Below are 144179 nucleotides of genomic sequence, written 5' to 3' on the forward strand. Positions count from 1 at the left end.
GGCATGGACCCATGCATGCACGCACGCAGGCACACACACACACACACACACACACACACACACAGAGAGAGAGAGAGAGAGAGAGAGAGAGATAAAATTGCTGTGGAATGCCAGGGATGTAGTTTAGGGGTAACTACAGGGGTGGAATGCTTGCTTAGCATGTATGTGACCATCAGCACCCCATAAAACTGGACCAGTGATGGATGCCTGTAACCGTGAACTCACGTAGAAGCAGAAGGATTAGAAATTCAAAGTCATCCTTAGCCGAATCATGAGTGCTGGCCAGCCTGGGGCACGGAGACCCTATTTCCAAAACAATTAAAATTAAAAATTGAAGAACTGAGGGAGGAGAGGGTGCTACTGCCATTTTCTGATTGGCAGTGGATCAGTTCATGCCACCTTCTTGCTGCAGACAGAACAGTGCACCTGTGCCCTGTGGTTCAGAGACCTTCTCTCCACATGTAAGCCGCTGTGTCAACACCTAGCAAAGGAGGAGCCCATGCTTACTCTGCCCTGTGTGGTGTGGGCCCCTGCTTTGGCCTCTTTTGGTTGGACTGCCTACTTAGCTTTGGCCTTCAGACACAATGGTCTTATGCCATACCCCCTTCTTGCTTTGGGATTTTCCATATGGCAATTTCTCCTCTGAGAAATTGTTTGACTGGTCCACTGTTATTTTTCTAAGGACAGCTCAAATTCTAGCTTTCTCAAGAATATCTTAAATTGACCCATAAATTAAGTTACATCCTTCTTTTCCCATTCCCCAGTAGCCACTAAGCATCTCTTTTGTAGCTTTTACCAAAATCATAATAAAGTTTCCAATGAGTATTTTCTATTAGTTCTGTGGGAACAAAATAACTGTAGAAATTAAAATTTTTGTCAAATACATGGATGTACTTCTTCACCAAATGGGCAAGCTGAAGGACCTCATCGTGCTAAAGACCATCTTATCCCTCCCCTTGCTTCCTGCTCACCTGGTCTAGTTTTCTTTCAACTCCCTTCTCCCTTACACATCAACACCAATTATTCCCCATGTTGGTTCTTTAATAAAGTCAACAATGGGGATATTTTAGTTCTGGAACAAAATATCCCCATAAGGACATTTTCAGAGAATACAATTTCTCAATTAGTTATTTTTGTTTGGGTTTTTGAAATGGGTGCCTAGTCCCATTGCCTAGACCTCAAACCTTTGGGATTATAGGATGGAGCTGCCACACATGATTTCTACTTGGTATTGCTGAAGGACCAAGGTATTCAGTGCTAAGTGTTCATATCCTGCTATACATAAACCTGGATGTCATGCTGGGTCCTCCATTCTTGGGCTCTTTGATCGCAAGAGTTTATTTATTCTCTCTGAGTCTTCACTTCTCTCCGCACTGAAGATAATAACAAAAGTCTGATGGGGGCCTCATGACAGTATAAAAATAATGAACGCTTTGTCCCCACCACACATCAGGCAAGCAATATTTTTATGATTATTCTTATATCACAGAGTTGTCACTGCTCTAGAAAGTCTAGCAGAAATCACAGCCACCCTGCACCTCTCCCGGACAGCATACATTTGACACTAGAAAAGAAGTGAGCAGACAAGGGGGTGACACACGGATGAACGAGCTCAGCCTGTGGCAGTCGCAGCGTAGTCTGCACTAACGGGAACCCTGTGTTCTTAGAATTAACTCCACAAAACGACCCGAACCTTAAAGTTGTGAAGACAACTTCACAGTGAACAAAGCTTCTTTGCCGTCCACCCTACATTGCAAGCAGAGTGAGTTTTCCCACCGGAACCGGATGACAAATCCCAGGGCCTCGACTGCTGTGCACAAGCACTCTGCCCTGCAGCTTCACCCACAGGCTTCACCTTTCAAAAGTGGATAATTTCATTAGCTTATCTTTTCTCACCTTCAGCAGCCCACCTTAATTTGCTCTCTCTCCTGTGGGCATTAAACCATTTTCTAGTCTTTCTTATCTAAAAAAAAATAAAAAATAAAAAATAAAAAAAAAAAAAAAAAAAAAAAAAAAACCTTTCACCCCACATCCCTCTCTGCTACTCTGTCTCCTTCCTGCCCACTACAGAAACCCTGCTTTAAATAGTTGTCTCCACGGCCTTACTTCCTGCTCAGCCTTCAACCTCAGGCGATCTGGCTTCTGGGATCAAGGCTCCTCTTCTGAAATTCACTTGGCTAAAGATCACAGGACTGTCCCACTGTGTATCCGAGGACAGCTGTCATCACCTGTGTCTTGTGACAGCTTGATGACTGGTGGCCCTGCTGACCAGGTCACACATCCCCTCAAGAAGCTTTTAAACTATTCCTTAACCCTGCTCCCTTGGCAGGAAGGACCCTCCCACCCCACCCCAGGCAGGGCTCCTCCTCTGCCACAGGGATGGAGTTTCTTTCAATTTGCCTTCTCACTCCCCACCTAAGGTTAGAGCTTCATTAAATGCTGCCTTTATCCAGGTGGGTGTCTGGCTCATTTAGACAACCCCTCCTGAGCATGCCACGTGGATTCCTCTCAGGTGCCTCAGAAGAACGTTTTTACTGCTGAGATTTTTCCTCCCACAACCTGTCAAGTGTCCACTCCAAAGAATACCACACACCACCCCCTGGCACTTAGGTGTAGACATGATCACCAAGCATCCCATGGACCAGGTGGGAGCTGTGAGTGGGATCCTTGACTGTGCCCAGGCGCATACTGCTGATAACCCTGCGCCAGGGTTTAGAACAACCCTCATAGCAAAAGGCTACATCCTGCTCTCCTCACTCCCCTTGACTTCCTGTCCACATCTTCTATTTCTAGAACACCTCTGAATTGACCTATCCTTCTCCTCCTGGTCGCCTGATCTTTAATCCAGACCCTTCTGGTTTTACATAAGTGCTGAGTCACTTTTCTCAATGCGGTGACAAAATACCTGACAAAGGCAGTTTAAGACAGGAAGGTATCATTTCTGTCTCATGGCCCAGGGGTCCCTTCCAGCGCAGTGTGGAACGCATGGCAGCCGGAACTGAGGGAGCTGGTTCACATTGCATTGGAAGGCCGGAAGAAGAGAGACAAACGCTGGTGCTCAGTTCTCTTCCTCCTGTTTATTTAGTACAGGGCTCTAACACAGGGGTTGTGACTAGCCACATATGGAGTGAATCCTTCCACCCCAATTAACCCAATGTAGAAACTCCTTCCCAGACCTAGCCAGAGGCTTGTCCCCTCGATGATTCCAGATCCTTCCAGCGGAGGGCCCATATTAAGTGTCTCAGTGATGTCCACTTTCCACCTTGTTGAAACAGTGACTTTCTTGCTTCCGTTGTAGCACCTATTACTCCAGGCTAGCTGGCCATGAACTTCCAGGCAATTTTCCTGTCCCCAAGGAATACTAAGAGTAGAGATGGGTGCTGCTACATTAGCTTGTTCACATGGGAATTTAGGTAGCCAGTCTCGCACAGCTAATGCTTCTACCCACTGAACTCCCTGCTCTTTTTATCGACTCAGCATATTCCCCGTGCAATCTTATTTAGGTAGAATCTCTGCCTCAGACCCACTCCTCCGTCTCCAAACTCCACCCCTCACCTCAGAAATCCCACCAAGGGGTGGCCTCTCCCTCTGAGATGCTCAAGACCATGCCTATAGGGTATTTAAGATCTGGACCCTAGACCTGCCACATGATTTGTTTCCTGCTTTTCTGAGAGTCACCTGTGAGTTGCTTTGCTCGGTTTATTAAAACCTGGTCTTACTAATTCAGCTGGATTTGGCTTATTGCATTAACCGGAGAATAACCCCTCCCTCCAAAACGGGGATTTTCAAAAATACTTATCACATCTCACTGGAGCTACAGAAGTATTTCCACATCTCAAATCTGCCAATCTGACCATTTCCTTCTTCTCTGAAATCCATTCGTATTCCTATTGTTTTGCCCCCCTTTCTATTTTCCTATATGTGTACGCGCTTATGTGTATGGGAACACAGACACATACGCAAATGAGCATGCGCAAGGAAGACAGCTTTTGATGTTCTTCAATTGCTCTTCTACCCAGCTTGCTGTAGGGATATCTTGTCTCCACTGTCTGAGACTGGAGTTACAGTTGAGCTGTTGTGCTCACCTGGGATCGATATGTGTTCTGGGGATCTGAACTTCCATCTTCTTCCTTACATGGAAGGCAATTATTTTAATCACTGAGCCATCTCCTCAACCTGTGCCAAAACGTATTTATTCTTACGGATTTGCTACATAGCTTTGGCTAGTCCAGAATTCACTGTATAGACTAGGCTCATAGTTAGTGAGTCTTCCAGGCATGACTCACCATGTCTGGCCTCCTTTTGGGGTTGGGAGTTAGAGGGTAGACAAAGTCTCACTTTGTAGCATGGCATGGCCTAGAATTCATTCTGTAGACCAGACTGGCCTCAAACACTGACATCTGCCTGCTTCTGCCCCTGGAGTACCAGGATTAAAGGCGTGTACCTCCACGCTGGACCTATTTCGTTGTTGCAATTGTTGGTTTTCACACAGGGTTTTGTGTGTATCATAGCCTGGGCTTGAACTCACTACATGGTCCAGACCAGCCTCACCCCCACCCCAACACGTGGCTTGATTTTCTCTGAAAGTCCTTTGGACGTTCTTCAAGTACACCCTGCTCTCTTATGAGCAAGTTATCCATAGTCATTCTTTTCACGAAGTGTCCTCTCACGTCACGTTTGGCGTCTGGGACTCCTCTCCTTATTCCCGAGATCTGTTTGCACATCACGACGGCCATGGGAGTTTTCCCTGAGGTTGAGGCGTCTGGATTGTGGCACACTAGCACATCTTTTCTCACACAGCTTACGCTGCTCTGTGTCAACCCCTCTCTGTGTGTGCCTGTTTCCCCACTCCTGCGTAGACTCTCTCCAGGCAAAGGAACACCACCTCTTCACCAGCCTATGCCTGAGCGAGAGAGAGAGAGTCAGCACATAAAAGAACCCTGAAGACCAAATCTGAACACTGTGTTGCCTGCTGTTTAACCCAAAACAAGTTACTTAATCTTTCTGACACGTCCGTTAAACACATGCCTCCTCCTGCCAAAAATAAATAAATAAATAAATAACTCGTTAAGATGGGGATCAACACGGTCTTACTTTAAAGATTACTGCAGAGGTAAGGAGCATAGCTCAGGAGTAGAGCACCTGCCCAGGACCGCCAAAGAAAGGGCTAAGCAAAGACTTTCCTGTACTTTGTCAGTCGCAGAACGTAGACTACAGTCCTGAATTTTGCCACGGATCTGCCACAGACTGAGTGTGCATTTATAAGTTCTCTCTCTTTAAAAAGTGACATTTTTAAAAATGTGTGTTTGTGCGTGTGTGTGTGTGTGTGTATGCATGTCTGTGTGTACACCCTAGGGCATGCCATGGCATACTCGTGGATGTCCAAGGATAACATGTAGGAGTTGGATCTCTTCTTTCCACTATTTGGGTGTCAAGGGTCAAGCTCTTGGCATCTGCTGACACCTTTGCCAGCCGAACCATCTCACCAACCCTCAGTTTTTCTTTCTAAACTTCGGTATCTTTAAAAAGCAGTAAAATAAAATTCAGGTCAAAAAGATGGCCGAGCAGGCAAAGGTGCTTCCCACCCAAGCTTGCTTAATCTGAGTTGTAGCTCTGGGTCCCACAGAAAGATGGAAGGAGAGGAGGACCAACTCCACAAATGTGTCCTCTGACCTCTGCACCCACACGCTCATACTCATGTCATATACAAACACGTTTTCATAAAATGTGGGATGGTTTATAAGTTTGTATTTAACCCCTACACATAAGCCATGTTTATCACCTCTGCAACATTTGATTTTAGTAAATGTGTAAAGAGAAAGCAATTGTTGTTTCTGGGGCTTTATCATTTATTACATGTTATTTATTTCCCAGCAGGGGGTGGTATACATGCTGTGATGTGTGAGTGGAATCGGGGACAATACCTGGGAGTCCCTTCCTGCCTTCTACTGTGTGGTTCCGGGTTTGAACTCAAGCTGTCAGCCTGGCAACAGAAAAGCACCTTTACCCAGAGCCATCTTGCTTGTCCCGTTGGTTTTTAGGGACAGGGTCTCACTCTGTAGGCCAGGTTGTCCTCAAGCACAGTGTCTTGTTCAGGCCAGCCCTGAACCGGCAGCAAGTCCCCCTGCTCAGTCTCTTACATGTCAGGATTACAGGTGTGCAATACCATTTTCCAGGCTGTCCTGGAATTTACTATGCAGCTTACGCTGCATTAAACTCACAGTGCTCTGGCCTCACCCTCCCAAATTCTGTCCCTACAGTTATTTACAACTTTATGTGGCTCTTAACTACCTATTTTTTAGTTTGCATTGCCTGTACCTTTAATAGTCAACTGCATCCCTCCCCCTCAAATAAAACTTAGATTATAATATCATTACTATTTTGTAATAACCACTTTGATCTATGAGTAAGTAGGCATGCCTCCACATTGATCAAGATGGTCAGTTTTCCACAATGGCTTGTATCACCCAAAGAATGAATTAATATCCAAGCACTGATCACAAACTAGAGGCCCCCAACAGAAAGTCTGTGAAGGCAGAAAGAAACGCTTTTCCCTAGACTTTCAGTCTAGATAGACTCTCTTTAGTTCTTGCTTTCTAGAAGACAGTGGCTTCAGGTATTCTCTGATGTAAGTAGTCCAGGAAAGTTTCCTTCATTAAAATCTACTGTGTGTTAAATACACCACTTGGGAATGGCAGGATGACTCCGCTGGTGAAGCTCCTGCCAAGCAAGCCTAATTAATTGCCTGAGCTGGATCTCTAGAATTCGGAGTGAAAGAATTGACACTAAAAGTTGTCCTCTGCCCTCCACACGTATGTTGGCAATCACATTCACCTGTCTGCATATAGATGCTACTCACAGGCAAGAATGAGAGCCACAAACACTTCTAAGAGATGATGTACTAGTTGGAATTGTAGCACTGGCCCAACTCTCATGAGATCCTGGTGATATCAGCCCATTGAAACGGTTATCTGTATCAGTTCCTTCCTTCTATTGCCCTGCCCAGTCTAAGACAGACCATGACCTGCAGACTTCTGGAGAACTGAAACTTAGGGACAGGGAACACTCTCAGTATGACTTGTGACATCCTACTTTAACAGGTAAATATGTTTCTTTCCGCCTTCACAGACTTTCTGTTGGGGGCCTCTGGTTTGTGATCAGTGCTTGGATATTAATTCATTCTTTGGGTGATACAAGCCATTGTGGAAAACTGAGACCACAGGCTACCATCTTGATCAATGTGGAGGCATGCCTACTTACTTACTCATAGATCAAAGTGGTTATTACAAAATAGTAATGATATTATGACCTAAGTTATAAAATGAAAGGCCAGAGACACAGTGGTGGCACACACCTTTAGTCCTAGCACTTAGGAGGCAGAGGCAGGCAGATCTCTGAGTTCAAGGCCAGCCTGGTCTGCATAGAGAGTTCCAGGCTTGTCAGAGATACATAGAGAGGCCCTGTCTCGACTCACTCTGTAGACAAGGTTGGCCTCAAACTCGAAGAGATTCCTTCTGCTTCTGGCTCCTGAGTCCTGAGATTAAAGCATGAACCACCATTGCTTGGAGGTCTTGGCTCAAACAGGACAAAAACGATATAAAATGAGGAAGCAAATTTAGCAGAGCTTGGTAGTGCACAGCCTTGGAGGAAGCACCCGTGGACTCTGAGCTGGCCGGCCCCTAGTCTGTGTCCTCAGCTTTTCTACACACTCGTCTGGAAAGCGTGCAAAGTGTAGAAGACATGAGGAAAATTGTACATCAAATAATGACATCCTGCCTTTGCACTTTTATTTCTCCTCCATTCAGGGTATCTATAGTAAAGGAAATAATTTAACTAAGAGAGACCTAAAATTAGTCTTGTTTAGTTTGGTTTCCCTTTGGGCCTCATTGATGTAGTCCAGATTGGCCTGACCTCAAATTCAAATTCAAAATCCTCTTACTTCAACTTCCCAAATTCTGCAACTAGAGAAGGAAGCCATCGAAACTGGCTTCCAAATGCTTTTATTTATTACAGTTATCAGATGACCGATCCTACTGGTTTCCAAGTGATTATATGTCTGATTCCTGCAAATCTGTTGGGAAGTCTGGCTATGTACGGCAGCCTTCACACCAGAGTCAACCCTATGAGCCTCTCCTCAGGACCTCCAGAAGCAGAGCAGTGGAACCCAGTCACACATTTTCCTTCCCAAAGCCCCCAAGGTGGTTCTGATCCCTTTTCATATTGACATCATTCTGAGTATGGCATCTCCAAGGACCCATGCCATGCCAACAGGTTCAGCAGAGGGAGCTCTTTCCACCTTCCAGTATCCTTGCTTGAGTGGAAAGGCTGGCTATTAGGTAATTCAGGAGTTAGGAGCAGAACAAGGGTGCAATTTTGCCATTTATTTATTTATTTATTTATTTATTTATTTATTTATTTTTGGTCATCAGTAAAGCTAATCCTTTTGTGACTCTGACCAAAGCAAAACCCATAAAAGATTTTACTTTTTTTTAAATTAAGGCTATATTTTTTCATTTCTATGTGTATACTGTGCAGCAGGGGTTAGGGGAAAGATGTGCCTGGGAATTGAACTCTGGTCTTCTAAAAGACCAGGAAGCCCCTAAACACCTGAGGCACCTCTCTGCCCACAAATGGCATTCCAAGAACCCTCCCGCTTAAGCAAGATGATTGCCTTCCCCTCTTCCCAAAGTAGAGCATTCATGATCTGTGCCCTATGCTCATTAGAAGAGGTGAGAAGCCAGACATGATGGCATGTCAGTTACTCTAGCATGTAGCAGGCTGAAAGATCATAAGTTCAAGAGCAGCCTGGGTAACTTAGGGAACTGCTATCTAAAACCACCCTCAACATAAGCAAAACAAAGCAGAGAAAAGACAAGGGGCTAAAAAGAATAGCAAGCTAGGGAAGTGGTCCAGGCTTACACTGCAGAGAAACAGCAGGAAAGGACTGGTGGTTCACATGTCCACATGGACTTTGCTCCCTACAAGGTGTTTTTCACTAGGATGAAGATTGACAGAGGCTCTGTGAAGACACTTGAACAAAAAGCCAAGTAGTGTTGCAGAGTAACAACTACATAGAAAAACAATCAAGGAGATTAAGGTGCAATCTTGCTATACAACCTTACATTAAATATTGCTAACATGAAGGAGGGTAAGATGTAATTCACCATGACCAATGATCCTGAAAACAAGTCTTAGATTTTACCAGTGTTTCTAGATGTGGTGGTACATAGCTGTTACCCTAGTATTCAAGAGACAGAGGCAGAAGATAATCACAAATTCACATAATTAAGACCAGTCTTGTCTACATATTAAGTTCAAAGTCAACTTGAGCTACATAGTGGCACCCTATCTCAAGAGAAATCAAAGCTGGATGTGATGGCACTTGGGAGACAGAGGCAGGTAGATCTCTCTATGAGTTTGAGGAGTTCAAGGCCAGTTTGCTCTATATAGAAAGTTCAAGGACAGCCAGGACTACATAGAGACACATGCCTATAATCTCAGCATTTGGGAGGAGGAAGGGGCTCAGAAGTTCAAAGCCAGCCAGGGTTACATTAAACTTCCAGATCCATCTGGTTTATGTGAAATCACTTTTATAAGCTCTGAAAATTATAGGAGAATGATATTAGCAACACATTTATAATGTCTCTGGAGAATTTCCATAATATTTGTCCCAGTAATGATTTTAATGGTCTCTCCATAATACCTCTGGTGATATTTTAATAGGATTGGGGTAGGGGAATGGGTCACTGCTGCACACAAACCACATCAAACAAGGCCAGGAGAAAATAAGTACCAGTCACAGTAAGAAAAGAGACTCTCTAGGCTCTCATAACATTATGACCTTTGGCTTTAGAAAACAATGATATTATCATTATAGATAATTCATATCTCTATGCTAAGGGGCTACGTGCAAATGCTTTATCACTGGCAGTATCTTCTAATTAGCATTTTATCTATGTTGATTTAAATAGGTACCTCCTTGTGATAGGAAGAATAGCAAAGCTACTTCCTGGCAAAAGTGCTCTGCCCTCTGAAGGTCAGATTGAGCCAGGGTAGGAATAGAAGACAGAAGAGAGAGAGAGAGAGAGAGAGAGAGAGAGAACATAAAAGAGGGAGCCATTATTGGTTTGAAGAGAAAATTAAACCTAAAGAAAGTTCTAGAGACCTACAAGACTGCTGCCAACTAACAATTTGAGCAACCATGGAAAGGCTACCATAAATGCCCTTCCCGGATAGTGAGATCAACTACTAACTTATCCATAGAGCCCTCATCTAATACCTGTTGGAAACAGAAGCAAACATCCATAACTAAACACTGAGTCGAACTAGAATCCATATGCAGACAGAGAGGACAAGGCCAGGTTGCAGAAACACATGGAGACAGCTGACCTGAACAAGAAGGAACTAACGGGCCCCCAGACTGATTAGCTGGGAAGCCAGCATGGGACTGATTCAGGTCCCCCTGAATATGGGTCTCAGCCAGAAGGACTGAGCAGTCTAAGGGACCTCAGACAGTGGAACCAGGATGTATCCCTGGTGCACAAAAGGACCTTGAGGGCACATCCCCCATGGAGGGATACTGCCTTAACCTAGAGACAGGAGAGAAGTCCTAGTCCCTACTTCAAATGACTTGACAGATTTACATGACCCCACCTGGATGGCATTGGCCCACATGTGGAAATGGAGTGGGGGGGATGGTTAAGATAGATGTGAAGGGGCAGAGAGGGTAAAAGGGAGGGAGAGGGAACTGGGATCGACATGTAAAATAATAAATTAAATAAATAAATAAAAGAGAATGCAGAAAACCTTCTACCATGTTATAGCTCAGAAAAATGTTTTCAGAGCTAGGAAATGGCTAGGATTTAACGTTTCTGTGAAACCTCTGTAACTCGTTCAAGCTGCAGGTAGCATAATTCTTGAAGAGCAAAGTCAAGTGTGCAAGAAACAATGTCCTGCACTGCAGGCTGGGAGAACACCAAGAGTGTATGCAGTTTTTGTTGAGGATTGCCATTGTTACCAGCACAATACAAAAATCCACTGCACTGTACAGCACTTCTCTGGTGGAGAGCAGGAGACAGGAAATGGCCTCCCCTCCAAGAGGCTTGGAGACAGAACAACTGACTGAGGCAGCTCATGCTCCAGCCAACAAGGCCAATTCTTTGACCAACACAGAATAGCATGGCATGGAGCTTGTTCGATTAGCACCGCCCCCCTTCCATCAAGAAGCAAGGAGCTAGTGGCATTGTAGAAGCACTCTTATTTCTTATGTTAGAGAAATAGCAAAGGATTTGATAACAATTGGCCATTGTTTGATCAGTAAATTATCTTTAAAAAACCAGATTAGCAGCAGCTATGGGGGGATCTCAAGAATGCATAGTATTCATAAAAGCTGGCTCTGAATTGCTCCTACAGATGGGCCCTAATGCCAGTAAACAAGTGATTATGCACACTAGAACCTTCCTTTCCTACAAACAGCTAAGGAAGGAGACTTTCTTTAAACAACAAGGCAAAAACTGAAAGGGAGGGGAAAAAAGCATAACTATAGATATTCATAGCTTCACTTCATTTTGCTGATGAGATGTCACAGTAGCCAACAGGAATAATATATTTTCTTTTAAATTAACAAATGTCATGGTGGTTAAGGGTGGGTGTGGATGCAGAGAAAGAACTTGGCAAGAAAATATTCAGAGCCTCTTGCAAAAGCAACTGCAACCCAAACACCCTTCCAGATCGACAAGAACCACCTGCTATGACAGAGAGGTTTTAAAAGATGAACCAAGGAGATGGCCTTACATTGTTTTGACCCATTTTAATATAAATAAAGAAACTTACAGACATGTCAGATATATACCATACTTTTAATCTTAGCATTTTGGAAGCAAAGCAAGCCGATCTCTATGAGTTTGAGGCTAGCCTGGTCTACATGGGAAGTGCCAGCCTAGCCAAGGTTATATAGTGACACCCTGGAGATGGGGGTGGGGGTCAGGGGTCAGGAGTATTTGAATATTTGGGGAGCTGGAGAAATGGCCAGGAGGTTAAGAATGCTTGCTGCTCCTCCTCTTGCAGAGAACCTGAGTTATTCTCCTAGCTAGCACCCACAGTGGCCAGCCACAACAACCTGTAACTTCAGCATCAGGGAATCTGATGCCTCTTCTGGACTGCAGGCACCTGTATGTACATGATGCACACACATACACTCTGGCCCACACACATACACATAAAAAATACATGCCAACATTAGATTTCCCACCTATTATTAAACATAGAAAGAAATTATGCATATATTCCTATAGTAAGTCAACAAACACCCCTGGAAGTAGATGGCTTGCTACTGATAAGAGTAATAAGTACCCACACACATACTTGGAGTCTTAGTTAATCTTTGTAACAGTGCTGTGTTTTATAGTGCTTAAGGGCTGAAAAACAAAACAAAACAAACATACCCAGGTTCATACTCTAAAAGACCCGGGATTAAGAGAGTCATGTAAGATGCCCAGGTTCATACTATAAAAGACCCAGGTGGAATTTCTTCAAGTCTGCCCAGCTCCTAAGCCCACACTTCCAGCAACCCTGTGATGCTATGAATGCCATGATAAATGTATGCCATGGTCAATGTAGAGCTTTACATCCAAATCAAGATGAAAACAAACTACAGGGCATCTTCTTGGGTTTTAAAATCATTGGTAATTGTGAAGACATCAATGACATATCTGTGAACAGACAGAAAAGAAAGATTTTAACTCCATACAAAATGCTTAGGGGAAGACAAACAATTTTGCTTGGTGGATATAAAGTCAGGAATTTGTTTCTTTTCTCTCTTTTATTTTCTTCTGTTTAAAATTGAGTAATTAGTATGGGCACCATTCATAGCTCCCTGCCCTTTAAGACATAACACCAATGTGCTGCTAATTCTGCTAGCCGGGAAATGGAACATATGACTGGGAAATGGGGTGTGTGTGTGGGGGGGAACTACTAGATCCCCTAAGACTAATTGGAGGCCATCCCCAGAACCAAGGGCTCATGACTAAACTAAGTTACAGATATGAATAGGAAGTAAAGGTATTCTCTACACCTATGTTCTCCACAAGCTTTCTGGTAGGTACATGGGAAAGGCCTGGACAGAACAGCAGGTGTGCCTAGCTACTCCCGAGGTCACAAAGCTGGCTCCCAGGAGCACTGTAGACATCTGCTGCAGCTACAAGGCTGTCCCTGCCAAACCTCAGATCTGGGAATGACTATGGTTTGCAGGGAGTCTCAACAGGAATAGCTCAGCTATTTTAGTCCTGGTCACTAGTAGGAAGTTTTGGATTTCCACATTAACTCAACAAACTCTTGGTGATGCCTGGTAAACAAAAAAAAACAATAAGGGGGCTGGAGATATAACTCACTGTTTAAGAACACTTTTTTGACAGGGTGGAGGGTGGCACATGCCTTTAATCCCAGCACTCAGGAGGCAGAAACAGGCAGATCTCTTGTGAGTTTGAGACCAGCCTAGTCTACAGAGTGAATTCCAGGACAGACTGACTCCAAAGCTACAGAGAAACCCTGTCTTGAAAAAGAAACAGAACAGAAAAAAAGGAAGGAAGGAAGGAAAGAAGAAAGACTTGTTCTTGCAGAGGACCTAGGTTCAGTTCCCAGCAACCACATGGCAGCTCACAACCATCTATAACTCCAGTTTCCAGGAATGTGACCCCTTCATCTTGATTTCCTGCAGCATCAGACACATACATGGTGCACAGACATGCATGCCAACAAAACACGCATACAAATACATGACACTCACTCAGAAGGCAGAGGCAGGATGATCTCTGAATTTGAGGACAGCCTGGTCTACATAGTGAGTTCCAGAACAGTTAGGACTGCACAGAGAAACGTGTGTGTGGTGTGTGTGTGTGTGTGTGTGTGTGTGTGTGTGTGTGTGTGTGTGTGTGTGTGATAGCTGGTACACCCCTTTCATCCTAAGCATTTGGGGGACAAAGACAAGCTGATCTCTATGAGTTCTAAGCCATCCTGGTTTACATAGTTCCAAATGAGCCAGGACTACATAGTGAGAGCCAGCCTCATAACAACAACAATATGATTTTGTTATTATTATTAATTTAGATATCAGGTGGAGCCCAGCTAAATATTGATTACTGACTTGTGAGATCATGCCTTGGTGATTGTTTCTAAGAGGAAGAAACATTGTTTCCTTAGAACTTACTTTAAGCATTCTTGGTAACAATGTGACACATACAGTTCCCGCCTTTGCCTTTGCTTGTGTGTGTGTACATATGCATGAGAACATTTTACAAAGAGGAAGTGTTTCCATTTCATAAAACTAAGGGAAGGTGTCAACCCTTTTGCTCGTTTTTTGAGACAATCTCATTACAAGGCCCACTGGGTTCAAATTCTAGACATTTTACTGCCTCGGACTTCAAGGGCTGGGATGACAGGTCTGATCTTTTTCTTTTCAAAATTTATGGTGTGCGTGTGTGTGTGTGTGTGTGTGTGTGTGTGTGTTAGTGAGTGAAAGAGTGAAATGTGAGTTGTGTATTCATGCCACTGCATCTGTGTGTAGGTTGGTCAGAGGAATGCTTTTGTGTCCTTGCTTTACACCCCTTTACACGGGTGGGGATCCAATTAATGTTCAGAGGCTTGCAAGGCAAGTGCCTTTACCTTGTAGGTAAGTTCTCACCACTTTGCCTTTTTCTTTTGAGTTGAGTGACTATGTGCTAAGCATGACCCACAACTGCTTGACTCAAATCATCCTACTGGCATCGGCCTCAGAAAAAGTTGTGACTACACGTAAGCTCTTTTCTAAAGAAATCACACACACACACACACACACACACACACACACACACACACCCTTAATGATGTTAAGGTTGACATAAAGTTGACATAAGATTGTTGTTTGTTGTGATTGCTACTATTCCCATAGAAGGGGTTCCCAAATTACTTACTTAAAATTTAAATTTCGGTGACGTGAAAACTTAAAAGATGGGAGGGTATGTGTGTGGGCACTTTCACTAAACTACTGTCTCATGATTCCTGGAGCTCACCTTCAGAAGTTAATGGTTACCACAGGGGGTATTTAAATGTAAGTACAAGGACTTAGCAAGAAAATTGAAAACTACCCACAGATATGCTGGTGTGCACAAGCCCTGAACTTCAGGGAAAACTGAGCTCTGCTTGTTCGGAATCCAGCTTCCCACAGGCGGTTTCTTCATTACTTAACCGTGCAAGTGGAAATTTGTGCAAAATAGAGGAACTTACGGGGGGGCGACTTTGAACATGAGACACTGCAGACTTATTTCTTTCGAGTGACAAGTGGGGACGCAAGAGACACAACTCTTGGATCGGCCAGACAGCCCCCCTGCAAGGCCCACGTGGCCAAAGTAAACAGAAGGTGGGCCTGGGCGGGGAGATCCCGGGGCGCCGCCGATTTGCAGCCTTGTGGAGTCCTTAAAGCCCTGGCCCCTTGAGCTTTCTGGGCACGGTCTTAGAGAAATGGGGAGCGGCTTGGCTGGGCCACAGGGAGGGAAGGGCGGGTGGCAGGGCGTGGGGACAGTGAGGGGCGGTCCGGTGCGGTGCCGGGAGCGGGAGCGCGCGGGCGGGAGCCGAGTTTGCAAGTGCGGCCCGGGCCCGCGGGGGACGGAGGCGCCGGGGCTCACGCGCGCGCGCGCGCGGAGGGGTGCGGCGGGCGGGCGGGCGGCCTGGGGGCTGCAGAGAGCCCGGGGCGGAGCGGAAAAGAGGAGGCCCCGAGCCCCCGGGGAGGGAGGGAGCGAGCGAGCCAGCGTCCAGCCCCGATCCCGCGTCCCCGCGAACCAGCGAGCGAGCGCACAGCCGGGACCGCCGCGCCCGTCCCCGCGAGCCAGCGAGAGAGCGCACAGCCCGCGCCCGCGCCCGCGCCGCTCGCATGCCAGTCACGTCCGCCCCCTCGGCGGCCGCCCGCCCGAGAGCCGGCCCCGGCGAGCCGGGAGAACAGACGTCAAACTGCCTTATGAATATTGATGCGGAGGCGAGGCTGCTTTCGTAGAGGAGCAGAAGGAAGCAAGATGGCTGCCCTGTAGGATTTGTTAGAAAGGAGACCCGGCAGACGGCGGCGGACTGCGAGGCTGGGGGACCAGATCCAGGTCAGAGCGCTGCTGCCCGCGCCTGTCTCCCTCCCGCTCTCTCTCTCCCCTCGCTCTTTGGGGCAGCGGATCGGTCCCTTTCCAAGCCCCGTCGCTTTCTCTCGGCCTTGCGGGGACTGTCATGTCACCCACAAATACCAAGAGGGAAGAGGGAAGCCTCACAAATTACTGGAGCTTCTTCAACATGGCTGACAAATATAGTTTTAATTTAGCAGCCCCCCCCCCTCTCCCGCTACCTGCACTTCTGGGGTCCCTTCTTCCTGCTAATGCGTGTCCCCCTCCTTAGCCAGAAAACTTACCTTTGTACCTCCTCCCACCAGCCGCTCTCCCGGCCTTTGAGTCGCAGGAAAGTGAGTGTTTTCTTGGGGCTGCCTCTCTGAAAGAGCTCATCTTTGGGGATCACCACTTTTCTTTTCGGTCCTCCTCCCCCCTGTCCTCAGTGTAAGTCGATTGAGTCCCTCGTTTATCCTCAGGCAACCCGGAAAGAACGCCGACCCGGTGTTTTTGACTCTTTTATCCCCAGTACTATTTGTTTGGGTCCCGTTCTGGGTCTGTGTCTCTGGCTTCCAGCACGTTTGTGCCCCTGTGGACGACTCCACTAGATAAATGTCACAGTGAGTGGATTCGGGATCCACTACGTGGACTTTTTCTTCTTCTCTATCTCTTTTTTTTTTTCCTCTTGAGTCCGCGCGTTTTGTTAGTGGCGCTGAGTAAGAGAGGAAAGCATAGTTTCTCTGTGCCCCCAGACAAGACCAGCACCCACTTTTCTCAAGGTTCACAAGCTCTGCGTGGGCTGTACCTTCCAGTTTAGGAAATGTGTGCTAGAGAATCTGTGCAAATCTGTGTGTTGGCTTTGTGCTGCCCCCGAATCTGCTTGGTTCTGATCCCCGGTAAGTGACAGGCACACACAAAGGCCGGCGCAGGCCGAGGGAGGGGGCGGGAGAAGGGCTCCGAGCTGGAGACTGCAAGGTCAGGGGCGCCCAAAGACGTGGAGCCCAATCCTGGCTGGCGAAGACCTCCAACAGTCCCATCCCAAATCTCCTGAACTCTAGCTTTCACTCTTTTCTTTGGTCTCTCGCTGCCTCCCATCCCCATACTCTTCACTCTCATCTTGACTCTCTCCACCAGAACTGCTTGCTTACTGTTAGAAAGCTAGTAGGGTTTCTATGGAGAGTTTTCTACATATGGCCAAACCAAGTGTGGCCTGGACAGACTCCTAGGAAGGTCCAGTTGCTTGCTGGTTAATACTTTCATGACAGATTTTTGAGGGCTTTGAGGGATTTTTCTTTCTCCCTATTAATGACTTGGAATAGGAATAGGTTATTTGTGTGTGTGTGTGTGTGTGTGTGTGTGTGTGTGTTTGTTGTTGTTGTTGTTTTGTTTTCCTCAAGTTGTTCGCTTAAATTTTAGGGAGATGTTTTAGTGTTTGCCTATCTGGGGAGCAGAATACATCCGTGGATTTAAAAAAAAAGCACAAGTCACACACACAGTACTTTTGCTCTAATTAAGGATTATAATGTCAATTTATACTCAGAAATACTCATAAGGATAAGATTGCATGTTAGGGGAAGTTGGGATTCATGGGGGAAATATATTGGTTTGGTTAAAGACTGCGTATTGTTGCCTGGCTAATGAAATCATTATATTTGCATTTTAATGGAAAGTTGAAATACTAAAGGGAACTTAAGTTCTTCTCCATGTTTCTATGAGTGTTTTGTAATGCATTTTGGATACAGTATAAATTACAACATAAATAGTAATTTTAAAAAATGTTATTAAACTACCGTGTTTGTGATGGATTGGGGGTTAAGCTTGAGATCAGGAGGGATTGATTTGATTATAAGGTAGAAGGAAAGTCATATAGCTGCACCAATCAAATCTCCAAACTTGCTCACCCTCAGTAATTCATTTCATAAGTTTTTCTGTTTTGGTTTGTAGAAACATGGCTAAGTTCGCTTTAAGCTTGGTCCTAGGGGCTCATCCACATGACCAGAAGGAAGAAACATTACTCATCCCTGAACAGAAACAGTTCATTGGTTCTGATTTGCCCTAAAGTAATTCACAGGGTTTTTTTTTCTTTTCTTTTCTTTTTTTTTTTTTCTTTCCTCTCACCATAAATGCTTATTGTTGGTTAAGAAAACTATGGCCAGTTATGCCATCGATCAGGAATTTAAAAAGAGTAATTTGGTCAGGCAGTGGTAGCACACATCTTTAGTCCTACCATTCAGAGGCAGAGGCAGGCAATTTCTGTGAGTTCAAGGCTAGCCTGGTCTACAGAGTGAGTTCCAGGACAGGTTTTAGGAAAGAAAGAAAGGAGTTTGTTTTGCTTGACTAGTATTGACTAGTAGACTGGTGTGTAGTGACTTCTTTGGGAGCAGGTTTTCAGAGTTGTGATCTTTTATGTTCTCCAACTACGAGTGTTTTCCATTCTAATCTAATCAATAAAAGTACTTACATTGGTGGGTTGGTTTTGGTTTTTGGTTTTTTTTCTTCATGTTATCATAGAGATCTGCTCTTTGCTGTCATGAAACTGAGAATTTTTTCATTTTAGGCATCTTAGTTTTATGCTAAAAACAGCTGCTAATTGTGATTATTTTAAGGGTTTCGGTGAAAGTTTGTGTATTATTGAACATTCTAAATAAAAAACATAACACTCTCATTTCTTAGTGAATTTATTTAAGCAAACATGGGATGAGGATTGCACAAAAACCTTTTGCTTACTGCATGTGTAGAAGTACCATCTAGGTCTTCTAAAAGTTCTTAAGAGCTAGCTGTCTTAGTTGATTTTCCTTTAGAGAAAAATATTGAACAATAACAAGATTGGTAGTTTCTAAAAAATGCATTGTTTTGTCTATTTGCATTTGCATATTGGCTGTTGAGAGATTAACCTGGAATGAGACTTTGCTTTGTTTAAATTTGCTTGTTTGTCAGATATGTTTAAGGCTTTCAGTAGATGTACTGGTGTTGTGTCTGTGCCAGGAGCCAGGGCGATGGTGTCCTTCCCATGTGGCAACATATGACCTTGCATACCAGCATCATCATCACTTCCAGAGCACGGGTGCACACCTGCTCTGGGCTTGTTATGATGACTTCCCCAGCCCTTACTGGCTGCTGTATTTGTGCTTCACATTGGTTTCCCTTGTTGAAGCTAGAAATTCCCCATCAATTACTCTAAGCTCCACCCCAAGACCCTGTTGAAAGCCAAGGGCCAAGATTTCCTTGTTTGTTAGCTTCATTTGGAAACCCTTTTTATGAATCAGTTACATCTAAAAGACAGACCATTTTCCATTATTACCTAAGCAAATTAGTCAACTTTTATGAAACAATCACCAAATAAAGTGTCTGAGCTGGGTATGGTGTGTCAAGTCTGTAATCTTAGCACTTGGCAGGCCAAGGCAGGAAGATTGCTAACAATTTTGGACCAATTAGGGTCCATTTCAAGAAAACAAACAAACAAACAACAACAACAACAAAAGTAGTAGATGATATTTGATATGAAATATCAGTATTTTAGGATATCTCAAATTTTATGAATTTTATGTTAGCTATGATACTTATGCTATAATTGTTTCTAACTTTTCAATTGTTATTTTTAACAATTGTTATTTTTTGTGTATGGTGTTTGATTGCATGTATGTATATGCACTGTGTGCATGCTTGGTGCCTTTGGAGGCCAGAAGAAGATATTGAATCCCTGGATGAGCTAGTTGTGAACTGCCTTGTGGGTGCTGTTTGGAACCCTGATCCTCTCTCTGCCAAGAGCAGTGAGTGCTCTTAACTGCTGAGCCATCTCTGCATCCTCACATTTTCCAATCTTATATAGCTTACTGCTAGAAGACACAATATAATTGTTTCTTGAATGGGACAATGTTGATTCATCAAAGTCATACTTCCTTGAGGATTATGCCACCATTGAATAGTAATTCCTGGGGGGGGGGGCAGCAACAGTACCAAAATCAGCAGCAGGAAATGTCTCCTAAACCAGCTTTACAGTTGGAGCCTTAGCTGTGGGAGAGTCCAGTTGCCAAGCAGAGCTGGTGGTTATCCTGGAAGCTGTGTTAAAGAACACAACCACAGTGATTTTTGCCAAACACACAGTATTTACATGGGGCTAGTGCTCTGGTTTCCATTACAGTTTACTGCCAAAACTTAGTGAATACTGTGACATTATTGAATGAGGTTTACAGCGCATCTGTTGGTTTATGTAGAGCTCTAGCAGGGGAGGAGTGCAGTCAGAGTATGTGTGAAACAATGACCACAAGGAGGAAAAAAAATGGATGCATGTTACACTTGCCCCTTTCCAACAGTAGGTGTTCTAACTATGGAATGGACAGTGCAGAAAATTCCAGGCTTAAGATAGATATATCATCTTTCTCAATATAATTACTTTGAGTTTTCATTTCCAATGTAGCAAATTCTCACTTTTGACTTTCCCATATATATATATATGGTATTTAGGGACTGGAGAGACAGCTCAACAGTTAAGAACACTTGGCCCAGCCAGGTGGTGGTGGCACACACTTTTAAGCCCAACACTCAGGAGGGAGGCAGAGACAGGAGGATCTCTGTGAGTTCGAGGCCAGCCTGGACTGCAGAGCAAGTTCCAAGACAGGCTCCAAAGCTACAAAGAAACCCTGTTTCAAAAAAGCAAACAAAACAAAAGAACATTTTGCTAAATCATGAGAACTGGGACTTGAATCCTAGCACCTAATTGGGCAGCTTACAAAATACCTTTAACTACAGATCCAAGGATTCCAACACCCTACTTCAACCTATGCAGACACCTGAACACACACAGATAAATCTTAGGCTGGACATGGTGGTGCATACCTTTATTTTGTTTATTTTTTATGTGTATTTCTCTGTTTATATTGCACTATTTTCCTGCAGTGCCAACAGATGGCCAGAAGAGGGCATCATAAAATCCCTTGAAACTGGAGTTACACAGATCACCAAGTGAATGCTGGGAATGATCCAGGTCCTTGAAGAGCAATCAGTGCTTTTAACTTCTGGGCCATCTCTTCCTCTCTGGTTTGAGACAGCTCTTGCTACCCTGTACCTCGATGGCCTCGTACTTACTATGGCAACCCCGGGCTGGCCCCAGACTAGTTGTAGTCCTTTTGACTCTGTCTTCTGATCGCCTTAACAGGTCTATCTAAGAAACCCAGTGCTTTAAGCTCACCAAAGATAGCTGTTCAAAACTGAAGTGAAATCATATTCTAAATAGTCTCAGAATTAAAATCAGAGATGAGCAAACTGAGATGAAGTATTTTTGGGGGGATAATTTAGAGCATAAAATAAATTTGTTGTACCAAAAATACTGCAAATGTTACTTTTAAATTAGATTTTTTTTCTGTCGTTGAGAACTTGCTGATTTCTATATGTTTTCATTCACTAGCAGAATCTAATAAAAACTTTTTTTTAAAAAAAAACTAGAACATGTGTCTTCTGTACTCAGAGCATAGTAGGAAAATAATGTAAGAGGCCATGGTGATATGCATGGTGGTAGGTAGTGATGCTATTTTTCCTTAATGTAATTTCTATAGGAAATGGTAGTGGCTGCTAAAGTCGCCCATCTTCAGCATAGGATTAAGTGACTTTTAACACATATATGCTGGAATTATATATTTTTAACTGAAACTTTTATTTAAACGGTTATAGAAGCTACACAGTTATATGAAATAATATAGACACAGCCTGTGTATACCACCTGGTCTCCTCTTGTGGTAACATTTTGCACAACTTTTGCACAGGGAGCCAGAGATTCAGCTATTGTTTGTGGTGTGTGTGTGTGTGTGTGTGTGTGTGTGTGTGTGTAATATGCTAAGCCATCATTTTCCCATTGAGAAATAGGTTTGTTTGTTTAGACTTTGTTGTTTTCTAAATAGAGCCCTGCTCTGTGCCCTAACCTGGTGCCAAACTCATGGCAGTTCCCCTACCTTAGCCTCTGCGGTGCTGTGATTGTAGGCATAATCTATCAATCCATTTCTTTTTTGTTTTTGAGACAGGGTCCTGCTGTGAAGTCCAGGATGGTCTAGAACTTGGCTTCCTTCCCCTTCATCCTTCTGTTTGCCTTGGCTGCAGATGTGGGCTTCAATGCGTGCCCGCTTGCCTGCCTGTCGTACTTGACTTTCTCCAGTTTGATTGTACTTATTCATCCCTGTATATACTCAGTCCTGTGTCATTTTATCACATGACCCGGAGAAGTTAGGCATGATGCTCCATTGTGTGTGTGTTTACCATTATATTTTGGCAAAGTATATCCAGTTATATAGCCTTTTACAGTTAGTTAAGGAGATGGAACCTAAGAAATAGTAAAAAGACTGTAAATATGGCCATCATTATTTTAATGGACGGATGCTGATTGTGTAGTGAGGTCTAGAAATGAGACTTCTAGACTGAATATTTTACTAACAAATTACTGGGCAATTCTGAAAACAGAAAGGCATTGGTGATCACAGTCTGTTTCTAAAGACTGATATATTCTTCCAAGACAGGATCTTACCCTGTAGACCAGGTGGGCCTCAGACTCGTAGAGATCCAGAGATCCACTTGTCTCTGCCTCTCAAGTGCTGGGATGCAATCGAGGCATTCCTGCTGCACCCACCCCAGTTTCTCTTAGTACTTTGCAAATCACTTTACTGACAGTAGATTTTATAGTCCAATTGTTGTAATTTCCTAGTGATTCACTACTTTTTAGTACTCCATTTTTACTTTCTGAACTTCCAAAACTTTATTTTTCTTCCATGCAAGGTTGAATATTTTGATTAGTTGTTTTTGTCTTACTTTGTAGCCCAGGCTGACATAAAAAGCTCAAGATGGCCTTGCCATTCCTCTCTCCTCTTCCCCCTTGAGACAGTGTCTTCTTATGCTAGTTTTAAAATAAAATATTCCCTGCTTCAGCTCCCCAAGTGCTAGGGTTATAAGCATATACCATTATGCCCTATTTGGCCCTGAACACTTGATCCTCCTGCCTCTGCCTTCTGGCTGTCAGTTTGACTACATCTGTTGTTTTTATTTTATGTGTCTGAGTGTTTTTGTGGGTATGTGCGTCTGATGTCTGTGGAGGTCAGAAGAGGGCATTCGATCTCCCAGAACTAGAGTACCAGAGTGAGCCGCCATGTGGGTGCTGTGTCCTGAACCTCGGTCCTCTCCAAGAGTAGCAAGTGGGGCTGGAGAGATGGATGGCTCAGCCGTTAAAGGCTAAGGTCACAACCAAAAATATAAGAGTGGCAAGTGTTCTTAACTGATGAGCCATTTCTTCAGGCCCTGTTGTTGATATTTTAAATGTACTTCTATAAATAATTTCTGTGAAAAACAAAACCTATTCAAAAGAAAACAGTGTGTCATTATTTTTGCTGATGGACTGTTCTGTTCAGGGAAGGACGCCTGTGGCCAGGCACAAGTGGAGCCTGCCTACCATTAAGGGACCCCTTGCAGTGCATTGGCTCTTGTTCTGTGATTGTCCTAGGGTACCACAGTTTGTTTGTTCTGTGGGTACTTCAGTGATAGTAATTGCCATTGTTGTGGTTTCATGGCCTTTGCTAAAATGTGCTTTATCAAATAACATAATTTCATCACAGACTATCACACTTAGATGAAAACTATCCACAGAACTGTCAGTTTTTTGTTTTTTTTGTTTTTTTGTTTTTTTTTTTTTTTGGTGTTTTTTCCTAAAATCTGTGTTTTGTCTTTCAAATAAATAACAGTGACTTAAATAATGATAATGGGAGCCAGGAGGTGTGAAATGATATCTGAGTTTCCCTTCTCTCTCTCTTCCCTGTCTGTAATTAGAAGGTCACCCATTAGAACAAGACCTTAATCCTCTAAGGTAGACAATGATGCCCTGGCCACAGCTGGATTCTGTCCATAGCACACTGGCCCTCTCCTGCCCATTCCAGCCACAGCTGCATCCTGTCCTCAGCACACTGGCCTGCTCCTGCCCATTTGCTTTTGTCTGTCTGTCCTTTCTGCATGTCCCCATGTCCCCAGTGTTGTACAAAGTGTCTAACCTGAAGTTCCAGAACCTTCTTCTTGGCCATAGCATGATCTCAGTTCTTTGAGCCTTTCATGACTTTTGCATTAAAAGGCTCTCTTTCCACCAAGCTGTAATTAGCACAGGATGTTAGCTCTTGTTTGTTTTATTACACATATTATTAGGAGAACCATTTCTGCAAATAAAGTGGCGGATCAGCTATCAAGTTCAGGGAAGAATCTTAACAGTGAATGTTGAGTCGCTTACATTCATTCCTGTTTTAAAACTGATAAAAGGAGAAATACCAAAATAAGTATCTTTCAGATATGAGGGAAGAAGGAATCCCCCAACTTAAAAATACTTAACACATAGTTCTCTTCTTTTAGTAAAAACTAGACAGGTATATCTTAGGAAGAAGTAACATTTTAAAATTTATTCTCCAAATTCTGCTTGTCTCTATTCAGATATCACCAGAATGATTCGTTTTTGTCCTGTGACATTACATTATGTTTCGGTTGGCATTCAAACAAGACGGTTTTAATTTAGAAATCTCTAATTCGTGGGAAAACACTGACAGAAAACAAAGCTAGTTGACATTTTTGTGTATGGATCCCCTTATCCATCAATGGTTTGGGTTTGATTACTACTGATTATCTGTTAGCTTTGAGAAGTAAACTTTCTGTAGCTTAAAGTAATCTCTTTCTCTTTTTTCAAGTGAAAAAAAATGTATATGCATTAGATTCTTTTTTTCCAACATACAATTTGGAATCATTCTACCAAGTGCATGTATGTCTAGTTTTAAGAGAAATAGGATATGCCGTTTTTAAAATGTAAGATCTGGGCTGGAGAGATGGTCAGCCATTGAAGTCTAGACTTACAACCAAAATTAAAATTTATTTTTTAAGTGTTTAGCCTGCATGAATGTATGTCACCATGTACAAGCTGGGTGCTCAACAGAGGCCAAAGCAGGGTGTCAGATCCCTTAGAATGTGAGTTACAGATGAATGAGGTGACATGTGGGTGCTGGAATGAACCCCAATCCTCTCAAAGAGCAGCTACTTCTCTTAACTACTGAGCCATCTCTTCATCCCCAACATGTTTCATTTTAAAGTGACTTAAACATACAGGAAAGACTAAAGATAAACTAAATCCTTATTGGAGCAGATTCCTTGTCATCTGCATACATGTTTTTATGGCTGACAAAGGTTTCTGTATGCCACTGAAGCACTCAAGTCTTCTTTTACATGGACCCTGTCACTTGGACACCTGGGTTGGGGCTCAGGCAGCACTATTTACAAACTCTTTGGCAACCACTGAGAGGGAGGACATTTGTGTGCCTGGGGCCAGGTACCCACCCCCTTAATTAATAGTCACTGCTTCTGACCTGGTCATGACCCCCAAGATCAAGGTGTTTCCCCAAGGCTTGCCCAATGTGAAGTCTACTTAGCCAGAGCCTGGCCCAGCCTGAGGCCCATGATAAGTTAATCTTTTTTTTTTTTTTTTTTTTTTGCCTCTTGTGGGCTTTCAGAGTGGTTATGCTATATGTTTTGTTTATTTTGGTTGATGATGCCTTGGCTCTGTCATTTATAGTTCCCAGTGCATGATGTTCACCCCATTCTTACACATACCTTTAAAATGACAATCAATAATGATAAAACGGGATCTAGGAGGATCTGCGGGAGAGGAAAATCATAATCAGGATATATTGTATGAAAAAAATCTATTTTCAATTAAAAAAAAGGAAAATCCATTAAAAAAAAAAAAACTTATCTTCATTCTGAGGTCTTGAGAAGTGAATCCATGCTCCAACTCCCCAAAGTAGGAACTATGGCCAGAGAAAGTTGACACTTCCCACCCTGATACCCGGATCTGAAATCCACTCCAGCATCCATCTCACCCTGGAGTTAACACAACAGTAATAAAATGCTTGGCACTTAGTTCCTCTTTTGCCTAGTTAACGTCTGTGGATTTTCATTTGTATTATCCATAAAGAGTCTTGAGGTTTTTTTTTTTTTTTTTTTTTTTTTTTTTTAAGCATCATGAATTTAAATGTCTGATCTTATGTATGTTTGATTGTGTTATAGTTGTAAGCAGTCTGGTTCTGATATGTAAGATATGTGAGCAGGTTGAGGGTTGTGTTTATATTTTCTACAACTGTGGTTTCCCCAATGTTACATCATCTGAAAGTGGAAGTTGTATTAAAAGTAGAGATGCAACAGGTAACTGAAAATGAGCTGGGTTGAATGGCTGTTTGCTTTCTGAGACACAGTCTCACTATGTAGCTCAGGCTGTCCTGGAACACACTATGTGGAACATACACGTGCACTCACATGCACACACACACACACACACACACACACACACACACCAGCTAGCAAAGACCGGTGATGCTGAGTAACATGCATGCATGCACGCACACACGCACGCGCGCGCGCGCGCACACACACACGCACGCACGCACACACACACACACGCAGGCACAGATACATGCAACCACACCAGCTGGCAAAGGCCTGTGGTGTTGAGAGTGATGTCAGCTCCAGGTTATTCTCACTCCATCCCATGTGATCAAACCCACATGGATTTGATGGTTATAGACTGTTCCAGAATTCTGAAGACTAGCATTTAGTGATGGGGGTGTGTTTGCATCTCACAGCTAGCTCTTGTGATATTGGTACAGAATAAGAGAGCCCTGCAGGTGTAGTAAGCTTGACTGGAAGAGAGATGTGGTAGGTGCTGAAGGAGCCTCACCCCCTTGTTTATTTTAGAATATAATTACTACCTGAAAGGAAATGTTTTGAATGAAAAATAGTGGTAGCTTTTAACTTTGACAAGGATTTTTGTATGCAAATGCTGGAGGGGAGGTAGCCCTAAAGCCAGTTAACTCTTTAATAGTTAAGCTGACCCAAACTCTTCTACACATTAATAAAGTTAACTGTCTGTGATAATAGAGAGAAACTGCCCTGGAGTTAGGGCTGCATGTTTTCTAAAGCTACTGGATGTATTTGTACAGAGAAGCATTGCTTGGCAAGGGGTTGAATATAATGAGAAAACCCCTTGTTATCTGATACATTTGTTTACCTGCTTAGTTGTAGTTTTTGTTTGAGACAGGGTCTCCTTGTATATATAGCCTAGGCTAGCCTTGAGCTTAGTATATAGCTTAGGCTGGCCTCAAACATGTAGTAGTTCTCCTACCTTAACTTCCATAATGCTGGCATAACAGGCATGGACCACCATGCCAGGGTAAATCATCTGTTACATTCATGACGGGGGTGGGGTGGGGGGGGTGGGGATGGGGGTGGGGTAGAGGGTAGGGTGGGGGGGGAGGAGTACAGTGAGAGGTAATTCCGAAGGCAGTGTAATAATGAAGTGTGGACGTGTGTGTGTGTGTGTGTGTGTGTGTGTGTGTGTGTGTGTGTGTGTGATTCAGCTGAGTGCTAGCAAGTGTTGATCACAGAGAAGTGCTCAGCCGGGTGAGAGGCAAACATGCAGAAGCAACAACACTAATAGCTTTCAGTGACTAATAAACACTGTCGCATGTTATAAAATTCCAACATTGACTGTAAACTCATTCCTGCTTGTAACAAATTGTCAAAGATTCTTTTTCTCCTCCCTTTCTTTGCACTTTTAATAACTCTTCTAAACTGTGGGTTTAGTTCTGTGTGCTTGTTTGAATTTGTTTCTTGTTGCTGTTGTTGTGACTATTTCATCGGCCAAGGGCTAGCACTTTACCTCTGAGGCACATCCCATGTTCGAATTATATTTTCATATTTTATGTGCAAGTGTGTGCATTAAATGCCTTTCCAAGCACTTAGGAGATTACCGCTTGGACGTTAACCACCTTCAGTCCAAATTTAAAGTATTTATTAGATTACAAAACATTGTGCATTGTGACGAGAAACAGAGGGCTTCAGAGACACTAAGCTGTTTGTTGCATAGATGTGAGGAAGGAGAAGAAAGTCTGTTTCCTGAACTTGCTTAGGTGGTAATACTTACTTCTAATACACGCAGTGTTAACTTTTCTATTCTGGTGATTTGCATTTCCTCGGATCCCACATTTGAGTTAGACCATGCCATAGGAAAAATCTCCAGTTTGGCTTCCCTTGTCACCAGGCATGTGTTTGCCCTCTGCTTTAGCCTCTCAATCAATGCCTGCTTCTCCATCTCCAGGAAGGGACCAGCTAGACCTTCTAACACACTGCTAGGAGGAGCTGATAGATAACAAATAAAATAGCCCACAATTTACTGGGTAAAATTCCAGTGGTTGAGTGGATCTTGTTTTACTCTTCAAGTATGTGTTAAGCATTTATCTGTATCAGGAAGAAAATGACCTTCATCTTTGCTTCTGTGGAGTGAGCAAGAATCTGCTATCAATCTGCTTTTAGTTGCTGGACAGCAGCTGAGATTCCTAGACGAGGCATGCAGGACTTTTGCTGGGAGGTTTTCCAATCGTTACTTGGAGGGTGAATCCTCTGTTCCATGAATGGTCCGTGGAGCGGAACTTGACATTAACGTTCCCAGTATTCAGCCTGATAAAGATGGCATAGGGTAACGGCATAACCTCTAAGGAGATGGAGAACCATTTCCATCCCGGTACTGTTGCAGTCAGATACACCACAGCTCCTGTTGCCACCTGCTCTTGAGTATCCATCCACTATTGTCCTTATTAGGTATATGGAAATAAGCTTGTCTTTAGAAATATGAATGACATCATGCATAATTTAATACTAGGAGTGTGTGGGTGATGGCTCACACCTGTATTCCCAGCACTTGGGAGGTGGAGCCAGGTAGATTTAAAATTCAAGGTCATTTGATGGAGAATTTGAGACCACCCTCTTCCTTCAGGTGCTAGGATTAAAGGTGTGCACCACCACACCAAGCATTTGGGTTTTTTTAATGTTGATTTTTGTTATATAGCTCAGGCTACCCTAAAACTTGCTAGATTTTGGAGGTGGGTACTTTGAACTTCTGATCCTGTTGCCTCCAACTGTGGAAGTATGTTTTTGCCGGGTGGTAGTGGCACGTGTCACGTGTCTGTAGTCATAGCACTAGGGGAGACAGAGGCAAGAGGATCTCTGTGAATTCGAGGTCAGCCCAGTCTATAGAGAGAGTCCCAGGACAGCCAAAACTATGCAGAGAGACCTGTCTTGAGAGAGAGAGAGAGAGAGAGCTTTTTATTCTTCCTTGCCATAGAACATTTAATTTTTAAATTTAACAATACCATATTGACCCCCACCCCAGTTTGTAAGATATAAAACTTAATGTTTCTCGCATCCATTTATTTTTGTTTTCCTTCCTTGGCTTCTACCGTAAAGAAAAATTCTATATTTATTTACTTAATGAGTGGGGGAAAGTATGTCAACAGCCCCAAATTTCTGTTTTCCATGCTATTATTCCCTGCTGGTGAGTCTATAACTTCCATATTCTCAAGGCAGAGAATATAGCTCACAGACCTGCAACCATAAGCAAGTCTTGCTTCGGTTTGATCCTAGAAACACAAAAGAAAAAGAAAAATTGTAGTGTGCATTTACAGCCAGGTTTCTTGTGCTTTGATTCTCTTTGCTAACTGAAAAAAAAAGTACATCAGTGTCATGATTCTGATGTCTAGAACTCTGGCACATGCTGTGGTTAAAGGTACAGAGCACAAAGAGCAAGCCTCACACAGAATTTGACTTGCTTCAGGTCTAATATGTTGAGCATCAATTTTGTTTTCTTATATTCCTTAAAATTATGCTACATTTTAGAGTCTTTCATACTCATTCTTAGGCTTTCCTATTAGCATTCAATTTTTCTTGGACATTTTAAATGAATTATTTCTTATTATGAGTGTGTGTCTGTATGTGGGTCTATGTAAAGTGTTGGCTACCATATCTTCTGTTGTGACATACTGACTTTCTGTTTCCTTTTTGTCCTCCTTGGGCTTACTCGTGGTTCACTCTCCTATTCTCCACGTTCACGCTGTTCTATACCTCGAAGGAGTTCAGGAGATACTGTGAGTGCTTAACTTGTTGAAAAATGCTTTACATTTTCCTGCATGGTTAATAGACAAATGTGTCTAAAATCATGTGGAGTAACGAACAATTTTTTTTTTTGAGACAAAAGTCTTACTGTGTAGTACAAGCTTCTCTCATAATATAAATCCTCCTGCCTCACACTACCAAATAGGGAGTAGGGGTATGCACTGCCATAGCTGGAAGTTTGGGATCATTTTAACTAAGAATTTAGGAGGCATTTGTAAATTACCACCCATCTAGTATTGCTTATGCAATGTCTGATGTCAACTTTTTAAATATTCAACTGCTTTTTAATTCTTCTCCAGAATTTCATGACAACGTATTTAGGTATAATTTCAAACATTCTTCTTTTAACACTGTAATCATGTCCAATCTTGTTGTTTTTCCAGGAAGGGTCCGAGATTTGCCTTCCTCTGCCTCCCCACAAGTGCTGGGGCTAACTTGGCTCTGTACAATCTTAAAATAAAAACCTTCATTTATGTCGAGGAATTTTTCTGTTACCACTTCATTCCTTCACCTATTTTTCTTATCTTTGTGGAATTTTTACTAGTTGTACATTAAACCCCCCTGAATTGAATCTTCCTGTTTGTTAAAGTCCTCACATTTCACACTTGATTTCATAAGTCTCCATCCAGTAAGTGCAAGCATTATGGGTTTGCAGAAGATGAGGTCCAGCACAATTTCCCAGGCACTGTCAGAGCAAAGGAAACATTTGTATCTAAACTGCTCTTCACATTTGGCAACTGTATTCTTTTAAGATGTTTTTAGAATGTTACAATGTTCCAGTTACATTGTGTGCTTAAAAGGCCTTTGCAATGGCTTCAAAATATAAATATGATTTGCAACATCATGTTTGCGGTTTTAAACAACCTAACTGTAAGCAGAGGGGAGGCCAGGTCTCCTGCCAAATGAGTGCTGCCTGAGATCACCAACTGATTCCTGTCTTCCAGGGGTGTGTCCTATAACCTTGGGGCTAGGAGAGATTGCAGTCTCTGGTATCTCTTGGACTTTGCTCACATGACCAGATATGTATCTTTCAGCTAGCTTGTCCTTGTCATTAGCAAGCAGTTATTACTGGGTGTGGTGATGCACATCTTTAATCCCAGCACTTAGGAGGCAGAGTCAGGTGGATCTCTGAGTTTTAGGGCAGCCTGTTCTAAGTTCATAGTAAGAGCCTGTCTCCAAAGTGGGGGGCAATCACAAGGTCTGGAGGCTGTTAAAAGCAGTTGTTGCTTTCCCATAAGACCTGGGTTCAGTTCCCAGAACCCACAAGGCACATGGAGGCTTAGAGCCATCTATAACCCCAGTTCCAGTGGGTCATATGCATTCTTCTGACCTCCAAGGCCACTAGGCACATATGTAGGGTAGAGACAGATGCAGACAAAACACTCATACACATGAAATAAATTTACAAAAACCTTTTCTTTTGTTTTAGGTATTTTCTCCTTATTTATTATTAGTGTATGTTCCTACGTGTGTGTGTGTGTGTGTGTGTGTGTGTGTGTGTACAATACATGTATGCCTTGGGCTCTCTTGAAATGGAGTTACAGACAATTGTGAGTAGTCATATTGGTTCCAGGAACAGGAATTAAGCTCAAGAACAACAGCCAGTGAGTGCTCTTAATTGCCAAACCATTGATTGAACCCCCCTCCTTTTTTTTTTTTTTTTTTTTGGTGAGACAGGGTCCCTCACTATGTAGATCAAGCTGGGATCAAACACATAGCCTCTGCCTCCCAAGTGGTGAGACTAAAGATATGTGCCATTGGGGATGGGGCAGGTGAGGTGGCAGTACTAGAAAGACAGAGGCAGGCAGACCTCTGTGAGTTCCAGGCCAGCCTGGTCTACATAAAGAAGTTAGTCAGCCAGGGCCACATAGTGAGACACAGTTTTAGGAGGAGTATGAGAAGGAGGAGAAGGAGGAGGAAGAGAAGGAAAACAATAAAGAAAAAGAGAAGAATAATTGAAAACGACTAAGATTTCCTGTTTGCAGTGTCATGTAGGAAATGTAGAAGTCACCACTCCATCCTAATGACAAGCAAAACATCGAATAAGATGAAACCCAACACTCTTGATTCTGTCAAAAGGAGGTGATCAGAGGGAAACCATGGCCCCAGTCCTCAGGAGGTGCAGGAAGATGCAGAGAAGTGTAGCTTGTCTGAGCAACCCACAGGAAGAACTCTCTGGAACTTGTCAGAGCGGGGAAACCTGAGCAGTTAGTACGGGCATGCTGGAGGCCTAGCGTGGCTACGGAGCGAAGACTCCTACATCATCCAGTTGTGTTGGTGCCCACTTCGCGCCTCTTGTGCCACCAGCTCCCCCAGCTCCTTGAAGTGGATCGTGTAGTACACCACCACATGCTTTCTGGCGAGGGAGGGGAAATATGCCAGAGAATTTCATTAGACTGCCAAGGCCTGACTTTGAAAAACTATTTAACAAAGCCTACATTTCTGGATTTTCTTTCTCTTGGAGGCTAGGTTTCACTACATTGTCCGGACTGGACTTGAACTCACAAAGATGCAGCCCTTCCACCCTGCCCAGGGCTGGGATTAAAGACATCACCACCTTAGCAATTTCTGGAATTTTCTCAGACCCTAACCTAACCCTAACCTGAAGAAGAGGACTAACCAACTGCAGGACCACTCAATACAACCTTACCCAGCAGGGGAAATAACAGTGAACAACGCTGGTGACGTCCATAGTGTTAGAAATAATGTGGCATGGGTTGGGACCACAGGTGGCAGGTCCCCGGTCCCACTGGGACCTTGTGGGTCTCGTCCTGGGGTGGGTGGCAGACTGCATGTGGAAGAGTGACAGAGACCTGTAGATGTGACTCATATGGAAAGTTTTATTGAGGGGGGAGGTAAGAAAATACAGTAAAGAGATTCAGAGACAGAATGACAGAAGAGAGAGACAGGAAAAGCCCTGTCTGCCCCAGGGAAACAGCAGGAAAGAGAGCGGAAGTGGGTGGTGCCTTTCTTTTAAAGATCCAGGGTACATACACCTGCCATGGACAGGTGGGTGAGAGGCGGGACCCAGTTTGCCTGGATTACCACACATAGTACAAGGTACAGACTCTAGTCCTAGGAGTGCAGAATGCTGGGTTGCATCCCTGTTGCAGTGAGCTTGCTATATTCAGGTCTTTGGTTCTTTCTGAAATTGTCTCTGTCTGTGTTGGACTTTATCAAAGTCCTGCTGAGGGCAATTCTTTTTACCAAGAATATTGTGTGTTTGTCATTCAACAACAACAACAAAAATTACAGGGCATACAAAAAAAAATCGAAAAAGCAAGTATTTAAAACAGAATCATGTACAGTGCTGATGTTGGGGATTATCAAGATTGTCTCCCATTTGTATTAAATGATTGTGTGTGCGTGTGTATACACATGCACTAGAGTGACAACCTGTGTGAGACAGTTCTCCTTTTACCATGTGAGTCTCAGGGACAAAACCCTGGTGTTGCTTTTAACAGCAAATGCCTTTTACCAGCTGAACCATGTCACTGGCCCCCAGAATGTCTTTTTAATGATGATTAATATGCCAGTGGATAAGTGGAAATGCAGACAGATGTAAGAACACCAGGTGGGTAATGTCAACACTGAGGTAGACACTTTGAGAAAGAACCAAAGACTTGTCGAATAGCAAGCATGCTGCAACAGGAGCGATGGAAAATGCCTTCGATGGACTCAGTAGGAAGCTGGGCATAAGTAAAGGAAGAATCTCTGAGCTCAAAGAGATGGGAATGGAAAAGTCAGAAGCTGAAACGCAAACAGGAAAAGGGCTAGGGATGGCAAGGAAAACACTCCGTTGGAGAGCAGCACAACAGCTCCAAAGCTTGTACTGCAAAATGGAAATCCCAGAAAGAGAAATGTGATAATGCCTGAGACGTCTCAAATGAACATCCGGTACACAATTATGAATCCAGGCAGCTCAGGCCCATTAAGAGGGGTAACATCCCACCCCTACCCCCACCAGGCCCCCAGCCCCAGCTGTGGCTACAGTGAGTAACCCAATGGCCTTCTTAATTGACCCGTAGCATTACTCATAGTGAACAATTAACCCTGACCTTTTATTAAAAGAAGGGGTTGCCAGGGTCCCCCGAAGACGGTAGACTTTCTTCCGTTATCGTTTTACAGGGCCCATGGTACAAAGGCTACAAAGCCAGTCAGTGTGTCTACTCACGACACACGTAGTGTAACGAAAGTGTCCAGTGTGGTTCTTACTTTTCTCCTTGCCTCACCTCGTCTTCATTTGAAAGTGAGTTCTTGTAATAGAAAGCTATTTGTCGACAGCTGTGACTCTCCGGTGATTTACGACGCCTCTGACCTGCATTCTGTATAACACATGACTTCATCCATGGCAGTGAGTGGAGGTGACTTGTGCACCCTGACCTGGCACACACCTGGTGCCTTAAGTAACTTCATCGGTGCTCCTTGCTCGAAGATTGACATCCCCCTGGAGGGCTGTCTGCAGAGAGGCCTGCCTGTAAAGCACAAGTCTTCCCAGTTTATTGGGCTCTCGCTGAAGAATAAGACTTTTCTTCCATTTCCTTAACTTATTTTTTTGTTGTTGTTGTTTTGCTTTGTATCTCTGGCTGGCATTGAACTAGTACAAATCCTCCAGCCTCCGATTCTTAAGTGCTGGGATTAGAGGTCAGCTCATGCCCACTTTCTTTTTCTGTCCTTCCTTTCTTCCTTCCTTCCTTCCTTCCTTCCTTCCTTCCTTCCTTCCTTCCTTTCTTTCTTTTTTGAAATATATTTTCTTATTTTACATATCAGTCCCAGTTCCCTCTCCCTCTCATCCTCCCATGCCTCCCCCCACTCCCCCACCCAACCCATCTCCCATCCACTCCTCAGGGAGGGTGAGGCCTTACATGAGAGATCATCAAAGTCTGCCAAATCATTTGGGGTAGGGCCTAGGCCCTCCCTGGTGTCTCTAGGCTAAGGGAGTATCTCTCCACGGGGAATGGGCTCCTGTACTACAGATACATCCTGATTCCATTGCCATAGGCCTCCTAACTGAGACCCATATTCAGGGGTCTGGGTGGGTCCTATGCTGGTTTCCCAGCTATCAGTCTGGGGTTTATGAGTTCCCCCTTGTTCAGGCAGCTGTTTCTGTGGGTTTCTCCAGCCTGGTCTTGACCTCTTTGCTTATCACTTTTTTTTTCTCTCTGCAACTGGATTCCAGGACTTTGGCTCAGTGTTTTAATTATGTGTGTCTGTTTCTGCTTCCATCAGCTACTGGATGAAGACTCTAGGATGGCATATAAGGTAGACATTAATCTCATTATAGGAAAAGGGCATTTAAGGTAACCTCTCCACTGTTGAGCACCACTTCTTAAGATGGTCTCAACACTTGATCTTAGCCAAAGGTCAAGAAGCCACAGGAACGTTTAGCCTTTGCCTGTATCTTTGTTATTTGCATTTAGGAGAATCTATGTGTGTGCCTATCAGTTTTCATGTAGTTCATGAATGCTCCATTTGGTCACAATTACTATTCTTCAAGACAGTTTTCCCCTCCTGAGAATGTCTTGGTGCTATTCAGGTTGCCCTGGGATGAAGTTGGTTGGAAGTGTCGAGCATCCTCTCTGTTTTTCTGCCCTGCTGCACTCTTCCCTGTAGCATGGTTGTAGATAACAACTCTTACATTGCTTTCTACAACACAAAAGTTACAGGTGACTTGACCTTCTCTAACAAAGGATAATCAATGGCCACACATTCTTTGTCTCTTTAGGGTTTGATACCCATCTTGGGAGATTTGGCAAATAAAATTGATTTTGAACATTTAAAAAGGATTATTGGGGAATATATGGGTATAGAGGTCAGAGGACAGCTCCTTGTAACTTGCCCTCTCCTTCCATTGTTTCGTGAGTTCCAGGGAGCAGACTCAGATTGTGAGCCTGGACAGGAGGCACTTTGTCACCTGAGCCCCATCATCTTATGTGCCCAAATTTGAGCATGTAAGAAGAATTTCTGCATGCTGGAGACATGGATCTGCAGTTAAGAACCCTTGCTGCTCTTACAGAGGACCTGATTTGATTCCCAGAACCCATATGGTGACTCAAAACCACCTGTTTCCGGGGATCTGACACCTTCTTCTGACCTCCACAGGCACCAGGAACACAGGTGGAACACATACATGCATGCAGTCAAAACACCCACACACATAAAATAAGCCATTCTCTTTCAAAAAGTTCACAGTGCGGTTCTGTGTGGCCATGTCCTGTGATCTTCATCATGCTCCATTTTTGTTTTTGTGTTCTAATTTGTGCTGTTGTTTCTTAAATGTCTATAGAATTGTGTCTAAGTAGTAATAGTTATACTCCCTTTGTTTAACACTGGAATAATTGCTTTCATTAAAATAGGCCATGTTTGTTATTTAAGCATTTAAATTTCTCATGTGATTATCCAACCCTAAGTATAACATGAGCTTGAGTTCTTGGCTTTTGGTTTTGTTTTATTTTTTCTTTGTTTTTCAGAAGGGTCTCACTATGTATCCCAGACTGTCCTAAAATTTGTAAATACATGTTGAGATTAGAGTTATGGACCAGTATGCCAGGCTGAATTTATACCTCTGCATGCCACTTGCCATCTTTACTAAGGGGGAAATACATTTAAATTCACTTAACTTGGCCACAACTTGAAAATTTAGCGCACGCTTCCATTTTCATTGAAGCTTGATAATATAATCTTATGTATAGTTTTGAGAGTATTTTTTAAAGCTTGTTATATTTGTGTAAAAGGTCCCTCCTCCTCATCTTGCTCTGTAGCTGTCACTACAGGGAAAAGTGACATTTGCCCCCAGCAAATGTTAGATTCAAAGAGACTTAACAACAGTCGGTCTATTTTTTATCCCTTAAGATCCTTGCGAGGAAGCAGAGCCCGTGGGCTGCAGGTGCATGAGAGTGGCTGTGTCCCTGCTCATTGAAGTGCTTCCAAGGGGGCTGGAGGTTCTGCTGCCTCAGCCACTGTGTCTCCCTCCCTGCCACTTCTGAGCCTCCCTGCTGCCCTCAACTAAAATAACGCATGGCTTACTGGTGGGCTGTAGATGGCCACCACGACCTCCTCCATCCTTTGACCCATGCTTTGGCATGCCAGATGTTAAACATTTTGTTTACCACTGGTGTCTGGCAAGAGGGATCATTTATTTGTTTTAAGCTCATGAGTGCTTTTACCCCTTTTCTTTTGTCGTTTGAGACAAAATCTTGCCATGTAGCCCACCCACGCTGTCCTGAAAGCCCTGACCCTTCAGTGCCTTTTATAAAATCTGTGTTAGTGTGGTGGCATACCCCTTTAATCCCAGCATTCTGGATAGAGACACAGATGTTGAGTTTGAAGCAGCCTGGTGTATATAGTAAGTTTCAGGCCATGCAGAGCTACATAGTGAGACCCTGTCTAAATAATAATAATGATAGTAATAATAGGGATATATTGTGATCAGAGTTTTCCTTTTCTTGTTTGTTTGTTTTTTGTTTTTTGTTTTTTTTGTTGTTATTTGGGAGCTGTACCGTACATCAGTGCACACAAATGTATGTATATACACATATACACACAAAGAATTAATCTTCAAATTCCACCTCCTGCTCCCTCCTAAGTTGTGGGATGACAGTTGTGAACCACTGTGGCAGGATTGTGATAGAATTATTTTTATTTCATCTTAAATGAAATTCCTAGTTTGTAAAATGCATAATTTGCTTTAACAACATAGATATAAGAGCTGTCTTGTTTGATCTAATGTCTTTATGAATCTTCCATTTGCTTTTCTATTGGAAGTGAGGTTTGATGAAATCTACCTGGGTGTGGTGTTACATAACTGTGAATTGATTGCTAGGGATGCTGAAAGAGGATTGGGAGTTTGAAGCCAGGATGGGTGACAGTCTTTGAGGACAGCCTGGAATACAGAGCCAGACCCTGTCTTGAAACAAACAAAAAGGAACTGATTAAAAAAAAAAAAAACTGCTTGTTGTTTAAAATTCAAAATACTGTTTCTTGAAGTGATACTATTTAAGATAATGTTTTAAAAGGTCTTTGTTTTTAATTATGTGTAGCACAGTGGTGTGTGGTATGTGAATACAGGTGCTGTAGGAGCCCGAAGGCTTTGGATTTGCTAGAGGTGGAGTTATAGTTGGTTGGGAGCTGCCCAACCTATGTGCTAGGAACTAAATAAGCATTTTGTGCAAGAGCAGCATGTGATCTTAATTGCCAAGCAGCCTCTCCAGGCGTATGATGCTATTTTAAAGAGAACAGCAACAGATCAAAGCTCACCAGCTTTCCAGTATCGTAGTAGGGTGGGAAATCGCACTTCGTGTGTGATTCTGCATCTCACCAGTCCTTAGTTAATATAGTTGACGCTTGAAGTTGGGAATGACGCTGCTACTGTAATGACTTTAAGTCTTCCCTCGTGTGAGCATAAGCTTCAGTGGCTTCACTCAGAGGCAAGACTACGAGTTGTTTATGACACAATTAGTAGTTTAACATTTAGCCTTTTCATCTGTCTTGAAGAAATTGGAAGGTGCGGTTATTATAAACCTCATACTTTCATCAAAATATTGGAAAAGTAAACTAGCTTTAATATCTAGAGTCGTGTTACCAATTTGAAGCAGCTTTATAAACCACATATGGTCTGCTTATTGATCCTTAATGTGTAGCCACTAGAATTGGTGCAATTCAGTCTGGTTGAACCTTAGAAATAGACTTCTTCCAGAATCCACCACAGCACTGTATGATATGAAATTGCCAAATCTAAACTAATAGAGCTTCTGCTATGAAATGTTTTTGGTGACTATGGCTACACATTTCAGCTTAGGGAATATTCTTTGTAAAACATGTATTAATAGAGGCTAGAGGTATAACTCTGCTAGCTGAATGCTTGCCTAACATTAAAAAAAAAAGCCCTGGATTTGGTGTTTTTGTGCTACATAAGCTAGGCATGGTAGGAAATACTTGTGATCCCAGCACTCAAGAAGTAGGGACAGGAGGATCCAGAGTTTAAGGTCAGCCTTGGCTGTGTAGCAAGTTCAAGTCCAGCTGGAGAGACATGAGACTGTCTCAACAATCATTTTGTGTGTGTGTGTGTGTGTGACATGTAATTGGGAATAAATTGAGATAGTTCCATCAGTAAAATGTACCTCATATTCCTACATATTACCTGCTCCTGATTCAACTTTGAGATATGGTCTCATTAGATAACACTGTTTACCTATAACATGCCATGTAGTTCAGTCTGGATTTGAACTTGTGGCTATCCTCTTGCCTCTGTCTCTTGAGTGCTGGGATTACAATACCATCACACCTGGCTGTTTATTTGGTATATGTATTTGTCATACCAGGACCAAATTGGACAACATTTAAACCAGTGGTTCTCAACTTGTGGGTCACTACCTCTTTGAGGGTCAAATGATGCTTTCACAGAGGTCACCTAAGACCATCTGAAAACACAGATATTTCCATTACGATTCATAACAGCCGCAAAATTACAGTTATGAAGTAACAACGAAAATAATGTTATGGTTGGGGTTACCACAACATGAGGAACTGTATTAAAGGGTCGCAGCATTAGGAAGGTTAAGGACCACTGCTCTAATCCATAAACTCATAATGCCTTAGAGCTGGGCTAGAGCAGTGATAGTACAAGGAAACAATAGATGGACGTCTTTAGTACTCGGTTTCCTTAAAAGTTCAGCTGAATATCATAAAGTTATAAAGGGGCAGGGTAAGAATTAGAAGGTGATGGGCTTTCCTATAGTATCCCTTCTGGACCTTTTCTCCTTAGTTTGCTTCTGAGGTTAGAGATTATGAGCTGTCCTGAGCTTCAGCTCATAATTTGTTTCTTACCTGGTGGGGTGTCGCATGCTTTTAATCCCAGTGCTTGGAAGACAGAGGCAGGCAGATCTCTGTGAGTTCGAGGCCAGTCTGATCTACCTAGACTGGGATATGGAATGAGACAATGCTTTAAAAAAAAAAAAAAGAAAGAAAGAAAGAAAGAAAGAAAGAAAGGAAGGAAGGAAGGGAGGGAGGGAGGGAGGGAAGGAGGGAGAAAGGGAAGGGAGGGAGGGAAAAGTAGGGAAGTAACGGAAGGAGGGGAGAGGAGGAGGGGAGAGGAGGAAGGAAGGGAGGGAGGGAGGGGAGGAAGGGAGGGAGGGAGGGGAGGAAGGGAGGGAGGATTTCAAAAGAAAGATCCTACACACAGTATATATATAGTTTGTGGTTTGAGTGACTGGCTTTTAGAGGTTTCTTTTTCTTTTGTTAAACAGGACTGCTGTGGGTGGGTGTGTGGCTTGGTGGATGAAATGCTTACTGCACAAGAGTGAGGACTCCAAAATCCACATGAAAGCATGCCTGGAAACTGCCTGGAATCCCAGCATCAGAGACAGATCCCCAGGGCAAGCTGGCCAGCTAGACTAGCTAGAATTGAAGAGCTCCTGGTTCAGTGAGAGACCCTGCCTCACTAAATGGAGAGCAATGGAGGTTGATGTTCGCAGCCCCCCCCACTCCCCCCCCACACACATGCACACTTGCTGGAGCATGTGCACATACACATGCATACCTCCCATACATAGAAAAAAGAAAAGAAAGGAAGGAAGAAAAAAAGAAAGAAAGAAAGAAAGAAAGAAAGAAAGAAAGAAAAGAAAGAAAGAAAGAAAAGAAAAGAAGGAAAGGGAGGAAAGGAAATTAACTTCTAGGATTTGAAATAGGGGCTTGTTGGTGTTTATCAAAATGAGACTCTGAAGCCTGGCGGGTCGAGTACAGGCTCTGGGGCCTGCCACCTACAGACAGCAGACACTATGTTGAACACCAAATAAATCCAAATGCCTTTAGTAGATTATAGCTTTTTTACTTATTCTTTTTATTTTAAGTTTTACCCTCTAGGAAATCTATTTTAAAACCCTGAATAACTAATAAGGATAAAATTAGAGTAGATTTTGATTTAAGGGGAAAATACTTCTAGGAACTATGTAATTTCAGAGATTACACTTTTACAAAGCCTGTGTCATTCGTCTGCATTTGTCAGTAGTAGAGTTTTTTTGCTAAGAGATTTTTTTTTCCCTTTGGGTGCAGGAAACTGGAGCCTTTTGACAGTTTGTCATCTGGACTCCCAGCCAACCAGATAACTAAGCTGTAGCAACACTCAGTGCTCCAGGACTCCTGAGCCTATTCCAGGCCTTGGAGGAAAGTGTCTCTGAGCACACGCATGCCTATCCGAGAGTGGAGGGTACCACTGTCCCATCCATCACAGGAGGCTTACAGAAGAAATCCTGATACTGCTTTATTGTTTTACATTTTAAACAGAAAACAGAAAGGCAGTAACCCCTTTGCCTTCTTTAGTATTCTGTCTATAAGTGGCTGAACTCAGCTAAAGGGACCTCAAGTGTGTGAGTCAGGCAATGCCCCAAACCCTCTTGTAATTTCCTCAAGGAGAGGCGGAGGGGGAATGGAAGTACAGTGAGGAGGACAGGAGAGTTTCTAGATTCCATCTTTATTTTGAAATTCCTAGGTTTCCTCAAGTGTACTAAGGTGAAGGGTCTGTGTTTCACCTCAGCTTTCCTTTCGGGAATGGTTTGTCTATATGGTTGATCTCATCACTGATACAGTCACTCACCCCCAAAGAATGTCTCTGAATCTCGTGTTTCTTTACTTTTGGTATCTCCCCAGATGGTCATTTCCTCTGCCACTGTCTTTCAGACTCAGTACTTCATGCATAGCTAAAGAGCTAAATATCTTCCCTGTGGTTATTTATAGCTCGCTAATCTTCTACCACTTACCACTCATGAGGACAAATATAAGTAAAAGGACGTACAATAGTAAGCGCTGGGAAGGCTGTAGCAAAGTGGGAACCCCAAGACTTGCTTTTGAGAAGCCAAAAGGTGGCAGCCCTGTTGCAAGAAAGCTTAGCACTTCCTGATCAAACAACAACAAAATGATTGACGGTTCTTGTTCAAAGCAATGACACTGTCAAATGACCCAAGATGCCTCCGAGTTCCTAAGAGCCCAGTGGCCTCACTAAAAGCCCTGGAACATGGCTTCAGCAGCTGTACTGGGGGCACTGTGTTGGGATGCCCCACGGTCATCTCCAGTGTTCAGGATAATGGCACAGTAGGGTTTTGCTGAAGCTCTTGGGTTCTGTTTTGAATGTTTTTCATTCTTCCAGTGCTCCTTCAGGGTAACCCTCATCCCCAGCCTGCTCCATACTGTCTTGCTCCTCCTCTTCCTTACTCTCCATTTTCCTCCCACTTAAATATACCCTCCTCTTAGGACTCTAAATTTTCTGTGTTCTGTAGCACTTTAGACTTTACTGTGTCTTTGACTGGTGGATTGGGTTATGATTTCAAAGTATTTTTCGTCTTGGGTAATCCTTTTAAAAATGCATATTAGAGGAAATGGAAGTTCTGGAACACAGGGCCTGCCTTCCCCTTCCCATAGCACCCAACACACTTTTTTCACACGGTGTAGGCAGAATTAACGCCATGAGTCAAGTTAGGGTTCATCTCAATAAATGCCAGCGCTTTAACAGATGATCCCCAATGCCCGCTTCCAAAGAATCATGTGGGGACAGAGCTCTTCCAGTCCAACAGGTCAGACTCTCAGGTGGAGGGCTTTGCCTTACACTTAGATGCTGCTTTTATAGCCCCCTGGGCTGAGGGGCACTAAGCCTGACAGCGGAAGTATTATAAGTCAGTGGTTAGGGAACCGGGCTGACCGATGCAAGGATTTAGAAGCAGAATGCTTGTTCAGAGCTCTACGCAGGTGGAGATATTTGAAAGTTTCACTGCTTTGATAAAAATCTGTTAATCCTATCCAGTACTTTAGTAGTCAGCAATGTAATTAAGACAACAGCTCTAGGCCTCTGATAGCTTTTTAAAAAGTACATCACATCTTAGAACTAGGCATAGACACCCCGATCCTAATGGCACACTAAGAACAAATGAACTTTGTCTTCTCCAGGCTGGTAAACATTCAGCAGCTTACCCTCCCAAGACTCTCCATGTCCCTTGTCCTGTTCCGCTGCGGTGCTTGGATGCAGGAGATGGGCTCACACACGGTCAACAGGACATGATCCAGGAGGAGCAGTGAGGGATAGGTCTGCTGGTAAGGCATGGGGCACGGTAGATGCTTGACTTGACTTGACTCTAAAGTTGTATGACTTTTATGCCTATCTGTATTTTTCTGGATTGTTGTTATTTTTATCAGATTTTTTTTTAATATCTGAGTTTTACTAAAAGATAGGCTTCAAATATAACCAAGCATGGAGAAGTGTTATTGATTGCCACGTTATTCCTCGCCTCCGTTTTTTACTCACATGTGGTCACCTTCCTCAGTCCTATGAAGAACAGGTTAGAGCTGCATGCATTTGTTCACTGCTCTGTCACGGGAGTGTTGACAGTTCGCATCTGAGCACTAGCAGAGAATAAGGCACGCACAGCAGATCTGAGAGGGTGCTCATGTGGCTTTGAGAGTACAAATTGTAGGCAATGAGAGGAGGAAAACCCAAATAACCCCCGTGTCTTTAAAGTTGTTCTTAATAAAGGCTGGTTTGCTTTTAATGCATCAAACTCTTAGTAAGTTTCCCAAAGTAAGGCTTTGGACCAGGCTTTGTCAACCCCCGTGGAGCCCTTACCCTGTGGGAGGGGTGAGTGGGGGTGGGCTGGGAGGGAGGCGAGGGGTGGTCGGAGGAGGGGTAGGAGGGAGAATTCTGGTTGCAATGCAAATGAAAATTTTAAAACAAACTTAAAAAAAAAAGAAAAATTGTATTTATTTACTTAGGAGAAGTTCCTTATCGTGTGTGTATATGTGTGTGTGTATGTCTCTGTGTATATGTGTGCATGTGTATATGAGTGTGTGTATGTATGTGTGTCTGTGGATGAGTGTGTGTGTATGTATGTGTGTCTGTGGATGAATGTGTGTGTGTAGAGGTCAGAGGACAATTTGTTGTAGGTTCTGTCTTTCTACCATGTGTGTTCTGCCGATGGAACTCAACTCAGGTTGTCACCCTGGAAGCGAACACCCTTACCTATCTATCATACTAGTCCTAAACTGAGTTTAGTTTTTTGTTTTAAAAACTTTTTATTTATTTACTGTGTTTGTGTTTTCTCTCCTTCTACCATGTGGGCCCTGGGGGTGGAACTCAGGCTGTCGGGTTTGCCAGCAGCAACACTTAGCCACTAAGCCAGCCAGCCATCAGGACGGTCTTTGCAGGGCTGCAATCAGAGCCTGCAGAGTGGCCCCAAGTCTGTACATGAGTGGGGGGAGTCTGGATGAGGGAAAGGCTAGCTATAGACAATAAAGACAGAGAGACAGAATAAAGGTCAGATCAGTCAATACTGGAATGCCACGAGTTTATCTTTTACCATTCATATATATACCTTACCCAAAAAGGGGAACATGGTATCATGTAAAGGAACAGACTTTTCTTCCTCACTTATTCGAAGAGTTCAGTGACCACACCTTAGCTCCAACTTCTCCTTCCCTAGCCTTGAGGTCAGATTCAGGTCTGTTGTTATTTAGACTAAGATAGCCAAACTCCCTATTGTAGCCACACCTTTGACCTTTAGGTCTTATGACTTGCTGAGGATAGCGGTGAACTTTCTGTCCTTGTGCTAAGATGGGGGTGCAGCCATCTTTATGGGCACCCACAGCCATCTCTCTGGCCCCAAAGTAAGGATTCTTTTATAAAACCATTTTCATGCATTTGTACGAATGTTTAGAAGCAGGGAACAAATGGATTTTCCCCCACAGAAAATGAAAACAAGAATGCATTCTGCATATATGCTTGCCTGTGCGAGAAGGCAGCTGAGGTTTTCCGGGTGGGTGTTGTGGGCCAGCCCCGAAGGTCAGATAGAGAAAGCGGAGATTAGGCAGTTTCCCCTCCGTAATTCTCAGCAGGTAGTTCATCTCCAGTGTATCTTTCTGCATTCGGCATAACGAACACTGGCGAAGGTGGGAGAGCTGTAATCTCAGCCCTCATTCTCTGGGCCTGGGGATATAAGCATCTGCACCTCTACTTAATACTTTGGAGATGCTGACCTGACGCCCACAAGTCCTCGTTAGTGTCCTCGGTTCCACCCCTGTGGCTTCAGAGCCCAGTACTCTGCCTTGATTACCTCTTTGCCCTGGGGGTTTCGGGTCATTAACGGGGACTCTCAGAATGAAGATTTTTCCCTCTTGATTCTTAATATTCTTAGACTTCCTCTTTCCCTGCTCATGTTGGAAAATCTTGGGTAATTATGAACAAAGCATTCTCTACTTTTCTTCTCCTCACTCCATGACGGCTTACTTCACCACTTGGGTGCCAACTGTGGCTGCTCGTTCTGCTCTGATCCTGTACATGAGAAGTGAGAACGGGTATTTGAAGGTGGAGTTTTTAATCTCTCTAGTGAGATCATAGCATTATTCAGAGACTCTCTTTTTGGAGGTAAGGGGTGGGTGAGGAAGGGAGTGAACAAGTTTGTGGGGAAGGGTAAGAGGAATAACTAAAGCGGACTAGCAGTTAAAATGTTCACTGTCTGAGAAGTGGCTTGCTGAGGGGCCCTTCTCCCAACCCCCCCCCCCATCTTAGTTCACACTTAGCATTTTCAGTTGGGTCAAATTAGCCTAGGACTTAACTTTCAGTGGTAAATAAGCCTAGGGAGAATTTGAGTTCATTTATTAAGGGTATGTCTAAGCTCTTTAAGGCTTGCTTTACTTGGCAATTAGGAAAGAATAGGCAAGGACAACAGGATTGTTTTCAGGATACCGTCTGTAGGGTCAGGCACAATGTGAGTTCCCAGTTTTATACCAGCATATTTTTCCTTGTTATCACTGTTACTGTTGTTATTATTCATCACCAATCTTCATGGTTCCTTCAGTTTTTTATTTTGTTTCATCCTAATATTTCTTTCATTAATTCTCTGTGTGGATGAGTGTTTTGCACGGATGTCTGTGTACCACATGTATGCCTGGTGTCCTGGGAGACCAAAAGAGGTACTGGAATTACAGACATCTGAGCAGAGGTGGGTGCTGGGAAACGGACGGAGTCCTATGGAAGAGCATAATGTGTGCTTGACTGTGGGGCCACACGTGTGTTTCTCACTATATGCAGTCCTGGGGATAGAACCCAAAGCCTTGATCATGCTACACATGTGCTTTGCTACAAAGCTATACACTTGCCTCTCCTTAAACCTTTTAAAATAGGAATTTATTGTAAAGTATTTCTTGTATTCCTATCAAATACAAGGCACACCTCTAGGAAACAGCCAGAAATCTTGTATTTGGTGAGCGTAGGAGTCTGAAGGAGACAAACACAAGACATGTTAGTTTTAAGAAGGCAGTATGCTAAATACCAAGAAGTACTAAGCATAGAATAAAGCACAAAGTTAGATGTGATGTTCTAAACCCGCCTTTTCAGTTTCTTGGGAGGCCCAGGCAGGAGGGACTGGGCACTCTTGCAAGACCCTGTGTCCTAAACAGACTCACACATATATCAGCATGATTAAGAGATAGTTAATTGAAGACACAGCAGCCAGAGAAGTCATGTTGAGAAGATTAGGTAAAGGCATTGAAACAAACCATAAAGTTACATGGGGCAAGACATTCTAAGTAATAGAAAAAAGAAACAAAGAACAAGAAAAGGGTTTCAGAGGAAGCCAAAGATAACTACAGCACTACAGCTTAAGGAAGTTCCATTAGTAAATATCTGTCCACATCCTCAGGTAAGTGGGAATGGATGAGGGCCCGGGAAAGTCAGAGGGCTAGAATCACATCCTAGTGGAGAAGTGGAGGGCAGACATTATGATGGAGTGTATTGGTGATGTGGACTCTGAGATTGGATGGGGATACCGCCCTCTGTAGAGCTCCTGCCGGCAGATGGTGGGAGAACAGGCAGAAACAGCAAAAGGATCAGATCAACCTAAAGACTACTGCGCCCTGCCCTGCAAATACTGGACATGCCACAGTGGACAGCAAGGCAAACTCATCATCAGTGATGTGATTCTGGCAAATATAGAGGAGTAGAGGGAAGATGGGGGAGTGATTCGGGGGTGAAATGGAGGACCTACGTTATGCCAAGAGATAGGAATGAAAAGGAAAAATAGACCTGATATATTTAAAGAATAATCGAGAGGATTCTGATGCTAGTTGCGCATAGGAGACAGAGGAATCTAGTTTAAAATTTTCCCTTATTGTTTTCAAAGGACAAATTGGGGCATATTTGAATTCAACGTTCATATAAAGTTTGAAATGAGTTGAATAAGTTTCTAGGAGTCTCTTAACCATATATTAAAATCCAAGTAAATGCCAGCATAATGCAAAAGTTGTTTGCAGGAGTTCTGCGTTTTTTTCCTCTACTTATACTTATTGAAGGTTCCTTGTTTATAAAAGTCATCTTTCCTCCTTTAGCAGTTTGATAAGAAATGGTTGGGTTTTTGTTTTGTTTTGATTTTATTTTTTGAGATAGGGTTTCTCCGAGAAATAGCTCTGGCTCTCCTGGAAATCTCTTTGTAGACCAGGCTGACCTTGAACTCACAGAGATCCACCTGCTTCTACTTCCCTGAGTGCTGGGATTAAAGGCATGAGCCACCACTCCTAGCTAAAATGGGTGTTCTTAAGGATGTGTTTATTTTCTGTTTTCTTTTGGGGAAGTGCATGGCTTTCTTAATGGCCTATAAAATCATTGACTCACTAGGAACAAACAACTCTATCTGATGTTCTTGACACAGTTTTCAGTCTCTACCTGGATCTTAAAATGAAGATTTTAGTGTTTCTTCCTCACAAACCAAACCATCCCAATGAACTGAAATCTGTAAGTCATTTGTCTAACAACCCTCATCAATCTGTCCTTTGAATCTTGGGATAGTTTGTTATTTGTTACTGACATGAGGTCACGCCATGTTGCTTGGTCTCAGTTAAGTAATCTCCTGCCTCAGCTTCCCAGTTAGCTTGACTATAGGTTCATCTGGCTACCACAGGATTTTAAAACAAAAATGGATGCAACAGATTGTCTCATGTAGTGTTCCCCAGTTTACAAATTATTTTTTTAACCTCCCATTCATTTAAAAGTTTTGTTATATTTATTTTAGTGTGTGTGTGTTTGTGTGTGTGTGTATGTGCACGCGCGCACACATGCAGGAGTTTGCCATGGTACACTACTTTGTGTGTGGTGGGGATGGAGCTCATCAAGTTCAACTGCCTTTCTTCTGGGTTGTCTTGCTATCGCTGTTTTTTTAGTTAATTTTTAAAAAAAGAAATATAACTGTTTAGTAAATGAACAGCTGAAGTGTATTTGGGAGGCTTGGTTGTCGGCCTTCAAGAGTCCTATATTCATTTCTTTCTTTTCTCTACCCTGGCACAGCATGGCCTGAGCACTAGCTGAACTATGGGAAAGCAGAACCCTGTTATGGTTTATCCAGAGTAGCCTCTGAAGCCTGTGTTTCACAGGGGACTGAGTTAGGGAACATGCACACTGTCATAGGAGAACTTTGGCAATCCCTAAATTCACAAATAGCTGGGCACAGTTTTGCATTACTACGTATCCACGTGTGATATGTCCTTTGCATCTAGAACAAGTAGACTGCCTAAAATAGAGCAGCCCTGAGAACGTCATTTTCATCACTCTTGTGTTTCAGTTTCCTCTTCCAGTGAAGTCTCAGTTGCTTCTATTGATCTCATGGGATATTTTAAGCAGAAACGAGAGTCTTCTTGGTGAAAACATTTTGTATTCTAAAAGAAAGTCACGGTGTCAATGAAGGTTCTAGAATGTTTACTCATCATTTCAGGTGTTAACCAGATTGTTTATCAAAATATGGAGATGTTAGGTGTTACCTTATTTTTTTTTAATGTTAAGATCAAGCTAATAATAGTCTTCTTTTAGAATTTTTGATCCTGTAGTGAATGTTTGTGTGTGTGTGTGTGTTTAAGATTTTTTGTAACTTTTAACCAAAGAGTACACTGTCCTTAAATCTTGCTGAGGATTTAGACATAAACACAACAACAACAACTTAGTATTTATCCTGAATATTTACCCAAGTGAACTTTTGTATCCACATAAAAACCTGCACAAATGTTTAGAGCACCTTTTTATGTGTGACTGTTTGGCCCAAAATGTTCATATTTGCACCATAAGCATGCCTGATGCCCACATAAGGCAAGGAGAGTATTGGGTCTCCTAGAGCTAGAGTTACAGACTATTGTGAGCTGCCACGTGGGTGCTGGGAACTGGACCAGGTCCTTTGCAAGAGCAGCAAATGCTCTTCGGCGTTTAGCCCTCTCTTCAGCCCGTTTATAGCAGCTTTATCTACAGTAGATAGTCGATGGTATGAGTCCTTCAGACTTTAAGACAGCCTTACTGTTATTCTACCTTCCCCTCTCCTCCTCTATCTCCCCGCCATTAGAGCGCTCCCTTCTCATTTCCCTGAGTAGGTCACATGTACCCTGCTATTGCTCCCCGCCCCAGCAATGGTCCTTTTTATTTTACTGGTTTCTGCAGTTGCTCCAGGATGTATACACTCAACTCTGGAGATTTGGAACTAAGATGAAGAACATGTAACAGTTGTCGTTCTGCTTTCTGGGTCTGGCTTACCTCACTCAATATGATCTTCTCTAGTTCCATGCAAATTTCATGGTTTTGGGGGGGGGGTGTGTTTGCTGTCCAGGCTGGGATACTATATCTGAAGATAACCTCAACTCCTGATTCCCTGGCCTGTACCTCCCAAGTGATAAAGTTCACAGGCACGTGTGTGTGTGTGTGTGTGTGTGTGCACACACGCGTGTCACCACACCTAGTTCTCTCTTAAGCTACTGAATCAGAATATCAACATTTTATTTTTGTTCCTCTGGGATTTTAAGACTCAAGTCCATGCACTTCTTGCATTTTGAGATGTGCTACGCTCCTTTACCATTTTCAGGCAATTATTTCACAGTTTTACTTTCTCCTGTCTAAAGAGTTGCACAGGAAAAGGAAACAGAAATCTTTTTAGCTTTATTGACCTAGAATAAAGTCAATTTAGTCAAAAACAAAGATTAATGTTGTTTGAGACTAAACAGGATTATAATCTGGGAAAACAGATTCAAGTCTTTGAGAATGTGTCCAATTTCTAGCAAATACCAACCTTCGAAAACGTGTCCAGGCTCTACAGAATGCCAGCCTTGGAAAATGTGTCCAGGCTCTAGACAATGCCAGCCTTGGAAAACATGTTCAGACTCTACAGAATGCCAGTTATACATTAAGATAGCTTACTTATTTGTTCTCTCTGTCTCTCTCTCTCTCTCTCTCTCTCTCTCTCTCTCTCTCTCTCTCTCTCTCTCACACACACACACACACACACACACACACACACACACACACACACACACACACACACAGGGTCTTACTATGTAACACTGGTTGGCCTCACAGCAATCTGCCTGTTTTAACCTTCCAGATTGAATACTGCCATGCCCCATCTGGCACAGTAATTGTTCTTTTAAAAAGGGAACTAGGTAGCTGGCTGGCTGTGTGGTGGCACATACCTATAATCCCAGCACAGGAGAGAGTCATTCATTTGTTCATTCACTCATGCATTCATTCATGTTCTTGTCCCTCTTTCTGTCTAACTGTTGTCATCGCCACCCCTCTCTGCTTTTGAGCCCAAGCGTCAAAATCAAAACCCTCTTTCTTTATCCTGCTGAGTGCTAGGGTTGTGGATGTCACCATAGTTAGGTTAAGGCCGACCTGGGAACTGAATAGTGAGAACATGTCACGAAACAAAATTTTCTGCTTCTAGAATAATTTGTTAAGTTATGTACTTAATGTGATTTTTTTCTTCCTAATTTAAATCTTCAAATTTGACATTCATGCCTTTCAAAGTATATATGAAAACTTCTTCTTGTGTGCCCATGCATGTCTGTGTGTGTGTGTGTGTGTGTGTGTGTGTGTGTGTGTGTGTGTGTGTGTGCGCGCGCCTTTGTGTGCATGTACTTGGACCTGTAGGCATGTATTCTACCTACCACCTTGCTGTATCCTCAGCCCCAAACCTTTCTTTGGCAGGGTAACACGTGAAGTCTATATAATTGATTTATAGGATGCCAAGCAAATTACTTCAAAACATGTCATTCGACTGTCGAATAATATATTTATTTTCTTATTTTGGTTGAAATTTCATTTTCCCTTACTGTCTGTGAGATTAGGAGATATATGAATGTCACTTTTAATTGGTTTCTGGCTTATAACTCCCATCTCAAAGCAGGCCATAGAAAGTTGAGGTTATTCCCCTGAGGCGGGTCATAGAAATTGCTCTTTCTTGAGGAATGGGATTACTACCACTCATGCCCTATGGAGGTGGGAGAGGCCCAGGATGCCGGAGAGGATTTTCCTACCCAGTCCATTAGCATGCTCTTATAAAGAGCAGTGTCCTCTAGCATGCCACAGCTGAGGGTGAGAAATCCCTGAAGTGTGTGGTGTCCTGAAGAAGGTCCCTGAAGTGTGTGGTGTCCTGAAGAAAGTCCCTGAAGTGTGTGGTGTCTGAAGAAGGTAGGGAAGCTCAAGCTCCTTCTCTTATTTCAATCTACACATCACTTCTTCTATGTCCTTCTCATAGCTCCTTCATGGAAAATGGCAAATGAATGATTGTAGCCCATTGGTACAGTTAAATGGCATCTAATGGGGGACCTGACGGAGTGGACTGTCTTAGGCCTGAGCTCTTACCCTGAGACCTGATGTTCTGTCCAGATATAGATGTTATGGGAATTGAAAAAAAGGCTGGCATGACGCTGTATTCCTGTAGTCATGGCACTTGGAAGGCTAAAAGAGTTTAATTTTGACTATGGAAAATTCTAGGCCAGTCAGGTATACACAGTAGGTGAAGTCTATCTCAAAAGAAAACAATGTTACACCCCCACCAGTCTGCATCCTGGGCCACTTGTTAAAGGGGAGAGATGCTCGTGGGTCATGTGGGTCACATACATTTTCTGTGTTGGTTGTAGTGTGAGAGAAGGGACAGATTTGCAGCACCAGGAATTTGAAATTTTCTCTCCCTGTTCACATATTCTGAGGGAAGAAGGATTCGCCTATCCCGTGTGTCGTAGAATCTAGGTAGCTGAGAAAGTCACTTATGGGGAGTGTTTCAAAATGATCACCAAAAACCTTTTGAAGTTGTTGCCTGCCTCTCCGCTGCTCTTTACGTTGTGTCCTCTTCACTTGTCCAGGTCTATAATTTGGTTATGCACGATGTTCTCTAGGCCCTTCAGCCCACCACGCTGAGGAAGCCTGGCACAGCGGATCTCCCTTTCTGTGAGCCTTACCAGAATAAACAATGAGCACTCATGTGCCATCACAGTGAGTCCTTCCAGGGAAGCCGGAGTAGCTTCACTTATGTTGTGGGCAGATGGGACACTTGCTGCCTTTGGCTACTTAGAGTTGAAAGTCATTGATTTCTCCAGCTTTTCCCATCCCTTACCTCGTACTTAGCCGTACAGTGAGAGCCTCTGGTTGGGAAGACACCTTCCCTCTGCCTGGGTTAGCATCCTACATGTGACGGTGACTCAGGGATAGCACATGGCATCTGCATGTTCTCAGCCGCTGCGCCGTGACTGTGGCCTTTGATTGCTGGGTTTTTTGTTGTTGTTGTTTTTACTCCAACTGAAAAGCTCTTCTTCAGATAAGGGGTGATAAGACAGGACAGCTTTGTTTTCTGCAGCAATCCCTATCTAGCTTTAAAGGAGCGTTCACGATTGGACTCATCTGCACTTTTCTAAAAACTCTCAGAACCTTGAACCTGAGCTTGCACTGTCACCTAGTATTGAATCTATTAATACTAATGTGTTTTTGTTTTTCTTCAATCATTTTAAAGTGCTTAAAATAGTTCTATTCCTCTATGCTTTAATTTTATCCATGGATGTAAAAAAATAAGCACATGAAAGGGCTCTATTGTTGGATCCTGCTTTCAAAGAAACTTAAAATAGAAGGCCTGCTTTCAAGGTAAAGGAAGCGGGGGAGGGGAGTGCACATCTTTAATCTCATCTGCTTCAGTAGAAGACAGGCAGGTAGATGTGAGTTTAGAGACAGCCTGGTCTACATAATGAATCCCAGGCCAGCAAGGATGCCTCGAGTGAGATCCAGCTAGATTCAAACACAGAATAAGCGAGGTCTTCTTGTAGGAAGTTTTTGAATTTTTTACATTTTTAAAAAATTTTCATTTAAATCAAAAACACTCTTATTTTACATACCAGTTCCAGTTCCTTCGCCGGTATTTTTTTTCCATTTCAAGTTGCTGGGATTAAAGGTATGCAACCATGCCTGCCTCGTTTTTTTGTTTTGTTTTTCCAAACAGGGTTTCTCTCACAGAGCTCCATCTGCCTCTGCCTCCCAAGTGCTGGGATTGAAGTCCTGAGCCACCACAGCTGGCTTCCATTTGAATTCTTAGGTAGAGCTGCAGAGTTAAGAACTGAACCATAAGGGGTTTAGGCATTAACCCGTGGGTCTCGATCTCTCTGTGAAGGGGGTTATCAAATGACACTTTCTCAGGGGTCACATTTTATATTTTTATTTATGCATCTCAGATGTTTACAATTCGTAACAGCAGCAAAATTACAGTTATGAAGTAGCAATGAAAACAATTTCATGGTTGGGGGTCACCAAACACGAGAAACTGTATTAAAGAGTCTCAGCCTAAGGGAGGTTGAGGACCACTGCATTAATACATAGTCATTTATGAGCAATCTGGAAATTTTACATAAACCTTTCTGGGAGGGGTGACTCGGTGCATTCTGAGATCCCAGATCTCCAAGGGTTAAAAACGTGTATGGAAATTAAGGCAAGGATTGACTTTGAGACTTCATAAATAGGAAAGTGTGGGAGAGGGAAGAGTTTGTGGGGCAGACCCCTGCAGGCGTCATGACGCAAAGCACACCATGAGCGTTGTTTGAGACACAACTTCCATGACACGTCCGCATGAAGAAAATAAAGAGGAACTGAGTCCAGCTGCTTGCTCTCTTCTGGGGACATCACTATAGATGTCTTGACTTTGTGGTGTTCTTGAATGCATTATTATTATTATTGTGGTGGCAATGGTAGGAAATGTGGTAAAATGATAGGAGATGTCCTTAATGAACATTCAAACGGACACTATTAATCACTACTCCCCCAAACACAAAACAACTCAGGGGAGTCGCTGGGATCCCCCTCATACTTACTTTTCATTTTTTAGTTTTCTTTTCTTTTGTTTTCCTTTAGGTGTAAAGGGCACAAAGACTAGACTTTTACCATAAAATACATTTTTAAAGCTAATGAGGGTGTCTATTTGGCCATTTTGTTGTATGAATCTTGTAGTCTTGGTGGCTGTGCCTGCCCAATCTCTTCCTGGCAGAGATTAACAGTCAAGTGGTGGTGGGTGAAACCGGAGGCCCAAGCAAGCAGGTAGGGTCTCCAACGAATGCTGGGGTGGGGGGGGATATAGCATAGGTGTCTCCTTGAACTCTCCACATGACATGGTGATCTGCCATAACAAAAGACAGCAGGGCACTTGATAACAATGAAAACAAAAGCTACTGGAAACACAACTCTGCCTCCTGAACGCTGGGAGTAAAGGTAGGTATGTGCCGCCATGCCCAGTTTTTAATAGTGTTATCTGTTTTCTTGATACCTACTTTTTTTTTTTAAGTTGTTTACATATTTGGATATTAGCCTCCTGTCAGATGTGGAGTTGGTAAAAATCTTTTCCCATTCTTTGGTTTCCCCTTTAACATTTGTATGTTTCTGGCTTCTTTATCAAATCAGGTGTCCATAGGAGTATGTATTTATGTCTGGGCCTTCAATTCCATTGATCCACATCTATTTTGTGTCAATATGCTGTTTTTATGACTATAGTTCTGTAGTCCAACTTGATATCTATGATGGTAATATTTCCATCAGTTCTTTTTTATTATCCAGGATTCTTTAAGCTATCCTGGTTTTGTGCGCATGTTTCCATACAGAGTTGGTTTGTCCTTTCAGTATCTGTGAAGAACTGTGTTGTAGCTTTGATGGAGATTGCATTGAATCTGTAGATTGTTTTTTGGTAGGATGGCTATTTTTATTCTACTGATCCATGAACATAGAAGATACTCCCATCTTCTGATATTTTCTTTACTTTCTTCAAAGTTTTTTTTTTGTTTTGTTTTGTTTTTTTAATCATACAAGTCTTTTAATTGCTTGGTTAGAATTACTCCAAGATGTTAATGATTTAAAGCTATTGTGAAAGGTATTATTTCCCTGATTTCTTTCTTGGTCCATTTCTCAATTGTAATAGGAGCTCCCTGAGTGAGAATTTTATTGCTTATATATACTATCATCATCTGAAAATAGAGATACTTTGGCTTCTTCCTTTCCATATTGCATCAGTTGTCTTACTTACTGCTCTAGATAAACTTCGAGTACTATATTGATTGAATAGGTATGAAAAGAGTGAACTACCTTGTCCTTGATTCTTAAAATTGCTTTGAGTTTCTCTCTATTTAAGTTGTTGGCTATGGGATTTCTGTGAACTACCTTTACAATTTGAGGTATGTCTCTTGTATCCCTAATCTCCCCTGGACTACTTTTTCTTTTCTTTTCTTTTGTTTGTTTGTTTTGTTTTGTTTTGTTTTTGTTTTGTTTTTTAATGAGACAGGGTTTCTCTCTGTAGCCCTGACCATCCTGGAACTCACTCTTTTGACCATGAACTCACAGATCTGCCTGCCTCTGCTTCCCAAGTGTTGGGATTAAAAGCATGCCCATCACTGCCAGGCCCAGTCTGTAAATATTTTATTAAGAACATTTGCATCCATGTTCATAGAGAAAAATTGTCTGTAATTTTCCTGGGCTTTATGTGGTTTGGGTATCAAGGTAACACAAGGCTTCATAAAACAAACCGGGCAATGTTCCTTTTGTTTCGTGGAATAATTTTGAGGGTCTAGGGTAGAAGGCCTCTCCTCCCCACAGGCTTCCAGCAGGGGAGGCCCTTCTCAATATGGAATAGAATCAATAATAGAGGAAACCCTAGAGCAGTGGTTCTCAACCTGTGGACCATGACCCCCAGGGTCAAACATCCTGACACAGGGACCACATCAGATATCCTACACATCAATACTTACGATTCATTATAGTAGCAAAATCAAGGCAGCAATGTAATTTTATGGTTGGGTTCACTGCAGCATGAAGGACTGTATTAAAGGTCTCAGCATTAGGGTGGTCAAGAATCACTGGGTTAGACAGATGTTTAGAGCTGAATTCACCCATAAGCATAAGGAAAATTATCTTCTCATCTTGGTTTGCTTTGTACTATCTTTACAGACATGTATCTGTGAAATATGATAGACTAGTGCAATTACATTTATTAAAATGCAACTGTTAAACAATAGTTTTTGCTAGTTGCAGTTGTTGAAATGATTTTCTTGTCTATTCAGTATCACTTGCCAATAAACTTGACAGCTACTGTGAATCTTCATGGTTCCATTTTTATTTGGTCTGATGGCATGACTATACATGATTGACAGCTCTACTTCTAATTTGAAGAAAGCTCGGAAGGTGCTGACCAGTAGTCCACACTGGTGTGATTTGTTTTTGTTTTTTATTTGGGGGTTTTGTTTGTTTGTTTGTTTTGAGACAGGGTTTTTCTGTGTAGCCCTGGCTGTCCTGGAACAAACTCAGAAATTCATCTGCCTTTGCCTCCCAAATGCTGGGATTAAAGGCATGCATCACTACCACCCAGCTATAAACTTGTTTTATATTACTTAACAGTTCAACAGTTACATTGAACCAGTTCAGATATGTGTCAAGTATACCATAAGGCTGCCTTATATAGTGATGCATGGGATATGATGCTTGCTGTTTATGAAGCACTCCATGAGACACTATGATATGTAATTTCCCTCCAATGGGTACCATTTCTCTACAATCTTATGACTACTTGCCAGCCTGTATTAGAAAGTAATGAAGGGGATTTTTGAATGTTGACACTTGACCCATGTTTATTACTGACTGAAAAGATCAAGTTCTTAATTTAGTGCATTGAAATTTCTATTACTTAACATTTAAATGAGCAGGGTTGTACTTTTAAATATTTATAAGATTGATAGGTGTGTGTGTGTGTTATCAACTTGACACAAGCTACATTCACATAGAAAAAGGGAACCTCAATTGAAGAATTACTGCCATCAGGTTAGCCTGTGAGGCAAATCTGTGGGGGCATTTTCTTACTTGCTAATTGATGTAGGAGGGTCCAGTCACTATGGGCAGTACCATGTCTAGGTAGGTGGGTGTAGCGAATATAAAGTTAGTGATAAATTCTCATTCATTTTTAAAATTAAAATATGTATATGTGATAAATCACACTAGCACTTAACTAAATATCTGCTGTACTAACTAGTGTTATTAAAAAAGACAAAAAAAAAAAAAAAAAAAAAACCTGAAGCTGGCTGTGGTGGCATATGCAAAGGCAGGTGGATCTCTCTGAGTTCAAGGACAGCCTAGTCTACAAAGGAAATTCTAGGACTGCTAGGGCTACACAGAAAAACCCTCTTTCAAAAAACAAAAACAACAATGAGTTAATGAAACAAAGCCAAAAATTAATTATGTTCTCAGAGCCTGCGCTTTCTACATAGCACTATCTCAAAAAAATTATTATTTCAAAAATTATTTATGTGTAAAAGTTTGACCAGTTTGTATCCCTTGACCAAGATAGAAATACTGAGTTAAAGGCAAAACAATTAAATAAGTTAGGACACCACATAAATCCATGACAACTTTCTACCACATTTTTTTAAACAATAAGCTTACATAGGTACATTTCCATCTAAGTTCAGAATGGTGACAATTTATATTCCCCTCATCCATAGATTCTCAGCTCCTCAGGAGTGATAAATTTAAACCAGGCATGGTGGCTCCTGTCTGTTCCCAGTAGTGGGGAAGCTAAGGCAAAATTTTTGTCAGTTCTAGGCTACCATAGGCTATATGGTGACTTCCAGATCATCTTGGGCTACAGTGAAGACAGCTTGAATTCCAGCAGGCCCAAGGCAATCAGGTCTCCACTTTGTAGCCATTCTGGTCTAGATAGGAAATTCCAGGCCAGGCAGAGCTACATAGTGAGACTGTCTTACCCCCATCCCACAAAGACAGTTCATTAAAACTGCAAAAGGCACTCATCTAAATTAGGGCTTGAAAAAAAAATATATATATATATATATATATATATATATATATATATATATATATATATCATGGGTACTGGAGGAGCAGCAAGTGCTATTAACCACTGAATCATTAATTAACAAAGTTTAATTAATAAAAAAGTATCACTCTTTGTGTGTGTGTGTGTGTGTTTCTTTTTTGAGACAAGATTCTTTTTGTGTAGTCCCATTGGTCTTGGAACTAGCTCTATAGCCTATGCTGGCCTCAGATCCGCCTACCTCTGTTATTATTGTTTTGTTTTGTTTTATTGATACCATCTAAAAGGTATCACATAACTAGGTAATCTTGAAATGTTTATCAGACCTTTCAAGTTAAAGCATTGTCTTAAGTGTTCAGGGAACCTGTTTCTGGACATGTGGTAACCCAAGATCTTTGTTTTCCTATGCTCATTAGAGGATTTCTTTCACCAGTTCTCTGAATAGAGTAACATGAACACAGTCTTAAGTCTCACTTAGTCTAGTCTGACCTTGAACAATTTATGCTTCTGCCTCTGCCTCAGTGGAACGTTAGGGTTTTAGACAGGTACTGTGCCTGGCCTGTTTTGTCTGGATTCCTTAGGATTGGCACGTAGTAAGTATCTCAGACTGATAGCCCATGATGGACAATGATTTATTGACATCTCTTATTGATCCTTAAGAATGTCCCTCTTATTCTCAAGAATCACTCTGTAGCCCTTAGACCTGGAAGCCTTAATGGATGCAGGTAATCATTTTCCAAGACAGGAAGAAGAAAATGACTAGGATGGAGCTGTTCGGGTTTGGACAGAACTTCTGAGACACACAAATGGCATGCCTTTTGAGGCAGTACAGCAGGCAGAACATCTCTGAGAAAGCAGATTTCATGAGTATGAGATGAATTGCATGCTAGTGTAATTCCCCAAAAGCCTAAGTTGCAACTATGTGCTATAAAGTTTTTCAGTAAGAGACAAGCGGAAAAAGGGAGGAAAAACAAAAAGGGGGGATAGATGGTTAATGGGGGGAAAAAACCACCACCCAGAAGAAGAACCCCGGGAAACACCCCCCCCCCCCCCCCCCGGGGGGCGCGCGGGGGGGGGGGGGCCCCCCCCGCCCCCCCCCCCCCCCCCCCCCCCCGCCCCCCCCCCCCCCCCCCCCCCCCCGCGGGGGGGGGGGGGGGGGGAGGAAGAAAACCACCAGAGACATTTCACATTTAAATTGAAGCTCACTTTGGAAATGGTAATTCAGTTAACTCAAACACTTTCTACATTTTTGTTAGTTATTTTGGCTTTTGTGTTTTAGTCTTGGTGTTTTTGAAGATAGGCTTTCAGGTAGCCTACTCATCTCAAATTTGCTATGTAGCACAGTTGAACTGCATCATCCTGCCATCATCTTGAGTCCTGGGATTATAGGTATGCCACCAAAATAAGCTCTCCTTTCCTTCCTTCCTTCCTTGTTTTATTCCTTCCTTGACTTAAGGAGAAAGTAAGGGATGGTACCTATGTTAAAAGAATCAGCACATTGTTGTAATATCCTGGTTAATTAAAAGTTTACTATCAATTGCCTCTAAGATATTTTCAAATTTCACTATATTAATGATACTTAGTATTCTAAGTACATAGTATTTAATAACCTGTAACTATTCCCTGATATACCTAAATCTGCACAAAATCCTTCCCTCGAAGGACTCTCTCAACATTGACTTTATTATTTCTCTCATTCGAATAACAGATTAACAAGGCAAGGATATTTATCTCTTTGTTTCAGTGATATGTCGGTAGCTACAACAGTGCCTGACAAAGGGGTCTGTCTATTCAATAAATATTTGTCATTGGGGAAAGAATGGCTATCATGATAGGTTGGTTACCTCTGATAATTCTGTCATTGCTTATAAATACTGAATGGTTATAAAATGAAATGCTAGAAATTACCTACGGAGTTCTAATACTGTATTACTAGAAACCATTATATTGGATTTCCCTGAGCTATATGTGCCTAGTTGTCCTGTAAATATATTACAATGGTCTTCCTCTATTCTGTTCTCCCTTTGACTTTTTGACATTTCATGTTTCAAACTTCCTTTCAAGCTTGTGCCCCAGGCCCAATATCTGCACATTATTAACTCCATCACTTAAAAATCGGTCTCACTTTGACTGTGTCCTCTCCCTTTCTGTTTGAGCATCATCCCTCGAGACAGGGCAGGCCTAAAGGAGAATTGAAAGGCACTTGTAGATTTTTGTGTAAACCAGGAGGCAAGACCTTGTTAGCTATTGGATGTCCTCTGGGAGATAGGCATCCAAATCCAGTTCCTGTCTCACTCACAGACTCTTAAGATAGGATGTCCCTGGTATCGCAGAACTTTCTCCCCTGTATCTGTTCATCACCATGTCAGTATGCATTTCAGCTTTGCCCACAAGTCCACTCCATTGCCTCTTTCTGCTGTGGGGAGGCTCCTTCTCCCTTGGAAAGATTCTAGATAAACTATCAGCAAAATTGCTCACAGTACTTTCAGTTTTTTTTTTTTAATTGAAAATTCCAAGCATTGCATGAAGAATACACCTAGATAGTGTCTCAGTGCAAAGATAACGTGCTTATGTTTAGATTCTGGTGAGGAGTGGGGTGAAAAAAAAATGACTCAGTTTATGGATTATAAATATTCTTGTGACAATTTCAACTAAATTTCATTTCCTCCCAGCTTTTAACAGTTTGAGAGCTGTAAAAGGGCCAAATATAAGTCAGAAACAATTCTCGGATTAACTGGTGTATGGATAATGGAGAATTGACAAGATCATGCTCATCTTCCCACTTGGACCTGATTAGTTTTTACAAACTACAGGCACATTTACTTCTTTTTCCATTTTTTGTTTTTTGGATTTTGTTTTACATTCCAACCACAGTTCTCCCTCCCACCTCTCCCCCCCACTCTCCCTCACCTCTTCCCTAGCCCACCCCAGTCCACCCCTCCTCACGGGTAAGGGCTCCCATGAGGAGTCAACATTGTCTGGTACAATAGGTTGGGGCAGGGCCCAGCCCCTCTCCTGTGCATTAAGACCGAGCATGGCATCCCACCCTAAGGAGTGGGCTCCAACAAGTTAGCTCCTGTACCACCAGGTGTGTATCTTGGTCCTGCTGACACCCACACCTGGAGGGCCTAGTTCAGTTCTCTGGAGTCTCCATGGCTGGGGTGGTGCACACTTACTTCTTGATGCAACCTGAAGTGAAGCGATCTCTTGTTTTTCTATTAGTCACATCCCCACTCCCTGCATTTGAAAATAATCTCAGTGCTGTTAAAATGCATCATCTGTACTGCTAAATTTCAAACATGGTCATTAAAGGGTCCCAATGAGGATTTCTAAAAATCCTGACTCTCGGGAAGAATGGGTGCAAGTGGTGTGTGTGTGTGTGTGTGTGTGTGTGTGTGTGTGTGTGTGTGTGTGTGAGAGAGAGAGAGGAGAGAGAGAGAGAGAGAGAGAGGAGAGAGCTCTGACTAACCGTCTTTGGAAAGTCTAGAACCTTCTCTGATTTTTTTTCTTTTTTTAAATTAAGTTTTGTTTTTGTTTTTTTTTTTTTAAACTTGTGTTTGTTCCATCTGCACGTATATCTGCACCACTTGTGTGCCTGGTGGCTGCAATGGCGAGAAGAGGCATCAGATCCCCTGGCACTGGAGATGAAGAAGATTGTTAGCCATGTGGGTGCTGGGACATGAACTTGTGTCCTGGAAGAACAGCCCTTGCTCTTATCTACAGCCCCACACATCCTTTTTCAAGAGATGGATTACATTCCATTTTTTCAATATTAAATGCTTTTTACAAGAGCAGTGATATTAAAATCAGCCTCACCTCATGTTCTCCTTACCCATCAATACATCAAACTACAATCTGGCCTGTTCGTATTTGCTCATAATTTCAGCTACTTGGTTGGGGCAGGAGGACAAAGTTCAAGGACGATCTAGGCTACTGAGCAAGTTCCAGGCCTGCCTTGAAAAGTTAGCAGGAACTTACTTCGCTATATAAAAGGGGTAGGAGATGTCCTTGACTACCCAGCAGTGCCTAGAATGGCTGTGATGGTGCACGCCTGTAATATTAGAGGGGAAGGCAAGAGGTCATCCTCTGCTATACAGAGTTCAAGGCCAGCATGGGGATAAATAGAGGTAGCTATTGATTTCATATATGTCCCATACATTTTTCTTAGGAAAAAAAAAAGTAGGAACTATCCTGACATCAACTAAGAAAATTAAACTAGGGCTGGTGAGGTGGCTCAGAGGTTCAGTGTACCCAGAATTTGGTGTCCAACACCTATAACTCATAGTTTACAACTCTGATACCCTCTGCTGGCCTCTGGGTACCAGCATTTGCATTGATGCTTATTACCCTAGTGCTGGGCAAGTGGTGACAGGATTCCTGGGGCTTTCTGGCCACTAACTCTGATACAGCTCCCTGACTCAAGGGAATGAGATAGAAAGTAATAGAATAGATCCCTGGCATTCTTTCTTTGGTCTGCACACACCATACCATACCACACCACATGTGCGCGCGCGCATGCGAGCGGACACAAACACAAACACACACCCCACCACCACCCCTACACATGCACTAAATAAGTAAATAAATAAATAGAGATACAAATAATAAAATCTTTTAAAGGAAAGCAAGACAATTAAATAGGCATTTCATAGATTTAGAAGATGAGACTCCAAAGCATCATTCGGGTTTCAGGAGCCTTGTCCTTAAGGACACTCAGTAGACTAGCATAATAATGTCCACTGTCCTGTACACTTTGAGATGGGCTTGCTAAGTGATTCAGGTTGAGCTTTGGAGGCCTCACTCTTAGGTTCTGGGATGACGGCTCACTGAGCATGTCTTGAAATTAGTGTGTGGTTGACCTAAAAATTGTGTTCCACTCTGGTAATGAGAATATAATGTTTATTTTGGGGATCATTGCCATGTGTGTAGGAAATGTAATCAAATGTACCCCTTTCTGTTTTGTTTTTCCATGCCAAGAAATCATTCCTAACAATGAGTTTACTAGAAGGTATAAAACTTGTCACTACAAGTGACAAGGTGACAAGCAGTGATCCCCTAAGTCTGATGCTGGAACATGGACTTGCTTTCCCTGCCCATAACCAGCCATTAAGTGTCTACCTCCACTAATCTGAATAGATTCACACACAAACATGATTCACCAGTTGATGGCAGTGTGTGTGTGTGCGTGCATGCGTGTGTGCGTGCGTGGGTGTGCGTGCGTGTGTGTGTGTGTGCGTGCGTGTGTGTGCGTGTGTGTGTGTGCGTGCGTGCATGCTTGTGTGTGTGTGCGTGCGTGTGTGTGTGCGCGCGTGCGTGCTTGTGTGCATGCCAGCGTGTGTAATATTAGGATAAAGAGTGAAAGGAGTATAGGAAAAAAAAATGCTGCCTTATTGTTTAAATGTATTTTTGTTTTTAGAGCTGGAAAATACATTTCACCTACAAAACCAGTAGGCCAAAAAGAAAACAAAAGAAAAAACCCTCCAAATTTTGAGCATCATCTACAGTTTTCTATGGTGTGGGATGGCTACCCTCTGAGTGATTCAGAAAGAGTCAAATGGTGCCGAGCCACATTACAGCTCTAAATGCACATTGGTGAAATGAGATGCCGATCCATTTGCACACTAATGTGCTATTTTTAAGTCATGCATCACAGTGTCTTGAAAGAGGACTGTCATAATTATGATGGATTAGACTGCAGAGTCAGCCCTCCGTGCAGTAATTGTTTCACAGATGCTGTCGATGTGACTTGAATTTATAATTAATTATTGTCACAGGCAAGAGAAAGCACAAAATTAAACTCAGAAAATCTGCGATGGCTAAAAACTGAATTGCTAGCTACCCCCTCAAAAGAGCAGTATTTTAAATGGAGATAAGTTTTGTTTTGTTTGGCCTTTGTTTTGGTTTTTATTGTTTGTTTGGAGACAGGGTCTCTGCATCTCTCTCGCTGTCCTGGAACTCACTATGTAGACAAGTGGCAGTATTAAAGGTGTGCTACCATGCTCAGAATAAAGATGGTTTGTAAACTCTTGCCTCTGACACAGTCCGCAATGGTCAGTCTGTGCCATTAGCTAATACCATGGAATGGGAATGGCCATAAAATGATTGCACATTCCTATTTATGACAAATTACTCTATTATAAATTTACCCTTAAACTTTCAATGACAAAAGGGATGTATTTATATAGTTGCTATAACCACTACCTCAGACAGCCACACATTGTGAAGAGTAATAGAATACTCAAAAGGATAAACATTAAAAATATGGTTGGTGGAGTTTAAATTATGAAGTGTGTGTGTGTGTGTGTGTGTGTGTGTGTTGTGTATTGTGTTTGGCCTGCATGTATGTCTGTGTGAGGGAGTCAGTCCCACTGGAACTTGAGTTATACACAGTTGTGAGGTGTGTTGTGAGAGTGCTGGGAATTGAACCCAGGTTCTCTGGAAGAGCAGCTTGTGCTCTTAGCGTTTGAACCATCATATTTTAGGGAATCCGCAGCCACTACAATGGTGCACACCTGTAATCCTCACACTCGGTGGCATGGGGGAATCTTAAATTCAACAGAGTATCACAATAACTCTATAGGAACCTCATATGACACACTTTGAGTGTTTACATTTTATTTACTTCAAGCCATATAAGGAAACAGGGCCCTGGTTGAAGGTAACACCCATAACTCTGTCAATAACTACAGGTCTATAGACATGTAGCAAACTGCCTTTTAGAGTATTAATACTAAGCATGCAAATGGGCTCAATAAAGGCAAAGTAGGAATTTAAGATCAAAATAAAGTATCCCTAAATCATGTATTTTCATTTGTGCTATATGACGGAACGTGCTTCAAGGAGCTGTCTCTCTGCATGGCCCCAACAGGAGCCACAATTTTCATGCATAATAAACTCAGGCGGTTTCTCAGCATTCACATCTGTTAAGTGGGAAAACAATGAAGTCCTTTCTGATGCTTTGCAATGCTTCCTACATCATTGGACTATTAATGTCACATGCCCTCCCTCATATCTGAATGTCATTTAAAGTCCTGTTAGTCTTTCAAAGGTGAAGTGCCGTTCTGTGTTTCTGAGCTCTTTGCTAACATACTTCTGAGAGTCAGAATGGCTGCCTGAGTCCTGAGTACATGATTGGCTGAGGGTATTTACACTTATTTGATTTCCAAATGATATAATAGTTGATGATTTTTCATTAGTCCTATGTATTAATTCCTGAGATTGGTGATGGATTTCAATAGCTTGCAATTAGCCAATACCTTTAAATGTTTAAGTGTTTAAAACTGGTTGTTTGGGCTTGTTTTTCTGTCTGTCTGTCTGTCTGTCTGTTTGGTGTGTGTGTGTGTGTGTGTGTGTGTGTGTGTGTGTGTGTGTGTGTGTGTGTTTTAAGTGTAGCTGTTACAGTGAGGTGTCCTGTAAAGCATCCCAGGGAAGCTTAGCCAGTAGCCAGTCAGGCTTGCAGGTTTCCTGAAGGACATTTGGCCTATGCTCTTATATAAACAAAATAACTGCTTTTAAACTATAGCACCCTAATTTTGATTGGTCAATGTCCTCATGAGTGACATTGGCTAATCCCTCTTACACAATTGCTGCTCAAGCTGGATGTGATTTCCCGCATGGGCTTCAGAGTGAGACCCTGTCTCAAATTTTTAGGGATGATGATGAAGATGGCATTGATTCTCAGTCTGGATGAAAAATTTCTTCATGCGGCAAACAATTATAGCACAGATTACCATCTATGAATCTCAAGTAATTACATTACTTTAAAAGTGTCTAATCTCATAAATTAAAAAAATTCTATTTCTGATCATTCACTTATTAGAACAGATAAAAACAAAAGTCCATTTCAATGGAGAAAGGAAATGCTATGAATTTTCCTGTAAAATATGGTTGAAATTGAATCCTCACTGGGTAACTGAGAGGGCAAAACTTGGCATTTAGAGGTAGGATATTCAGAGGTGATTAAAACTGGGATCATGGGGTGGGTTCCCCATGATGTGAGTCCCATGTCATCAACCCATAATAACAGCTTGCAGAGGTTTCTTTTCTCTCCTTCTACTATGTGAGTTTTAGGGTTCAGCCCAGGTCTTTTGGAATAAGGGGCTTCATAATGAAGAGGCAGAGACCAGCACACCCCCCCACACACACACACACACAGTTCTGACTTTGCCATCCTGCCCTGCTCTGCCTTCAAACAAGAACAGCAGGAAGGTTGTTCCACTTGAGAATGAAGAGCCAAAATAAGCCTCCAACCTGCCCAGCCCTGTGCTATTAGCAATAGGAAGTGGACTGAGGAAAATCATGCACAAATAACTCCAGCAAAAATTTATAGTTTTTGAAAATGTTTTGCAGCCATTTAAATTTGAAAAAAAAATAACCTTATATCTTAACTGATTATTAGATAACTATCTCAAATACAACCCAAAGATTCTTTCTGTTTCAACCATGACTTTGTCAGCTTAAAAAACAAAAAGAAAAACCCTCCCTGAACCTGACAACTATGGCATGGAAACATCTTTATTCTCTCTCTCTAATACAAATAATGCCAAGCATACATATCAAAAGTACTGTACAAATGGGTCCAGAGCTCTATAATATTATGAGTATTCATACAAGTTTGGTTTAGGACATACATACTAAAGCCAAAGGCAACATTTCCTTTTTTACTCTCTGACATGGGAGTGTGGTTTCTAGAGACAGTGTTTAAATTCCCTGAACTATTAACTTTCCCTGAATTATTGGCTTTACCCAGAAAATGAATTCTTGCCACAGAATACTTCTGTTTAAATTGGTACTTAAAATTGCTATTGTGTTTAAACATCCATATTAATATAAATTGCATTTTGTTACGTCATCTCTTAAGAGCTATTATTATGTTTAAAAGTGTGTTTGAGCTTCATCCATTATAATTTTTACCTTGACACTTTCAAGATTGTCCAAAAATTACGTGGAGTGGATCATAATGTATTGCTTGCTTAAAATACTACAATTCATAGGTAAAAATTCGGTAGGACAGCACTGTATACAGAGCCTGAAAAAAAATTTTTTTTAACATCAGAAATGTACATAAATATCATTTGGTATATATATATATATATATATATATATATATATATATATATATATATATATGGCTTGGTTGTAAAGTTACCAAGATGCATCTTTTCCTTCCTCTTCTCTCTCCTTCTTTTCCTCTCTCTCTCTCCTTTATTAATAAAACCAAGAGCAACTCAAAAGAAATCAGATGCAATACATGATATGGAATTTTAAATTTCCCCAAAAGTGAAAAATAAATGTTTTTTTTCCTGTCATCCAACATAGTTTACTATTTTAATTTTTTGAGACGTTTTGGTTTTAAATTCACAATGTAGCTGAAAACAACCTTGTCCTCAATTATTCTGACAGCGTCTTCCTTTGGAGTATTAGTATGCATGTGCCATCTGCCTGGGTTAATGTGGTGCTGGGGACTGAGGTCAGCCAGGACTTTGTACATGCCAGACAAGCACTCTACCAGATGAACTACGTCCTTAGCCCATCATGGATATTTTTTTAAAAGTGAGAGATTTACATTATTTTTTCAGATAGGCCTGCAATCCAGTGGTTCTTTTCTTGTAGCACGTTTCAACTTAAAGTAGCAACTACTGCAAGGGTGCAGTAGTTGAATGTAACCATATATTCATGTCTACGTTGGGCGATGTCAATCTCGCCTGTTATTTGAAATGTAGAAAAAGACATCACTTTTTTTTTGTGCAGTGAGAAGTATCTTATCAATTTAAATTTTTATTAAGTAATGCACATTTAAAAGTATGAAAAGACAATTAAAAGCAATCCTCTTCCCATTGCTGTTATTATTCCGTCTGTGTATTTTGCAGCAAAAGGTTAGAGACCATATGTAAATTGTTGGGATAACCATGGAGTCCAGCCATGTAACTGTTGAAATGAGTAAGGCACTATAGAAACACTGGAGAGAAACTTGGGACATCCTAGAACGACACTGCTGCCCACCAGGCTGGCTCCATCCTTTTCAGAACATCTAGCTGGGTGTTATATTTTCTTGTCTCTTCCTTCCCTATTGCAATCTTGTTATATAGACATAGAGCTTTTGAGTTTACTTCTTCTGTTACAACTACAATGTTTTATCTCCAGAAAGCTTGGGATTGCTTTTATGTTTTGAGGATATAATTGCATTTTGGGGGCCACTTTACTAAATCTTTAGAAATGATGACAGCGTTTCAGCTGGTCTCTTCGTTGATCAGTGTACAGCATCACTATCTTCTTGAGACTGAGTCTCACCTGGCTGTCCTAGAACTCCTGTAGACACATCCCCTTCCCATAGGGGATTAAAAGTTCGAGCAACAGTGTCCTGCTAAAGTTAATAACTTTAATGTTGTTTCTCAGCATTTCTATCTCATTTCTTCCTCTGTCTTGTCTAAAAACTAAGTACTAATCTAATACAGCACTGTTTACATCCAGACAGAAAATAGTGCCCACCTCCACTATTAGTCTTAAATGAGAAAGATGAAGAGGATGACTAAATGAATCTGGAAGTGTTTACAGTTTTAAAAACGATTTACTTTGTGTGTGTGTGTGTGTGCGCGTGTGCGCGCGCACGCATGTGCATGTGTGTGTGCATGTTTTGCAGTTACATGTGTTCAGAGTAGAAGACCAGATTAGCCACAACATTGGTGTTCAGAACCAAACACAGGTCTTAACTACTGAGCCATTTCTTCTAGCCCTTAAGATGAGTTTTTAAATGCCCACCCCCTCCGCCACCTCCAGCCTTTTCATCTTAGGGCTTTGAATTTTTTTTTTTTTTTTTTAACAAATCTGAAAAATGTTTGAATCGATAATAGTGGTAATAAGTTAGAATTTGAATCATCCTAGTGAAATTTAGTGGATGAGGACCAAAATGAATCAGATTAAGCACCAAAATGAATTAGATTTATGTTTAAGCAGTACATAATAGAGGCAGGCCACCTACAGTTGAAGTTCAAGATGTAGAAGAAACTGAATTAGCAGAAGGTGATGCTGACATAGATGTAGAGGGCTCCTGTTACACACCAGCAAAAGCACTTTGAGCTGAAGGCACTTACTGATGGTTTTTATAGGTTGTCACTGCTGGGGCAGAAAGGATAGATATTTGCATATGAAACCAATTATCAGGCTTAAAAAATTTTAAATTGCATTTATTTATGTATGACTATATGTATTCTATGTATTATATATGTATGCATGTGCCATGATAGTTGTAAGAGGTCAGGCAGGGGACAATTCGTAGGACTTCACTCCTCTCACTTGGGCGCTGGGAATTAAACTGCAGCCGTCAGCTTGGTGACAAGTAAGTGCCCTTACTTAACCTGCTCAGTCATCTCATCCACCCTAGACAGGAAATCTTTATTAAAGTGGGGGTCTACCTGTTGTTGCAATATCACCTAGAAGTGACATGCTTGGAGGTGGTGCATGTTTGGAAGTGGTTGTGTATTGAACCTGCGGACAGTTTCTTGCAAGCTGCACATATCACCTTGCACTGACTTAAGTCCCTAGCCAAATGGGTATTTTAGAGCCATGCCATTCACCATATCATCCATTGCATATTGGCATCACTGAAATGAAATATGATATTCCTGTCCCATGAAAGAGTTTGAAAAGCACTGATACAGGCCAGGCAGAATTAATCAGGTATGATAAGGCTGAAAGATACCAGGATTAGATTTTATTAGATCATTAGAATGTTCTTTTTGATCTTTGAGGCAGCCTGGAAGAACTTGAGGGAGGATTTATTTTTTGAGGAGCTGTTACAGGTATTATGAGACAAAATAGAACACAGTGAATTTTAATGCAGACGATCCAAGGAACACTCAGGAACCAGAAATGACAGTAAGAGCTGGGAGAGGGGATGTAGGGTTTTTTCCTCTGATACTACTGGCTGGTGAAGTGTGAACTTCTCAAAGCAGCTGGGATTCCATTGTTCCTCTTCTGCATGCTAGGAAGACAAGAGGAAGCTGTTGGCTAAAAGATGAAAATGAGTATCTAATTGTTATACCTAGGTACTGATGGTGTTGTAATGCCTTTTCAATTTTTGTGTCTGTATTCTTTAGGACTCATTCAAAGGACAGCCTTGTGGATGGCCCCGAAGCAAGCCTGATGGAACAGGACAGACCCACCCATCCTGAGGGCAACAGTCTGAGTCCATTCCTGATACCATCACCTTCTCCCATTCGCCAGACAGAACCACAGCTCCAGAATGGAAGCCTGTTAGCAGAGAGACTTCATCCAGAAGGAGTGAATGGAGGCACTAAGTGGCAGACCTTCGAACGCTATTATGGAATACCCCATGTGAAAGGCAGCCAGAGCAGTCGCGAGAGTCCAGACTTCTTACACGAAGGCAGAGGGTATTCCGGGTGCTTGCAAAACGGAGGGATAAAACGCACTGTTAGTGAACCATCTCTCTCTGGGCTCCATCTAAACAAGAAACTGAAACTAGACCAAAAAGCTAAGGGAGAAGGTAATAACTTCAGGGCAAGCCAAGAAAGAAACCCAGGTGGAAGCAGCCGTCAGCCAAATGTCTCCAGTGTGAGAGAGAACAGAGATGCTGTGCCCTCTGTTACCCAGGGAGGTGCAGGGACAGCCATCGAAGATTTCCCGACTCGTAACTGCAATGGAGTTGAACACACAGAGTTTCCGGTTCTTGAGGAGCAGGAAGGGGAAAATGGCAGGAACGTTTTACTACTTAAAAACAAGGCTGTGCTAATGCCTAATGGTGCTACAGTTTCTGCCCCTTCTGTGGAAAACACACGTGGTGAAGTCCTGGAAAGAACACCATCTCAGTGTTGTCCAGATAGTGTTTCCACTGCAGTGCAGAATAACACATCTCATGTGAATGCCCTCAACAGTCGGGCTACTAATGAGTTGTCTTGTGAGATCACTCAACCATCGCATACCTCAGAGCAGATCAATTCCCCACAGACCTCAGGCTCCCAGCTGCCTCCGGAGCCAGCTGCCCCGGTGACTGAGGTCTGTGATGCTGATAATGCCAGCAAACCAGCTGGAGTGCTAGGTACCTGTCCCTTCCCAAAACCAGAACACCAACAAAATTCAGTTTTGGAGACGTGCCCATCTCCTGCAGAAAACAGAAACATCCAGGGAAACATGAAGCCGTTTGCTGAAGAGTTCGGTTCCAGTTCCAACAGTGATTTGCAAGCTTCTTGTGGCAGCTCCGAACAGTATTTACAGCGAAAGGAAATCAATGGTGCTTACTTCAGGCAAGGCTCAGTGTTCACTAAAGAGTCCATTTCTGCCACTGCCGTAACTCCAACACCACAGTTGCTTCTTTGTCCCCGTCCCGTTCTTCCGCTTCCTTCGGAGGGAAAAGGTTCTCTGAATGATGAGGCCTTGGAAGAGCACCGTCACTTAAGCAACACAACTCTCTTACGGGAAGGGAAAATGGAACATCAACCAAAGGTGGCACCATCTTGCCAGAGTCCAAATCTATCTGTTCACACATCCAACCCCTTGTCGGTGCTTCCAGAAGGACATCAGAGTAATCGTGGCTCAGTATGCTCTGAACAAACAAGAACAATGTCAGAATATCTCAAGTATTATCCCCCGAATCATGGCCGCAGTGGAGACTTACAAGAGCGCAGCCTGCATCTGATGGGACACAGGGAACAAGACATTCTGAAGGATGAAAATGGGGAACCAGCACAAGATCCGCTGCTGGCGGCCCAGCACTACCTGAAACCGGGATGGATTGAACTGAAGACCTCTCGGCTTCGTGAAGCACACCATCAGCCGCAATGTAAGGATGCGATGTTTCACTCAGTCCTTCGCTATCAGGCCAGCCCTTCCGGTCAGATGCCCTCCAAATGGTGCACGGGAAATGTAAATGTGCTGGGAGGATTCCAAAGGCTACCTTACATCCAGAAAACAGTTCCGCCTGAGCAGAAGTCACAAGCGTACCAAGTGGAGCTGAATCAAGGACACTCTCCAGGTATGAGGGACCAACAGCTACCGTTCCAGCAAACTTCATACCAGGGGTGCATCTCCAAGGCAGACCCCTCTCCTGGTGCTCACGGGCAAGCACCGAGTGCGCCTCCGTTTCATTTCCAGCAAAGAGTGGATCCCTCCACTAAGAAGCACTTGAATCAGCAGGCCGCAGAGACCGAACCATTTTCAACCTTTTTACAGCATAAACCTCCTATGCACACAGCCCAAACACAAGCATCCCAGAACTCAAATTTCCCTCAAAACTGCCAGCAGCAACAATTACAGAGGAAGAATAAAGAAGAAATGCCCCAGATCTTTTCTCATCTCCAAGGTAGCAATGAGAAGCAAAGAGAAGGACCATGCTCTGGCCGGATTAAAGTGGGAGAATGCTATAGTGGTGAAAACCAGTTTTCAAAATCAAGTAATTTCCAAACTCACAATAGCCAAGGGCCGCTGGAGCAAGTACAGAATGTGAGTAGTAACAATTACCCTTATATGAAGATCTTCAAATCGAATCCCAGCAAATCACAGATTCCCTGTTCAAATGATACACACCCGGTTCCTGAGACTCGAGAACAAACTCTATATCCTGAACTACTTGCAGGAAATAAGACCCCAAGCCTGCAGAACATGCAATATTTTCCAAATGATGTGACCCCAAATCAGGATATTCATCACAGGTGCTTTCCAGTCCAAGAACAGAAGCCTCAAGAAGCTCCCACCCTGCAGGGATTTAAAGGCAGAAGCCAGGATGTGTTGCCTGGGCAGCAGCAGGCAGCAAAACTAGCTGAAGTAGCTCAGCAGAGGTACTTGGTGCCCGATCAAGCAAAGGCACTCCCTGTGCCCAAGCCGGGAGGAAATCAGATGCAGACCCCTCCTCCGAGGGACACTCAGAAACATGCTGCCCTAAGGTGGCTGCTCTTACAGAAGCAAGGACAGCAGCAAACACAGCAGTTCCAGGTTGACCCTTGTCACAATCAGATGCACAGGCCAATCAAGACTGAGCCTGGGTCCAAACCCTCATCCTGTAAACGCCCCATGTCGGCACCCCAAGAAAAACTGTCCAAAAGGATAAAGCAAGAGATTTCCCCACTGAGCTGTGATGACGGGCAGCCGAAGAGCATCATTGAGACCTTGGAGCAGCATCTGAAGCAGTTTCAGCTCAACTCATTCTTTAACCATAAGTCCCTGACTCTCTCACACGAACCAGTGAGAGTGGAGACATCGGGGGCCATCACAGTTTTATCTACCAATGTCCACACTGTAGACCCTGAGAGCCACACCCCAGCTGCGGAAAAGACACCAACCAAAAGGACAGCTGGCTCTGCTCTCAACAATTTTTTAGACTCACCTTCCAAACTCCTAAAACTTCCCATAAGAAACTTATTGGATACGCCTGTCAAGACTCAGTATGATATCGCATCATGCAGATGTGTAGGTAAGTACAAGTAACATACTGACGCACAGGCTGTTTCCCAAATCAGCTAACTGTCTTCGTATCTGAGAGTTTCTTCCTTCCTTAACTTCTTTACTGAATCTTTGCACCTCAATTCTGCTCATCTCCTGGTCTCCTCATCCCTGTTGTATCCCCTTCATGAAAGAAAACAAAAAACAAAGTAAGGAAGCAAATAAAAGCAACAACAAAGAAAAAGAGAAACAGAAAAAAAAAAACATTAAATCAATATAGAACAAGAACCACATCCGAAACATCAAAATCTCTTATCCCCTTCCCTCCTGCCTCTCCACCTCTCCTCCATCATCTTCCCTCCATCACCTATCACCTCCTCTCCATCACCTCCTCCATCACCTCTCCTTCATCATCTCCTCCATCACCTCCCCTCTCCTCTCCCATCCCCTCCATCACCTCTTCACCATCACCTTCTCCATCTCCTCTCCACCATCACCTTACCTCCATCACCTTCCTCCATCACCTCTCCTCCATAACCTCCCTTCCATCTCTTCTCCTCCATCACCTTCCCTCTATCACCTCCTCTCCATCACCTCCCCTCAATCATCTCCCTTCCATCACCTCTCTTCCATCACCTCCTCTCCATAACCTCCCCTCCATCTCTTCTTCATCACCTCCCCTCCATCACCTTCCCTCTATCACCTCCCCTCAATCACCTCCCTTCCATCACCTACTCTCCATCACCTCCCTTCCATCACCTCTCTTCCATCACCTCCCTTCCATCACCTCCCCTCCATCCTGATGTCATTGGAGGCTTTGGTGTGTCATATAGTATGTCCCTTTGTCCCATCAGCCTGACTAACAACTGTCCATTGCAATGAGTCATTGGTCTGGTTCAAAGCCTCTGGGTTTTGGTACTCCTTCCTCACTGGATCTTCACCAGAGCTCTTCTGGGGTATCCTGTGTCTTAGAGATCTTTCTAGTATCATTCCACAGAACCAGTCCCTTCACAAGCTCCAACAGGACCCAGATGAGGTAGATGCTAAGGTGGGGGGGGGGTGGGTCAACCCAAGGCCCAGTTGTGAGCCAGTTAGGTCAGATCAAGACATTGGGGCCACCCACCTCAGGTGTGGTGGAATCAGCTCCCCTACATGCATGCCCTCACGGTAGGTTCACCCTTGCCAGTGGTGAGGGGTGGAGGTCCTCTATCCCAAGTATATGGGCCAACTAGTCTCTTGCTGTAGTGGGCAGTGAGATGTAAGGGCAGTTTTCCCAGGGCGGCAAAGGGCAGGACAGGCTCATTCTAGCCCTCTGATTTCATCTTAAATGACTTCCAAAGCCTCCTGACATGTCACTGACCACAGACATAACGCAGACCCTGGCTGTGGCTGGACCATAGAGCCATACATGGCCCTTAGTGGTAGCTTAGTCCCAGATGACATTCTGGCTCTGGGTAGAGGGTGTTGCCACTCAGGTAGGAATGGTTCTAGTAATTGTGTGGTTGCCAGATATCACCGAGATGTCTCAGCCCTTAATGGCTAGGCTCACAAACAAAACTGTTAAGACTTCTTTTCTTCCTTTTTAAAGCTGGAGCCAATTGTAAAGGCTCATAAAAAAAATGTTTTTATCTTTAAATTTCAGACATTTGTGCCATGCAAAATGAAAACTTCACTTGCATTTGCTCCCCCCCAAAACCAACTGAATATATTCATTTTCCCCCACTAATAAGATCTTGAAGTATAAATGTATTTTATATCATTTTAATGACTTGTTTGTATTAATTGAAATTCTGTCTGTCTGTCTGCACACCAGAAGAAGGCATAGGATCACATGGAACTACAGTTGTGAGCCAACATAAGGGTACTGGGAATTCTAACTGCTTGATCCATCTCTCCAGCCCTGGATCTTTAATTTGGTTTGGTTTGGTTTTCACGACGTGGTCTCCCAGCCCTGTTCATCTTGTAACTCACTATGTAGGTCAGGCTGGCCTGCCTCTGCCTCCCAAGTGCTAGGACTAAAGGCATGTATCACCATGCCCAGCCTGGATCTATTTATTTTAACTTTTATCTCTTAGAGAAGGCATATAGGCAGGAAAACTTGTTAACATGAAAAAAATAACTACTTCCTCCAACTCATGTAGCTTTTAAACCAAAACAGTGCCATAAACCCATGTCTGTGGTTAAAGATTAGTAGATTTCTGGGAATTGAGGGAGTTACTATCTTTAATCTTGAGCTGGAAAATTGCAGTCCCAAAGTTCTGAGTACTTAACTTAGTTACAAGGCTCTGAGTACTGTAAGTTAGCCCTTGGTACTGGAGCAATGAGAACTTGCAGATGCTCCCTTAGGAACACTTAGAGTGAGTACTTTCCCACTGAAATGCTTTGTGTTGGTTTGTGTTCCTTTTTGTTTGTTTTATTTTTTTTATAAAAATGGTATTTTTTTTTAAAAAATAAATGCCACCTGTTAAGTTTGTGTTATGTACAGATGTGCAGCTGGAGATACCTGTAGTGGCTGGCCCTCACAGGTGTAGACATGCAGCTGGAGATACCTGTAGTGGCTGGCCCTTACAGGTGTAGATGTGCAGCTGGAGATACCTGTAGTGACTGGCCCTGGCCCTTACAGGTGTAGATGAAGACATTAGACGAACAGGGTACATTACTGTCTAGTGTTCCACCCATCCCGTGTCCTCACTGTATTGCACCATCCACTTGAAGTCCTTCTGTCCTGTGTGTGGCTAATAAGCTGCCTCACGGAGCTAATGTGTAGCGAATGTTATATAGACAGAACCAATTTCCAACCTTTACTTCTACAGCTGGTCCTTTTACTGGACTCTCTAGGATGCTCTCCCAAGATAGCTCCAAAGTGCCATGAAAATAGTTCTTGTAAAATGTTGAGGGCAAATGGGAACAGAATAAAAGGACTTCACCTGTTGAGTAATCTGGAGCGGAATAGACAAGATTCATCTTTAAACTTTGTAATTTTCAAATGACAAGCCTGATTCTTGTTGGATTTTTCTTTCTTTCTTTTTTTTCTGGTTAGAAAACTGTTGTAGTTTATTATATATACTTTAATTCCTTTATTTCTATTTGGTTCCAATTACTTGATTTTAAATAATTTCTTATGCTATATCTGAAATGTAGTGATAATTCACCAGGGACCATTGTGTATGTATTACTTGGCACATTTTTCTAAAGGGCCAAGCCACCAATGTACTCCAATTTAAAGGGAAAAAAAAGAATGAAAGTTACTTAGAGCCATTAATGTGCAGCTGGGGGATAATCTTTGGATGTAGCCTTAATACTTAGTATAATTGAGGTCTAAAATAATAATCTTCTATTATCTCAACAGAACAAGTTAATGAAAAAGATGAAGGCCCTTTTTATACCCATCTAGGAGCTGGTCCTAATGTGGCAGCTATTAGAACAATCATGGAAGAAAGGTAATTAACTCAAAGGCACAGGGCAGATTAACATTTATCCTTTGTATACCCCAGTTTTTCCAATCCCCCCACACAGAGCAGTAAACAATTGTAAATCAAGTAATTATCAGTAGGCTTAGCTATTCCAGGGTTGCCAACCCAACACACTGCTATTCACTGCATAGTCACAATATTTGACAGGACAAATAGTTGCTTAGCTGGCATAGGCTGCCCACTTGGAAATGGATGCTAGAAAACCCTGGGCGCAAGCAAAAATCATCCAGCCAACCTGCTGCAAAGGGGCCTCACTCTCCATTTCGCCTTACTTGGTGATGTGTCAAAGAAACAAGGGGGAAGCAGTAGGAGTCAGGACTATTGATTTAAATTCTTAGCTTCGCAAATGAATTCTTTCTCTTACAGGAGAAAGCAAGTGTGAAAGGTTAACTGAGAGACTCCATTTACTTTCCCAAACTGTCAGGCCAGGGTATCTACACATAATTCCCTTATGTGGAAGACTCAGAAGGCTATTCCCTATAGCTAAAGCTCTGAGCTCTTAAGCAGCAACCATGTTACAAAAATGTATTTGCATGCATACACACACATATATATGTGTGTGTGTGTGTATGCATGCATGGGTATTGCACACAGTACCATCCTTGCTTTATTTGTGGATTGTGCACTTCTAATTTATTATGGAGAAATCCACCATGGAGCCCTCCCCCCCATCCTGGCAGAGGCAGTGAATTTCTCTAGGCACTTTCTTTTGTTAACAGCGTACAGCATTTGGTGTACAGGAAATACAAGCTATTTCTAGAGTTCTGACTTTTTCAAAATAGCTGGATACTAACTTTTTCCCAGATTTCTTTAGAAACACAAGATTTCTTAAAGCTTACAATTCTCCAAGTTGTAAGATAAATTTAGTAAAGGATGATAATAAAATAGTATATGGTTTCAAAAACTGAATTTAGCAAACTAACTTATTTTGTACCTTGTATATAAAGATAGCCTTTCCAGCATTTTTTCACTCAATATATAATTACAGAATAATTCATTATAACTTTTGGTATATTTGGATACTGAAGGAAAGACCTAAGACTTACCATTATACTTGGCTTACACCAATTTTTAAAGAATAAATTAAACCCTATACTTCTTAGGATGTGGTTGTAGAAAAAAAACTACACTTAAATGTCCAGATATTTTTGATTGCCTTTTGAAGTAGTCTACTAAGTGTGTGTGTGTGTGTGTTTCTTTAAGGTTTGGACAGAAGGGTAAAGCTCTTAGGATTGAAAGAGTCACCTATACTGGTAAAGAAGGCAAAAGCTCTCAGGGATGTCCTATTGCCAAATGGGTAAGTGTGACTTGTCAGTGCGTCTTACCCTTCTGTCTTGCTCATTTTGGTTGATTCAAGAATTGGCTTGGCCAAGTCACAGAGCATTGCCAGTTGGGATGAACATATCCTGTGTGTCATCTTGTATCCTTAAGGTTGAGTAGTTCTAAAATCATGAACAAACCATTAAGTTGAAGTAATTTAGTAGTAGAGGTCTGAAGCAGAAGTTCTCAACCTGTAGGTCAAGAGCCCTGGGGAAGGGATGGTCAAACAGCTCTTTCACAGGGGCCACCCAAGACCGTCGGGAAACATAGATATTTACAGTATGATTCATAACAGTAGAAAAATTTCAGTTGTGATTGGGTGGGTGTCATCACAACATGGCCATGGCCTTAGGAAGATTGAGAACCAGTGGTCTAAAGCATAGTCCTTAGATTGTGAAGAAACAGTCCTTAACCCTTTAAGCGCCACATCAATATTTATAATGCCACTTAATGGAAACCTCATCTAAGAACTTTTGTGCGGTTCTTGCTACAGCAGCAGCATTTAACTGCCCACACTGAACCAGGCATGGTCTGCTAGCCATTGAGGAATACTTTTGTACCATGACTTCTTGTGATAGTTGGTTAGATGATCATTTTGATCCAGACACAACAGTATGCATGTATATGCAAGTGGATATGGATTGGACCCAACTGACCTTTGTTCTGTCTGGGGTGGGGCGGGGCTGTTTGCGTGGGCTATTGATTCACACAGGTGATTCGGAGAGACAACCTTGAGGAGAAGCTCCTGTGTTTGGTTCGAGAGCGAGCTGGCCACAGCTGTGATGTTGCTGTGATTGTCATCCTCATCATGATATGGGAAGGGATCCCACGGCCTCTGGCTGACCAACTCTACTCAGATCTTAAAGAGACCCTGAGTAAATACGGTGCCCCCACTATTCGCCGCTGTGCCCTGAATGAAGAGTAAGTGGAGCTAAGACCCTTCCTACCCTCCAGGGGTGTAGTTCCGTTTCAACCAGGGTTCGAATTTGTCTGTTGATAAAGTGGGGATCACTTTTATTTCATAGTATGGTTTGCTAGAAGGAATGATTCGTGCGGAATTTTAGGGATATTCTGTGCACTTAGACCGTAAGTCATTACTCAGCAGCAGTTTCTGGTAATATCTCGGTGTCTGCACCCACGTGGCTTCAGTGTTACCATGATTTTTATTTTAGTTCTCATGCCATAATTTGGCACTCCTGATCAATGTGGCTTTACCACTTTAGTAAGCAAAATTAGGCTTTACTATAAATAAAATCATTTTAAGGCTTGTAAAAGTTCTATAGAAGTCATTTTTTCTACTCTGTAGTGGTTTTTGCAGTTCTTTAAATAGCCTACATTTGATCCCTGTCAATTTACTTGGTAAAGATTTTCTCCCCACAAAAGCTTTCTTGAGCCATATAATCTCACTGTCATTAAGATTACCTCAGGTGGTGGCTTATTGTTCGTCAACTTGACAGGATCTAGAATCACCTTGGAGACATCTCTGGGCATGATTCTGAGGGATTTTCTATAGATAGAGTTAATTGGGGTACACAGACCCAGTCTAATTGGGCTACACCTCTCCTAGCTGGAATCCACACTGAAGTGAATTTTGTTCTATAGCACGTGGATACTTATTTCCCAGCACCATTTTTTTTTCAAAAGGACTTCTCAAATTTGAATCTTGTTACATTTATCAAAATGTCAGATGGCTGTAGTTCTATTTCTGGGTCCTCTGTTCTTATCCATTGGTCTAATTGGTTTTGTATGAATACTGTAATGGTTTGTTCCTATCGCTCTGTAGTATAGTCTGAGGCCAGGTGTTGTTTTTTTCTGTTTAGGATTATTTTGGCTGTTTGGGGCTTTTTGCTTCCCTCTCAATTTGGGAATAATTTTTTTAAGGGTGTGAAGAATGTAATTGGAAATTTGGTGATTGCTTTCACTCTAGATCATTTTTATTAATATAGCCATTCTACAATACTGATCTCGAATTTCTTAATTGTCTTGAGCTTTTTAATATAGAGATCTTTCACCTCTTTGGTTAATTTTATTCATTTGTACTTTACATTATTTGAACTTGTGATTTTTTTCTTTCTTATCAAGTTCATTACTGCTATATAAAAGAGTTGAGAAAATTTCTTTGTTGACATTTTTTTTTTTTTGTAATTATCTGTGTGGGTGTTTTCATGTGAGTCCTAGTACTCACAGAGGCCAGAGGTGTTAAATACCCCTAGAGCTAGAGTTATAGGCAATTGTGAGCTACCTAATGTGGGTACTAGCAACTAAATCTGTATGTGCTATTTGCAAAATCCATTGAATTTTTTTTCATATTTCTTTTTTTGTATTCTGTACTTTCCTGAAAAGACTGAGCATTGAATTAAATAAGAATAGTGATATATAGGATCTTGCTTCATTTTTGGTTTGAGAAGAAATAGTCCCCGTGTAGTATATGTTGACTCTGACTTTACTGTGTACCCTTTATTGTGTTTGACATAGGTCTTCTATCCCTAGCTTCTTTAGCACTTCCCATTCAGGAATGTTGAACTTTCTCAAAATATTTTTGCGTGTCTGTTGAGATCATGTAATGTCTGTACTTATTTGTGTGTTGAGCCAATGCAATGTTGAGATGAAACCAACTCTGCCAAGCTGAATATCTTCATATGTTGTTCAGTATGGTGTACAAGCTTTGCCCATCTGTGTTCATCAGGGAAATTAGGTCAATAGTTTTGTTGTTGTTGTTGTGTCTTTTTTGACTTTAGGTGTCAGGGTAAATTGTAGAATAAGTTTGGTAATGTCCCTCCACCTTATCAAAATCTGGGTATATAACAATACATTTATAAGTAATGGACCAAGTGCATTTTAATTGAGCATGACAAATAATAATCAAACAGGTTTAGAACACCAAAAATAAGTGAGAACATTGAAGCACCCAACATTGTAACAAACAAAACATGGAAACAGTTATCTTTGACACCCATTACACAATTAAAGGTTGAAAGGGTAGAGTAATCCTTATCTCTTTAAGACATGAGAATGGCTCCATGGCTCAGAAGATACGATGGTGGAGTTTGCCAGACTGAGGCACTAGGGGATGCCCTTGAGAAGACAGTGTGGTATCTGTAATCTTGCATTGTGTCCTTTGATCTCAGGAGAACCTGTGCTTGTCAGGGCTTGGACCCAGAGACCTGTGGTGCCTCCTTTTCTTTTGGTTGTTCTTGGAGCATGTACTATAATGGATGTAAGTATGCCAGAAGCAAGATACCAAGGAAATTTAAGCTACTTGGAGATGATCCAAAAGAGGTTGGTTTGTTTCCTAATATATAACCTATTTCTCATATAGAATTAATGGGCATGGATGACCTGTCATTAACAGAAGGAATTTCATCTCAGATGAACCTACAAATTCTGGCTAAACTATAAGTACAAACTATTTTATAAGTCTGAAATGACTATGTATAGCAGCATAGATCATTCCTTCCTGTGAGCTGTCTTAGCCAGGCTTTCTACAACTGGGATTAAAAATACCATAACTAACATCACCTTGGGGAGGAAAGTGTGACTTCACCTTAAAGCTTGTGGCTCATCATCTAGGGAGATCAGAGCAGGAATCTGGAGGCATAGAACTATTGCTGAGGTCATGAATGAGTGTTGTTTGCTTGCTCCCTATGGCTTGGTTGGATCACTTTCTTTTATAGTACCCTGGACCACCAGCCCAACTGGGCACTGCCCACGTTGAGCTGGGTCCTCCCCTATCAATCAAGAAATGCCCATAGGGGCCCATTTTCTTCATTGAAGTTGCCTCTTTCAGGATGACTCTAGGTTATGTCAAGTTGACAAAAATTAGCCAGCACATAGGTCTTTACAGAATACCCATGTGAAAACTAAATTAGGTTAGGCTAGCTTGGCTAAAGAGTTGGCTCTGTAAAGAAAAGGCTGTCATATAGGCAAAAAGTCTTCCTGTGTAGCCCTGGCTGTCCTGGACCTCACTCTGTAGACCAGGATGGCCTGGAACTCAGAGATCTGCTTATCCCTGCCTCCCAAGTGCTGGCATTAAAGGTGTGTACCACCATGTCCAGCTTAGACAATAGATTTTTTTTTTTCTTGAGACAGAGTTTCTTTCTAGTTTTGGAGCCTGTTTTAGAACTCACTCTGTAAACCAGGCTGGCCTCAAACTCACAGAGATCTGCCTGCCTTTGCCTCCCGTGTGCAGTGGGATTAAAGGCATGCTCCACCACCACTCAGCAGACAATAGACTCTTGATGTTTATGATATCTGATTTCTCAATGTAAATTTACACTGTTGATATGTATAATGATGAGCTTCCATTTAACATTACTATTTTTCATTAGACAAGAACATACATGTTCATAATATATTAGGACAGATAAGAATTATTTGCATACTAAAAGTTGTCCTGCTTGAAGGTCTGATATACTGGGAATTACTGTGACAATGTGAATCATGCTGACAAGGAAGGACAAAAATATTGTGGGTTTATAGATAGTATGTAAATACTGTTTTTAAAACAAGGATGACTTATTTTAAAGGAAACTAAATTGGGATTTGTGATGTCATTCTCTCCAAGTCTGAATTATGGAAGGCATGCTTATACTATTTCTAGTCAGTCACAAGATTTAAGTTACTGTAATAGATGTATTTGAGTAACTAAAACGGGTCAATTTTAGTATACATGTTCTGTTCAAATAAAATGAGCGTTGATTTCTCATTGAAGTCATCAAGTTTTTTTTATCTCTTAAAACACAGATTCTTTGAAAAACATAATTTTAGATTGTAGGATATAAGAGCGTTTGAATCTGTGTGTAAGTTTGCCAAATGATTTAAAAATCTCAATCTATTGGCCCATGTGTATTATTTCATTCCATACACTATGCTGAATGTTAAGTGTAGTTAAAATACATGCATGGTTATTAAATTCAATATATTCCTCTAAAAAGGAGGATATAATATTAACTAAAGGTAAATAATCTAAGTTTTCTCAAAGGATCCTTTCTCAGGCAGGAATGTGGCACAGCCATCTACTTACCTATATTTACAGGAGATGTCTGCATTTCCTGATGTGTGTGCCATGCATTTGTGTGGGCAGCATAATTATTATGTATATTGTGCTCCCGAGTGTGTATCGCACCACATACATGAAGGTACCATGGAGTCTAGAAGAAGGCATGTGATGAACTGGGACTGAGTTATAGGTGGCTGTGAGCTGCCCAGATATAGTGAGAGGAGCCAAGCTTGGGTCCAAGAAGAGCCCCGGTGTCTGAACTGCTGAGCTATCACTCCAGCTTCCCAAATCGTGTTTAACAGTAGTAATTTTAAAATGAGAATGTGTTGATCAGGAGTGGTGGCGCATGCCTTTAATCCCAGCACCGCAGAGGCAGGCGCATCTCTGTGAGTTTGAGGTCAGCCTGGTCTACAGAGTGAGTGCCAGGACAGCCAGGGCTACACAGGGAAACCCTGTCTCCTGAGTATGTCAGTGGGAATTTATGCCACTTCGGAAGCCTATCTGAAAACCTTTTCTTTATAAGCGTGGGGTATGGAGAACATAAAAAAGTTTCCCTTTCAAGTAAACTGTTCAGTTTTTAGACAAATGTAGGTGTTCATCTTCTTTAATGAACAATTGAATAATGAAAACAAATGTGTTCCTGTGAACTGTCTGGCTTACCACCACACCACAAGCATAGGGCAGAGATTCAGTCCATCTTACCAAAGCCCAAGTAACTGGCTACCAGATAGATAGCCTCACATTCATATTAGTCACTATATATAAAGGAAAACACTATACACTTGGAAATAATACAACTGACTTGTGTCTAAACACACAGGTTTACATATTCATGTTTAATTGAAAATTTGTTGAATTATTTAATACAGGAAGAGAAACTAGAATCTCATTTGCAAAACCTGTCTACTTTAATTGCTCCAATATACAAGAAGTTTGCACCCGATGCATACAATAATCAGGTAAGTTTAAGTGATTATTGGTGATTCAGACTTTGTTCATTATTTGTAGCCTATTGAGTCCCCAAGTATTTTTGAAGGAGTGATTTCTTTTTAACCTTCTTTTGTAAGTTTCATTTTTCCTTTTCTTCATGTTTACAAGTGCTACCCTATATATGCATGCTATATATTGCATCCCCTGGAACTGGAGTTATAGACAGACAGTTGTAAACCACAATGTGGGTACAGGGTCTCTACAACAGTGAGTGCTCTTCTCTGCTGAGCTGCCTCTGCAGCCCACCTTTCCTCTTAACTGTTAAAACTACTTGAAGAGCTGTTTCTAGTGTATGAATTTTTCCATCAAAAAGGCATTCTTTTTGTCCTTTCAGATTTAAAAACAAAGTATTAGTCTTAACCGATGTTTTATCTACTAATTTATCTTCAGGTAAAGATTCTGTTGAATGTATTTAATTCATATGGCCTTGAGTATGCCGTCTGCTTTCACAGGATTATCTATCTCTATATCTATAAACTGTGTGTTACATTTATTATGTATGGGTTCAGATGTCAGATTTTTGTTAGACTTTGTCTCCATGAGGAAAGCCAAATACAGCCAGATAGTGATGATTCTTTAATCCCAGCACTCGTAAAGCAGTGGCAGAAGATCTCTTTGAGTTCGAGGCCAGCATGATTTATAGAGCAAGTCCTAGAACAGGCTCCAAAGCTACCTAGAAAGTCTTGTCTCTAAGAGAGAGAGAAAAAAAAAAGTCAAATGCAAAAACATGGTGCATTTGCTTATTATACAAGTACTAGACCCCCCAGTTTGCTAGGTGATGATGTCAGAAATTGCTCCAGATTGATTCCCACAACAAAATCAGTTCAATGAACTCAAATTGAGACCTGTTTATGACCACACAGAGACATAAAGAGATCAGGGTAAATTTTATGTGTTTAGAAATAAAACACAAAAAGCAACTGTCATAATAAATACTAGGGAGAGATATACATAGAAGGAAAACTGTTCCTGACATCAGCCTGTAGGGACCATTCATGCTCCAACTCTGTGCTGCAGGTAAGGAAGTATGAAGTGACTGGCTTTTTATTTTTGAAAAAACTTAGACATTTTGGATAGTATCTATATTTATAAGTTTCATCTATACAGATTTTCTTCCATCTCGTACATTTTCTTTTTTACATGGGTTGCTTCCTTGATTATATAGAAGACTTTAAACGTGATACAATCCCCATTTGTCTGTATGGTGGGTCTGACCAAAGCAGGTGGGAAAACCCCAGAGACTGGCAGAAACTTCAGGGAATGAAGAGTGTGGGCCTGGCTTTGTTTATAGCAGTGTTTACGTGGGTATACATAGATCCCTAAATGCCACTTTGCATCCGCTCATGGGCAGGAAGGTTACAGTTAGGAATATATGCTACGATAACTATTATTGTGTGCATGTGTGTATATATTTCACTGAGAATTGGTGGGAAACAGGCCTTGAAGTTCGAAGAGCAGGAAGGAGGGGGAAGGGGGAAATCTGGGACCTGGCAGGGTAAGCCCGTGGTAGAGTGCTTACTTCAACATGTGAAGCCTTGAGTTTGGTCCCTGGCATCACACATGCCCATGGATGTCTTCCTCAGTAATCTTGTCACGTGAAACTTTTCCGTGTTCTAGTGTATACTCTATTTTTTTGTCGTCATTCCATCATTTCCTAGATATAATGCCTAGGTATTAGTTTCTAGGGCAAAAGTAAAAACTGTTCTGAATTACCTTCCCACTCGCACATAATTTTTTCCAGATTGAATATGAACATAGAGCTCCAGAGTGCCGTTTGGGTCTGAAGGAAGGCCGACCATTCTCAGGGGTCACTGCATGTATGGACTTCTGTGCTCACGCCCACAGAGACCTGCACAACATGCCAAATGGCAGCACATTGGTAAGTGACACCCATGATCCTAGCAGCATCTGCAGGTGAAAAGCATGGGCTGTGTGGGGCCGGCTCAGGACAGATGTAAATTGTGTTCCAAAGTAACCCTCTTGGTCACTACTAGCATGCTCATTAACAGAGCGGCGCGTTAGTAGAAATGTTGGCAACCTCAAGAGAGTTTGGACATCCTAGCACTAATTAATCTAAATCAGGTTTACACATTGTTATTTCCAGGGACTTATCAAGAAAACTAAAACTGGGGCTGGAGAGACAGGCTAGTGGTTTAAAGTGTTTGCTACTCTTGTGGGGGACCTAAGTTCCAATCCCCGCACCCATGGCTCAGAACCACCTGTAATTCTAGGTCGAGGGATTTGGTACATTCTTCTGGCTTTTGTAGTCATGCTAACTCATGTCCATAAAAACAAAACATCCGTACATACAGTTAGAAATCTTTTTTTAAAAAAATCAAATTTCGACTTTAGGTATGTAGTGAATTATAACGAAACAACTGGGAAAAGAAAACACACACATGGGTGCACTACTGAAATACAAATGAAAAGTGTGTTATCACTGCCACAGTGATAGCTGTAGAAGCTCTTCAGCCAGAAAAGTACTTGCCTTCAAGCCTGAAGAACTGAATCAGATCCCCTGCACCAATGGGAAAAAGCAGGCATCTTTAATCCCAGCATAGGGGAAGCAGAGACAGCAGGATCTCTAAGGCTTGCTATCCAGCCAACCGGGCAGATCAGTGTACTTCAGGCTTAGTGAGAGAGATAGATACTCTGCTACCCCAAAACTAAGGTGGGAAGTAATTGACACCCAGTGTCATGCTCACGGCACAGGTACAAGGAGTCCAAAGGAGCTCATCGTGCCTACATATTACAGTGGACACTGGATTAATATGTCCTCGGTCATAAACACACTTAGATCCAGGAAAACAATCTGCTCATCACCCTGGTCAGCCATTGGTGGCCGCTATATTCTGACATTTGGAAGAAACAATAGCTCAGTCATGTAGCCAAGTTTTCATTCTAGTGAGATGATTGCAGTGGGAACTGAGTCAGCCCACCTGTGAACAGGGCAAGGTGGAAAGGCACTCTAGATGAGAATTGAGTAGTGATAAATATGCGTGAGAAATGTATGCAGAGACATGAGTTTGGGAAACATGCTTCATAATTCCTTAGTCATCTGGAAAGATCACATTCCTTTTAGAGGGTATCTCCTACTCATTTTTATGTCTACTTGTCTTTTAGGTCTTCTTTTCTTCATTTATCATTTAGCAAAAGAAAATTACATTTAAAGTATTAAAGCAAAAGAGGATATGTGCAACTATGCATGAATTATATCCATGACCAGATCATTTTTCATTTTTATTTCATTTTATTTTATTTGGCATCTTGTAAATTTTTTCATCTTCCTTCCTTTTTCTTTTTCTTTTCTTTCTTTCTTTTTTTTTTTTTTTTTTTTTTTTTTTTTTTTTGCATGGGGGTTGAGTTCAAGTGTAGACTTGCCAGTATTAGAATTTGCTCTACAGATTAGGCTGGCCTCAAATTCATAGAGATCACTTGCCTTCTTTGTTCAGGGATTAAAGTCATGTGCCATTAGTGCCTATAGCACAAACAATAAAAACCCAAAGACAGATATTGTGGTTCAAGCTGAAGATCAGAAAAGCAAAGCAGCCAACCACTAGAGAGTTCTCACCTCTACAAAATCTTCAGACTGAAGAGAGAGTTCCTGTCTCATCTAGCCTTCTATTCCTCTCTAGTGCTGGGATTAAAGGTGTGAGTCACCACCGCCTGGCCTGTATGGCTGACTAGTGCACTTAAATTTGCACTCTGAACTTCAGGCAAGCTTTATTTGTTAGATCATAAACAAAACATCACCACAACTGCCCAGCTGTAAGGTTTCTTGAACATAGGAAATTTTTTAAATGTGGACAGTTAGGAGTCGGGTCTGAGGGAAGAAGAACTGTGTTGAGCTATCACCGTTCCTCACACCACTGCTCATGGTGGTCACATGGTTAGAAGCAGGCTGTAGCTTCTTGAAAGAAATGATCTGCCATGCATGTTTAATATGTGTGAAACGGGAGATCACATCATTTCATCTGGAAGAAGTATGTCTTCCTCCCCTGGTTCTAGCTAAAAGTGCAGGGCAGTCACTTCTCGGTGACTGCTGATTGACTTGGAAAGTACAAAGGGGGAGCTTGTGTTTTCTCTCTGTCCTCCACTTGTACATTATCCTCATTAGTAACAGGCGGGTCTGGTTTTGATAGTGCGCATGTCCCTGATCTATGCAGGGAGAAACCCTAGCATGTCCACACTTTGTCCTGACCTGCCATTGAGCCTGGAACCTTTCCCCTCCATCAGGTCTGCACCCTCACTAGAGAAGACAATCGAGAAATTGGAGGAGAACCTAAGGATGAGCAGTTGCATGTATTACCAATGTACAAAATCTCTCCTGTGGATGAGTTTGGGAGCACTGAAGGTCAGGAGGAAAAGATACGAAAGGGGTCCATTCAGGTCCTGAACTCTTTTCGGAGGAAAGTGAGGATGTTAGCGGAGCCGGTCAAGAGTTGCCGACAAAGAAAACTGGAAGCCAAGAGAGCTGCAGCTGAAAAGCTTTCTTCCCTGGAGAACTGCTCAAATAAGAATGAAAAGGAGAAGTCTTCCTCACGAACAAAGCAGATGGAAACTACAAGCCAAATGAAACAGCTGCCAGGTGAACTCCGTGTGACATTTGTGGCCTTATGTGCTGGGTGAATCCTGGGGGGGGGGTGTTAACATCGTGGTCTGAGTCTTTACCACAATATTCCCCCAAGTAGCCTGGTTCAGGCTGTACTGGAGTTGTCAGAGAGTAGGTGAACCATCTATCTCAGAGTAGAGACATCGGGGTTGTTCTATATGTAACAAATAACAAAACATTTAGACTGGTCGTTTATGTGTCAAAAGTTATGTAAATCACGCAGTGACAGTTCGCCAAGTTGAAGAAGGGAGCATTTGAGCACGATAGGGATCACAAGACTTTGAGTTAAATAAATATGTAAGAAACTATGCAAGTAAAGCCTCTCAGAATGCAAAACAGTAGAAGAAAAGAGAGAAATCTTAGGATGACTCCAAGTCATTAAGCCTAGATAATTAAATAGTACTATAGTGAAATGTGTTTGAAAGTACACTTTACAGGGTAGAGGGTAAGCTGAATATATTTTTTTCATAGACAAGTTTGATCGGGTTAGCTAAGGACCCACACTCACCAGAAGAGTTTCTGTCTATGGTAATAATAATAGAGAATAGGCCCAGAGCCCCTTGCCTTATGCCTACAATTAGAGCTACTAAAAAGAAATCCAGTTTTTACAAAGTATATTTATAGGCTTGACCCTCAATGACAAGAATGTTCTTTAAATTTAGCTTACCGCAGATTTGCTTACAAATGGTCCTCTTTGCTTGGAGAGATGAAAATCCCCTTCTTACTGGTTTCTGTGGTGGAAAACTGTTTGTGTCTCGGAATCTGCAGGTTGTTTTAACAGTTTACAGCTTACAAGCCAGAACTTTCTACAAGGTGCTCTTTATAACTGTGTAAACTTCCTCCCTAGGAGATGTTCTCATGAAGTAGTGTTACGTGCACTTTCCTGCCAGCCTGGTCCCACTGCCGTGTCAGCCCCAAATAACACGCAGAGACTCTGTATTAATTATGAAACTGTTGGCCAGTTACTAGCATTTCTTATTGGCTAGCTCTGTCTTAAATATTAACCCATTTCTATCAATCTAAGTATTTCCATGTAGTCTTGGCTTACTGGGAATGCCGGACCTGCATCTCCTTTGCCTGCTACATCTCTGCAGAGAAGAGAGCCATTTCCTCTTTGTCCCTGCTTATATTCTGATTCTGCCCAGATGTCACTTCCTGCCTGTCTGTACAGACCTCCTGACCTCTATGGTTAGCTAATGGAAGTATCTGCCATGCTACATCACTTCCTGCCTGGCCAACCAGTGTTTTATTCATCAGCCAATAAGACGTATACAGAACATTCCCCATCATCTCTTTTCTGTCTAAATAAAAGAAGGGTTTTAACTTTAACATAGCAATTATTAAGTTATTAAGCAAAAACTATAATTACAATATTTAGTCCACTGACCAATTGTATAAGATCCTTTTTAGGTAAAGATGAATGACATTCTTGTCATTTTATTTATGTAACCAGTTCTGTCATATGCCAGACAATTGAGAAGTAAAACAAAACAGGTCCCCTCCTCTAGGAACAGTAGAGGTAAGGGAGGCACTCAACAGTACAGTACTGCTTTATCAAACTATGTTTGCATTGAAGATGAGGAAGGACATGGGCTAAGTTGAAGAAGGGTAGGGAGATAGTCAGAGAGGCCTTTTGAATGACTCTGGTGGATTTACATTTTCCTTACTTACAAAATGTAGTATTAAAAGTTCAGTGTTTATCCTAATACTTAAAACACAACAGATTATGCTTGCCTATGTTCAGAGCCCTGGCTTCCCATTATCCTTGCTAGGGGGATTGAGTATGCTGTTACATATACTTAAGTATATCCACTAGAGTTCTTAAAATAACAATGAATGCATTTGTCCCTGCTCTCTTTTTAGAACAATTGCGGCCTTCAGGATCTGTCATACAGCAGCCACAGCCACTCCAGAGGCAACTTCAGCAAGTGCAGCGGCCACCTCAGCCACAGCATATCTTGTCCAGTAACTCTCAGTCTGAGTCCGTTGGCTCTTACTCCACCAACCCATACATGAGACGGCCCAATCCGCTTAATCCTTATCCAAGTTCTTCACACACTGCAGATATGTATGGAGATACCAACCATGCAAACCTTTATCCCACCTCATCTCAAGCTGCAGGCTCATATTTGAGTTCTTCTGACTCCATGAACCCCTACCCTGGGCTTTTCCATCAGAATAACCAATATGCAGCATATCAGTGCAATGGGAATGTGTCAGTAGACAACTGTTCTCCGTTCTTAGGGTCTTACTCCCCCCAGTCTCAGCCTAGGGATCTGTATAGATATCCAAGCCAGAACCATCTCCCCAAGCTGAACCTACCACCCATCCACACACTTTACCAACAGAGGTTTGGAGACAGTCCCTCTAAGTACTTAAGTTACGGAAACCAAAACATGCATCGAGATGCCTTCAGCGACTGTACCATAAAACCGAATGTACATCGCCTAGCAACATTTCCTCCTTACCCCACCCCCGAGATGGATGGCCATTTCATGGGAGCTGCCTCCAGATTACCATACAGCATGAGCAATCCAAACACAGACTACAGAAACAGCGAGCATCATCCACCTTCTCACACTATCCACAGCTACCCCCCTGCAGCTTCGGGCTTGACGACCAGCTCCAGTCAAGCCTTCCACAACAAGGAGACTGACATGCTCTCCCGCGCAGCTAATGGGCTATCAAGGGTGCTTCCTGGGCTTAATCATGATAGCACTGCTCCTGCCCAAAGTCTATTACACAATATGACTGAGAGCAGTCAGGAGAAGCAGCCTGGGGCAGCAGGCCAGGGTGCAGCTTCTTCCGTGGAGGACAATGATGAGGTTTGGTCAGACAGTGAGCAGAGCTTTCTGGATCCTAACATTGGAGGGGTGGCTGTGGCTCCAGCTCACGGATCCATTCTCATTGAGTGTGCAAAGCGAGAGCTTCATGCCACAACCCGAATAAATAATCCCGACCGGGCTAATCCCACCAGGATCTCACTTGTATTTTACCAGCATAAGAATTTGAATGAGCCAAAGCATGGCTTGGCTCTCTGGGAAGCCAAAATGGCTGAAAAGGCCCGAGAGAAAGAGGAAGAGTATGAAAAGTATGGACCAGACCATGTGTCTCAGAAAAGCCATGGCAAAAGGGTAAAACGTGAGCCCACAGAGCTGCAGGAACTTTCTGAGCCCAGTTACCTGCGCTTCATCCAGTCTCTTGCTGAGAACACAGTGTCCCTGACCACAGACTCCACGGTGACTACATCTCCATATGCCTTCACTCAGGTCACGGGGCCTTACAACAGATATGTATGATGCTGTCCTTTATGCCAGGCCACTAAGAACATCCTGTCAGTAGTACAGTTCTCTTGGCATGGGCAGTTGGGACAGGTCACAGCATCCACGACAAATGCTGTGTGTGGGTGGGTGTGTGTGGGAGTGGGTGGGTGTGGGTGTGTGGTTGGGTGCGTGTGTGTTTGGGGGAGGGTGTCAGCTCACCAGCAAAATAGGGATTAATTTTACCATTGCACTTAATCTCTACTGACTTCCCAAGCGGTCACTGATGGCATTCAGGAAAAAGACCAAAGCATCCTATGCAAAGGGAAGGCAGAAAGAAAGTGCTCCACAGTTTATATTTTCAAAACCACTGGTTCTCTTACTGGCTGATGTCATATGTGTGTGAGATGCTCCCTCTTTCGACACTCCATACATGTGACCCCTTCTAATACCAAGTGTGCAGAGTCATGGGACACAGTTCTGTAGTCGTACGGTTGCTGGAATCATCTGGTGCTGATCTCCAATGTTCTGAATACTGGAATTATGGCTCTTTAACATGCAGTTTTTACTGTAATCTCGATATTAACTTATTTATCAAAGTAGCTACAAGAAGTTTAAGTGAATAATGGCAAAACACTGAATTTGTTTGGGTGTGACGTGAAATGGTGCTACAAAAATGGTGTCTTTAATAGCTGAAAAGTCAATGCCTTCTTCCCATGCGGCCAGTGCAGTGGGTGCCCTTGAAGAGCTAGGGCGCCTTTCATTTACATTTCTGTCTTAATTACTTATTCTTATACAGCTTAGTTTTTAAAAATGTGGACATTTTAAAGGCCTCTGGACTGTGCTCATCCAGTGATGTCCTTGTAGGACTATAAACATTATGTGTACATATACACATTTTTATATGTGCAAATATATGTATATTGAAATATTTTAAGTGGTGTTTTAGAAGCACTTTGCCTACCTAAGCTTTGGCAACTTGAACAATGCTAAGGTACTGAGATGTTTAAAAAAAAAAAAAAAAAAAAAAAGTTTACTTTCATTTAGGATTAAAGGTTTATTTTTTTTAAAAAAAAGGAAAGCTTTTAAAACATTTGCTTTTAGCCATGTATCTGCTCATGAGCAGTATTCATTGTTGACACGGCCTGTGAAATCCAAACCGAAGGTGAATGGATGTGTTGGTCTACAAAATACATGCTCCCTGGTGCTTATCTTCCGTGCTATACTATAAACAACGGGATGACAAGCTCATTGCTTCTGTGTGTACAGCTGGATTCTCCCTTAACTGCAGGCAATAACTAACGGCATGCCACAGACCCAGCCAAGTTGTCCATTTAAGTCCACACTGCCGTGCATCTGTATGTCCAGGACAGCAGGCTGCCTTTGGGTTACTCACGCATTGCAATGCCATTGCTTTGCTTAAGTCCCCTCCTAACCAGGAAGCTAGAGTGGACTGATGCCTGCACAAGATGAGCAGACAGGGTTCCGTAATCTGTCAGTTACAAAACAAAACAAAAACCCTAAATAACAGGCAGCTGGTTTGCTGTGGTGATTTTAAATCATAAATTTGTATAAAAAGATGAAAGAGTTGTATAGTAAATTAAATTGTAAAACAAAACTTTTTTAATGCAATGCTTTAGTATTTTAGTACTGTAAAAATATTAAATATATACAATATGTGTGTATATATATATATGTTATATATATATATGAGATTGAAGCAAAATTCACATCATGATGGTGCTACTCAGACTGCTACAAATAAGATGCCAATGTGAGCTAAGAATTGATTAAAAGTTTGAGTGATGTTCCTATTTGTCATATACCTCAACACTAGTTTGGCAATGGGATATTGAACTAAGTGAAAGCTTATAGCATTGTATACCACCATTTTTTAAAAGTCTTTTTTTATTATTATTATTATTAAAGCATACCGTTTTCAATACTTGATTTCTTAGCAAGTATAACTTGAATTTCAAACTTTTTGTTCTAAAAATTCAGGGATATTCAGCTCGTTCTCCTTATGCCAACATATCATCTGTGTTTATGTAAAGTTGTCAGTTAATATATTCTTTTTTTTCAGGGGTTTAAGTCTTTTTTCTTGAATCCCTCCCATTTTGCTTGTACATGATAACTGAAACTAATTTTGTAAACCTGTCAGCTTTTAATTATAAAGAAAAGCATTTTTAAAGTTTGGAAAGTTTTGATGTTTTTTTAACAAAGTAAAAAGTTTAAAATAGAGTGCACTGACCTGATAAAGGGAAACTTGTGAAGTAAGTGAGGTAAAAGGTCAGTACAGGGCTGTTGGCCAAATCCACAGAGGTTTTTGATCTAGGAATGATTACAGGTTCATATCCATGAGTGTCTCCAAACAGTCCTGGAACCTGGTGGTGTGCTGTGCAATAAATAGGACTCTGTTACATTGTGGCCTAAATACAGTGTTGCTCACTAGCTTTTCAAAGAAATAGCTTTGTGATCAGTGGAGAACTTTGTAATTTATTGGCCACATTTTGTCATTAGAAGTTTCAGAATGTCTGCTTTGCACACAAAACCACAAGTTTAATGGTTTCCATACCATGATGTTGAATCTATGACATCAGGTTCCTGCAGGTGCGTTTGGCAATCTTGAGCCAGCCATCCATAAGGAATGTTTGCTTTACATGTCACCCACTGTCATTTGTCAAACTGCTGGCGAACAGGAGCAGGGAAGTGTGGTTTTTTTTTTTTTTTTTTTTTTTTTGAGAGGATGAGTTGTGTAGGAAGAGAGGCAATTAAATGACACCCAGCCTCTCTCAGAGCAAATGGAAAGCAGATCAGAGATTTGCTTCTATAGGAATAGGTTGACTACAGAGCCATACTTGAAAGTGCTTCTGCATGGTGTCAACATTACTTGAATGAATTTTTCATCCTGATTGACGCACAGTGATGTATAGTTCACTTTACAAGGTAGTGCTTAACTTGTTAGGAAAATCTTTTGCAGTTTGACACTAAGATAATGAACTTCGGTGCGCATTTTTCTATGGTTTATTTTTTTAACTTAGTTTCATTCATGAGATGTTGGGTTTGTTTATAAAACCTGAGGACGGTTATAAATACTGTAAGTATTGTAATGTTATGCAGGCTATTTGAAAGCTGTTTATTATTATATCATTCCTAATAATGCTATGTGAGTGTTTTTAATAAAATTTATATTTATTTAATGCACTCAAAGTGTAGCACTGCTGAAGTTTCTGTCCCACAAATAGAAGTGGGTTTTGTTGTTTTACAGATACTTTTCCACACAGTTCTTCCCCGTGTAAAACTAAGTCGAAATGGATAACCCAAAGCTGTTTCTCTAGTCAGGAGATGCCCTCATCACCCCTTTCTCTGCTCATTTCCAGCCTATTTCCTTTGTACATGTAGATGGGTAATTAAGAATGGAGTGACCACAGCAGCTGGTCCTAGGTTGTCATTTTAGCTCAGCCATCAGCTGATCCATATCCACAGGCTTATGTCCCAGTCTGTAATCTCAGCCTGTTTATGGTCACTCTGAAATGTCCACTTCCTGACTATTAAAGGCCTCCAAGGGTCTGCTACAGGGAAGGTGCCTGAGCAGTACCAGATGCACCTGTCCCGTGTGGCTTCCAGGGGCTTTGAGTCAACCCTGCCCTCAGCCCCGTCTACTGTAGGCTTGTGAGTCAGTTTGCAGTCCCCATGCACTCTGGCTGCAATGCTTCCCAGATCCCAGGAGAGTCTTACAGCCTACCTCGTCCCAAATTAGAGGGCACTCATTTCCATCATGCCTTTAATAAAGGAATTCCCTCTTTCATATTTCTTTTCTGTTGGCCTAGGAACAAATTTGACTCAAGTGGTACAAGCTAAGGCCCCTAGTAACCTTTAGCTCGCTAACAGATGCCTCCAGGATTGCTCCAAGCCAGCAGGCAGCAGCCCATCACAGTTTTAAAAGTTGAATCTTCTGGGCATACACTATCATGATCCATCATCTATCTAAACCTCTGCAAATCCCCACTGTCCTCCTTTGCAAGGTTAGGAGTGATGGGACACTACACACCTCAATGCTTTTCCTGCTAGCTCCCTCCACACCTGATCCCCCTGACCTTCAGAAGCTGGGGGTGTCGTCAGCACAATGCAGAAGGCATGCAGCTGAGCTTGCAGAGGACTTGTAAGGATGGACAGCTGGGAATGACAGATGTACAAGCTGTCAAGGAGCTTTATTAGCTGCTTGCCTCTCCTAGAACCACCAAGAACAAAGCTGTGCAAAGCTGCCCTTAGAGTAGAACCTGCTACCTCCCTGAGCCTCGAGCTGCTTTAAGACACAACAGTTCCCCCCACTGGATAATTCTACGTTAGCTTTAGCTCCTGCCTAATCTGCAGGAGAACCATGACGTGTGAGAAATGATTTGATTAAAAAGAGTCATGCCCCGAGAGCTCTAAATTGGTGCTGTTGGTTTAAAAAGCCATCTGGAGGAGAGTGTTCTGTCAGAAAAGGAGGATGGGGTTGCATTTCTCTCTAGAATTAAGACTAGGGCTGACCCTGATCCGTGACACAGTTCCTTCTTGACTTCTGTCACTCATCTGGCCAGGGGGCCCATGTACTTTCTGCTTACTTACATCCCTCCCTCCTCCCTTCCCTCCACGAGAAAATGAACACAAAGAATACTTAGAAAGGAATTAACTGCAATTTACATTATTCCAGTTTTAGCAGTGTGCTTCAGAACAAAGATTCTTTTGTTCAGATACATTTGAGGCCACCTGTCTAAATACCCTTCTTACCAGGTAATTTCTCACAGATTTCTCTGGTTGTCTGCACCAGGCGATTTCTTTAAAGGGGCCGCTCTTCCTAACATACACGTGCGATGAAAATGCTCTTGGCAGCTTCTCTTTCTGCAGCTTCAATGATGCTTAATCTACTCAAGTTGACACTTCACTTTCTAATCAATTCTTAATTCAAGCTGAAATGAGAGTTCTACTTAGGTATTGGGTGAAATACTAATTACAGAAAAGCACCTTGCTGCCTCTCCCCTCTAGATGCATCCAGATGGGTTGAATTCCCAGGCCTGAGGATTCATAGGCAAAAAAAAAAAAAAAAAAAAAAAAAAAAAAACCAACCTTGCTTATAGCCCTTGCATAGGAGAAATGTGTGTTAATATGATGCTCTAAGCCAGTGGTTCTCAACCTGTGTGTTGCAACTCTGTTGGCAAATCTCTATTTGCAAAATATATTTACATTGCAATTCATAACAGCAAAATTACAGTTATGAAGTAGCAACAAAAACAATTTTATGGTTGGGGGGTCACAACAACATGAGGAACTTATTAAAAGGTCTAAGTGTTACAAAAGTTGAGAATCACTGCCTTAACCCGTCTCACAGTGCCCATTTGTTACTGTTTGAGACAGGATCTCTCTATGTATTCCTGGCTGTTTTAGAGCTCACTGTGTAGGCCAGGTTAGCCTCAAACTCAGAGATCTCCTGCCTCTGCCTTCCAAGTACTGGGATTAAAAGTGTGGGCCACCATGCCCTACCACAGTGGCCTTTAAAAAATTTTATGTGCATAAATGTTTTGCCTCCAAGAACAACCAAGAAGAACTCTGTCTAGAAAAACCTAAAAAGAAGGAGGAGGAGAGGAAGAAGAAAGATGTAATTGTCTAGCAACAGATTGTAGATGGAATCGTTTAGTCCCAAATAAACACACCAAGACTTATATCAATTATAAACTGTTTGGCCATGGCTCAGGCTTCTTATTAGCTAGCTCTCTCTTAATTATTAACCTATTTCTATTAATCTGTGTATCTCCACATGGTCTTGGTTTACCAGTGATGCCTGAATCTCTCATTTCCTTGGCAGCTACATGGCATCTCTCTGACTGCCTACCACCTTTCTTTATCCCTGTTTGGATTTTCTGCCTGTCTAAATCCTACCTGTCCATTGGCCAAACAGATTTATTCATCATCTAATAAGAGAAACATATATTCGCAGCATACAGAAGGATATCACCCATCAACAGATGACAAGAGACAAATGGAAAAAAATCTGACAAAGAATTTTAGAAAGAGCTTGCAAGTAGAAATTCTTGCCACACAACCTGAGTTTAACCTGTGGAACCTGTGGTAGAAGGAAAAACTGGCCTTTCAATGCAAGCCATGACAGCCGAGTGAACATGAGCACATAAACTCAACAATAATATTTTAAAATGAACTGCCATAAAACATTCCAATGAGATCCAAGAGAAAATAGATAAACACTTGCACAAATTAAGAAGACAAAGGCAAATATGGATGTGAAATTCAGCAATGAAATGGACATTTTGAAAGGACAATTAACAGACAACTTAGAAACGAAGAGCTCACTACGTCAAGTAATAAAGTTGAGTGAGGATGTGGCCAAGTGGGGGTTTGTAGCACTTGCCATGCAAATCTAGTAACCTGAGTTCAGATCCTAGAACGCAGGCAGAAGACACACTAAATACTGTGAGCATCTGGAATCCTAGTGTCTACTGTGGGACATGGGACTCAGAGAATCTAGTGGGCCAGCTAGCTGGGATTTCATAGCAATGAACAAGAAAGTCCCTGTATCACAAACAGGTGGAAGGTAAGGACTCCAACCTGTGGTTGTCCCCTGGCCTTTACATGGGCAGTTGGTTATGCGTGGACCTTCCTTCTGAAACACACACACACACACACACACACACACACAGTGGGTGGGGGAAACAAGTCATGATAGCAGACTAGATCAAGCAATCAGAATTGGAAGACAGGCATTATGAAATATGGCAACCAGGCATACATGAAAAACAGGAAAAGAAAATGTAGCTCAAGATATTTGTGGAACCGTAAATGAAAAATAAATCTGCAATACCTAAAAGCAAAAAACTATTAAAGGGCATGTAATGGCCATTCAATAAAATACCAGGAATTTCCAAAGTTTGGGAAAGCTACAGATGCTAGAAATGCTTAGAACCCTCTAAACTGAAATAGGCAGAAAAGATGCTTAACAACTGTATTATATCCAAGCTACTAATGACGACCGGCAGCCTTGCAAAGATGCTGAGATAGCCCTCCATCCAGAAAGATAATTATTTTGAATGCATGAGAAGGTGTAGAAAACAAGTCTTAACCTCAAATAGAGGTGAACTCGGGGCCAGGTGAAATGGCACACTGAAAGCTACTCCATGGTCCAAGAGATCATGAGAAGGAAAATGGGAAATGAAAAAGTCTCCATTCCCAAGAGGGAAAATGAGCTTCTAAAGCTCATGAAGACTCAAAGCAACAAAGACCATGCATCAAACAGTACAGAGACAAAAGCAACAAACTAAAACAAAGCAAGCTTAACAAAGCTCCTGCCACATGGCTTTCCAGCAGGGGACAGGAAAGAGAAACCAGGTTGAAAGCTAGATGTCCCTGGTAAAAAGAGAAAGTCATTTCTATCCTTAGCTACAATGCTTCCAATACTCACATGCAATTGGGAGTTTTTGTGAGACAATGACTCCTTGAACAATAGAATCAATCACACTATAAGGACACTTGCTTGATTATGTTCATAACAGCTTTATTTGTGATACCCAGAACCTGGAAACAACCTATATGTCCATCAACCAAATAAATCATGAATAAAATGTGGTACATTGACAAAATGGAGTATTAGTCAGCTATTAAAAACAATGACATCATGAAATCTGAAGGCAAATGGATGGAACCAGAAAAAAATCCTCGTTTCTTTTTAGAATTACTCTGTGTGTGTGTGTGTGTGTGTGTGTGTGTGTGTGTGTGTGCCATGTGCACTCATGATGCCTGTAGAAGGTAGAAGAGGACAATGAATCACCTTGAACTGGGTTTTTTTTTTTCTTTCAGTTTGTTTATATGGAGGGTTACATAGACAAATATCTCATATATTGGAGTATTCCTGCATCTCTGAGATGAAGCCTACTTGATCATGATGGATGATGTTTTTGATATCTTCTTGGATTCAGTTTGCCAGTATTTTGTTGAGTATTTTTGCATTAATTTTTTTGAGAGAAATTGGTCTATAATTCTCTTCCTTCGTTGAGTCAATTTGTGATTTGGGTATCAGGGTGATTGTGGCCTCTTTATTCACATCTCAAAGACTTAAAGCAATAAGGCAAGAGAAAGAAAAAAATAAAAGAGAAAATAGAAAGAAGAAAATTATCCTGTTTACGAAGCCTATGGTCCTATACTTAAATGACCCTCAGCTCTGCATTTGAAAGCATTTTCTGCAAAGTAGCAGGGTATTAAACCAAGTTACAAAAATAAATAATTTCTGTGCATATTAATATGAACAGACTGAACATCAAAATCAAGAGAATACTCCCATTTACAATAGCTCCTAAGATGTGTGGGTGGAGGCACAACTAGAAATAAACTTAACCACAGAAGTGGAAGTCACTTAACAAGAAGCTTCAAAATAAAGAATATGGAAAATAGTCCATACTCATGGGTGAGCAGAAATCATATTGTGAAAATTGTTCTGTCTCCATCTTTAATACAGTCCCCATCAAAATTCCAATGGTATTCTTCAGAAAAATAGAAAAACCTCCCTCCCTCACCCTCCCTCTGTCTTTCCTTCCTTCCTTCCTTTTTTCCTTCCTTTCTTCCTTCCTTTTTCTTTCTTTTCCCAAGACTGGGTTTCTCTGTGTAGTCTTGGCCATCCTGGAACTTGCCTTGTAGGCCAGGTTGGCCTGAAACTCACATCAGTCTTTCTCTGCCTCCCAGGTTCTGGGATTAAAGGCATGCACCATCACCCCTGGCTAGAAAAACCAATCTTAAACTTCACATGGAAGCATAAAAGAGCCTAAGAAGTCTTAGGAAATTCAGGAGTTCTGGTTGTTTATATGTGAGTTCAGATTATACTAGTTTTGATTTCCTTTTTTTTTTTTTTTTTTTATCTAAAGCAAAAAGACATGTTAAACCAATGGAATGGAATAGAGAACCAAGAAATTAAAAAGATACCCACATACCTTCAACCTTCAAGCCATCTTATGGTCAACAATACTGCCAAAAATATGATAGAGAAGATGGGCACTTTAACAAATCATACTGAGAGATCCAAATGCAAAAGATGAAACTCTCTCTCCAAAAGTCAACTCAAAAAATGTATCAAAGATCTTGATACAAAATGTAAAACTTGGAGCTGGAGAGAAGGCTCATTGGTCAAGAGCACTGGCTGTTCTTCCAGAGGACTGTGGTTTGATTCTCAGCACCCACGTGGTGGCTCACAGCCAACTCTAACTCTGGTCCCAGGGCATCCGACTCCCTTTCTGGCCTCTGCAGCACCGTATGTATGCACATTGGGTACAGAGACATATGTGGAAGCAAACACCACACACATAAAAGGAATGAATAAATTAGTAATCTCTTACTGGAGGAAGGCAGAGAAAGTCTTCATTGCTGTGTCTGTAGACCTGATTAGAATGCCACATATCTCAAGAAATAATGACTAAAGTGCCAGTGAGATGACTCAGTCAGTGCCTGCCTCCAACCCTAACAACCTAAGACCAATGTCCCGTCTTCTCTGTCTCATCTGTCTTCCTCTCTCTCTCTCTCTCTCTCTCTCTCTCTCTCTCTCTCTCTCTCTCTCTCTCTCTCTCACACACACACACACACACACACACTGTATCTATGCCTGTCTTCTCTCTCTTCCTCTCTCTCACATACACACACACACATACACACTCACACACTCTATGTATGCCTGTCTTCCTCTCTCTCTCTCTCTCTCTCTCTCTCTCTCTCTCACACACACACACACACACACACTGTATCTATCTATGCCTGTCTTCTCTCTCTTCCTCTCTCTCACATACACACACACACACACATACACACACACTCTATGTATGCCTGTCTTCTCTCTCTTCCTCTCTCTCTCTCTCTCACACACACACACACACACACACACACTGTCTCTATCTATGTCTGTCTTCTCTCTCTTCCTCTCACTCACACACACACACACACACACACTATCTCTATGTCTGTCTTCTCTCTCTCACATACACACACATACACGCATACTTTGTCTCTGTATGTTTTCTCTGTCTTCTCTCTCTCTTTCTCATACACACGCAAATGAGTATTATTTGGTCACAAAGAAAACAAAATTATAGCATTTTTAAGAAAAGAGATAGAATCAGATATGGTGAAATAAGCCAGCTTGAAAAGGTGACAACTGAGCCCCCAAGAAGGCAGAAAGGCCGTTTTGTGTAGCAACTAGAGGAAGAAGGAAGAACTCAAGGGTAAGTCCTTGGATGGCAGGGTGGGGTGTGTGTGTGTGTGTGTGTGTGTGTGTGTGTGTGTGCGCGCGCGCGCAAGCGTAAATACAGGACCCAAACAACAGAGAACAGCCAGAGTCTACAGGACCACCCAGAGATATGTTTTTCTTGGTTCCTCAAAGCATAACTCCTCATGTAGCCTATGTTCCAGGGCAGTTTAGAAACTAAAATCACATGAGGGAATTGCATCCTTGAGAGGCTAAAGTGGGAGGAGGGTCAGGTATGCCTGTGGCATGAAGGAGAGCCCATCAGTGGATGGCAAATGGGGGGGGGGAGAGGGACCAATAGAGAGCAATTCTCCACCAAGTCTTGAGGAGGTGACACCTGAGCGGGAACCCACCCCCACACCCCGCCAGCCGACTATGAGAGGGGCTCCCTTTTCTTGGGACAGTGTATAGAAGGCCTTGGAAGCGGTGGGACAGAACAGAATTACAAGAGATTACCAGCTCTGTCCTTGGATAAGCCACACAAATATGCAGTGCTGGAGACTGAACCCAGGGCCTTGTACATGCCAGGTAAGCTCTCTACCACTGAGCCACAGGCCTGGCACCGCCTCTTCTTTATTTCTATTTGGACACAGGTTCTTGCTAAGTTACTCAGGCTAGCACCGAGATCACTCTGTAGCCCAAATTAAATTCACAAACCTGACTCTGCCTCCTGAACCGCTGGAATTTCAGGCCTGTGATACCACACCTAACCCCATGCACTTTGTAACAAAACTTCATCTCCTGCCAGCAGCAGTGTCCCCTGGCTGTGAGGGTTACACCAGCTAGATGTACAAAACAGGCCAGTAAGAAGCCCAGGGCAAAGGGTGCTTGCCTCTTCCACACGGCCAGAGGCTGAACTTGTACAAAAACATGCCAAAATCATTCTCAGGGAATAGCAGCAGGGGATGAGAAAAGACAGACCCAAAGGAAAGACAAAACTGCAGTGAATGGCCGAACAGTAGTAGAAGAGTGTTTCCTGGTACGAAGCCTCGGCCTCCATCCTTACTCGTGAAACTCTTGTGGAAACCAGAGGGGCAAAGAAAATCAGCGCGAGCCTTGAAGACACAAGGCTCACAAAAGTGAAGGAGCCCAAAAGCTGATCCAAGAAAGCTGCGTAAATAAAAGGGCCTCTTCTCTCTAAGTGGTGTGTGAAGAACAGCCAGGAACAGTAAATCCCAGGCTGGGAGTTTCTCCTCTGGAGAAGAGTTCCCCAGACAGAATTCACAGGCTGCCAGAGGAGTCCACTCTCAACTGTGGATGATTCAAAGCAAGGTCGTCACCTCCAGTGAAGAAATCGATACCAGCTGCTGTGAAGCTGACCCTGAGCTGGACCTGTGCCCTGTGATAGTCAGGGATCACAGGGAAGGAAAAAAAAAAAAAAAAAAAAAAAAAAAAAAAGAACATGGCTGAGCCAGTCCTTCCTGAATGTTCCTTCAGACCCACATGTGTGTTGCACAAACCAGGCCAAATCCCGGGCTCAGAAGCCCTGAATCAGCCTCGGGCAAGGGGTCCAGGGATGTCTTTATACATGCAGTTGAGACAGCAGAGAGGCTCTGGGAAACTTTTGTGCAGGACAGCCATCTCTAAATCGGTCCCTCCTTTCCACTACATCATCTGTGTGCACAGACATGCAGAATAGTTTAAAGGAGCCCTGCACAGGACCGGCAGAGTAGAGTAGAGCGGTGGTTAGAGGGACGTGGGTTCCAGTGAGCTTTGTATTAATTCTAACTCGTTATTCATTAGCAAGGCGCTCCTCTTTGTTTATAAATACAATGGAAACAATGACATCTACTCCTCAAGAGTGAGAGGATGAAGTAACACCTTCTGTGTTCTCGGGATCATGGCTGCCACTGTGCGCTTCAGAAATGGTATGTATTGGAGGGTGTATTTATAAAATGTGAGGTTTTACCTGGCATTGATTAATGTCAGGAGGTGTTTTTGTTTGTTTGTTTTGTTTTTACCTTTAAAACTTCACTCATGAATGTTTCTCACAAAATATTGAGCAGGAAAGACAAACAAGAGTAAAAATTGTGTTATTTGCCTCACGGGGAATTTGAAATAGACAAAGCCAGAGACTTGGGAAGCCGTGGCAACGGTTAACTTTTAGGGGAAAAGATGAGGTCTGGCAATGGGTAGTGACTGAGAAAGAGGATGAAATGGGGAGAATTTTGCTTCCAGTGTCCTGAAAATCTTGCGTCTGTCTGTAGAAGCTGGATACAAAGGTCGATTTACTTATCAAAACCCACAGACCTGTAATTATGACTGGCTCCCTATGCTCATGCATATTATGTTTCATTATAAAATCCACTGACGAGTTTTAAAATGATAAAGTCCTTGCTTTCCAACTCATGTTACCGGCAGCAACCTCCTTCTTTCCATTCATTCTACAGCCATTTACCAAACACCCTCCGTGTTCTAAGAAGTATTGTGGCAGCATGGGGCCTGGTAACTAGAAGCTATGCTTTAAGTTACAAAAGCACCTTAGTATCCGGTGAGGGCGGCAGCGGAGGAGTGCTAGCTCAGCTTTTGTCTATTAAGATTTATTTTCTCACGAGACAAACGGACTTGATACATGTCCTGACTGAGTGTATTTATGAATTATCAACTCTGTTGAGAAGAGAGAAAAAAAACTCCCCTGGGATCTCACAAACCACACATTGATCCATTGAGTAATGTCTTTGTAGGAGACAGAACAAAGATTTTTTTTCCTAATTGCAAATATAATTCTCCAAGTCCTCTTTGCTTCCTGTTATTTTCATGGTTTCAAACTTCAGAAATCCCAAAATGAATCCTTCTTAAAAAGTCAGTAGAGAGCATTTTAAAAACTCATTTTCCATTAAGACCCCCAGACTACTCCCTTGAACCCTAAACTGATGAGTGACATCAACAAATGGAAGATTTAAATGCTTCAAGCCCTCACTTCCCCATGGAAACATAAAACAATAGCAACAACAAACTGCCTAAAATAATTTTATGCATGTTCTAGAAAAATAGTCAAGGAACAACAGCAATTGATCAAATGCACTGTCAAGAAAAATCCACATCCAAAATGGGAGGAAAGTTTAATGTTTGATTCATCTCTCACCCACTCACATAGCAAGCTTCACTGACAGCAACATTCTAGCAGATGATGAGGATCTGAAGCCCTGAAGAGTCTGTTCTTAGTTCTTTCTAACTTAGACCTTAGAGTGAGCAGCAGTGCCCTGCTCAGGAAAGTTAAGAGTAAGACCAGCAGTTACTTGGAGTGAGAAATGATGGTGAGAATACACAGTGGCTTGTTAAGGCTCTGGGATGCTTAGATTTAATGGCATCTCCCATCATATTCTTTGAAGCAAGTAGAACATTTAACAAACTCATGTATATATGCATGTGTGTCTGTGTGTGATCTTAAATGGGATAACTAACCAAGACTGTTGGAAAAGCCACATGGAAACCTATTTCATAAGTTCACAGTATGTTTGCATGTGTGTTCATATTCATATGAAAGAGTTTAATTGGAGCTATCCTACACACAAGATTTTGCTTCCCCCAGAAACCTAGGCTGCTAAATAAAAAGCTCAGTGCTGGGGGTGGTATACTTCCCCCCAAGTTGTTCGTCAGGGGTGTCCCCAAATCTTCCAAACAATATAAAGTATTGTTGTTGCTGTTTGTTGCCCAGCAGAAATCGATGATAAGACTCTGTTGCTGAACAGAGTCCTGCTGGTCACAGGACATGGAGATGTCAGCCTGGTACAAATGGGGAAGCTTCTTCCTTGTTGGCTAGTTTTGTAGCATAGGAAGGAGCAGGAAGCTTGTGAAATGGCCCAGCAGTTAAAAGCACTTACTACTCTTACAGAGAACTCCTGTTCAATTCCCAGCACCCATACGCTCCAGCTTCAGGAAAATTGAATCCTCTTTTGGCCTCCAAGGGCGCACAGACATACATGGCCCTCACTCAACACATATACATATAAATTTAAAAAGATAAAAATAAGGAAGGAGCTATGCCAGCTTCTGCGGGAGAAAAGTCATCAACACAGCTGTGACCCCTTTGAACTATAATAATAGCTGGCTTGGTAAGATTTGCCCATGACATGCACATCATGCACAGACATTCACGAGGGCAAAATACTCACAGACATACATTAAATTAAAAGAAAGTAAAAACACAAATCATGGGATGGAAAAATGATATTTGGTGAAAAGTAATAGTGGAGAGATGATTCAGCAGAGCACTTACGGCTCATGCAGAGGACCCAGGTTCAGTTTCCAGCACCCACATGGCAGCTTACAATTGTTACATCAAATTCAGGGGAATCTAGCTCCCCTTTCCAGCCTCTGCAGGCACTAGGAACATAGTCAGTGTACTTCCATACATACAGGCAAAATTTTCATACACATAAAAAAAAAACCTTAAAAAAGATTTGTCCATGAGTGTATTAATAGCATGAAAGACATGCGAGTAAGCAACTGAATTCTTTCTACAGGAAAAAGTAAATGTCTGATACTATAAATCTGGCCAAGAACTGATAAGTATGGAGTTCATAGGCCCCAGGGGTGACCAACTAAACACTATCAAACTGTTCTCTCAATTCATATCTCTAGGACCTCATCAGAGAAGTTGCTTTCCCCAGTGAGCAGTGGTTAAAGCAGAAACTGTTAAAATGCAGAGAGAGAAAAAGGTTCTGCGGAGTGCTCAGTCCTAAATGCTGCTTCCGATTCTCATCCCTTCCCCTTGAGGCTCAGGGACCAAGGCAGAGGTTGGGGAGGACAGGGACAATGCGTTCAGGACACAATGGGACCCCTGCACTCGAGTCACAGTGCTACGGTTGCCTACACAAGCCTTGCAATAGAGCCAGCCAGTCTGCACTCTAGCACGGAGGTAGAGGGGACCAGAAGCCCTTACACGCAGTTGAGGAGCTATTGGCATCAACGTCTGCTCAGGGAGGGAGAGTCAATTTTCTGTAAGGGTGAGGTTCCTTGTAGCCATGTGGCCATGACCCTATGGGCAGCCTCATACTCACAGACATATGAGAAGCACAAATTAGACTCAGTGGGTTATATATAAAAAAAGAAAGAGTAGCATGAAATTAGGAAGGGTGGAAGGCATGTATCTGAGAAAAGCTGGGGGAAGTGTGGATGGATATAATAAAAATCACTTTGTACTTGTGAATGAATTTCTGTAATAATTGATAAAATCTGAAATATTTTAAAAGTCACATACAAGCCCAGAAAAGACCTAAAAACTTCTGACCCAGTCAGTCAGACCTGAGAAGTGATTTTTTTTTTCAAATACCTAAATTTCAACAGAAATTCATAATTCATCCAAATGAATAAGACAGCATGGGTGTATCCTTAAAAAAAGAAAATTAATTTTGAGCAGCAATCCCCCACCACACACATAGAGTTTAAAACAATTCTCTTGTTCAACAATCAGCCCAACTAAAAATGAGCAGAGAATTTCAAGGAATTACATGAATATGTCTAATAAGCATGTGAGTAGATGGTTAACATCGAGAGTCACTAGAGAAATGTAAAACCACAATTAGATGTGGGTTTCTATCCATTAGGATGGAAAAAAGCAAACAACAAACAAAATGAATATGACATGTTGCTGAGGATATGGAGGAGTTAGAATCTTTTGTACACTGAGGAAAAAAAAATGCAAATTGGCATAGCTCTTGTGGCAAGGTGCAGAGCAGCTCCTCAAACAAAGCAACAGAATAGAATTACTACTTTGTGATCTACTTTGGAGAATATACTCCAAGATATAATTTTTTAAAGACTCAAAATAAAATACACAAGTATACATAAGCGTGTATAGCAGATTTATGCACAATAGGTGGACATAACCCAAATGTGCATGAATAAGCTGCTCTGTATGCATATAATAAATATCATTCAGCTTCCAAAGGAGGGAATTGCTGACTACAATATGCGTGAACTTTGACTATATTATCCTAAGTGAATTAAGACAAACACTGGGGATACAGCCCAGTGGTGGAGTGCTGGTCTCTCGTGCACTAGACTGCAGCTTCTATCTGCAGCACAGACAGGGAGAGAGAGAACACACAATAAGCAAGTGTGTGTATCTGTTCAATCCACTTGTGCAAGGGAACAGGGATAGACAAATCCACAGGGACTGTGGTGGCTTGAATGAGTATATCATATCCCTAAAGGTCCATGTGATTGAACATTCAGTTCTCAGTTGGTGGCACTGTTTGGTCAGGTTTAGGAGGCGTGGTCTTATTGGAGGCAATGTGTCACTGCAGGATTAGGAGGCGTGGCCTTATTGGAGGAAGCGTGTCACTGCAGTCACTGCAGATGGGCTTTCAGTGTCGAAGTATTCCTGTCATTCCCAGCCTTTCTTTCTGCTCTGTGCTTGCCATGGAAAATGTGAGCTTCCAGCTTACTTCTGCAGCCGCTATGCCGATCTGCTGCCAAGCCTCTCAGCCATTCTGGTCCTTTATCTCTCTGGAACCATAAATGCACTGGTAAATGTTGTATGCGATGCGTATTTCGCCACAATAAACACAAATGTCTTAAATTTGTTCAAAGAGGAAACAAAAGATGGACAAAGAAATAAGAAAACCAGAAAAATGACAAATGAACAAAATAAGAATATGAAAGAAAATTAAGTTAAAAAAATCACCAGATAGAAATTCTAGAGTTAAAAAAAAAGACAATTAAATTGAATTTACTGTGCAAATCACTAGTAGGTTTATATAACCACAGAAAATAATTAGTAAATTTGATGAGATGACTCTTGGGAAAAGAAAGATATTGATTATTTCTTAATACCAATGGCCTCAGTTCCCCAATAAAAAGACATAGACTAACAGAATCGGTGGGAAGATAGGAGCCAACTTGCTGCTGCATTCAAGAAACAAACCATATGATCAAGGATAGACCTCACCTCAGAGTAAAAGGATGAGGAAAAGATAGCCTAAGGAAATGACCATAAGAAGCAAACTAGAGTAGACATGTTAGTATTTAATATCTGACAAAATAGATACAAACCAAAACTAAACACAGAAGTGCATTACATATGCCAAGGAAAGATCTTCCAAGAGGACATGGCAGTTCTTATTATCAGTGCCCCAAACACATTCATAAAAGAGACACTATTACAACTTAAATCACATACTGACCATCACACACTGATAGTGGGAGACTATATTAAAAGCTGCAAGGGAAAAGGGCGAAGTAATATAAAAGACAGACCTATTATAATTATACTGACTTCTCAATTGAAACTCTCAAAGCCAAAAGGGCCTGGACAACTGCCTTTCAGACTAAGAAATCACAGATACCAGCTCAAATTACCATACTCAGCAAAACTTTCAATCACCATAGATGGAGAAAATAAGTTATTCCATGACAAATTAAACTTTGAACAATATCTATCTACAAAACCAGTCCTACAGAAGGTACTGGAAGGTTAACTACACCCACAAAACCACAGAAAATAACATTTCATCTTCACAAAAAAGAATGTACCTTCTTCTCTACATCTCATGGAAATTTGTCCAAATTTCACCATATATTTTAACAAAAAGCAAGTCTCAACAAATACAAGAATTTTGAAATAAACCCCTGCATCTTATCATACTACCATGGATGAAAGCCATATCTTCAACAACAGAAACAACAAAATGCCTACAAACTCATGGAAATTCAATAACTCACTACTGAATGAAAAAAATGGGTTAAGATAGAAATAAGAAAGAAATGACTTTGTAGAAATGAATAAAAATGTATACACCACATACACAAACTTATGGGACACAATTAAGGTGGTTCTAAGGGGAAAGCTCATAGCACTAAGTACCTATATAAAAACATTGGAGAGCTCATATTAGCAACTTAATGGCACACATGAAAGCTCTTACAACAAAAAAGAAGAAATCACACCTGAAAGTAGATGCTATGAAATAATGAAACTTAGGGCTGAAATCAATGAAATAGAAACAGCAGAAACAATACAATAAATCAATGAAAGGATGCTTCATCTTACTACAGTAACACTTGCTCAATCATGTTCATTGCTGCTCTAATCTTAATTGGCCAAAATTAGAAACAACTCAGACATCCTTCAACAGATGGATGTAAAAAGAATGTGGTACCTTTTCACAACAGAGTATCTGTTCAAAAAAGTGAAATTTGCAGGTAACCAGATGAAACTAGAAAAAAAAAAAATGATCCAATGTAAAATAAACCAGACCCAGAAAGACAAATATGGTTGGTTTTTTGCTTATATGTAGATACTAGCTGTTAAGGCAATGATAACCAAGCTACAATCACAGAGGTTAGGTATAGAGCAAGGGAATGGGGGGGGGCAGATAGATCTTCTAAGAAAAGGGAAATAGAATACATAGTTATGAAATTATGAATGGTTGAGGGCTGGAATCAAGCAGGGACAGGGAAGAGGGAGATAAAAGAAAGAACACTGGGAGAGACAGCTAAAATTAAAGGTCATTTGAGGGGTAGTATGGAAACACAATACTGTAAATGCTTCCTAAAAATAAAATACAAACATATATGAAAGCAATCTAAATGAAATCACCAAATAGTAGAGAAGACAGAGTCCCTACTGTCCATCTCTTGTCACCAAATGAAGTTTCCAGTACTTGTAATGGGTTACATCTAATTGAACTGTTGACCAAAGGGGTCCCATGGGAGCCCCCCAAAAAATCCAGGCTGCTGACAGGAATATAGATTGCTCACCACCAACTGCCAGCAAGGATTTATTGCTGAAGACTACACCTACACAACTCATTGAACACGGAGAAATCAAGCAAATGCCTACATAGAGCCTTCACTCCTTCATTCTAGAATTTATTGATACTCGAAGGTACCCTGAACACTACCAAACTGAACATACCAACCCAGTCTCAAACCTTTCAATTTACAATAGTGTCCTGCCTGCAAGGTAGTGCAACAGCGGTACAAAATTGTGGAAGTAATCAATCAGTATCTGATTTGAAACTCCATGAGATGAAACTCATACCAGATCAACTTGATCAGTGCTCATATGAACTCAGAGAGACCGCAGCAGCATGCACAGGGTCTACAGCTGAAAGAAGTAGACAAAAGCTCCCATTCCAAATTCAGAACTAATCTCCAATTGATAACCATTTGCAAATGAGTATTTATTTTCCTCCAAACTTGGGGAACAAACTACTTTTAAGGGAATCCCACATGTCTAGCAATAGACAGCCAAAAGAAAATAAGCTCATCACCATCTTTGGGGTTGCTTGTCTCATAACATCATGTCTATGAGCTGTCTTCTCCAAAGAGTCTATTGAAAAAAATAAAGTATTATTAAACAAATGTGTGTCAACAAATTTGACAAAATACATAAATTCCCAGATACAGGTAACCTATCTAGACTGAGTCAGGGAAATTTAATAAGTGTCAGACTTTCCCTACAGAAAATTATCTTTGACCAGATGACTTAGTAGAAGTCTACAAAATATTTGAAGAATTACTGTCACTTGTCTCACATTCATCAAAATAAATGTGAGAGTGATTTATAACTCACTCTGTATCCAACATTGCTCTGACACCAAAGCAGCTGTTATATAGTTGTAAAACTCCTCAGTAAGGGTCTACCAAACCAATTCCAATATCATATAAAGACAGTGATGCACCTCCACTAAGTGTGATGTAATTGTGGAATGTAAAGATAGTTCAACCTTTAAAATGTCAGCCCAAGTAATAGATAACATTAACAGACTAATGACTAAAAACCATTGGACTTTGCAGGTGTGGTGGTGCATGCCTTCATCCCAGCATAGGGGAGGCAGAGGCTGGCAGGTCCCTGGCATGATGGAATCATTGCTTTGGTCTGCCACGGATGCCCTGTCTTGAGTGAGTACATGCTTATATGTATCTCTTAAGGAATACTAACACACCACCAGTTAATAGAATTCGTTTAAACAAGAAAATCATGCATACTAGGATACATGTACCATGGTAAGCATGGAGGTACTAGAATTATTGATGTCTGAAATCATTTTGCATCATGCTACAAAGAAACCAGCTCTGCATGGCCAAACAAAAGCAGCATTTTCAGAACCAGATGTGCTGGCACATGCCAGTGACCCAACACACTAGGGGTAGAGGCAGGAAGGTCATAAATTTGAAGTTAGTCCAAGTTAGAAAATAACACTCTCAAAAAATGATGTGGCCTTTTCATGGTAGATTCAAGAGTGACCTTCAATGTCAATGCCATCAAGCATCTACAGCATAACTCAACTTTGTAATATAGTATAGATAGGCCTGGAAAAAATGGATAACAGGGTCCTGGTCCTACAAACTTCCTTTCAGGAGCAACTATGACTACAGAGAATCATAGTGGAGCAACATTCATGGTTCAAGATGGTTATTTTCATGATGGCCTGTGTTGATCTGTTCAAGGCATAGGGCTTTTCAAAGGCTGTGTTTTCATCTCCCAGGTAGGCTGTGATAGTACTTATTGACCTGCATTTTAGCTATGTCTCAACCAAGAGGCTTAGTCAAGACATTTATTTCTACTTTCTTTTCTTTATTATTTAATATTTTTAATTTTACATATCAATCCCAGTTCCCTCTCCCTCCATCCCTCCCATGCCCCTCACCCATTCGCCCATCCCTTTCCCTATCCAGGAGGGGATTTTGACGATCCATGAGAGGGTGAGGACTTCCATGAAGGATCATCAAAATCTGTCAAGTCATTTAGGGTAGGGCCCTCCCCCATGTCTCTATGCTAAGGGAGTATATCGCTCCATGGGGAATGGGCTCCAGAAGTCCATTCCTGCACTAGGGATACATCCTGGTTCCACTTGTCAGAGGTCCACCCACAGACTACCCAGGCCTCTTGAGACCCATGTTCAGAGGGTCTGAGTCGGTCTTATGCTGGTTTCCCAGCTATCAGACTGGGGTCCATGAGCTCACCCTTGTTCAGGTCAGCTATTTCTGTGGGTTTCTCCAGCCTGGTCTTTACCCCTTTGCCCAACACTTCTCCCTCTATGCATCTGGATTCCAGGAGTTCAGTTCAGCCTTCAGCTGTGGCTGCTTGCCTCTGCTTCCTTTAGCTACTGAAAGAAGTCTATAGGGTGACATATAAGGTAGTCATGAATCTCATTATCAGGGAAAGGCATTTAAGGTAGCCTCTCCACTATTGCTTAGATTGTTAGTTAGGGCCATCCTTGTAGATCTCTGAACATTTCCCTAGTGCCAGATTTCTCTATAAACATGTAATGGCTCCCTCTATTATGGTCTCTCTTTTGTTGGTTTCCTCTGTTCTTCCCCCGAATCAATCTTCCTGCTCCCTCATGTTCTCCTCTCCCCTTTTCTTTTTTCCTTCTTTTTCTCCTGACTCCCTCTCCCCTCCTCCACTGCTCCCAATGTGATCAGAAGTCCTTGTTTCTTTCCCCTTAGGGGGACCATGTATGTCTCTCTTAGAATCCTCCTTGTTTCGTAGCTTCTGTGGTAGTTTGGATTGTAGGCTGGTGATTCTTTGCACTATGTCTAAAATCCATATATGAGTGAGTGCATACCATGTTTGTCTTTTTGTGACTGGGTTCCCTCAATCAGGATTCTTCTAGTTCCATCCATTTGCCTGCAAATTTCAAGATTCTATTTTTTTTTTTTTTGTTTTTTTTTGTTTTTTTTTCTGTTGAGTAGTACTCCATTGTGTGAATGAACCACATTTTCTTTATCCATTCTTCAGTTGAGGGGCATCTAGGTTGCTTCCAGAATCTGGCTATTACAAATAGTGCTACTATGAACACAATTGAAAAGATGTCTTTTTTCCATGAATGTGCATGCCTAAGTGGGGAATTACCGAATCTTGTGGTAGACTGATTCTCATTTTTCTGAGGTACCACCATACTGATTTCCAAAGTGGTTGTACAAGTTTACACTCCCACCAGAAATGGAGGAATATTCCCCTTTCTCCATATCCTCTCCAGCATAAACTGTCATTGGTGTTTTTGATTTTAGCCATTCTGACAGGAGTAAGATGGTATCTCAGAATTGTTTTCATTTACATTTCCCTGATGGTTAAGGATGTTGAGCACTATTTTAAGTGTCTTCAGCCATTTTGTATTCCTCTATTGAAACTTCTCTATTTAGTTCTGTACCCCACTTTTTAATTAGATTATTTGGTGTTTTGGTGACTAGCTTCTTGAGTTCTTTGTATATTTTGGAGATCAGCCCTCTGCCAGATGTGGGGTTAGTGAAGATCTTTTCCCATTCTGTAGGCTGCCATTTTGTCTTGTTGACTGTGTCCTTTGCCTTACAGAAGCTTCTCCGTTTTAGGAGGTCCCATTTATTAATTATGGATCTCAGTGTCTGTGTTACTGGTTTTATGTTCAGAAAGCAGTCTCCTGTACCAATTTGTGCAATGGTACCTCCCAATTTCTCTACTAAGAGGTTCAGTGTGGCCGGAATTATGTTGAGATCTTTGACCCATTTGGACTTAAGTTTTGTGCATGGTGACAGATACGGATCTATCTGCAGTCTTCTGATAAAGGTTTTGGAGAGATCAGGGATAACAGGAACATACCTAGAAATAAAAGCAATATATAGTAAACCAACAGCAAACATCAAACTAAATGGAGAGAAACTCAATGTTATGCCTCTAAAATCAGGAATAAGACAAGGCTGCCCTCTCTCTCCATGTCTCTTCAATATTGTATTTGAAGTTCTAGCTAGAGCAATGAGACAACAAAAGGAGATCAAGGAGATACAAATTGGAAAGGAAGAAGTCAAACTTTCACTATTTGCAGATAATATGATAGTTTACATAAGTGACCCAAAAAACTCTACCAGGGAACTCCTACAGCTGATAAACACCTTCAGCAAAGTGGCAGGATACCAGATTAACTAAAAAAAAAAAAAATATCAGTAGCCCTATTATATACAGACAATAAAGGGGCTGAGAAGGAAATCAGAGAAACATCACCCTTTACAATAGCCACAGACAATGTAAAATATCTTTGGGTAATGCTAATGAAACAAGTGGAAGACCTATATAGCAAGACCTTCCAGTCTTTCAAGAAAGAAATTAAAGAAGACACCAGAAAATGGAAAGCTCTCCCATGCACTTGGATAGGTAGGATCAACATAGTAAAAATGGCAATCTTGCCAAAAGCAATCTACAAACTCAACGCAATCACCATCAAAATTCCAGCACAATTCTTCACTGACCTTGAAAGTATTATACTCAACTTTATATGGAAAAACAAAATACCCAGGATAAGCCAAAACAATCCTTTACAATAAAGGAACTTCTGGAGGCATCACCACCTTTAACTTCAAGCTCTATTATAGAGCTACAGTCCTGAAAATAACTTGGTATTGGCACAAAATAGACAGGTAGACCAACAAACAGAATTGAATTGAAAACCCTGATATTAACCACACACCTACAAGCATCTGATATTTGACAAAGCAGCTAAAATTATACAATTCTTGAGACATTTCTAATCACTATCATTTATAGAGATTTTACTAGGGACCAAACACTGATCCAAGTGGTTGTGTATGTGTGTGTGCATGTGTGCATGTATGAGTGTGTATGAGTCTGTGAGTCTTTGAGTGTGTGTGTGCGTGCGTGTGCTAACCTTAATTTTCCCTAACTGCCAGTAAGGAGAATTATATTATCTCCAAGTTATAGTTGAGAAAAATTACAGTATGGAATTTAAATAATTTTCTGAAGATCAAAGCACTAATAATCAATGACTTCAAAGTTTTTCAGAAATTAAGGGAGCTAGGAGTTTTGTTTTTTTTTTTTTTTTTCCTTTCATTTTAGAGAAAGAAGCCTCTGGCTGCCCCACCAGAGCCCAGAAGGTGAGTTTCTATCCAGCTAGCTTTTGTTTCTTTCTCAGTCTAGGGGTTGAATCCAGCATCTCATCTCACTCCAAGCACTTGAGCTACAGCCCAGCCATCAGCTGTCCAGTTCTTACGATGATCTAGGTTGGCCATGTGCGTGTTCATCTCATCTGGCTCCATCATCATGTCCTGTGGGTCATATCCAGCTAACATCTGCCAACCACTATTTATTTCTCTGTCTCCTGGCAAAAGGTTTTGGGTACATGACAAAACTTTAGTAAGAAGAAAGGCCCAAAGCGGAGCTCCTGAGGGGGTTGCCTTCTCTAGTGGTATAATCACTGAAAAACTGACCTTCTTTACTAAATAACCCCTCACCCGGGCTCGGGAAAGTGACTCTTATTCAACTCAGTGTTCCACACACAAAGGAAGGTTTGAAAAGTAGGAGGGAGACTTTGTCAGAAGGGTGTATCATGGAAGAGGGAGGGCAAGGAGAGAGAGGAATTGTGCTTATATAAATATATGAAACTGCCAAGTCAAAAAAAAAAAGTGTTTTTAATTGAACTTGGCTCCAGTGACTCTGTTTAGATGTGTCACATGCATTTAAGTATGTGTCACATACATCTGTAAGTCCTAATTGTGCTGCTTTGACCCTGAAAAGCATCAGTAGGAACCTGCACCGTGACGCTACAGATGACGCTACAGGGTAGAGGAGGAGGTGTGTGTGCGTGCGTGCGTGTGCGCGTGCGTGTGTGTGCACGTGCGCGTGCGTGCGTGTGCGCGTGCGTGTGTGTGTGCATGCGTGCGTGTGCATGTGCATGTGCCTGTGTGTGGTGTGGTTCCAAGCACGGAGCAGCAACAGATGTCTCTGGAACTTCTCATTCTCGCCCATGGCTCAATACATGAGAGTTGTCAAATCACTTGCTTTCACGGCAGCCATTCAAAACTAGAATTCAAGAAAAGGGGGAAAACCCAGGACTACCCAGAATGACTCTCCAATGAAAGGGCAGAAAGAAGCCACACATATAATCAGCTTGAGATAATTCAGAGAAAAGAAGGCTACTCAGCTTTTCTGAGTCAGTAAGTTAGCCGCATGGAACAGAAAAGATGACTCAAGAGAGCACTGCTGATCCTGGAAATGGGTTCATTACAAGGAGGGCGAGGGGAGGGCCCCGGGCACAGAAGAAGAAAACAGTAGAAGCTCCTTTTGTCTAAGATGATCTTCTTAGATGCAGTTATTCAGTGATACCGCCAGCATCCTCAGTGGGCTGGAGACAGAAGGGCAGCATTCCTTCTGGTTTGAGCTTCAAGTGAGTCATTCTAGTATTAAGGAACCCGTCTTTCTAATCCAGACCTATGCTGGAAAGCCAGGCAGAGCAAATCCAAGTGGGCCAGTGCTGTCTTCCTCCTCCTCTTTCTCACACAGCTGGATTCAGGGTACCAATTAAGGTTCCAAGATGAGGGACATTTACCTTCTTGGCTTCCCCACAGGAAGACGGCCATTTCTAATCCCCTTCCTCCTCCGTTCTCTTTCATACTTGCTTCACTGTTAGAAGATGCTTCTAATCTGCTGTGGCCAAGTTGTTGGGTAAATCATCCATTTAGGTCAGTGGTTCTCAACTTTCGGGTCACATATCAGATATCCTGCATATCAGATATTTACATTATGATTCATAACAAGAGCAACATTACAGTTATGAAGTAGCAACAAAAATAATGTTATGGTTGGGGGTCACTCCAACATGAGCAACTGCTTTAGGTGTTTAGTGCTTAGACCAGTGAAGAATACTATATCCCACTACAGAAAGCAAGAGTGTTCCCCCCAAGGACACTGGCAACCTGGCAGACAGACAGACCTGATTCAAACTGGATCTGTCAGGGTATAACCTGAATGAACCTGTGCTAGCCCTTAGGGGAAAAACAGCAATAAAGGTATGCTCACAGATTAATTAGCAACAGTGAATGACACAACAAGCTAGAATGAAATTCTTGCATTTCTTTTTAAATCACAAGTAAAACCTCCTATGCCTTCATGTTCTATGTCCTCCCCCACCAAAGAGCAACTAAAACCAAACTGAAGCTTTAGTCTAGACAAGAGCAACTCACAGTTTGAAATTTTTGAGTTCTCTTCTATATTTTTCCATTGTAGGAAAATAATTTATGAGAGGGAAAAAGGAAGAGGTGGGTGAAAACACACATTGATTTGAACACCTCATAACAAGACCCCCAGTCTCCTGGAACTTTTTAGTTTTGTTAGATGGAGACTATTGCATACTTCAGAACAGCCTTGAATTCACTGTGAACCAAGCTGACCTTGAACCGTGGGTGAGCCTCCTTCCTTGGTCTCTAATAACATGAACCACCTTGTCCAATTCCCTGTCATTTTCGGCAGGTAGTCTTAGAGTCACCAAGCTCTCTCCTCTTGGCACGTCAACTAGACAAGACCAATAGAGAAAGCACAGACATTTTCAGTTCATGTATGTGGGGACATTTGTGCTCACCTTCAGAGAGGGGATGTTACTTCTGATCCAGGAGCCAATTCTACCTGTAAGGTAGAGGCTTGGAGATCCTTGGAGTCCTCCCCTTTGTTGAGTTGGGGCATGTACCCATGGGGATGGACCCTGCCTGGTTTGATTCCCAGACTGGGCTTCCAGCATAGGCAGACCTCAGTATTGAATGGCAGGCAGGTCACAGCCTGTGAAGGTCTATATCTGTCCTCCAAACACTCTCAGGACTGGCACCTGGAGTTTGCACCTGTCTCTCTGAGGCCAATGTCATCAGAGAGATGGTATCTGTCTCTTCTGACATTTTCTGGCAAGTATGAGGCACTTGCCAAAGGGGATAGGCCACAACATTCAAATAGAGTAACTTGACTGCCACTGCCTATGAGTCAGAGCACAGTACTAATGTGAATGGCTAAGTTTATGTGAATGCTTTAAACAGTTCACTTCTCTAACCTTAGAATAACATGAATACCAACCCAAAAAGACAATGTCAAGGGGCATATTTTATTCTGTACTCTTGTTGAATTCCTTCTCTGTTTAAGATATATGCATGGGATCAAATCCATCCAATAGTTCTATCCTTTGGCTGGAAGGTCACTTGTAATAAATCTAGGGAAGAATTGATGATCTTGTTAACTTCTACTAGGACAGCAGTTCTTTTTCTGTTTGTATTGGCTTTCACACCATGGCAGTAACTGTTCCATTATAACCTACCCAGTTTTCTTCTCTAATCCCCAACAGAGCTCCAATGTCCAAAGAGATACTTTTGGGGGGATATCATGACATCATTTACAGATACATTTATATAGGACATTTGACATATGGTATATAAAATATTAAGTGTATGGATGATAAGAGACAGTAAATGAGTAGTGCTGAGTCAGGACTAAAGAGAAACCTATGAGGCAAAGGCAGTAACAGTGTTCTCTAGATTGTAGTTCAGGTTAAAAGTTTTCTACACGTTATAAGGGCTCAGAGTGAAAATGAGAAGACTATTAGGGCCCTATTTCCAGAAGTTCTTGGATCTCAATCTAGGTCTGCCTGTGTAGCGCTGGCAGTCCTGAACCTCACTCTACAGGCCAGGCTGGCCTTAAACTCAGACATCTGCTTGTCTCTGCCTCCTGAGTGCCGGGATTAAAGGCGTGCACCACTACTTCCCCGTTCGTATTTTCTGGTTTTTCAGATCTTAGGAAGCCATCGAAACTTGGTGAACCAATGTTTTCCAGTAAAGAGGTTCCTCTAATGTGTCACGGTTTGACTTACAAGTCTTGACACATTCCCAAGTGGTGCCAAATGCTATGCATTCAGAGAGACAAAACACCACAAAACAAAGCGAAGCAAAGCAAAACAAAACAAAAAGCAGACTTAGAACTTGCAACTTCCCCAGGCTTGCAATTTGTGACACCATATTCTCTCATGGTGTTAGGCAGTTCAGTCCACTTAATTGTGACAAAATAACTGACATTCTGAAGTACAGTACATCACTAAAATAGACAGGGTAGGTACATTAAATGCATATTTTCTTACAATATCTACAATCCATAATGAGTTTATCAGAGCAAAACCCCAGACACTAGCTGGATTAGTTTTGCCAAAGAACAAACAGAGAACCCTGAAGCTATATATTTGCAGCAAATATTTCCTTAATTGAGATTCACTGTTGCTTCTGCCTTCCAAACTCACAATCACAAACCCAAAGGATCCAAGTCTAAGAGGCAATTAATTTCCACAGATGCCCCAGAGATTCCAAGGAAGTTGAAGTGTAACATCTTGATCTCAAGGAAAAAAAATGCATATGGTGTTAACATCTCAGTAATTGGGAAGGGATTTAGATGCGTTCAGTAATGACATCTGATGTGCCTCATGGTGGCAGTACTATTCTCAAATACGGATCCAACACTCTTGTTAAATAGGTGGACACAGGTGTTTCTTTTACCTATTTCCCTCTTTGCCCTTGGGGGCTAATTTCTTCTATCAGGAATGCATTGCCAGGTGAATTGGAGTCAGCATAGACACATCTAATCTCCCTGTCCTTACACACACATAGATACACACGTGTGTGCACACACACACACAGACACACACAGAGAGACACAGACACACACACATACACAGACACACACAGAGAGAGACACACACAGAGACACACACAGCATCTAACAACATTCATGACTCAGAGTAAATTATTGACTTAGTGCAAACCTGTCACCAGTCATGCTATTAAACACGTGTGTCCTGTCACGCCTACCTTGTTCCTTGCCCTCTGTCTTGCCTCCCACTGACCTGGCTGCCTCTCATTTTAAACTGAAGCCTTCATTAAGGGAATCTAAGAGGGTTCTTTCTCCATTGAAAAAGAAAAAAATTTAACCCTATGCTCTCTGGTTGGTTGCCTTTATGCATCTTATCTTTCAAGCCATCATACAAAATCACACGTGGCACATTTGTCCACATGGACACATTAAATTGTGGGTGAAGTGCCCTTCATCAGTTCAAATGGCAATGTAGACAAAAACAGGAAATTCTACAGTTCAGTAGTACAATCATAGTTCATGGTTCTTTACCCGATGAGGTCAGCAATTCTGTCTTGAAAATACACATCTGAAATTGTCTCTTACCCACAAAGACTCTCACCTCCCAGAAGCACAGCTGATAACTTGGCTCACTGAGGGACATAACCAACAATTTTATCCTCCATGTTCTGGATTGACAATATGTTCTCAGAGAAACAAAGCCAGCAGTACTGGAAATATCACCAAAACTTGTCACAGTTACTACAACTCAAAGTCTTCCCTACTTTTAAGATAACTAACTTTCAGCCAGGTAGTAGTGGTGTACACCCTTAATCCCAGCACTCAGGAGGCAGAGGCAGGAGAAACTTTGTGAGTTTAGGGCCAGCCTGGTCTATGGAGTGAGGTTCAACATTTTCAAACCTGTGTCATTATATTTTGTCTTATCATAAGAATCCAGTTCCATGTATTTTCCTGAAAAACCTCATGATTTCATTTTTCTTTATGACTGAAGAAAATATCTTTGTGTGTGTGTGTACTGCATTTTATTTATCCATTCATCTTTGTATGAGCATGAGGCCAGTTCCCTTTCTTAGTTATCGTGAATAGTGCCTCGGTACACATGGATGTACAGGTATATACCTCCGTGTTTAGTTAGAATCCACTTCTTATATACCAAGGAGTAGTATAGCTGGATCATATGGCAGATCTATTTTTAGTTTTTGAAAGAACATTGAGAATGACTACAGAGAAGACCAAGTCACAGACAAAGGCAGAAATATCAGAATGACACCTGACTTTTGATGGAAATTTCAGAAGCTGGAAGGGCCTTGGCTGATATTTTACAAGTTCTGAAAGACCACAGATGCCAGCTCAAAATACTATGCCTAATAAAACTATGTCATAATCAAAGGAGAAAGAGAAACTATTCATAATCAAAACAGATTTAAGAAATTTATGACCAAAACATCCAGCTCTATAGAGGATATTAGGAGGAATATTTAGTTCTAAGGAGAAGATTAAACTTCACCAAGAGGACCCAAAAATATATAATCCCAGAATAGTTTTGTTTAAAAGAAGTCTAAGAAACACCAGCACCACAAAATAGCAGGAATAAATAGTACTCAATAATAACTCTCAATATTAATATTAATGGTCTCAATTCCACTAATAAAAAAGACACAGGTAAGAGACTGGTTGAGAAAGCAGGATTCATCTTTTTGCTGCTTCCAAAAATAAAATCTCATCATAAATAATAGAGTAAGAGGGTGGAGAAAGGTATCCGAGGTGTGGTGGCTGGCATGAAAATGATCCCTATAGGCTCATATAGTTGTGTGCTTTGTCTTTCGTCGGTGAAATGTTTGGAAAGGACTAGCAGGTATAGCCTTGATGGAGGAGATGTGTTAATGAGAGTACTTAGAGATTTCAAAAGCTCACACCAAGCCTGGTGTCACTCTCTGCCTGCTGCCTGTGGATTAGAATGCAGAGCTCTCAGTTCCTTCTCCAGCATCATCGCCTGCTTGCATACTACCATGCTGCCTGCCATGGTGATCACAGACTAACCTTCTAAAACTGTAAGTCCCCTTTTAAATGCATTCTTTATAAGAGTTGCCTTGGTCATGGTGTTTGACCTCAGCAATAGTAATTCTAACACACAAGGAAATGAGAAAAAAAAGTAGGTGTAGCTATTCTAATATCTGACACAATAGATCAAAACTAGTGAGAAGAGAAAGAGAAGGACATTTCATACCCATTAAAGGGGAAATCCACACAGTGGATATTACATTAACATTTACACACCAACACAGGGAGCACCCATTTTCATAAAACAAACATTATTAGATCTAAGTTATACACTGAATGGGGGCATGGTGGTGCATGCCTTTAATCCCAGCGGTTGAGAGGCAGAAGCAGGTGGATCTCTGTGAATTCAAAGTCAGTCTGATCTACACAGTAAGTTCCAGACCAGTCAGGGATACACAGTGTGACTTCGTCTCAAAATAAATAAAAATGGATCAGATTCACCACATCACAAGTGAAAGTGTATAACTTCAACATTCTACTCTCATCAATAGACAGGTCATCCAGACAAAAACTAAACAGAGAAACTAGAGATAAATGACATCATAAATCAAATGGATCTAACATATCTAAAAGGAACAACACAAGCATACTTACTCTTTCCATTCTTGTGTAATATATGGAGTGCTTGAAGCCTTAGCTATACACACACACACACACACACACACACACACACACACACACACACGGAAATAAAGTAGAGGAAATAAAGGAAATACAAATAGGAAAAGAAGCCAAATCATCTTTATTTATAGATATATAATTCTCTCTATATAAAAGATCCTAAGGTATCACCAGAAAATTCCTACACTTGATATATTCAGCAAAGTGTCAGAATACAAAATTAACACAAGAGCTTAGTAGCCTTTCTATATAAAAATGATAAGCATGTTGAAAAAATTACATAAACAATCACATTTAGAATAGACTGGAAAATAAATAAATAGGACTGAGGTTTAAAAAAAAAACTGCTCAGATATTAATGGGGAAAATGAGGAAAATGCCAAGAGATGAAAAAGACCTCTCATGTTCATGGATCAAAGGATTAATATTGCAAAAACAGCCATCTAACCCAGAACAGCATGGGATTGAACATAATTCTCATCAAAATTGCAATTCTTCACAGAAATTTTTTTAAAAAGATCAAGGAACTGGTAAGATGGCTGGAGTGGTTAAGAGCACAAGCACTCATTGTTCTTTCAGAGGTTCTGCACTCCATTTCCAGAATCCACACGGATGCTCACAACCATCGGCGACTCCAGTTCCAAGAGATTTGATGTTTCTGACTTTTGTGGGCACCAGGCACAGAGGCAAAACACTCATATACATAAAATAAATAAATCTTTAATAAAGAAAAAACTGATTTCATTTGGAAACACAAACTACCCAAGACAGTCAAAACAATCTCAAACAATAAAAGAACAGTTAGAGGTAGCACCATACCTCTATGCTATAGAGCTGTAGTAATAAAGCAGTTTTAGCATATAAATACATACATTGATTAACGGAATAGAAATAAAACCACACACCTACAGGCACTCAAGTTTTTGTTGTTGTTGTCTGTTTGTTTCAAGGAAGCCAGAGAAAAGACAGTATCTTCAGCAAATATTATGTTAAACTAGATTGGCTGCATAAGGGAGAATTAATATTACACTGCTCAAAATCAGCTCCAAATGGATCAAGAACCTCAACAAGAGTCCAGACACCTTGAATCTGACTGAAGATAAAGTAAGGAACAGTCTCAAACGCATTGTCATAGGAAGGTACTTTCTGAACAGGACACTGATAACACAGGCACTAATAAATGGGACCTCATGAAGCTGCAGAGCTTCTGTCTGTCAAACAACACCATCATTTGGGTAAAAAGGCTGACCAAAGAATGGGGGTAAAGTCTACAGCTATACTTCTAACAGAGAGCTAGAGAGCTAGTATCTAGAATATACAAAGAAAAATAAAATAAGAAAAGGAATAGGAAAATAAAGGGCTAGACACAGATTTCTCAAAAAGATGAAACACAAATAACAGAAATATTTTTTCAAAATGCTAACATCTTTAGTCATAAGAGGAATTGAAACTACTTTCAGATTTCAGCTTACCCCAACCAGAATGGCCAAGATTTAAAAAAAAAAAAAAAAAAAGACACAAGAAGATGTTCCTGAGGTTGCAAGAAAGGGGTCATTTAACTTATTCACTGCTAATAAGAGTGCAAACTTCAACAGCCACTAGGGAAATCTTCATGGAGATTCCTCAAAATGGTGAGAAAATAGAGCTAACAGACCATCCAGGTATAGCACACTTGGGCATATAACCAAAGGTCTCTACATCTAATCATAGAGATATTACTCATCTGTGTTCATTGCTGCTCTATTCACAATAGCCAGGAAATGCAAACATCCCAGATTCCTATCAATTAGTGAATGCATAATAAAACGCAAGTTTACAAACTGGAACATTACCCAGCTGGCTAGAAAAATGAACTTATAAGACTTGCAGGTAAATGAAGCTTTTAAAAAAAAATGTAAAATCACAAGGACAAACTGCATGTTTTCTCTCATTTCTGGAGGTTAGCTTTTACTCTTTAGATATGTATATTTCATTTAAAATGCTCATGAAAACCAGAGTTTTGTGTGGGGCTAAAGGAAATGGGCTTTCAAGGGAGAGGAAATCGAACACAGTTACTTTGAAAGGTTAGAGAGGAATAACAAAACAGGAAGAATTAAGTAGGGTGGAGGATGGGAGAGCACAGTGGCGAAGAGACAGCAGGGAGGGATAACACTAAAAGCTTTTTGACAAAGCCAAAAGGAAATCTACAGCAATAGAAGCTCCCTGAAGCATATGCATATGCATAGTTATTAGAGTTTGATGGAGTTGTCATACTTCAGGGGCACAATATACCATTAGATGACTCCTGCTAGCAAATAAGACCTCAGTACCAAGAATGGATTACCTTTTATTGAGTTGTTGGCCAATTAGTTCCCATAGATTACCTGAGCATTATACATTATTATCAACACTCTTGGATACTATCCAGAATTTGACATAGGATTATTGGCGTTTTTATCACATATTTGTTTCACAGAACACGGGGAAGTTTCATCCTACTACCAGCTACCTCTTATAATACTGAAAAGTGTTACGAATATGACTCGAGAAGAAAAGTAATCATCAATTTCACTCAGTTGTAAACCCTAAAAATGTAACAATGACTAGCCTGAAAAGATATGCTCATTGGCACAACAGTGGTACAAATGTTATGAGAGTAACCAATCACTTCTTGGTTAAATCCAAGGCCCACTCCATGAAATGGAACCCATACATAGAACTCTTAACGGAATCAAGAAGATGTGGCTAGACAACCTTAGGGGAGAACCCAATACTATTATTCTGATAAAATGGATCTATGATTAAAATGATTTTCTTTTTCTTTTTGGATTTTTAAGACAACCCTGGTTGTCCTGGAACTCGATCTGTAGACTACTCTAATAAATGCCTGCTCATGTAGGGCCCTCTCTCCTGCCTCTAGGCTAAGCGAATATCCTTCCATGGAGAATGTGCTCCCAAAGTCCTTTCATGCACCAGGGATACAGCCTGTATCCACTGTCTGAGGTCCCTTAGACTGCCCAGGCCTTCTAACTGAGACCCACATTCAAGGGAGTCTGAGTCAGTCTAATGCTGGTTTCCCAGCTATCAGTCTGGGGGGTCCATGAGGTCCCCCTTGTTCAGCTGTCTCTTTGGGTTTCTGTAGCCTGGCAGATCATCAAATGATCTCTCCTGGAAGGCATTGCCCTCCCTGTGGAGTGGGGGTGGGGGATAGGATGGGAGGGGGGTCAGGAGACATGGGAGGGGGGGAGGAAGAGGGAACTGTCATATATATATGAAAGTTTTGATATAAATAAATTTGATCCCACAGCAAATTAAAAAAAAATGGGGTAACCAAGTCACCTACTTGGTTAGATTTATTTCCATATAAGACGCTATGTGGGTGGATATTTTTGCCCCTTATTTTTCTCTAAACAAGTTCGTTTACTGGTATACCCATCTAGTTTGCTAAAAGCACTTATCTCCTCTCATGGGAACAAAGAGTTTTCTGGTGGGGTCTTTATGGTCTTGTAACCACAGGACGTGTTGCACGCAACTTCCTTTCCTGTTTGTGTCCCTTTTGTCTTATTTTATTGCTCTAGATAAAAATTCAAGCACAATATTGAGTAATCGTGGTAAGAGTGGGCACACTTGTCTTGTTCCTTATCTCAAAGGAAATGCTTTCAGTTACCCCCATTTTATATTATGTTGGTTATGCTTTTTTAAATATAGCCTGTATTACATTGAGATATGCTTACACTGAAACAGTCTTGTATCCCTGAAATGAAACCAACTGGCTCATGGTGTATGATCTTCTTAATATGCTCTTGAATATGAACATGACTTGCAAGGGTTTTATTGAGAACATTTACATGTATGTTCAACATGGAACTTGGTCTATAGTGTGTTTTTTTTGTTGTTGTTGTTGTTTCTGCATATATTTAATGAATTTCTGTATCAGAGAAACGATGGCTTTCTGGAATGGGCTTGACAGTGTCCTTTCCCTTTCTACTTAGTAGATGTTGAAAAATATTGTCAGCTTTCCTTTAAATGTCTAGGAGAATTCAGCAGTAAACCCATCAGATCCTGAGATTTCCCCCCCCCCTTTTTTAAGATTTATTTTATTTTAGTCATATGTATGTGTGTGGCGGTTATGTGCATGCGAGTGCAGAGTGTATATGCCCATGGAGACCAAAAGTGCCAGATCCCCCTGGCACTGGAATTACAAGCCACTGTGAGCCTCCCAGTTGGGAAGCAAGCTTGGGTTTTGTGCAAGAACAGTATGAACTCTTAACTGCTGAGCCATCTCACCAGTTGCCTGGGCACTTTGTAGGGAACAATTATATTACTTTTTCAATCTCATTGCATTATCATAGATCTGCATACATACATACATACATATATGGTCATGATTTAACTTTTTTAGATCACATGTGTTTCCTTTGCTGTAAAATGCTTTGTAGTTTCATAAGATCCTATTTATAAGTTATTGGTCTTATTTCCCATGCTATCAGAGTCCTATTCAGAAAGTCTTTGCTTAACAAAAAGCAGTCTACATATGTAATTCAATCGCATTCAAAATTCCAGGACCATTCTTCATAGACACAGAGGAAACAATTCTAAAATGTATGTGAAAACACAAAAGATGAAGGGTAGCCAAAATGATCGTGAACAAAAAGAATACTGCAGTAAGTATCACCATATCTTATTTTAAGTTCTACTACAGAGAACTACAGCGATAAGAACAGCCAGATACTCGCTTACCCAACATGTTTGATTATATTTGCCTCTAATTCTCCCTCTCACTCTTCCAGAGTCCCAGTGTGTACCCTTTCTCCCTTGTCTTTTTTCTTCTTTTTGTTATTATTTAAATAGGCCACTGAATCGAATCAGTACTCGTGCATGAGTTCGGGCAACACACCAGTGGCCACATCTCTGAGGAAAAACAACTTCCCTCTCCCAGCTAATTACTCCCAGCTAGGGGTGGTGACTCCTGACCAACTCTCCCATCCATGCTGGAGTTAGTGACTGGCTAAATTGGATGCAGGTCTTACACAATAAACCATAACCTGGGCATCCCACCTTTGAATGAGAGTCTCTTACCACCAGCACTCCAGCACAGCTCTGAGACACTACTTTCTATTCTCATCTTGAAATGTTCAAAAAAAGGAGAGAACTAGGGGTATGTATGGCAGAATGAACTATTTGAAAGAAAAAAAAATTTAAAAAGTATATACTCACATTATTTCTCCTTCGTCCTTCACACATTTGAAGACTACATGTGACACCAAGGAAATGCTAGCAGATCAAAGAGAATTAGGGAGCATTAGTTAAGACACATTCAAAATTGACCAGGCATCTACTGACTTTTACATTATAGGCATTGGTAACCCAAATGCTTATGTCCTATGTTCTTTTAGGAAATTTATTGGATTCAAAGCATTTTATTAATGACTTTCAAATTGCACACACAGGTTTCTGACACATCTCCTCCATTACCCCCTTCTATCCTTTTTAGTTCATTCTTCCCTTCCTGGGAGAGAGTTGTGACTTTAGTGTCCAAGTCTGCTAAGGGCAAACAAAGGAAATGAAGGGTTTCCTGCCCCCACTTCTTTTTCTCAGGGCATCTTCAGACATGGATGTACTGCAAAGCATTTGTGGGACATGGCTTTCTTAAAGGGATGGGGACACAGATTCAATCTAGTAGACAAGGGAGTTGTGCTTTGCCCTTGCTGCCTAGCATGGGAAAGGAAATGGGAGGGTCCTCAGGTGACATGAAACCAAGGGAAGAAAGCACAGTTATTCCCTGAAGATTGCTCTCCAGGCCAGTAATTGGCCATTAGTCACAATGATGAAGAGCCAGCATTGAACTTACAGGACACGTCCTGGAATAAAGGACCTGGGTGATTTGGGAATTGATTTTCCATCATGTAATCAATAGGATGCTTCATTAGGGCTCACCAAACCCCATAGACATTACCCAGAGGCATGAGTGATGCCTTCCTTTAAACTCATATCCACAAAACAGAGAATGCAATTTCATGATTTCACAACATACTATAAGGCCAGAGACAAGAAATAAATAAGAAAGAAATAAAGTAACCCCTCACCCCAGTTAACTCCTCTTCTTTAGTACAGAAAAACATCTTATTTCTCTTCTTTCTAACCCTGGCTTTTATTTAATGGATCAAGCTCCATTATACATACCTCCTTTAAACCTTTCTAAAAGTTTGGATCAAGTAATAATCAACAAATAGAAAATCACGAATTGTAGCTGTGTTCATTTGCAGCACAAGAGAAAAAAACCAAACATGTCTAGTGCTGTTAACAGGTCCTGCCTGATTAAATCTCAAATATTAGACATTCTAATGTTCTCACTGAGAGAGTGTGAGTGTCATGTCAAAGGACCAGAAGTTATGCATGAGACAGAAAGTAAAGTTTATGTTCAACTACATGTGACACCAAGGAAATGCTAGCAGATCAAAGAGAATCAAAACAATGAACATAAAAAAGGGAACCTAGATTACAGGTCAAGGCTTGTGGACTTGCATAGGAACAGCAAACCATATTCTCTTACTGAGAAGAGAGCTAAACCTCAGGCCAGTCATGATTCCTGTCACATTGACTTGAGTAACAAAACGTAGAGCTACACATGGTAAACTAGATTCTTAATATGCGGTGCAAAATGTATAGAATCAGTAGCATAGGGATGAGTACAAGGATGAGAAGATGGACTGTAGAGAGCTGGACTCCATAGCATCACTGATTACTAATGAAACCATTTAAGTCCTGGAAAAGACAATTCTCAACTTTGTATGGAAAAGCAAGAAGCCCAGGATAGCTACAACCATACTGAATAATAAAAAAAGAAGTACCAGAGGTGTCACCAACCCTGATTTCAGATAGTACTATAGAGCTATAGTAATAAAAACTGCATAGTATTTGCATAAAAATAGACACATTGATCAATGAAATAGAATTAAAGATCCAGACATAAATCCACACACCTATGAACACCCGATTTTTGGTAAAGAAGTCAGAAGTATACAATGGAACAAAGAAAGCGTCTTCAACAAATGGTGTAGGTCAAACTGTATGTCTGCATGTAAAAGAATGCAAATAGACCCTTATTTATCACCCCACACAAAACTCAAGGTCAAGTGGATCAAAGACCTCAACATGAACAGATACACTGAACCTGACAAAAGAGAAAGTGGGGGATAGCCTTGAACTCATTGACACAAGAGACAAACAGAACACCAATAGTGCAGACACCAAGAGCGATAATACATGGGACCTCATAAAACTGAAAAGCTTCTGTAAGGCAAAGGACATTGCCAAGAGGACAAAAGATCAGCCTACATATTGGGAAAAGATATTTACCATCTCCATATCGAACAGCAGTCTAATAACCAAAATATATAAAGAAACTAGATATCAAAAAATAAAATCCAATTAGAAATGGAGCACAGATCTAAACAGAGAATTCTCAACAGAGGAATCTCAAATAGTTGAGAAACACTTAAAGAAATGTTCAGCATCTTTAACCATCAGGGGAATACATATAAAAACTACTATGAGATTCCATCTTAGCCATTCAGAAGACACAAGTAACAGCTCATGCTGGTGAGGATGTGGAGTAAGGGAGACACTCTTCCATTCCTGATGGGAGTGTAAACTTGTACAGCCACTATGAAAATAACATGGTGAATCATCAGAAAATTGGGAATCAATCTACCTCAAGACTTCCCTATATCTCTCTTGGACGTATACCCAAAGGACACTACATCCTACCCTAAGAACACTTGTTCAAACATGCTCATTGACACTTTATTCATAGTAGCCAGAAACTGGAAACAACCTAAATGTTCTTGAACAGAAGAGTGGATTTAAAAAAAAAAAATGTGGTGTGTTTTTAGTTAGCTTTTTTTTTTAATTGACATGAAATTCATAGGCAAAGGGATTAAACTAGAAAAAAGTCATCCAGAGTGAGGCAACCCAAACCCATAAAGACAAATATGGTATGTATTCACTAATAAGTGGATATTAGCTGTTAAGTAAATGATAAGCAATCTTTAATTCATAGACCCAGGTAGGTTAGGTAAAGAGGAAGGCTATAGTTTGGGATACATGGATCTCCTGAGGAAGGGGAAATAAAATAAATTTTGCAGGTAGACTGGGGATGGGTAGGGATAGGAGTGGAAAGAATCAGGTTAGGGGAAGATGTGATGGAGGGAGAGGGTGCAGGGAAAGGTAGCTGCAATGGGGAGGGGTTAATTTTGAGGGTACTATGGAAACCAATACAATGGAAACTTCTTGGAATCAATGAAGGTGATCCTAATGAGGACGCCTACTAAAGGGAGAGATAGAGCCTTGAATGGATGTCTCTTCCAGTGATGGGATCTGAGTTGCATTAAATTGAGTTGTTGACCAAGGGGGTCCCTTGGAAATGCCCAAACAACCAAGGTTGATGCTAAGACAAAGGATTTCTCTCCAAAAAAAATAACAGCAGGGCCCCATTGCTGAGGATAAAAATCTACAGAACTCATTGAACATGGAGAAATCAAGCTGGTGCCTGCATAGAGCCCTCACACCTATGTTTTAGTCTCTTTGGTATGGCAACATACTCTGAAGGTTACAAAAAGAGAAATGTGAGCACCAACACAGTTACAAAATCTTTGACCTACAATCTATCCTGCCTGTGAAATATGCAAAGGCAATGTAGCACAGAACTTGTGGGAATAGTCAACCAATGTCTGATTTGACTTAAGTCCTACTCTACAAGAAGGACTGCTTGGGTAATCAAGAACCAAGGGCTAGATAGCCCAAATATCTAGGATAAAACCAAACATGACTGGAAAAAAAAAAAGACCAAAACAAAACAAAACAAAACAAACAAACAAAGATGGTCCCTAATGACACCCTGCTGTACTCATAGATCAGCACCTTATCCAGTTATCAAAGAAGCTTCCTCCAGCAGAAGATGGAACAGATGCAGAGACACACAGTCAGGCATTATGAAGAGAGAAACTAAATGGGATGTCTCTAATAAATCCCTCCTCCCAGAGCTCAGGGAAGAGGAAGCAGGAAGATCGTAAAAGTCAGAGGGAATGGAGGGCACCAGAAGAACAAGGCCCTCTGAATCAATTAATCAAGGCACATATGAGCTCACAGAGATTGAGGCAGCAAGCACAGGGTCTACATGGGTCAGTATCATATTTTCTCTGTGTATATTATAGGTATTAGTTTACGAGATTCTTGACTGTGAGAATGAGAAAGTCTTTGAGTCTTGTGCCTGATCTTGGACCACTTTTCAGCCTGTTGGGTTGCTGTGTCCAACTTCCACAGGAAAATTTTAGCTTCATCTTATGATTTGTTCTGTCACGTTTGGCTGTTATCTCTTAGAAGCCTGTTCTTCTCTAATGATGGACAGAAAGGGAGTAGATCTTGAGGTAAGGGAAATGAGGAAGGACTTGGAAGAGTATAGGAAGGGGAAACCATCATCAGGATATATGGTATGAGAAAAGAATTTATTTTCAATTAAAAAAAAAAAAAAAAAACAGAAGCCATGATGAAAAGAACATGCAGACTTACACAACAGAGGAAGCAGTTTCCTTTGTGAAGGCTCAACTCTAATTTCTCAGAGGCATGGTTTTGTTTTCTATTTGTAAATGTCTACCTTCCACTTAGGCTTACATATATTTTTATCCACTGTATGTGATAATCTTTTAAAAGCCACCCAAGTTACCAATGTACATGCAAAGACATTTACATACTCTGGTAAGAGAAGTACTGGAGAACTAGCAGTCATGTGTTCTCATGATGGGTGCTTTTCTATTTAGACACCTCAGAGAATAAAATATTTCCATTCTTCTTTTTTTGGCAGCACTGGGGATTGAACCCAGGCCTCATATATACTAGGTACATGTTCTACCCCTGATCTGTATCTTATCTGGATGCAGATGAAAAATTCAAATAAATGATTTCCAAGAGCCTCCCAAATCTATAACTTTACAGTATAACTCCCTACACAGAAAGTTTTGCAAGGGTTCCTGCCACATTCCTTCACATTTGCATCCTTAGTATAATAATAGGTACTCAGGGGGAATTTAACAAATTGAGACTACCATTGCCTCCTGCATGGATATCAATAATGTTACATTGTCATCCACGTAGTAAAAGGGCAAGACAGCATTCTCTATGATTCCAGGTAGCAGGAGACAGAATAACATGGGAAGAACATTTGCTATAGAATGAGTCAAACCAATAGGACCATACTACTTTTGGTGCCTGAGAATCACAAGACAATCTGTGTCAGAGGTCTGGGCCCTTAGAAAGTGACAGCTTGCATGGAAGCTGGAGGAACCTGAGACTTTCCATCCTCAGTAACATTCCTATCTATTTGGGCTTTGCATGAAAAAAAAAAAATGAAGTAGGGAAAATTTCCAAATCTTTAAATGGACATGAACAGTTTCTAATGGCTTGCTAAGCCAGGTGAGTATGGGTGATTGTAAGAAAATAATTTTTGGAAGTCTCTGTAATTCTGTAGAGAATCTCAAGGCATGCCAACTGGTAAGGGAGAACTTGAACCAAATTCACTCAGACCTTCAAAACACATGAACCTCGACTGTCACTTGTCATTTATAATCTATCTCCCTTTTTGCAACTGTGGCATCCCTGGTCTATTACAAAATAAGTATGATGATCTATAAAGAGTTAATATGTTGAAATGAGATGAAACTTATTTAATTTGTTCATAGCTTATCACTAAACCAACACCCAGGGAAAGTAAAGTATTTCCTTTAAGACAGATGGTTACATAGGCCTTGAGGCAAGCTCCTCTATCCATGAAGATAATTTGCCTCAATGAGTTCAGTGGGGTGGTACTTGACCTTATACCCACACAAAGTATAAACTATAGTTAAAGTTTATAAAACGTCAACTCATCAATAACATCTGAATCAAATATGTCACTAAGAGAGAACCTAAAAAACAATCAGCATTATTTTGAGCAAGACATAAAGTGTGGTGAAGGTAACTCTACCCTCATAACAGAGCATCTTTGCACCTATCCAAGTCCACTCAATAAGATGGAATAACCCATGGAGAATTGGCACAGTCTCTGAAGCTATCAGCTACTCTTGTGTCTGAAACCACTTTCTATGACATCATCTCAAAATGTGCTTAACTTAGCAGAATGATTAAATGAAAGCCAACCCACCCACATAGTGTGGGAAGGGGGCAGGCCAGAAAGATAAAGAGAAATGAAATTACAGTGAAATTACCTTCCAGAGGTACCCCTTGCCCCCAAATAAATGCGTTCTCATATTTCCACTGATTATAAAAGGAGCATATTTTGTTCTAGAAGATTAAACAATATAGAAGAGATATTTGATGTCCCTTTTCATAAGAACGCAAAGTTCTACAGAAAGGATGCCACCCTTATGATGTCATGCAATGTCATCAACAAAAAGGCTCCATCATCAACAGTACAGTTGCATTAAATAAGTTCACGCTTTTCTATTAAAGTTTACTACACACTGAAGTTCATTTTAATGTAGGCCTGTGTGATCACTAATAGTCATATAATAATGCTGTTGTCATTTATTATCCATGTGAGATTAGTTCCGGGTTCCCAAACACATTCATATGCTCAAGTATCTTATTTAAACTGGCATAAGATTTGTGTATTTCCCACGTAAACCTGTCCATATGCTTTATACCCTTTATATCTCTCGAGTGCCTGAAACTCATACAGTGTGATCAGTAAGAGGAACAGATGTGTAGAACCCCACCACCACCACTTGGTTCACATCCTAGAAGCATCCAGCAGCAGCTGCAGCTGCTCCAGTCACTGTCACTGCATGCAGAACAGCAAGGCAGAGGCACGGCAGCTGTCTGCTGCTCCCATACCACCTCAGGGGTGTAGCCACTGAGGCTGTCACTAACTGCAGCCAGCACTACACAGGGCATCTTCTGTTCACAACGCATGCCTGGCAGGACATCTTCCCAAAAGTTTGCTGAACAGCGAGACAGCTCACTGAAATAAATGGATATAGCGTCTCCAACTGGAGTGACATCAAGGAAAATGTGTTTGTGCATCCTCAGATGGTCCAGCAAATGATGCTCAAGAAGTAGCTTCATAGTATAAGGAGGTGGAGAACCTGAGGCTTGGGGTCGGTGAAGGAGAAAGGGTGTGGAGACAGCTGATGGGACAGGTCCTGGTGGCTCCGGTACACAGAAGGAACTATGCAGCCAACTTTAACCACTGAGGATGCTTTTGGGCACCTGCCAGGAGATGACCAGAACAGCGAAGGGAAGGAGAGGGTATTGGAGAGGTTCGCTGAGGCAAGGTGTGGCAAAGCCAGCCCTGTAGCTGGTGAAGGTTCCCACCTGGCCACACATGTGGTTGCCTCTCAGGGTTTTCAAGCCTGCCTGGGCAGGAAGAAGTGACAGCGGGTACTGCCAATGAGCACAGAACGAGGTAGCTGAAGTGAGACTGAATTCGCAGTGCCCCAGGTCATGATGCCACAAACCCTCCTCACCCAAAAGGCCCAGCAAGGATGATGATGAAAGGACAAGGGGAGTCAAGACAGGACCCAAGGTGAGCAGCCAGACTCAAGGTTGGCACCTACCACTGCACCTTCATTTTCTCACAGTTGCCAAGGGAAACCCAACCACAAGCAGCGAAGAGAAACACAGATCTGCCAGCTGAGAAAGCCACTGCCCCTAGAGGGCTGAGCAGAGTGGGTCCCAGTAAATGAAGCTTACACACTCTACCATCATTCACTTTAGTGACTGACCAAGGAGAAATAAATACACAATTCCAGCAATATGCAATTCCAACAAAGAAATAAACAAAGGGGCAGGGAATTGGCTCAATGGGCTGGCAAGCCTGACTAATCCCCTGGACCTATGTGGTGGGTGGAGAGAACCTGCTCTCTGGCCTCCACAAGCATTCAACCCTTGAACACACACACTGCAATCTGAACTTCCAATGTGTCTGCACATGTATTCAAGAATCCTCCCACATCTATCACATCTTATGTGTTTCCCCCCCTAATTACAACATGCATTTCTGAGCAAGTTTCATCTTTATATTCAATTGATATCTGGTTCATTGTATTTTATAATGAGCTTCAGTCAATAGCTGTAAAACCAATAGAGCTCTAGGTATTTTTTTTCCTGCTGTTGGAAAAATTGGTTCAGGTTCCTATTTAATGTCCTATATGATCAGCAATATTGCACATATAAAGCAATTATTTATCCCTTACATTCATGCTTATTTATAAACCACATTTTTAATTGAAAATTTTTAATAATATGATTCTCTATTGGTTCTTTGGGAATTTCACATCATACACCCCACTCTCACTCCCCTCCAGTCCCTTCATATCTGCCCCTCACCCCTGCAGCATCCTCACAAAAGAACCTCCCCAAATTAATTAAAAACAAAACAAGGCAAACAAACAAACAAAAAACCCACCTCGCTCCTCCATCTTTCCAACACCTCTTCACCCATTCTAGTGGCACTGGGAGCTGAGGTGTGTCACACAGTATACCCTCTTGTCCAATCAGCACCGCCAACAAAATGGTCATCACAATGAGATATTGGTCTGGTTCAAGGTCTCTCGCACACCATCATCACTGGACCCTCACCAAAACTCCTACTCAACATCCTATGTTGCCCCACGTCATGGAGACCCTGCAGCGCTTCTGCAGGACCTGTACTTTCATGTACTCCAGCAGCTCACAGATGGGGTAGATGTCAGGGTGGGCCAACCCAAAGCCCAGGATGTGGGTCTGGGTGAGAGCTGAGCTGGTCAGTGTGGGTCACTAGATCTTCCTCCTTCAGATGAAGGACAGAGCCAGCTCTCCTAGGCCCTTGGATTTTAACATGCATGGCTCCTATGACCCCTTATGGTAACATGGACCATGTATGTCAACACAGACCCCAATATAGACATGGCCCTAGGCATGGTCCCTGTGGCAGCACAGGAAACCCAGATCAGTAAGGCTCCAGTGGGAGTAAGGCATAGTCTCAGCTATTGACCAAACTCTAGGCATCTTCACAGCCCACAGGAGCCATGGACAACAACTCAGAACCTGGTGGCAGCCATTCAGATCAGCATTCTCCCTCCCCACCCTTCCCCAGGCAGCTTGGCCCTCAGACACCAACACGGCCCTAGGTGGTGGCCCAGAACACCTACCTGGTCTCAGCATGGCCTTTGATGGTACCAGGAGCCGTGAACATCAACACAAGTTCTGCAATAGGGAAACAGATTCAGACACAGCCCTCAGCAGCAGCCCTGGCCCTGATGACACCATGGCCTCAGGTGATAGCACAAGCAACTCATATTGGCATGGCCCTTAGGCACCACCAACATGACCACACATTGCAGCCTGGATACCAGGCATGCACGTGGCCTTTGGTGGCAACATAGCCCACAGACATCAACACAGATCCCAGCTGTGGTAGGACCATACACCCAGACATGGTTCTTATATTTTGATCCTGTTTTTCCCCTCCAATTCCTCCCAGGTCCTCCTCACCTCCCTACCCACCCAAGTTTATGTTCTTTTTTTGCCCCTCTCTTTAGAAAGCAAACAAAACCCAAGATACACTCACACAAAGATTATATCTTATAGTCAGCATTTAACTTAACTTCTATTGAGCTTTTTTTCAGTTGATTAGTTGCAAATAATAGCCATCTTTTTTAATTTTTAATTTTTTGATATGCATGTCTCACTATGTCATACCCCTGGTGTGGCTTGAACTCACGGAGCTCCACCTGTTTCTGTCTCCAAGTGCTGAGAAGAAAGGAGCTTGCCACTACACCTGGCTGCATCTTGGCTTTTAGTTAGCTGCATTTATTATTTAGCTGCAAATAAGAGAACTGAAAATTCTGTGGTCAAGGAACTGGATAACATTCTAGTATAGTTTTTGTGCAATATTTTAAAATGTACCAATACTGGAAATATTTCTTGTTTATCTGATATCCAAATTCATTTTATTGGATATATCTTTCCACTCTGGTTTTTATCTCTAACAATGCAAGGGTTATGTCAAATAATGACCATGGCGATGCTATACTAGCTCAGATTTTACTAGCAATTTATGGTGTATCAGTCTGTAAATAAATAAAACCAAAAATTTAAGGGCAGCATATAGTATGAACTCAATGGTTATCACCTGAATAAACAGTTATGTTTTTTTTTAAACAAAGTTCATTAAACTTTGGCAAAATTATATTGCTTTCATTGTACCATTTTGCTAAAGTATGATGGATACTTAATAGAAAAAATAAGATAACCAGATATGAAATAATATAAGAAGTTAATAGCAATTGAGTCTAGATTGAGCTAGGCATTTTGGCATGTAGTAGTGGTCCTAACTACTCAGGAGGCTGATGTAGCAAGATCACTTTAGTCCAAAAGTTCAAGACCAGCCTGAGTTAAGTCAGTAAAAACTGTCTCGAAGCATGAGCAGTAGAATTGTACCACTTAGATTCACATCTAGCCTCTGTTCTTTTTTAGTGACTTTCTGCTTCTAGATAGTTCTGCTGAGTCTCAAAGAAATGATGTGTCCATCTCACAAGGTTGTTATGAACACTGATGGGGACAGTTAGTGGATAATTAGCTCAACACCTGTCATATAGCATTTTAGTAAATGATAAATGCAAGATAACTGCTATTTACTGAATAGTTGGTAGGAGCTTACACCATCCCAAGTATTTTTTATATATTTTAAACAATGATAACACCATCCACCTTTTTTCTCTACTTCTGAAAATCAAAACCAAAATAAATAAATAAATAAAATTCAACTTTTCCAGAAGTCTGTAAATTGCTAATAACAGAGGACTTGCAAAAGTCTCAATCAGGCAATGATTTTCAAATAGTATGCCAAGCACATGAGTATTCCCAGATGTGCGGATCTTCTGTCTCTGTCCTATCATGACTTCAACAACACAAAAGGATTACCTCCCAGCTTCCGGAAGTCACGTACATCTCTGTTTATCTTCACCAGACTGAAGTCCAATCCTTCATGGGGCAGCTCTTTTTCAGATGCTTAGTAGATGAAACCACACCCAAGCTCAGTGAGGTCACCAGAGCTGTTGTTGGTAGAACCAAGGTCCCTGTCTCCTTGAGTCCAAAGGGAGTCATTCTACATCTAAGGGTCAACTGTACTTCTTGGCTTGTCACCTTCTCCTCCATCTTCAAAGCCAGCAAGAGCAAAATGACCCTTCCTCCCCAGCCACATCTCCCTAGCCCCTTCCTCAGTCACTCCAGCCTACCTCTGTTAAAGGCTTAGTGATTTCATTGGGCACACCGGTACAGTCAGGGTGAATTCTTGATTTTACACCCACCTGATAAATGCCTTAATGCCATCTGCAAAATCCCTTCATAGCTGCACCTTAATTGGTGTTTAATTGTATGTATTCTTGGTAGAATATTTATAAAGTTCTGCCTATTCCATATAGAAACTTTAGACACTCACTATAAATTGTTGCTAATTTTAGTGTTAGCGATGAGACCTAGTTGGATTTTTAATTGACACTAATGAGAAGGTTTGGGGTCTTTAAATTTTATTTATTTCATGTGCGGAGTTTTAGCCTTCATCTGTATCTTTGTACCACGTGTCTACCTACTGTCCATACACAGTCAGAAGAAGTTACTAGGCCATCTAGAACTGGAGTTGTAGATGGTTGTGAGCTGCCATGAGGGTTCTGGGAATCAAACCCAAGCCTTCTGAAGAGCAGCCCGTGCGTTTAACTGCCAAGCCCTCTCTCCAGAACTCAATTTTGTTTCTAAAGCAAAGTAATTATATGTACCTTTTGGAAAGGGAGTCTAAGGAGTTCTTAATCATGCCCTCCCATGCATGTTTTAGGTGTATAGCATGTTTTAACTGATAAAGTGTCAGTTGCACAAGCATGAGGACCTGCGTTCTAACCCTCGGCACGCAGACAAAATCCCGGCATTTGGAGAGACTGAGGCAGGCGGGTCCCCAGCACTCATATGCTACCAGTTTCGCCAATTGGCGAGCTCCACATCCAGTGAGAGACCTGGTCTCAAGAAGTGAGGTGGGGAGTGATAGAGGGAGGCACGTACTGTTGACACTGGCCATGTCCACGGACACACCCACATGGACATGTACTTTCACCACACACATATAGGCACCAATAAATAGACACATACACATGAAGCCAAGTGTGGCATCGCAGATTCTCCTTCATGTGCAGCCAGCCAATAGCTCTGAAAGTCTGAGCAGCGCCCCCTAGAGGCCATCCCTGTAGTGTTATTATTTGCCCCCTTGGTTTACTCTTTTGTTTTTCCTGGCTCCAGATGTGTAAGTCTCAAGTGAAATGGCATCTGTGTGGCAGACTATGTGGTGAACAAGAGGAGGCAAGAACATAGGAGCTGCTGCGGAAACAAATCAGAATTCATTTCCCAACTAGCCAGATTACACATTCATACGGTGCAAACACAGGCCAGAGATTCGTTTGCATCCTCTCATACCCCAGGACTATATGAAGTGCTTTAAAGTCATTGCTATATAAAGAATAAGACGGCAGAACATGTTCTTGCAAGTAAAATAGCAAAATAGAAGACAGCTGTTTCAACCCTCAATGTAATATGATTCATTAGCTCAGTTAGACCAGCCTTCTTCACTCGGACTTGCATCGTCTTTAAAGTTTGGGCAGAGCACACTAGATTATATACCTGATCTAGGAATCAAAAGTATATCTCATATACCTTTAAACTCAGATACCTCACAACCTCCCTCCATAGGGAGGGACAACAAACCCCAAAGGCACCACAATGCTGGTCTTATTGGTCCATACTTTAATTAAACTAGTCAATCATAATGCCTTACTTAACTGAGGTTTCAAGACATCCAGTTGACGTTAGATAATTATGAAAATGGTTTTTGGTTGTGATAGTGGTGTTGGTGTCCCATCAGTAAGTTTTAACTATACCCCTACCAAAGCAATCTGGCCTTTAAAGGTCTTACTTGAGATTCGTTTGAATATTACAAAATGGCTTTTGCTAAACTTTTTCTCTCCCTGTGTGTTTCTGAAGCTAAAAGGTCTGTTCCTATTCAAGCAAGTGAACAGCAGAGTAGGCTCAGGCTCAGGCCCCCAGCCTTGGAACTGTGTGATTCCCTTTCCCACGATCTACCCCTAAGAATCAGTGCCAATGTGGGGTGTCAGTAAGCTAAGGGTTGTCAGAAACAGTTTAGGCGATAGCACTTAACTCTCTAGACGAGTCTTGGGTGTGCTTCCGAAGCTGTTACATGTGAAAGGAGGAAGGAAAACGTGTTAAAGCCAGAGCTCTTTGAGCAGATATCTCCAGGTCTCATCGGGACATGCTGGCACAATTATCGGATTTTTAGCTCAGTGGAAAATCAAGCCCCTACCCCTTGCCTCAGCCTCCAATGCTCCAGGCTTTTTATTGGCTCATTAAATATAGGATTTTGCTTCAGTGGCTAAGTCAAACCTGATGTGTTATCCAAACAGAAAGTATGATGAGACCTAAAACCCAGACACTGGCGCTTCATTTTCCCTTGCCTGGGCAGCTCAGGTCCCGGATGGCCCATTTCTTTATGGGCCAGGATCCCTTCGGAGAGGACCCGCGAGGCAACCCCTGTAGGCTATTCCCACTCACTCCTTTACTTAGCAATGTTTCCACACCCGTGCTGCATAGATGGATGCTACTTTGACAGAACAGATGACAGTGAAGAGATACAGAGGACTTAACTGGCTGAGACAACTGCCCAGAAGATGTAGCAACTGCTTTAAGCCAGAAGTCAGGGGCGAGTAAACTGCCAAACTGCTTGATAAGCTCAAGGGAAGTCTAGAAGTCTCCAGGTCAGTTATCTGTCCACAGAAGGATAAGTCGCTCCTGGATTGAACTTATCTGTGAGAAACCTTTCGCTCAGTTTATACCAGTGGCTGATTCTATTCACATATACCCAGGGATGAATGGTTAGAGAGCCTGGCACGATAGAGCCGGCGTCCCATCTGAGACGGTCTGGAACGTCCTTCCGCTGTACCCAGCTTCCTCCTTTGGAAGTAGTAGTTTAGAAAAGGTAAGAAAATATATTTTGAAGCAAAGTGCCCCAACATTTGGCATACACAAAATCCTGCTGGATTACTTAGAAGTAATGAGTACTAAAAGGATATAAGTGTGTGAGGGATGGGGTAAAGTCAAATACATTCACGAGCTACTGCAACTCTGCAGCATCACACCGAGGGCTGGAAGCCCCAAGAGCAGGCAGGGGCATGCGTTGTGAACTCAGCCTATGTTTATACATTTTGACTGAGGGTTTCCCATCTTGTGGAATTTGCCCAATATAATAAGTAAATAGAAGAGAAAGCCATAAAATGAATTTCTTTAAGAACTTGAAGGGCTGGAGAGATTGGCTCAGGTGGTCAAAAGAGTTTAACTATTCTTAGGAAAGACTTGGTTTGGTTCTCAGCATCCACATAGTAGCTCACAAATAAATGTAAGTCAAGTTCCAAGGCATCCAATGCCTTAGTCTGACCTCTGCAAGCTTTTGCACATATATGGTGCATATAAAGTCACATGGGCAGGCACATGTGCACACATACACACACATCATCATCATCATCAATTAAAATTATTGAGCAATATTTCAGCCCTTTACTTAATATCCTACAAATATAAAAAAATAATGTATTTTTACTTACACACGCCAACCCTTCCACTATCTTGTGAGGGAAGATAGAGACCTAAATAATCAAAGTATAATAAATCAAACACCTTAAGAGTACCATAGGAAGTGGAAGAAGAAACAAAGGGGCATTTATTTACTCAATACAAGTTGCATAGCAATTTCTAAGGGCTGTGCTGGGTTCAGAGAGGAGGAGGAAGAAAAGAAGGGGGTGAAGATAGACAGATCATACCTGCACTCATAGAGTCCACAGTGGTTTAGAGACTTTAGTCAAGGATAACAGTATCTGCACTGACCAACCCCAATGTGGATGGTTAGCATCTGGGAGGATCTAAATACGCTACAGCATCTCTGGAGCAAAGAGCCAAGGGTTAGAGCAGGAGTAAGATGAAAAGAGGGGACAGGATGTGGGGAACTTGTTTGCCAAGAAAAGCCTGAGAACGGGGTGTAGTCTTTGAACATGGCATAGTCACAGAAGGAGATGATGTGTAAGCAACGATGAGGAGTGATGGTTAATCTACTGGGCAACTTGACTGAATTTAGAATCACCATGGAAACACACCTCTGTGCATCTATGCTTCTGTGTGTCTGTGGCAATATTGACAGAAGGGAGACTATGAAGAAAGAATGCCCACCTTAAATGTGGGTGGCACCATGCTTGTGTGTGTGTAGGGGGGCGTGGACTGAACATATGGAGAAGGCAAACTGAACATTTGCTTTGGTCCCTGAATGCGGATACAATGTGACTAGCTGCCTCATGCTCCCCTCACTATAGGGAATTATACTCTGGAGCTATGAGCTGAGCCAAGTCCTTCCTTCCTACAATTGTTTTCTCACGGCAGCAAAGTAACCAGTACACCAGGCCAGATCTGCATTTTAAATCGGGATTTGTTGCCTGTGTGAACAGTGAATTGGGTGAGCCGGGGCAGAGGTTAGCAAGCAGGGAGACGGGGCCAACGAGGCC

At 41.8% G+C, this 144179-nt stretch overlaps 1 protein-coding gene across 2 annotated transcripts; it reads left to right on the forward strand.

Annotated features, from left to right (window-relative positions):
• Positions 1-15887: 15887 nt before the first annotated feature.
• Tet2 (tet methylcytosine dioxygenase 2) lies at positions 15888-92428 on the forward strand. Of its 2 annotated transcripts, XM_051185463.1 has the most exons (11): positions 15888-16118; positions 43047-43190; positions 70327-73652; positions 76971-77061; positions 78298-78391; positions 79127-79335; positions 81543-81693; positions 84283-84372; positions 86145-86282; positions 88640-88991; positions 90879-92428. In XM_051185463.1, the coding sequence occupies exons 3-11, from the start codon at positions 70373-70375 to the stop codon at positions 92312-92314; spliced, it is 5841 nt and encodes a 1946-aa protein (XP_051041420.1). In that variant the 5' UTR covers positions 15888-16118; positions 43047-43190; positions 70327-70372; the 3' UTR covers positions 92315-92428. The 2 variants fall into 2 exon arrangements, with proteins under 2 accessions (XP_051041420.1, XP_051041421.1); XM_051185464.1 differs by lacking the exon at positions 43047-43190.
• Positions 92429-144179: the final 51751 nt, after the last annotated feature.

The sequence above is a fragment of the Phodopus roborovskii genome, unplaced genomic scaffold (genome assembly GCF_943737965.1).
Source record: "Phodopus roborovskii unplaced genomic scaffold, PHOROB, whole genome shotgun sequence".
NCBI lineage: Eukaryota > Metazoa > Chordata > Mammalia > Rodentia > Cricetidae > Phodopus > Phodopus roborovskii.

Bases quoted from the DNA above. Each gene is read 5' to 3' on its own strand.
- Tet2 (XM_051185463.1), top strand. From the start codon at position 70,373: ATGGAACAGGACAGACCCACCCATCCTGAGGGCAACAGTCTGAGTCCA. The intron at 77,062-78,297 runs GTAATTAACTCA...TGTTTCTTTAAG, and splicing joins AGAACAATCATGGAAGAAAG to GTTTGGACAGAAGGGTAAAG. The intron at 86,283-88,639 runs GTAAGTGACACC...CCCCTCCATCAG, and splicing joins TGCCAAATGGCAGCACATTG to GTCTGCACCCTCACTAGAGA.